This window comes from Bos mutus, chromosome 11 (genome assembly GCF_027580195.1).
Source record: "Bos mutus isolate GX-2022 chromosome 11, NWIPB_WYAK_1.1, whole genome shotgun sequence".
NCBI classification, from domain to species: domain Eukaryota; kingdom Metazoa; phylum Chordata; class Mammalia; order Artiodactyla; family Bovidae; genus Bos; species Bos mutus.
The window spans coordinates 98,902,910-99,031,826 of record NC_091627.1 but is presented as its reverse complement, the minus strand read 5'-3'; the positions used below and the strand labels follow the sequence as shown (position 1 = coordinate 99,031,826).

Here is a 128,917-nt window from a genome sequence, read left to right as displayed (position 1 = left end):
TGAGCTGAGATATGCCCAGAGCATCTCACTCCTGACTTTGTTTCCCTGTTCTGGGGTGATACATTAGGGCCCCTTCCTTATGACTTCATTTAACCTCAATTACCTCTTCCACAAGTCCTAAGTCCATGGAGGGTTAATGGATCAATAAGCCCAAGGCTCCTAGAATAGTGCCTAGGACACAGTGAGTGCTCTGTGTGTGCCCGGGGTGTTACTGTTTTGTTGCTGTTGTCATTGTTGTTATCTAGCTTTTGTGCTATTTGAGTATCCTGGTGGGTTCTAACTTTATCCCTTTGTTCAGTCATGTCTAACTCAGTCTATGGCGACCCCATGGACTGTAGTCTGCCAGGCTCCTCTGTCCATGGGATTCTCCAGGCAAGAATACTGGAGTGGGTTGTTGTTTCCTCTTCCAGGGGATCTTCCTGACCCAAGGATCGAACCTGTGTCTCCTGCATTGATAGGCAGATAGACACTTTTACCACTGGGCCACATGGGAAGCCAGCTTTATCCCTTAGCACGTGTATGGTCAGATTAAACAGGGACCTGGTTGAGCAGGACGTGAAGAGAAGGCTGAAGTACCTGCAGCAGTTCTGACTGTGTTCACATCAATGCAACACCAGCTGTTTCCCCAACAGAGACCTGGGGACACTAAGGTTGCAGGGACGTGTCTCCCCGCCCCCCTACCCTTTCCTGAACTGGATTGTCTTTCCTCTGCGGGTCCACTTGAACTGGCTCACAGACCCTGGATTCATCTGAGCCTTTTATATGTCTCTTCTTGGAAAAGTCTTTGGAATGGAAATTTTAAAAGTCCATATTCATCTTGATAGGTAAAGAATGACCCAGTGACAAAGGTTTTTAAGGGGAAGGCAACATACCCCAGAGGCAAGGATAAATAAAAATGTCTTTCTCTAAGTTAAGACTCAAATTGTGTATGCAAGATTCATGCAAAGCGCTTTCATAGCCTAGGGTCCAGAGAGGGGAATCTTCTCATTCACAAGGCTTCTGGTATAGGGAGTATAATGTATTCCTTCAGAAAGAAATACAAGGAAACAAAGGGATGAGTAAGTTAAAATTGCCATCATTAAATCTGTATTTGTTTATATAATACATGCATTCCTATAAGTTACATTTTTTCATTTCTGCTTTCATATATCAAAAAATTTCTCCTTTAGTCCCCAGTTTAGTTTCTGAAGTGGTGTGTGTGTGTGTGTGTGTGTGTGTGTGTTGATTTTAGTCAAAAGCAGGTTTAAAAAAAAATAAGTTTCAAGTTTTTTTCCCCTTTCAAGAGTTAATGCGCTTCAGCACACTAAGGGAGTTCTTTGGGGAACTGAACTTGGAGCTGGGCACAGACCCCTTTTCAGTGTGGAAGATAGTTGTGTAATATAACTCCCTTTGTGTGAGTTCCTTGTGTAAGTAGCTCTCAATTCAGTGGAGTGTAAACTGCCCACATGAATGAGTGAATGAGCCTGTGGATGGATCCTGATTCGCTTACATTCAACGTAAGCTATTTATCAGAACCTTAGTACTTGGATGACACCATCTTAGTTAAGGCTGTCAGCATCAAACTCTAAAAACAGCAAATCCTTGCACTGCAGTATTTGTGTGATAAAAATCCCAGTGGACCTTGTGTACCGTGGAATGCAAACTTTACCTGTGGCCAGCAGATGGCACTGTTCAACCCAATTTAATTCAACTCAATCAGATGGATATTTGGTCAGCCAAGTTTTTACTGGGAAAGTGAAAGTTGCTCAGTCCTGTCCGACTCTTTGGGATCCCATAGACTATACAGTCCATGGAATTCTCCAGGCCAGAATACTGGAGTGGGTAGCCATTCCCTTCTCCAGAGGATCTTCCCAACCCAGGGATTGAACCCAAGTATCCCGCATTGCAGTTGGAGTCTTTACCAGCTGAGCTACCAGGGAAGCCCAAGAATACTGGAGTGGGTAGCCTATCCCTTCTCCAACGAATCTTCCCGACCCAGGAATCGAACCAGGGTCTGCTGCATTGCAGGCAGATTCTTTACCAGCTGAGCTACCTACTGAGAACCTACGTAAAGCATTGTGCTAGGGTTAGGGATGTAGCAGTAAACAAAGACAGGACCTCTATCACCCCCGCAGGGTGTATTTGTTGTTCCTATACTATGTTCAGGATGAGAAGGCGTGTAAAAGTAATCTCATGAAATTACAGACCGTGGTCCTGTTGCCATAGTGTTGGATGGGGGAGGGAGCAGGGAGGACGACATACAAGACCCAAGAACCACAACACAAAACAGACTTAAAGAGGCCATTAGAGCCACAGAGACCTGCAGTGACGGTTCATGGGCAGTAAAAATCTGTCAGTAGTGATCAAAGGGGAACAATTGATTTTAGGGTCATCACTCAAGTCTATTGTCTGTGTCTAGGACTTAGGACCACAAACCGTTAAATATAACCTTTAGGGCCAGGTGTGTTTAGAACTCAGAATTTGGGGGATTTTGGAAAAGCAGCAATATGTGTGTACTGTACATTACCTGACACCCCCACCAGCACACCCCCGTGGAGCCTGGTGAGCACTGTAACCAAACGCGTTTGTGCTTGCGCAATCAAATGTGTAAGAATTCACAATAGAGTTTATTTGCATCCTCTTGCCAATCAGGGTTGGTTTGCTAAAAGCTTTTAGTTTTCAGAAATGTTGAATGTTGGAATGGCAGATAAAGATTGTGGATCTAAAACATAGTATTCCAAGACCAAAATGAATTTTCCCTCAGATCTCCACAGAACCACTTTGCTTTCTGAAAGCTTGATTTCTTTCTTTATTTACACATTTGTTCAGCACTTTTGGATGTTGAGCGTTGTCATTCCTGTATTTTTTAAGAATAAAGTAAACCAGAATTAATTTTTTTTTGTAGAATGTTTAGATAGCTTCAGTAGATATGTTGAAACAATTAAGACTATTGCAATATCAAGACTGGAAATTATGACCTTAGAAAAAACGTTTTGCTCCTTATCACTCACAAACTAAACATGACTTGGGATTTCTGCTAACTTGTAGTGTGTTTACTGGTTTTAAAAAAAACACAGTTAAGTAAATAAAAAGACACTGAATAAAAACAGGCAAAGTCTTCCAGTGTTTATGGCCATCTATCCTTTGGTTGTCAAGTTTTATTTAATTTGTAAAAAACAAGGGAGGAATTTACCACACTACCTTGGAATGCTCATGATATTTGTATCCTCAAGATTTTAAAAGATGGATTAAAAAACCATTTTAGATTGAGAAATTAATTTAAAAATAGTTTTTGCCATAATTTCTCTCAGAGATAGGAGACTCTCAGTGGGATATTATTTCCAGGAAGTCAGGAGGACCCCATGCAGAGCTCCCCTTGCTTATCTCTGGCCTTCTGTATGCCACCAGGAAGGTCCTTAACTCCCACCCAAAAGACCTTTAGAAGCTGAGATTCCTGCCCAGGAAACGGATCATTTCGTATTCTACCAACTGAAGGCTTATTGGTACTCAAGGCATCTAATATGCTTAGGATGGTGTCTGCCACAGAGCAGATGCTCATTAATGTCAGTTACTATTCACTTCCGTTTACATCTCTGACAGTCAAGGTCTCCCAAGGGATTGAACCTGAGACGCCGTGCTTGTGCCTTTGCAGGTTCACTGTGATCACCGTGTCAACGTGAAATAGGTTCAGTGTTCACCTAAGGCACGGCGCACACAGTGGTGATGGTGCTGTCCCACTATAGGACTGCTGTGAGCTGAGGTCAGTGCTAAGGTCTGTCTGTCTCCCCGCATCTCCCGGTCTTTCACTAGAAAAGAGATGCAAAGGGAGAAGATCCAGTGTCTGAATTTGTGAAGACATCACGGGAACACAGCAGCTGTTTAACAGTTACGTGGGCGCTTAAACAACGTTTTAAGCTGCTGAGAGACCTCAAGGAAGAGATAACGGAATGATCGTTGGGAATATTTTAGGAATGATGGTAAATTAGGCGTTTCAAATGAAAGGCAAATGGTCTAATTTTCTAAAATGGAAACTTTTTGACCCCTGGATGGTAAATTATATTTTATTTCTAAAGAAGAATCGATGGTGGATTTTTTAAAAGATGGTTTGTGATTATCTGCAGAGGAAGCACAGACCCTGCTAAAATCCTTCTCTACAGGTTTCACAAAGAACAGGCAAGAGGAGCGCTATTTCTTCCTGATGGATCACCAGTTAAATAGCTCAGGCTGTGTACTTACATCACAGCCAAGAGTCATAATACAAGATTTTTATTTTACTTTAGTGCTCCATGTATGTCAAGCACCATGATAAACACTGAGGGTAACGATAACTGAGCCTAAGGAGTTTTATGAAATCAGAACTAGTATTTTTCTCAAATAGTTGCCCATGAATGAATGGTTGAAAACAATTAGATTGGTTAATTAGAAGCTGCTTTGATATACATGTACACACACAAACGTGTGTGTGTGTGTGTGTGTGTATGTATATATATATATATATATATATATATATACATTTTTATAATGATGCTTATTCACTTTTGGATAAACCAAAAATGGTGAAAAAAAAATATTAGTTGATGAACCTCCTCCAGAAAGGTGATATGTCGTGTGTGACAGAGATCAAAATTGAGGTGAGTTGTAGCAATAACAAAATCCTACACTCTTTTCTACTTATTTGAAAAATCTGTTGCTGCTGCTGCTGCTAAGTCGCTTCAGTCGTGTCCGACTCTGTGCGACCCCATGGACTGCAGCCCACCAGGCTCCTCCGTCCGTGGGATTTTTCAGGCAAGAGTATTGGACTGGGGTGCCAATCTAGTTGTTTGTATATATTTGTGTGTTTGTGAATGCATATGTTAAAGATTTGGTATTAATGCATAGGTTTTTTATCATAAGCCATTACGATATAAAGTAAAATTTTCCTGTAAAGATTCCTCTTCCTTTCCAAATAACAACATTGTCACCTACAATAAAACTGCATGACCACAACTACTGTTATCTTGGGAGAGGGTTTGGGGTGACCAGAAGCTTATTACTACAGCCTCTATGTACCTCATTCCAATGAATCATTTTTTCCCTACTAGCTCATGAACTCCTCATGGTCAGGGCCTGTGTATCTAATAAAATGCCTGGACAGTCGCAAGCTCTCAGTAAGCACTTCTTGAAGATGCATTCTTCCCACCCATCCCCCAAGAAAAACCCCTTAATTTGATCTTATATTGCATTAACTATAGAACAGCATCTTTAATAGTTTCCTACTGCTGCCATAAAAACCTAGCAATACAAAGTTAGTGGCTTAAAACAATACAGATTTCCTTTTCTGCAGTTGCAGAGGTCAGAAATCCCCAAAGTCAAGGTGTTGGTAGGCATCATTCCTTCCTGAAGGCTCTTGGGGAGAATCTGGCTTTTTTTTTTTGGTTTGTTTTTTGTTTTTACCTCTTCCATGCTCTACAAGCTGCCCACATTCCTTGGCTTGTAGCCTCTCTCCTCTGTTTTTAAACTGGCAAGTCTCTGACTGTTTCTGGAGTCACATTTCTTTCTCTGACCACTGTCAGGAAGGATTCTCTATTTTTCTTTTAAGGGTTCATGTGTGTAGATTGGGCCAACCTGTATAATCTAGGTCATTGCTATGTAAAGTAACGTATTAATAGACTATGTGGTTATGTTTAGGATTAGAGTGTGGACATCTTTGGGAACCCATTATTCTGCCTATCTGGGGCTTCCAAGGTGGCTCAGTGGTAAAGAACCCACCTGCCAATGTAGGAGACACAGGAGATGCAGGTTTGATCCCTGGGCCAGGAAGATGACTAGAGGAGGAAATGGCTACCTGTTCCAATATTCATGCCTGAAAAATTCCATGGACAAAGGAGCCTGGTGGGCTATAGTCCGTGGAATCGCAAAGAGTCAGACACAACTGAGTGACTGAATGAGCACATGAACACACACACACGCAGACACACACTCACACAATTTCGTTTCTAAGGATCCATCCCATGTCAAACAGAAGTGTTGAAGGAAGCTGATAGAGGTCAGATGCCTCTTCAGAAGATGCAGAGACCCATGTTACCACTGAATACAAAAGACAGTAATCATTAGAGACAGTGAAAGTTTTCAATATTGCACAAATACTTAAAAAATTCTCTCTGGCATATTTAGACATGGAGTGAAAACAAAGAAATGAGCTAGAGATGCTAGACATGAAGAATGTGTAGATAAATTGCTATTTGGTGACTTGTATGGGTGTCAGGTAAGACTCCCTATTTTAAGGAGGTTGAATATTTAAAATGAAAGAAAAGAACATGTGGGCTGTATTTTCTCATTTTAATCTAGAAAATAATGTACGTTTGAGACTTTTTTCATGAGTCTACTTTGGGGATGATGATTTGGAATACCTTGTACAGCATCTGGGAACTGCAATTTATGTCATAGCATGTGCTGTGTAAAAGTATTTTGTTCTACTTTAAGGGTTTATGTTACCATATTCTTGATCTTTTAAATATACTTATGAATTTCTAGGTTATGAACCTGAACTGTACTTGGTGTATGTTAGATCAGTTGACCCACTATTTTATATTCCAAGAATATCCAAAAAGAAACTAATTTCACTCTTCAGAGGACCTCACCAGGCTCCTCTGTCCATGGGATTCTCCAGGCAAGAATACTGGAGTGGGTTGCCATTTCCTTCTCCAGATCTTCCAGAGCCAGGGATCGAACCTAGGTCCTGTGCTGCTGTCAGTCTCCTGCACTGCAGGTGGATTCTTTACTGATTGAACTGCTGCTGCTGCTGCTGCTAAGTCACTTTAGTTGTGTCCGACTCTGTGCGACCCCATAGACGGCAGCCCACCAGGCTCCCCTGTCCCTGGGATTCTCCAGGCAAGAACACTGGAGTGGGTTGCCATTTCCTTCTCCAATGCATGAAAGTGAAAAGTGAAAGTGAAGTAGCTCAGTCGTGTCCAACTGTTCGCGACCCCATGGACTGCAGCCTACCAGGCTCCTCCGTCCATGGGATTTTTCAGGCAAGAGTACTGGAGTGGGTTGCCATTGCCTTCTCCACTGATTGAACTACTCATGCCTTTTTTCCAGTTATATCCAAGAGAGGTCTTTGTGGTTCTTTACACCTGTGATTCATCTACCCTTGTAGAGGGTCTTCAGTGTCTTCAGGGTTGTCATGGTCATTCTGGATCAAGAGGAGCCTGTTCAGACACTTAAGACTTTGGGCCAGTGTGGCAGTGACCTCACACCATTCTGTCATCTTCCCACTTCTCTGGATTACCCCACAGCAATAAGGATGATTCTGGCCAGTTCCTGATACTACCCCCTCCACCATCAGGGGAAGGTCAGCTATTTTTTGATCCCCTGGGGAGAGAGGCAACTCCTCAGTCAGTGTCCTAAAATAGCCTGCCATTCTCAGCTGCCGGACTGGAGGCCCTCCAGGGGAACTCAAAAGCAACACGAATCCACCACCCGTGTGAGTGGGACTCCACTGAAACACCAACTAAGAGCCGCTTCTCAAGAAGATCCTGCCTGCTCAGAAGTCTTTTTTTTTAAACTGAGGATCTGGGTGTCCGCTCTCATTTATTTTCTTATTTTATTTTAACAGAAACCAGTGAACTGAAAATGAGACTAAATATTGCCATCTTCTTTGGGGCTCTCTTTGGTGCTCTGGGGGTTTTACTCTTTCTGGTGGCTTTTGGATCAGATTACTGGCTTCTCGCGACTGAAGTGGCAAAGTGTTCGGGTGAACAAAATGTGCGTTTCATCTTCAAAATATTGTCCTACTTGGTGGTAATGAGGATAGCCTTATGTATCTTCTGAGAATCCAAAAATAGCAGTGGAATGTCTGTTTCTTCTCAGAAGAGATATGTAGAAAGCTAATGATCATCATTATTTGGGAAACAATACGTTGCTTAAAAAATTTCCCAGATGTAATTATTCAGATTGTGTTGATACCAGTTACTTTATTTGTGTTCTGTGCAGATAGAAAACGTCACTTTCCACCATGAAGGATTCTTCTGGAGATGTTGGTTTAATGGGATTGTGGAAGAGAATGATTCCAATATCTGGCAGTTCTGGTACAGTAAGTACAATTCAGCTTTGTTTTCCCCCCACCCCAACCCCTGGCTTGTCAATAAAAAAGAACAGTTTCTTATTTTGGTGCACATCACTTACAAAACAGGATTGGATTCTTAGCTGTGGAATCTCAATGGGGTATCTTTGAAAGGTTCCTGATTCCTTTTCAGTAAACAGAATTGGCTATAGAAATAACTATTTTATTTTCTAACATAAAATTGGAGTCAGTATTTGTGGCAGAATTGGACAATCCACTGTTTCCTTGCTCACATTTAAAATACATCATCCTGAGCAAAGTTGGTCGGAGAAGGCAATGGCATCTCACTCCAGTACTCTTGCTTGAAAAATCCCATGGATGGAGGAGTCTGGTAGGCTGCGGTCCATGGAGTCGCTAACAGTCGGATACAACTGAATCGACTTAGCAGCAGCAGCAGCAGCGAAGTTGTTGCCAAGTCCTGACTGCTGTGTGCTGTTCACAGTGGGGTATTGCTCCACGACCAAAAAAAATAAAAAATAAAAAATAAAATACATCATCCTTAACAAAACAAATATTATCTATAGTATGTTTTTGGAGTGTCTATTATTGCTATGTTGCAAATAAATGTTTTTATTTTGGGGGCTATAAATCCTTGAAATCACAAATTTTAAAATTCAGAATTAGAGATGTATTATTTTATAGTAACAACTTCAAAATTTTTTAAAAAATATCTTTTTTTATAACGAAACAATTATGAGCAGTGACAGATGAAGGCTTGCTCTATTAAGGCTTAAACCAAGTTTGTGGACAATATCAAGAAATGCTTTGCTTTTGATGTTTCCATTCTCTCACAGAAACTTTTAAGTTCTTTTTTGAAATAGAATAGCTCCTTAGAAATACAGTTGCATTCTTTCAACTGTATTTGCCATATTGTTGTTAATCTTTGAAAATCAATTCACTGAAAATAGCTGGCCTTTATCTTATCTCACCCAACGATGAAAGAGCTGTTTATTACCTCCTGACTTACTGTGGGTTGAAATTATTAGTCTTATCAAAATTACTCCTGTGATAAATCAAAGTATGGCACTTAAACAAGTCAAGATTATGGAGTATATCATAAAAATTTGAGATCACAGAAGACAGGCCAATAGTAAATTGGCATGTGTTAAAGGAACAAAGGTATGATGAAATGGCATTTTGAGAGAAATATTTCATAGAGTTTCTGATTGTCATTTGGGGGAGGAGAATAAGCATGCGATCTGCCGATGAAAATGATCTAGGCTTTGGTAAAGTGAAGTAAGTCAGACTTTGCAAGAGGAAGAGTTTGCCAAGACTTAGAGAAGGAAAAAATATTTTACTCCTTAAAGGGTATATGATGAAATCATCAAGATTTCAAACAACATTAAAGTTCTTTCTTGTGGTTTCTTCAAATGCTAAAAATAAACTTTAATCATTAACTTGTATGGTCTATCATCTACATCTTTTCCCTGAAAGTAGAATATAGAAGAAATTTTGCATTAGTTAGAACCAATCATAGTTAGATCTAAATTTATTAGATTTTTAAACAACAACTTTGTGTGTGTGTGTGTGCCGGTCATTATGTTAGGAACTAGAGAATACTGTTGTGAAAATGAATGAAATCCGATGATTTCAACTGTAGGTGGTGTTAAGGGCATTCTCTCCACTGGATTAGGTCATGAGTTAGATGTTTTAGATGAATCCACTTTCCAGGTCTCCTGTGCTATTATTCCGTATGAGACTTTTAAGGAGGTTCCTCCCTATTCAATAATTCTCTGAGTTTGTTGGTCTGTAGTTTTATTTTGCTTGTGTACCCCCCACAGCCTGTATTTCTCTTCTACTGGGAACAAGTCTTCAGGCAGCCTCTCAATAACAAATAGCTCTGTCTTGCCTTCCTTCCCAGCCAATCAGCCCCTGTGGAAGAACTGCACCCACGCTTACCTGTCGCCATACCCCTTCCTGAGAGGCGAGCACAACTCCACCTCCTACGACTCTGCAGTCAGTAAGTACTCAGTCCTCAGGGCGCCTCCAGAAGGGTGGTCTTTCTGAAACACTCCCCCCACAGCAGCTTTGTGGGCAATCAAAAGATAATTTATAATTTCAATGTGTGTTTTTTTAATATCAGTCATGTATAAAATAATAAATAAGATGTCATTTTTATTTATTTATTTATCTTTGATGTGGACTTTTTTTGTTTGTTTTACAAGCTTTATTGAATTTGTTGCATTAGTGCTTCTGTTGTATGTTTGTTTGGCCATGGGGCGTGTGTGATCTTAGTTCCCTGACCAGGGATTGAACCTGCACCCCCTGCATTGAAAGGTGAAGTATTCTCCACTGGACTGCCAGGGAATTCCCAAGATGTCATTTTTAAAATACCATTTATAATCTTAATAAAATGCAACTGTGGTCCAAAATCAAAGCCCATTTGCTTGTTGCTTATCATGATAATTTTTTACAAGTGTGTTTGTTTTCTGATATGAAAATAATGGTATTCATCAGGAGGATGGGCTTCCCGGGTAGCTCAAATGGTAAAGAATCTGCCTGCAATGCAGGAGACCCAGGTTCAGTCCCTGGGTTGGGGAGAACCCCTGGAGAAGGGCATGGCAATCCACTTCAGTATTCTTGCCTGCGGGCTACAATCCATGGGGTCGCAAAGAGTCGGACACAGTTGAGACATATGCATCAGGAAGAACTGCTCCAGAAGAGTTTAACTGATATAAAACTAGTCCTACAATGGAAACCACTGTAATATACACCCTGATTTTAAAACATTTTTGCCATTGTCATACATAAGAATATGATTGCATGCTAAGTCATTTCAGTCATGTCCGACTTTGTGACCCTATAGACTGTGGCCCGCCAGGCTCCTCTGTCCATGGGGATTCTCCAGGCAAGAACACTGGAGTGGGTTGCCATGCCCTGCTCCAGGGGATCTTCCTGACCCAGGGATTGAACCCACGTCTCTTATGTCTCCTGCACTGGCAGGCGGGTTCTTGACCACTAGTGCTGCTGTTATGTTACTGTCTTTCTACCAAATGATGAAACTGTGTGATATTCCGCAGAAGAAGGAGAGTCCTATGCTGTTAACTGGGAATCATGATTGCCCAGCTTCTTTCATGTTTTCATACTACTTTTTCTATAGAAAGTATATAAACTTAGTTTCTGTAGAAAGTACACAATATTTAGCACATAAATCTAATTTTTAAAAGTACATAAGCTCAGTATGTCAACTTTATTCTCAGCTGGTTTCATGATGTTTTTCATAAGAGAGTGCTTATCCTAAGCTTAAAACTAAGGGTTGGTACAGAATTTAGTGGTGTCATTAACAGGGCCCCCCAAAAATCTGTTTTTCAAAGAGAATACTTAACATTTAAAATTCTGGATAAATGTGTATTAGTCAGGATTCTCCAGAGAATCAATAGGAATTGTGTGTGTGTGTGTGTGTACAGAGAGAGAGACTGAGGTTAATTGATTGATTGATTGAGGGAGAGATTTTAAGGAATTGGCTCATGCTGTTGTTTGAAAGGCTGTTAAGTTTGAAATCTGTGGGGCAAGGCTGCAGCTGGAGATTCAAATAACAGCTGATGTTGAGGTCTTGACTCTGAGTGCTGGAGACTTGGGTAGAATTTCTATGGTGCAGTCCAGAGGAGGGTGCTTTCTTCTTCAGGAAACCCTTTTTTTGTTCTTTAAATCCTTCTGCTGATTGCATGAGGCCCACCCCCTCATACCGTGGGATCATCTACCTTACTGATAGTCTGCTGATTGTAAACACTGACACATCAAAATGCCTTTATAGCTGTTTTTAGGCTACTGTTTGATCAAGCAGCTGGGCACCATCGTCTAACTAAGCTGACACATAAAATTAACAATCACAGAACTCAATAAACTTTTACATCCGTCATCCATTTTTTCATCTTTATGTAAAATGTGAATTTCCATACATTTTAATTTTGTTTTGAGTTTGTCAGAGGGTATAGCATCTGCTTATATCACACTATTGACATGATGTGTTATGGAGCAGGTGTGGATCGGGTAGGAAAAGGGTTCACCTTTTCACACCTGCTGCTGTGCTTGTCCAGCAGACTTGCCTGTGCTTAGAGGGACTGTGGCTGCTGGTCTTGATAATGAGTGTGGTGCAGATGCTCTTTCCCGTAAAAATCTGCTTGGCTGCAACCCAAAATAGATAAGTACGGTTCCCCCATCTTTTCATAATTGTTTTAAAAAACAGTCATCTCAGTCACACTTGCCAAACCTTCTCTTATATCATTTACGATGTGGACCTTCTCACTGACGACAGAGGGCGTGGCGTGGGAAAAAGGCAGATACACTGCTTTATGCTATAAAAAGTTACATTACAGAGAGTTACGGAAATGCTATCCCTTGCTTGTCATTCTTTCTAGGACATTAGCTATTTGCATAAATATTTGCATATTGCTGTTGCTGATACTCGTGTGTTGGGGTCCTGTGATAAGATAGGTGCGGTAGGCTCCATATACTTAAAAGTGAATCTGCATATTTGAAAAATTGGCACCTCGAAGAGGTAGTGCGTGTGTGCTAAGTCGCTTCAGTTGTGTCGGACTCTATGTGAGCCCATGGACGGTAGCCCGCCAGTCTCCTCTGTCCATGGGATTTCCCAGGCAAGAATACTGCAGTGGGTTGCCATTTCCTCCTCCAGGGGATCTTCCCAACCCAGGGATCGAACCCAGGTCTCTTAGTCTTCTGCATTGACAAGTGGATTCTTTACCATTAGCACCACCTGGGAAGCCCTAAGGAGATGGTGGAGAACTTGCAAAACAAGGTAACGCTATCCATGCATAATAATGATGGGGAAGGGTAGTGAGTGCATGTCAGCGAGATTGCACTGCAATTATGTTTAGAATTATGCTGCGTTACATATAATTACTATGTCACTTTTTGGATCAAGTGACAAAACTGTGTTTCATATTTTTAAGTTGTCACACTCCTCTTTGGCATACATATTGCAATTCCTTACTTCACTTTAAGCAAAAACACTAAGGAAAAATGACTGAGGTGAGAAGAGGTATGTCCTACAACAGAAATAGTATATGCAAGTTCCATTTATCTTCCTACTGCTGGTACAGTGATACCTGACATTATATCTGGGTGATTATTTTATTGTTTCTTTTATCCAAGAGAAAGATACAGACTTCATCAAAAAGATTCAATCTGGTTGAAAGTGTGTGTTTCCTAGTTGATAAAGCCACGAGATTTCACTAAACTCCAGAACTACTTGTCAACTTCATAGCTTCATAATCATCAGGCATTATACATTTGGTGGGATTTCCTGATGGTCAGATGGTAAAGAATCCACCTGCCAATGCAGGAGTCACAGGTTTGATACCTGGGTTGAGAAGATCCCCTGGAGAAGGAAATGGCACTCCTGTATTCTTCCCTGGGAAACCCCATGGACAGAGGAGCCTGGTGGGCTATAGTCCATGGGATTGCCAAGAGTGGGACATGACTTAGAAACTAAACAACAACAGTACATTTGTCAACTTATCCTGGGAAAATTCAAAGCATTGTTTGTGAAATCTGATGTATTGTGGCCAGGCAAATTATTGGCAAAATTGCCATTAGCTAGCTACAGTTAGCTAATACTGAAATCAGTGAAAATGATACAGTGGTGGATAGTTTTCTGGAAAGACTCTTTTAGAATTACTGGACATTACTGATGAAATTATTTTATTTAACGATAAGGGGGCTGAGACTCAGAGAAACCGTGTGATTTCTGTCTTCACACAGTTGATCACTGGCAGAACTAACCTAAGGTCCAAGCCTCTGGGTTTTGTTTATTGATGATCTTATCAACTACAGTGGATGAAAAGGCTGATTTTAGTTTTTACTATTAAATCTTTTAAAGTACAGTCTTTTAGTTGGATCTCAATAAAAGAACAAAGTAAACTTACGTTGGCTTTTTTTACCTTTCTGTTTGATCCTGACTTGTATGTACAGTCTGGTCTAATTCACTGTTTCCTTTATTTTTGTTTTAATCTCAAACGCATATTCTAAAATCCAGTTATGTTCAAATCTTGTTATTTGGATGGTTGCCCAAGCTTAGAGGGGTTGATCTAATTCTCAGGATTGTTTTCTGAAGTAGGACTGTGTACTTCGAAGTCCATTAAACAACTTCATTACCTCTCGATATCTGTCAGAATTCAGATTTTCTGGTTTGTTTCATGCTTAAATTTAGTCATAGTCCATTAATTTGCTAACATCGGGTGATGATGTGCTGAACGTAGATTAATTTTCAAGGTAACCCAACCCTTGAGTGAGTCAGTCATTTCTCTATGGCGTCCCCTTGGCCTTTAACCACACCCACCAAGGTGCTCCTTGTACCTAACTACAACTGTTCATAAATACTCGGTTTCTTCATTGTTTATTGCAGTTCCCCGAAGGCACAGACTGTGACCTACTCGTATTTGTATCACCAGCCCTTAGCATAGTGCCAGATACTTAGAAGATCCTTCAGCGTTTGTATGACATGACAATGCCAACTTGCAGTTTGTATTTTCAGCGATAAACTATTTTAACTTTATTACTTCCAAGGGGAAAAGGCTTCCTTATGAAGCAGAGTATATTGAACATAATTTCTGTTTTTTCCTGGTGAGTTGGAACAAACATGTGGCCGCAGGCCGGCCGCACGGCCTTCTTTGAGCTGCTCAGAAGTAGCACTTGTGATCTCACTGCTGGCCCAAGGGTGTCCACCCTTCTCCCCAGGTGCCCTCGCTCCTCCCACGCCCTCCTCCCCGTTTCCTTGATGAAGCAGGATCACCCACCGAGCCAGTTCAGACTTCAGTTCCTACGAAGACTTCCTTGCTGCCCTTGCCCCCTCTAACACGGAGGCTAGACCAGGCGCTCCTTTATAAAACCCATGCTTTCATTTGATAATTTTTATCACAGATTTTAAATATTTACTGCAGAATTATTTTGTTCATATACCCCTTCCCGATTGAACTCTAGGCTCCACAACTGTAATGCGTTTTATGTCTGACTCACCGTTGTTTCCACTGTTGACTGAATATTTTTGTACAATTAGTATTTCTTGAGAGTCTGCACTAACTAGACTGGACTGTGGTGCTGACACTGAGGCCTTGAATAGCCACTGATGTGTGTAGGAATTTTTAAACCTTTACTCAGTGGACCTCGTTTAGTCTTAAAATGGTTTTTTCATACTTCTGGTAATTTTTTTAGGTCTACAACATTGTTTTCATGTGTCAGCTCTCTTTCACCTTTATTGCCAATATTTATTTACTATTCTTTTCTGGTCTGCTCATTCTTGTCTTATAAAAAAAGGTAGGGGGATGTGAATGATATAAGACTAGAAGCAGGAAGGCAACTAGGCAAGGTGTTAGTCAGCAGCTCATGAAGCTGGAAGTAGCCAAAAACAAATAGCAACTGGAGAATGAGGGTTACTTTTGTCCCACAGTAAGAAGTTCAGTAGCAGCTGCTGTCATGACGCTGTCAGGGACCCTGGCCTTTCAAAGCCTTTTCTTCCACATCCTTGGCAGGTGGACAGCCCCTGTCATCTTCTCCTATCTTCAGGAGAACAGGCATGTCCCTGGAATTCTCCAGTAGATTTCTGCCAATGCTTCCCTTGTCACAACCAGGTCACATGGCCTTGCTGGGCTGAGGCTTGGAGTTGCTTCCTTCCCAGGCTCTGTGGCAGGGGAGGAGAGGAAGAGGAGAGCGGGAGCGGGGAGAAGAGTTCCGAGGGTTGATGGACCAACCTACAGGATCCTCCTCAAGGACCAGCATCTTGGTCCTCCCTGGACGTTATCAGGGCAGGACAAGGGCCGGGGCAACAAAGGCCAGAGGGACTGATGGGCATAAAGAATATTAAAGAGTTGACATGTAAATTAAAGAGTTAACATGTAAATTAAAGAGTTAACATGTAAATTTCGGAGCCAAACAGAGGAAATCTAGGGGCATCTAGGCTGATAAAGAAACTGCTCTCTGAATAAGATGTAATTCAGTTTATATAACATCAGTTCAGTTCAGTCCCTCAGTCATGTTTGACTCTTTGTGACGTCATGGACTGCAACACACCAGGCCTCCCTGTCCATCACCAACTCCCAGAGTTTACTCGTACTCATGCCCATTGAGTTGGTGATGCCATCCAACCATCTCATCCTCTGTCATCCCCTTCTCCTCCCACATTCAATCTTTCCCAGCATCAGGGTCTTTTCCAGTGAGTCAGTTCTTCCTATCAGGTGGCTAAAGTATTGGAGTTGCAGTTTCAGCATCTGTCCTTCCAAAGAATATTCAGGGCTAATTGCCTTTAGGATGGACTGGTTGGATCTCCTTGCAGTTCAAGAGACTCTCAAGAGTCTTCTCCAACACCACAGTTCAAAAGCATCAATTCTTCTGTGCTCAGCTTTCTTTATAGTCCAACTCTCACATCCATACATGACTACTGGGAAAACCATAGCTTTGACTAGACAGACCTTTGTTGGCAAAGTGATGTCTCTGCTTTTGAATATGCTGTTTAGGTTGGTCATAACTTTTCTTCCAAGGAGCAAGTGTCTTTTAATTTCATGGCTGCAGTCACCATCCGCAGTGATTTTGGAGTCCAAGAAAATAAAATCTGTCACTGTTTCCACTGTTTCCTCATCTATTTGCATGAAGTGATGGGACCAGATGCCATGATGTTAGTTTTCTGAATGTTAAGTTTTAAGCCAACTTTTTCAACCTCCTCTTTCACTTTTACTAAGAGGCTCTTCAGTTCCTCTTCACTTTCTGCCATAAGGGTGGTGTCATCTGCATATCTGAGGTTATTGACATTTCTCCCAGCAATCTTGATTCCAGCCTGTGCTTCATCCAGTCCAGCATTTCTCATGATGTACCCTGCATGTAAGTTAAATAAGCAGAGTGACAATATACAGCCTTGATGTACTCCTTTCCCAATTTGGAACCAGTCTATTGTTCCATGTCTGGTTCTATCTGTTGCTTCTTGATCTGCATACAGATTTCTCAGGAGGCAGGTCAGGTGGTCTGGTATTCCTATTTCTTGAAGAATTTTCCATAGTTTGTTGTGATCCATACAGTCAAAGGCTTTGGCATAGTCAATAAAGCAGAAATAGATGTTTTTCTGGAACTCTCTTGCTTTTTCAGTGATTCAGCAGATGTTGGCAATTGATCTCTGGCTCCTGTGCCTTTTCTAAATCCTGTTTGAACATCTGGAAGTTCATGGTTCACGTACTGTTGAAGCCTAGCTTGGAGAATTCTGAGAATTACTTTGCTAGCGTGTGCTGCTGCTGCTAAGTCACTTCAGTCATGTCTGACTCTGTGCAACCCCATAGATGGCAGCCCACCAGGCTCCCCCGTCCCTGGGATTCTCCAGGCAAGAACACTGGAGTGGGTTGCCATTTCCTTCTCCAGTGCATGAAAGTGAAAAGTGAAAGGGAAGTCGCTCAGTTGTGTATGGCTAGCGTTGAGATGAGTGCAATTGTGTGGTAGTTTGAGCATTTTTTGGCATTGCCTTTCTTTGGGATTTTTGGGATGAAAACTGACCTTTTCCAGTTCTGTGGCCACTGCTGAATTTTCCAAATTTGCTGGCATATTGAGTGTAGCACTTTCACAGCATCATCTTTTAGGATTTGACATAGCTTAGCTGGAATTCCATCACATCCACTAGCTTTGTTCATAAAGATGCTTCCTAAGGCCCATTTGACTTTGCATTCCAGGATGTCTGGCTCTAGTTGAGTGATCACACTATCATGATTATCTGGGTTACAAAGATCTTTTTTGTGCAGTTCTTCTGTGTGTTCTTGCCACCTCTTCTTAATATCTTCTGCTTCTGTTAGGTCCACACCATTTCTGTCCTTTATTGAGCCCATCTTTGCATGAAATGTTCCCTTGGTATCTCTAATTTTCTTGAACAGATCTCTAGTCTTTCCCATTCTATTGTTTTCCTCTATTTCTTTGCATTGATCACGAGGAAGGCTTTCTTCTCTCTCCTTTCTCTTCTTTGGAACTCTGCATTCAAATGGGTATATCTTTCCTTTCCTTTTCTCCTTCGCCTTTTGCTTTTCTTCCTTTCATAGCTATTTGTAAGGCCTCCTCAGACAACCATTTTGCCTTTTTGCATTTTTTTTCCCCTTGGGGATGGTCTTGATCACTGCCTCCTGTACAGTGTCACAAACTTCTGTCCATAGTTCTTCAGGCACTCTGTCTATCAGATCTAATCCATTGAATCTGTTTCTCACTTCCACTGTATAATCATAAGGGATTTGATTTAGGTCATGACCTAAATCAAATGGTCTAGTGGTTTTCCCCACTTTATTCAATTTCAGTCTGAATTTGGCAACAAGGAGTTCATTATCTGAGCCACAGTCAGCTCCCAGTCTTGATTTTGCTGATTGTATAGAACTTCTCCATCTTTGGCTGCAAAGAATATAATCAGTCTGATTTCGGTGTTGACCATCTGGTGATGTCCATGTATAGAGTCCTCTCTTGTGTTGTTGGAAGAGGGTGTTTGCTATGACCAGTGTGTTCTCTTGGCAAAACTCTGTTAGCCTTTGTCCTACTTCATTTTGTACTCCAAGTCCAAATTTGCTTGTTACTCCAGGTATTTCCTGACTTCCTACTTTTGCATTCCAGTCCCATGTAATGAAAAGGACATCTTTTTTGGGTGTCAGTTCTAGAAAGTCTTGTAGGTCTTCATAGAACCATTCAACTTCAGCTTCTTCAGCGTTACTGCTTGGGGAATAGACTTGGATTACTCTGATATTGAATGGTTTGCCTTGGAAACGAACAGAGATCATTCTGTCATTTTTGAGATTGCCTCCAAGTACTGCATTTAGGACTCTTTAGTTGACTATGATGGCTACTCCATTTCTTCTAAGGGATTCTTGCCCACAGTAGTAGATATAATTACTAAATAACATACAGTCAAGGTAAAACGGTCACTTTCCTCCAGACAATAAATATTATTTTAGTGTATTTCTTTCTATCCCTTTTTACATGCATATTGTACATTGTTTTGATCATTATAAACACAAACATATATCTCACTTTTTAATTTTTAAGTTAGCTAATATTTCTCCATGTTTGTGCCTAATAGTTTCTCAGATTTTAAATGTTAGTTGCCACCTCCACATTAAAAATAATTTTGTGTGTGTAACATTTGTCATAATTTGTGTTAGTTCTTTGGATTATATTTACATATATGTGAATCAAAAGATAGGAATAAAATTGCATTTTTATTATTTTACCAAGGTGCCAAATTGCTTGCCAACCAGTATTGTACCGTGAAATATTTCAACTAAGAAAATATGGTAGGAAGACAGAAATATGAGAATCAGGAGGAAAGGGCCTGTTTTGAAGTGAAGACTGGGGATTTAGTTTGGATTTAGACACATTAAGTTTGGGTTGATAGTGGAATACCAGTTTGAAATAATTCAGCAAGTAGCTTGATGTGCAGGACTGCCAACTGATTTAGAAGACTTTAATTAGCATGACAGATACCAAGAATTGCAGAGATGGTTTTTGATACAATATGGTCTTTAAGAGAGGTCATAGTAAAGAAGGTGGTAAAATATCAGTTATACTCAGGAGAAGGAAAGAAGCAAAGACGGTCCAGGAAGGAGAAAGAGAGAGAAGCAGGGAGAGTCGAGGCAATGGCTGGCTGGTGTGCTGTCAGAGGGGTCTGCACAGGCACCAGTCTTGGGAAGGACGAGGCTGACCTCAGTGCAGGCGTGGAGTGGATGAGGATAAGAGGCAAGAGGGGTTGGCAATACCCCGATGGTGCAGAGGTTCTGCTGAGCCCTGGTAGCTCCCTCGCCACCAAGGGGAGGCCCGTGAAGCCAGCTCCGTTGAAATCTAGATCCGCAGGTACTGCTGGCTTGGCCTGAGACCCCAGCCCTTCTGCTCTGTGTCCCCCTTCTGTGCACAGGCCATCCCCTGGGGCTGAGCTCAGGGCCCAGCTCTCTCTCCCTGGCAGTGCTTTTTCTCCGTCATTTTCCTGCACATTCTGACATTGGATCCTCCTGGGAGCCAAGCCCTACCCCAGGCTTCTCCTCCTCTTCTCCCGAGAGAGGTCAGAAGGCAGTGATCCTCCTCAAGGGGCAGGGCAGCAGAAGGACAGAACGTGAAACCTCACACCAGGTGTCCGGGGAGCCGGGCAGCGAGGAAGTGGAGACCTTTGCCTTTAGCCAACCCTAGGCCTTGGGAGAGCAACTCAAAGAGCACAGCCTTTTAGAAAGCTGCAGGTCCCCACAAAACAGCCCCACGCTTTACTCTGCAGGGCAAACTAAACCATAAAAATGCATGCCCTTGTACTGGACAGCTTGAAGCAGTGAACACTGAAGTAAGATTTGAGTCTAGGGTTAATATAAATGCTTAAACAATTGAGGAGACAGATCAACATGTCCTAGGAAATTAATCTCATTGGAATGTCTCCGCCCACACCCCCGCATTCTACTTGCAATTCTAGTATGCTAGTATAGCGTATCTTATTTGCCATTTCTTTTGTTTGTATACGATGATTCTGGACATTGTCATAAATTTACAAGATAGTTTTAAATACTTCTGCTCTGTGTTAGTTGTGTAGGGAAAAATAAAGCATGCTCTGCAAAGTTTAATAGAAAATACAATTCAGTCTTTCTTTTTTTTTCTTTTCTGGTCACAAATGTCAAGTACCTAGTTATTTGGAAATACCTTCTGTGCTCAGTTGCTCAGTTGTGTCTGACTCTCTGCGACCCCATGGACTGTAGCCTGCCAGGCTCCTCTGTCCATGGGATTCTCCAGGCAAGCATACTGGAGTGGGTTGCCATGCCCTCCTCCAGGGGATCTTCCCACCCCAGGGATCAAACCCAGGGATAGAATCCACATCTCCCGCATTGGCAGGTGCGTTCTTCACCACTGCGCCATGTGGGAAGCCCCTATAAACAAGACTGTTTGGTCATTTACATCAGTGTACCTTGGCTTCCCTTCCCAGAGGACAGTCTGCATGCAACCTGGACAGAGGGTGTTGGTAATATCTGTGATGCTGTCAGCTACACACGCAAGTAGAAACCCCCTCTAATGAAAGGACACCTCCTGGCACCGTCGACCAGGGTTTCTCAGCCTTGGCATGTGGACACTGGGGCCAGATGACTGTGCTGGGAGGACGGTCCTGTGTGTTGTAGGACATTTAGCAGCATCTCTGGTCTGTACCCACTAGATGTCAGAGGTACCTCTTGGTGTGACCATCAAAAACATCTCCAACCATTGCCAAATGTCCTGGGGTATCTAGATGGGCACAGAACCGCCTCAGTGAGAACTTCTGGGACACTCTAGACATTCATCCCCAAGACTTCTGACCCAGGGCCCAAGCTCCTCTTGAGAATTATACCTGTATTATCCAAACTCTGTGTCCAATTCCAAGTCTGGACCCCAAATAATGCTTAGTTTCCTCTGTCTTCTTTTACATTGGATATTTAAACCAGAAAGGAGCAAGAAGACCATCTTGGCCTCGATTTTATCTTTAACTAGCATCGCTTCTGCCTCAGGCTTCAGGCTTCAGGCTTTTTTGAGAAAACAGTATAAAGTAGATTTGATGGAAAAAAAAAAAAAAAAATTGTTGAGTGTTTGCTGTATGTTGGGCACTGTTCTGGGTGCTCTAGAGCCAGCCCTAAATTCTTGCCCTCATGGGGCTTTCACTGCAGTGGGAAGCAAAAAATAAACCAGTCATATACTTGGAGAGAAATAAAAGGAGAAAGAGTGTGTGTGGAGGGGACCTCAGCATTAACTGCGGTGAGAGGGAGTCTGCACAGAAAAGGTGATGTCTGTTTTGAGTTGACAGCTCTGAGTTGAATGGGGCTGCCACCAGCTAAACTGTCACAGTTTCCTGACCCCTCTTTTGGGAACTAGGTAAATGCTGTTCAGAGTGCTCAGCACAGGGACTGGCTCTTGGTACAGGTTCTGTGGGCGTTACAAGCTGGGCTTTCCGTCAGCATGTCTGCGTTCACTGTCTGGAGATGTGACTTCCTATCTCTGGTCTCCCCCAGATTCACCTCACTTGTCTGTGAAAGGAAGATAAGCTTAATATCAACCTCATACAGTGGTTAAAATAGAAAGAGAGAATAGTACAAATGCTTAGCATAGTGGTTGCCATGTCTTTGGTATTCAATAAATGTCAGTCATTCTTGATATGCTATACTAACTTACAACACCCTAAAGAAGTCATCCCCAAGGCATGTCACTTCATCCTAGCTTCTCCCTAGTGGAATGCTCTCTGCTCTCTGAGTGCATGCGTGTGTGTGTATGACCACATCAAGCATTTGGTACAGTTTCTGGTCATGAATAAGGACTTCATAAATAAAGCTCATTATTAATGTCATGATCCCCATCATCCTAGTACATGAGAGTTAATATTACCACATGTACTGGCCAAGATTGGCTACTATTTATGTGACAATGTTGATGAAAATGGACTCAACAAACACTGTGTGTATTCAGTGTTCTAAGTTCTGGGAAACAACAGTGAACAAAAGAGTTGGAAATCCCTGCTCATGGGGTTGCCATTCTAGTGAGGGGAGGCAGAAAAAGTGACATAAAGGGAACCAATTTTATAGTACATTGGAAGAGGACAGGTGTCCAGAGAAACGTAAGATAGGGAAAGGACCTGGAGACTAAGGGGCCTGGGGGTGCGGAGGTGGAGGAGATATGAGCTCTGTTATGTGAGGTGTCTATCAAGGTCTTTGGACCATTTTTTTTAAGGTGTTTGTTTTCTTATTGTTGAGTTTTAACAGTGCATTATGTACTTTAGATCAGTGTTTTTATCTGTTGTCTTGTGCAAATATTTTATTCCAAGCTGTAGTTTGTCTTTTCATTCTTTTGGCATTGTCTTTTACAGATCAGATGCTTTTAATTTTAATGCAATCCAACTTATCAATTATTTCTTTCATAGATTGTTTCTTTGGTGTTGTATCTAAAAAGTCACCACTATACCCAAGGACATCTAAAAAGTCATCACCATACCCAAGGTTTTCCCTGTAATAGCTTTTAAAGATTTTATAGTTTTATACTTTACTTTTAGGTCTGTGAGTCTGTGATCCATTTTTAGTTAATTTTTGTGAAGAGTGTAAAGTCTGATTCTAGATTCCTTGTTTCCTGCATGTAGATGTCCACTTGTTTGAGCAGCATTTCTCTGCTCCATTTTATTATCTTTGCTCCTTTGTCAGATGTCAGTTGATTATACTTCTGGGGGTCTATTCCTAGGTTCTCTGTTCTGTGTCATTGATCTGGGTATGTCTATTTCTTTGCCAGTACCACACTATCTTAATTACTCTAGCTTCATGGTAAATCTTGAAGCCGGGTAGTGTCAGTCCTCCCACGGTGATTTTCTTCTTCAGTGTTTTATTATTCTAGGTCTTTTGCTTCTCTGTATAAATTTTAGAATCAATTGTCTGTATCTACAAAATAACCTGCTGGAACTTTGATTGGAGTTGTACTGAATGTCTGCTGCTGCTGGTAAGTCGCTTCAGTCATGTCCGACTCTCTGCGACCCCATAGACGGCAGCCCACCAGGCTCCCCCGTCCCTGGGATTCTCCAGGCAAGAACACTGGAGTGGGTTGTCGTTTCCTTCTCCAATGCATGAAATGAAAAGTGAAAGTGAAATCCCTCAGTCGTGTCCGACTCTTAGCGATGTCATGGACTGCAGCCTACCAGGCCCCTCCGTCCATGGGATTTTCCAGGCAAGAGTACTGGAGTGGGGTGCCTGAATGTCTAGATCGAGTTAAAAAGAACTGACAGCCTGATAATGTTATCTTACTCCTCTAGACATGGAACATCTCTCCATTTATTTAATTATTTTCTTTTGTTCATCAGATTTATAGTTTTGTTCATATAAATCTGATATATATTTTGTTAGATTTAAACCTAAATATTTATTTTGGAGGGCTCTAATTTAAATTATAAGTTTTTAATTTCAAGTTCCACTTGTGTATTGCTGGAATGAAAAAAATTTTTTTTGTATATTAACCTTGTATCTTGCAACCTTGTTATAATCACTCCAGCAATTTTTTTTTTTATGGATTCTTTCAGATTTTCTTCATAGACAATCATATCATCTACAAAGACAGCTTTATTTCTTCCTTCTCCATATGTTTACCTTTTGTTTCCTTTTCTTATCTAATAGCATAATTAGGATTTCCAGGGCAGTTGAAATGAGTGGTGAGAGGAGACATCCTTGTCTTATTTCCGAAGTTAGTGGAAAACTTTCCAGTTTCTCACCATTAAGAATGATACTAGCTGTCTGTGAGTGCTTACAGGGTTTCCTAAATATACATTATCAACTTGAGGAATTTCCCCCTCATTCCTAGTTTACTGAGAGTTTTTATCATGAACTGGTGTTGGATTTTGTCAAATATTTTTTCTACATCTACTGATACAATCATGTGATTCTTCTTTTTTAGCCTTGTTGATGTGGTGATGTGATGGGTTATATTAACTAATTTCTGTATGTTGAAGGTGCCTTGAATACCTGGGATAAAGTCTACCTGATCATCATGTATAATTACGCGTTGTTGGATTCAGTTAGCTAATATTTTGTTGATGATTTCTGCATCTATGTTCATGAGAGATTCTGAGTGTAGTTTTCTTTCCCTATAAATGTCTGGTTTTGATATTAGGATAACACTGGCCTCATAGAATGAGTTAGAAAGTATGACATCTGCTTCTTTCCCTCTGGGATATTGTAGAGAGAGAACTGGTATAATTTCTTCTTTAAATATTTGGTAGAATTTAACAGTAAACCCATATGGATTGAATCCATGGATGTGGACCTGATGGATTAGGAGGGACAACTGCACATTTATTGAAAAATTCCACATATCAGTGGACCCATGCAGTTCCAACCCATGTTGTTCCAGGGTTTCAACTGTGTATCCAGTTGATTGATGACCTTGTTGAGCCTGGCTGTGTCCTTTCTGATTTTCTGCCAGATGGATCTGTCCATTCTGATAGAGAGGTGTTTAAGTCTCCCAATTTAACAGTGTATCTTTCTTATCCTCTTCTCTTTTAAGTTCTATCAGTTTTTGTCCCGCATAGTCTAATACTCTGTTGCTATGTACATACACATTAAGGCAAAGTCCACACTTACAGTGTATGGGGCTTCCTTGGTGGCTCAGATGGTAAAGAATCTGCCTGCAACTTAGGAGACCCGGGTTTGATCCCTGGATCGGGAAGTTCCACTAGAGAAGGGAATGGCAACCCACTCCAGTATCCTTGCCTGGGGAACTCTATGAACAGAGGAGCCTGGCAGGCTAGTCCATGGGGCTGCAAGAGTTAGAATGACTGAGCGACTAACATTTCTACTGTTTTTCATACTATTTTTACTTAACGTTCTTACTGATCTTAAGCCTGTCATTTTAATTTTCATTTTCTGTTTGTTCTCTCTGTTTTTCATTTCTCTTTTCTTTACCTTGCCTTTCTAAGGGTTACTTGGATTTTTTAAAATTTCATTCCGTTAGAATTATCTGGAGTTTTTTTTAGAGCATATCTCTTCTCTGCGCCATTTGACTGTCTAGATCGTCCACTGCATTTTTATTTGGGGCTACGATGTTTTTCATTTCTAAATTTTCCTTTTGGTTCTTTTTATATCTTTCATTTATTTGCCAGTAACTTTTGTTTTCTCTTCAATTTGGGTCAAGCATGTACATGTTTACTCTTTGAGGCATTTTTATCATGAGTCGCTCAAAGTCCTTCTTAGATAATTCTAACATCTCTGTCTTCATTGCCATCTACTGAGTGATCTTTTCCATTGAAGTTGAGATTTTTCTGGTTCTTGGTAGGACCTCATTTAAAAGTGAAGCCAGATCTTTGATTTCGCCATTGAAAACCTAATAAAGTTAGAAGACTGAAAAAACACAGAGGGTGATTGCAGAGAAGAAAGCATTTAAATGAGAGATTAACATCAAAGATACTTTTAAAAAGTCCCATGTGTTTGGAAATTAAATGTCTGTTGCACCTGGTCTTAAGTCTCTGGATATATTCCAGTGTCTCCTAGTTTAAAGTCTATGGAAACTTGAATAGAATTTGTATCCTACTGTTGTATGAAAATTGTATAAATCTTAATTATGTCAAATTGGTTCATAATGCTCTTCAGGTATACTATATTCTTCTACTTCTCTGTACATTCATTCAGTTAACTTCTGAGAGTTTGATATTGAAACTCCAACTAAGAAATCTTAATTTATCTACTTTAAACAATTGTAATATATAGTGAAACTCTATGTAACTTTGTTCTGTATTTTCCAAATCTCCTATAAATGTGTCATCGTATTTTCACAATTTAAAAAATAAAAAAGAATTATGAAAAAAAAATGAAGCCAGGGATTTGGACATATTATGTTAGTAAATGCGAGATCGTCTTTTTTTTTTTTTTTTTTTTTTTGGCTTTTTTGACACTGCTCCTGCAGGGGAGGGGTGGGCACTGCCTCAATAAAATCGGGTGGGATGGAATTTCAGGTTCCCCATTTAGACTGTGTTGACATAAGGAGGAGCCCTCCTTGGTACTTCTGGGGCATAGTGAAAGTTCTGGCTTCCCACTATGCTTCTGTTGATGCCATCCTGACCAGGAGGGGCAGGACTGAATCATTACAACTTTAACCATGATTTCCACTTACATGATAGGTTTGCAAAGGAGGCCTCATTACTGTGGTTGGTGGGAAAAGTCCTAAATCTCCACTGGCCTCCTCTCGTATCGCCCCAGGGGGAGGGATATCTAATTTCCACCTTGCAGGGGTCCCGACGTGGTCTCCACTTTCACTGTGAATGGTGGCCCCATTTACTCCACGGAAATCAAAGTCTTGACCCCACATTCAGCTTTGTCTTCCACATCCTTGCATGTGAGTGGAAGGGAGAGGGTACCTTACTACAGCTTCTCGGGAGTCAAAAACTAGGTTCCCCTCTGGGTCTTTGCTGATCAGAGTGGGGTTGGGGCCAACATTTTATTCTGTGGTTTTTTTTTTTAAAGAAATTATTTTATTTTTGACTGCACTGGCCCTTCATTGCTGCGCTTGGGCTTTCTCTAGTTGCCTCAAGCGGACTGCTATTTTCTAGTTGTGGTGTGCAGGCTTCTCACTGTGGTGGCTTCTCTTGTTGCAGAGCACGGGCTTTAGGGTGCGTGGGCTTTAATAGTTGCAGCACATGGGGTCAGTACTTGTGGCTTGTGGGTTCTGGGGTGCAGACTCAGTAGTTGTGGTAAACGGGCGCCATGTGGAATCTTCCTGGACCAGGGATTGAACCCATGTCCCCTGCATTGGCAGGAGGATTCTTAACCACTGAACCATCAGAGAAGTCCTCTGTGGTGTTTGACTTGTGTCAAGTGGTTATTTTCCAAAAGTTTCTTGCTTTGATAGGCAGTCCCTTACCTGGTTCTTTGGTGGTGGTGGTGGTTTAGTTGCTTAGTTGTGTCCCACTCTTTTGTGACCCCATGGACTGTAGCCCACCAGGCTCCTCTGTCCATGGGATTTCCCAGGCAAGAATACTGGAGTGGATTGCCATTTCCTTCTTCAGGGGATCTTCCCGACCCAGGGATAAAAGCAAACTATTTTTGTTGGAAAGTTTTTTGACTGTGATTGTTGGCATTTCTGGGTTGCTTGCTTTTCCACATGCGGTGAATGTTACTGCCTGGTGGTGATAAAAGCCTCGCCTCCCTTCCTTCTTTGCCATGACCCTAGCAGAGGGCTGGTCTGCTGCTGTGGCCCTTGCTGTTTCCCAGTTGCTGGCTCCCTGTGCTCTAAGTATTGGATGAATGAGCGAAAAGAAAACCTGAACTCACCATCACATCATTCCTTGGACTCCAGGTTTCCCTGTCGGCCTTCTTCTTCTCTCCCATCTTTCTGCCTCTTCTGTTTGTTTCATAGATGATCACCAGGGATTTTCAGGGTGACTAAAAGAAGCAATAGGGGAAGATACGTGTGCTTCATCTTCCTGGAAGCAGAAGTTCACTTTATCTAGTTACATTCCGAAGGCACAGCTGACCGGATTCACTGATGGCCTGGTGTGAGGTGTGAGGGAAAGAGCAGAGTGAATGAGGACACTTTCTTAGCAACTGGAGGGATGAAGCTGTTATTTTTAGTGATGGGGAAGGGTGAGATAGATTGCTAAGAGGAAGCTTGGGTAGTTTTTGGACATGTTGAATTCAGGACACCTAGTGGAGATATTATGTAGGCTTTGGGGTTCCAGAGTTTGGAGTTAAAAGTGGCCCTTTGGGCAGAAAGTGTGCATTTGGGAGACATTGCTTGGGGGTGTATTTAAACCATGAAGAAAAATAAGACCATTTGGAGAGTGAGATAGAGAGAAAGGAGGTTGGTCCGAAGTCAGAGCCCTAAGATGATCTGTTGTTCAGAAGTCAGGAAGAAGAGGAGAGACCCACAGAGGAGACTGGGGATGGTCAGCAAGGGAAGAGGGAAGAAAACCAGGAGAGTGTGGTGTTCTGCAAACCAGAAAGGGAGCTTTCTAAGAGAAGAGAGTGATACGCTTGGCCAAGTGCTGCCTGAAAGTAGAGTGAGGTGTGGATGGAGGTCTGACCCTTGAATTGAGCAGGCTGTCCACAACAACTTGACCTCGTGTTTTGCAATCTAGATTTATTTCTTCTCAGGCTCACAACCCTTATATCCCCTTTAACACATACATCACATTTTGTGTAATCTCTCTTTTCTTTCTTTTACCTTTAAATGAAAGCATATGAATGATACATGTAAGTCTTGCTTGATAAATTTCAGTGCTGACATGAGGAATTAATTAGATCCAGTGAGTTTATCAATTATTGCAGCTGTTAATTGCTCAAAGACACCATCATCATTGCTTCAAAGTTGTTCACTGATATCCATATGTCTTGTTTCTGCGTATTAATACCTACTAATCTACTGACAAATATAAAGAAGAAAAATATAAAAATCTTTACTATCACAACAAAATGACTTGTTCCATTTCCTGTGACAAGCTCCTATTACGTGCAGTCATTGAACAAACCCACCTACTTTATTTTATAAATACTGCCTCCCTGGATCCTGAGACCATAAGTAAGTAGAATTCATTGCTGCCTTTTCAAAGCCAAGGAAACCGAGAGCATTTGGGTTTCTCAACTCAGAGTTCAGCTCTGCAGTGAGCTGCCTCCATTTCCATAGTCACCTTCTTGATAACACTGTAAGGGGAATTATGCCTTATTTTTCTAACAAGCAATATATAGTTTAAAACAAAATCTATTTGTTATTTAGGAGAGAATTGGTGAGTTCTACTGTATTTAGTTTTGGTATGGTGACTCAATGTGAGTTTTTTTCTTTTCTTTTTTACTCTTTATTGCTCTTTACAAACAAGTTTGGGGTTATAGAAATAAAACTCAAGTGATTTTTAAATGTAGTTATTTTAAAACATGACTGATTTTTATAAAGTGCTTTGTCTAGGACTCAGATTCATTGCTCCAAGACTGCATGTGGCCATGATAGAGCATTGATCTAGTGTTGTTAAGGGAAGTGACACATCTTATGGAAAGCAAAGTGTTCACTTGTTCCCAAAGCAACAGCTGTTGCAACACAATATGAAGGGCATTTGCTCTCATCGCTTGCTGCGTTGAGGAGCTCCAGAGGGAAGTCTTCCAAAGATGTATCTTATCACTGAAAATAAATAAATAAGACCAGATCCCCCACTACACCATGTACAAAGTAGCTATGGGAATGCTGTGTTTGATCTTTTCAATGGTTTTCTGCCTAACGTGCAGTTTCAGAAGGCTGGTCTTCTCTAGTGAAGAGTTGGAAGTTCGGTCTATGCAGCTCATTATCAAACGGAAATATTGACTATTCACATGTTGAAACTCTAACCAGGGAAGTTGGAAGTGACTCCTGAGACTGCTGGTCTACCTTTTTTTATCATCAGGAAACAAACAGAAAACCAGGGAGGCTGGATAGTGATCACTTCTCAAAGCACGTAGCAAATAGATGATAAGTCGGAGAAGACTCAGGGGAGCCAATAGGCATTTCTGCCCCGTTCCTTCAGACTGAACCCTAGAAGAGGCCTAGTCACTGAGAGATGGGGAGAGGGGTTTAGATCCTTGGTGAATGCTGACTTTGAACAGTGAAGACCAGTGGAGAAATTGTGACTCTCAGTCTGTTGGTGAATAAGCAAAGTGTGAGAGTTTGTTTTGGAGTGAATGAGGCAGGCTTCCCCTGCCAGGGACACAAGCCATCTTGTCTGTCCCCAGGAGATAGTCATTTCACACCTGCGAGCTAGCACTCCTCCCTTGCGGGTTCACATCCCAAACCGTGCAGGTCTGGGTTCCAAGTTGGCCAGCTACTCTTCCAAGGTGTTCGCTGACGGGGACCGGCCCCTGCTTGCTTTCAGGGCCCTCCCACCGCAGTAGCCAACGGGCGCTCTCAACTCTATTCCTTTATTTTCTTCCTAGAAACTTTTAAACTCCCTTTTGTTATTACAGGTGCTTGATAAGGGCTCTCGCCATTACATTTTACTCATAAGACAGGCTAGTTTCCATGAAGTATTGTTAGACCTTTTGGGGTGCCTTAATCTCTAAGTATTTTACCCTTTTAAAAAAATCAAGAAAATGTAAATGTATAAAATAAAGAGAAGGGAGTTTGTGTTTTACCGCCTTTGTTTCTCTTTCTCTCTGAACAACGCCCCGAAACCAGACTGCAAACTTTTTGCCAATGGTGTGATTATTGATAGATTAAAACTACAGAGGATGAGATGGCCGGATGGCGTCACTGACTTGATGGACGTGAGTCTCAGTGAACTCTGGGAGTTGGTGATGGACAGGGAGGCCTGGTGTGCTGTGATTCATGGGGTCGCAAAGAGTCGGACACGGCTGAGCGACTGATCTGATGGATAAAACACCTGTTTTAATTTAAGTTTGTCAATGACTTTTTGTATTGTTTGTAGGGAAAGTTTCGTGTAACGTGGGCTGAAGTGTTCTCCTGGTGAACAGCCGTGCTCTACAAGGACACTTGTGACCTCCCTCCTGCCGTCTCTCTCACCACTTCCCCAGCACTTTCCCTCTTTGTGCGCTCACACTAAGCTCCCTGCACACAGCACTTTCTTCCTTGATTTTTGTTCATGCTTTCTGCTCTCTGCCTCCATGTCTTGTATTCCTGCTCTCCCGTTTAAGAGGCACTTCCTCCAAGGAACCTTCTGTCATATGCCGAGACTGGGTCACGTGCCCTTGTTTTTTCCTGGGCGGTATACCACGGGATCCTGCCTTGCACTTGGCACAGCTGCAGTCATCTGACTGTGGCTTTCACTCCCAGGAGACTGCTTGGTGGCACATGTTGGACATTTTTCATGGCACACCACCAGTATGTACTTACCTAGCACAGTGCCCGGTACACAGTAGATTTCTTAGTCTGGGTTTGAGCGTGGGTGACAGAAAAAGTGGAATTTAATTCAATTGTTAATCGCTTCTTTTGTTGGTATTTTATGATAAAAATAGAGGAGAAATATCAAATCATTTTAGTGCTGTGCAATTCCTAAACTAACTTTTCTTAGAAAGAAGTAGAGAAACTACTTTTGAGTCAACTCCCTTACAGAAAGATTCCTGGATGTACAGTTGTGACAAAAGCCCATAAAATTCCTCAGAGAAATGTGTGTCTAGGGTATTACAGATTTTTGGAGGCAAATCATCTGAAAGATATGGGCTCAGGGGTCCTAAGAAACTTGCAACAGAATATTCACCATCAAGTAAGCAAGGATTTGCTATACTTATTTTCAATTGTCTGCCCAAAGCTTTGGGTAAACAGGTTCATATTTAATGTTTTAAAAGTATGTGAATAAAGGGATCCTAAGATTGTTCCTTTTCTGGCTCAATATGAAGGACAGCAGGTCTTCTCAGGAGTAGACCTGACTTTTTAAGAGGGAATCCATTAATGAGGAAATCTGTCTCTCTGCTGGCATTGTTAGAGTTCGGCAGGGTCACCTACAGAAGTTCCCAGTGTTCTTGATCATTTCTGTGCCCTGGGTGTTGAGGAGTGTAGGAAGGACAGTGACATGGTCCTTGGGGCTCCTAGCATCTAGGTGTTCACATCTCCCCACTTGATTGCTCAGCTCTTCTCTTCCTGTGCCCACTTCTCCCTAGTAGTGATTCCAGTGATAGTGGCCCCCTCCAGTCATCGTGATCAGAGGCCAAGACCATCGAGTGGTTGCCATTGTGAATGAGTGTGCTTCATTCTTTCCCATGGTCATTAAATATCTCACCAACCTTGACTGTATATATTGAGATTTCAGTGGGGCCTGAGTGATAAGTTAGCAATCATCCGCTTATTCGCATTTTGTTGAGCGTCCATTGCGTGTCAGGTATAAAGCTTTCCCTAGAGTAGGAAAGATGGGCCAGACTGAGTCTTTGCCCTGCAGGAGGGCCCCGGCCAGCAGTGGATGTGGGACTGTAAAGAAGGACAGTGCAGAGTGCTGTCCAGTGATGGGCAGGCTTCGGGAACTCTGACAGAGTGTCAGGCCAGGCTCCTCTCCACGCTGACCTGCATTAGCTTTTTCAGTCTTCTTAAGGGCGTGGTGGGATGGCTGTCCGTGTTATCACATTATAGAGACAGAAAAGACAGATTGACAGAGGAAAGCTTGACGATTACGTGTGGGCACGGAGGCCTGCGTAGAAAGGCGAGACCTGAAGAAGCTGGTAGGCCTGGAAACTTACATATCTTTTTAGCAGAGTGATGAACGTGGAGATGTGACAAGACAAAGGAAAAAGAAATTTGAGCCTGGGTTGTAAATTGTGGGAAAGTGACCAGGAGAAGTATATGAGAGAAACTAACGGAAGAGATGGGTTGTTTTGGTAGGTTTGTCTGAAGACCCATCGTTATGCTGACTTGCATGTCTTTTTCGTGACCGTAAAACGCCTCCTCATTTCTCCGAAGTTTCTCCTTCCTCCCGTCAGAGAAGGAAAATTCCTGCAAGTGTGTGTTGATTCTGTGTGCATTGGCTCCCACTTGACCCCAGCTCACAGTAACCCTGGTACCAGCCTGGCATGTGTGGGGATGGCTTGTTCTGATGTCCTTCACCTGGCTTTTGAGAACCTTGGCTTCCTCCCTACCACCACCTTGAGGATGCCAGAAGAGCAGCCCAGACAGTGACTAGCGACCGTGGGTGTGCCCCAGCTCTCCTGGTGAGAGAAGCCACGCTCCTCAGGGTTGGTGTCGGGGCCTTTCCCAAGGTCACAGCCGCCACCAGCGGGGTGGCAGGGGCCCCACCCTCCGAGGCACCTTCTGCCTCTCAGCTATTCCTTCGCAGCCAGGTTTACAAGAGGAAAGTAAATACACTGTCGGGCCTCTCAGTGTTCTCTTTGTCCTGAAAATCCACGGCCTGGGCAGAGCACGTGACTTGGCACGTCCTCCGCTGTGGCGCTCAGACACAGCCGCACCGGGCAGCCTGTCTTTCCACTCCTGTGCCGGCGTCTCTGTATTTTTAGACCCGCCCGACGTCGCCAAGGCAAGTGGTGTGTGGAGATGCAGGGCCGGCTTGCTGGCCTGAGCAGCAGAAGCGGCTTGCCCGAAGCTACCGCAGCATATGCCGCGGGCCCTCATTTGCCGACGAGGATGGGGAGGGGGTGGCAGTGCTTTTTTTTGGCTTGTTGAGAACGGCTTATAGCAACTTCACACTGTCTGTGCTCCAGGATGTGTCGAAACACAGGACTGGCTTTCTGAACTAGCTTCGTGAGGTGTCTGAGGCAAGACCGCAAGCTTTGGAAAATGAACACCACTAAAGTTTATGTTGAAACTGCAAAGACAATATTTACATTTTTATAGACACAACAGAATAATTAATCAAAACACTATAGATTTGGAATCCTGATCATTTGGATTGACTTTCCCCTCTCTGCACTCTGTATGCAAGAGGGTTTGTTGTGTAAATTAAAATATTACAAAACCCAGTCGAGGTGTCTTGATACCTTAACTGAACAGCCTGTGTGGGGTACAGACCACAGCCATAAAGACAGCCTTTGTCCTGCTGGACTCTCACCGCCCCAACAGCAGAATCACTAAAGCTCAGGGTACCTCTGCCGCCCTCCCCTGTCCCCACCCAGCCGCAGCCCCCACCTGGAGGCTGTAGTAACTGCTTCACTTGTTTGCCTTGGTCTGTCCTTTCTTCTGCCAGTTCATTTGCTGTCCATCTACAGGAATGATGTGTGTGTGTTAAGTTGCTCAGTCGTGTCCAACTCTTTGCGGCCCAATGGACAGTAGCCTGCCAGGCTCCTCTGTCCCTGGGATTCTCCAGGCAAGAATACTGGAGTGGGTTGCCATTTCCTTCTCCAGGGGATCTTCCCGACCCAGGGATTAAACCTGAGTCTCCTGCACTAGCAAATGGATTCTTTACCATCTGAACCACCAGGGAAGCCCGTGAAAGTAATACTGTAGTGTGAAAGTTTAATCGATTTAGGAAAATAAACTGAGTACTTCAGGAGAGCCATTTCTGTAACGTCTGTTGTTAGTTATTTAACAACAACGTCTGTTGTTAATTATTCATCCTCCTCCTCATTACAACACCCAACCAAGGACCACTTTGTTAGGTTTGTTCACCAATTCATTTAGAATTAACAGAACTTCATTTCTTTGAATATAGTAGTTAGTTCTGGCCTCTCACAGATTGATTCAGATGAGGCTTTCCTTTAATTAATCCCAATTGTGATGATGTAGATTACATGTAAATCTATTCATATTGTATATCTTGCTTCATGTTCTAAGGAATTAATAGAAATTCAATATCATTTAAGTTGAGCTTTGAATTGTGTTTAATGGTAGAAATGGATTTTTAGAGATGTTTTCACTTGGCACAGTTCAGAGCTTTCAGAGACAGAACTTGCAGTTTTTATGGGCTCATATTAAGAACAAGGAAACAGATTAAGTATTCTCAGAGATACATTCAAGATCTAGGAGTCTTAAACCGGAAAAGGCAATGACACCCCACTCCAGTACTCTTGCCTGGAAAATCCCATGGACGGAGGAGCCTGGTGGGCTGCAATCCATGGGGTTGCGAAGAGTTGGACATGACTGAAGCGATTTAGCAGCAGCAGCAGGAGTCTTAAACAATATATAAATCACTAACCAAACAAGAACATTCTTTAAACTTTTTAGTGAACTAGAACTGAAAGTTTGCCCTATCCTAGATCCATGAGGTTAATAGATATCTTTTAAATACTAACTACATTGTTGATAAGAGCATTTTATGACAAAGCATGTAAAAATAATAGTAGGAACAAATATTTTTGATTCTTTACTGCATGTAACTACTTTTCATGTATGTTTTCAATCCTCCCTATAAACTTATTTGAAGGATAGTGCTTTCTGGTTTAGAAAACTGTGTTCTATCGGAGTCACACAGCTAGTAATCGCTCAAAACACATGCAGTGTAATTCACTTCATGTTGAAAATTCTCGGATCGCCTCAGTTTTACTTCAGACAGTGAAGGAACTACACAATTCCGAGATGATTCTTCATTACAACCAAACATTTCCATTCTGGAATCAAAGTGTGCCACATATGCAAACTAGGTAATATAATTAGCTAAGAAACAGGAAGTTCCAAGAAATTCTGAAATAGGCTGAGAGTTGCGCACTTCGGAACACTGAAGCGCGGGCAGAAATAAAGGCTGTGGTGATTGCCCTAAGGAAGTTCACTTGGAAGCTGTGTCTGTATGGTCACAACTCTCTGGGCAGCCACGACCCCGTGCAAGAAGTACCAGTCTGTTGCTCCTGCATTTTCCCAGGGACTGAGAATCCAAAGTCAGGCGGTTGTGCTAGAGCAAACCAGGGCAGGAAGTAGCGGGTCTCAGGGTCAGCAGTTCCTGGGGGCATTTACCCCCCATTTCCCTCTGGCTCTCTTTTGCTCTCACCCTCACCAGATGCTTTCTCTCTCTTGCAGTCCCTCTGATATCGTTAGGAGTCATTTTAGGGGCTCCAAAGAGCTCCGGTACCCAGAGCACTCAGTCTCAGTGCAGAAAAGAGTTCAGCAAGAGGCAAAGTGACAGATAAGAAGTGATTTCTTAGAATAGGTTAGTTGTGAGCTTTATAAGCAGACAAGTGAGAAATGCAGTACCCTGGAACTTACTGGGCTACAGTTTCATAATCAAAGGAGAAGCGGGGAGGGGGAGAAGAGCTTCTTTGTTTTTCTCGAATAGATGTCATGCTTCCATCAGCAGTTCCTCCTCAAGGTTGAGCAGGCGAGTATTCTTGTCTCTGCATGGTCAAGCTAGGTCCACAAATTATTGTTTTTGTGTGTGTACAGAACGTGTCCTATGGGTCACTAACTTCCTGAGCTCACTGGACAGGATGTGGGGTGACTAACACCTAAGTTTAAGTAACTGTAAGTGGTGAATACTCAAGTCATTCTGATTCCAAAAGCTGTGTTTCTCTACTGTACTATGCTTTATAATTTGCCATGCTCCACTTTCCCCGGACCACCGCTTATCGACATTTACACCCCGCTTGCCACCGAACCACCTCCTAATAGTGCAGTAAAGGAGGTGCATGAAAGTGTAAGCTGTGAGGCTCCTCTGTTACCTAGTAACTCTGGTCGGACAGGGAAGGCAAAGGTTTGTCTCAAAGCCTTCCATCTTACTTTCTACAGTCAAGTCGACCAATAGTTTCCTGCTCTGTGCCCCGAAGAGCTGGAATACAACCACAGAGTGCCTCCTTACACAGTCAACTCAGCAGCATGCCCCACGAGACACATCGGCGTGTGAGGTGAAAGCCTGCCCTTGTGTTCTTGCCTTCAAAACCCAGTTACTCACACAAAATGTAAACTTCCTTTTCCTGTTTAACTGCAGTGGCTCCTCTCCTCAATATTCCATCTTCCCATCCTCTTTCCTCTTAAAGATTCCAGTTGACTTATATATATATATATATATATATATATATATATATATATATGTTTTTTTTTTGGCCAGGTGGGCTTGTTGAGAAAAAATCATTCTTTACTTTCTTATGAAGTTTCTGTATTTTCATAAAAAAAGTATAATTTCCCCAGTATGTGGTGCTACGCTTTCCCTCATTTACACATGTAGGAATTTGTTTTTGTGTTTTAGCCTTTGGGAAATGATGAATTTGTTTAGTGGATCAGTAATGATCCCACTCAAAAATGATCATTAGAATTCCTCTTTATTCGATTACTATATGTCACCAAATCTACTATTTATCACCAGCTGCATCCATTAATTCAGACTTACTGACCCTTGACTAAGAGACCATTATAACTTTTCATTTTAAATCTTTCTAAGAACAAATATTAATAGAAAGTAGTGAGTCTTAAAAATATCTTATTTTAAATCTCAGTCTATACAAACCTTTTTATTTTTTGGCTTTACTTGTCATTTTTATTACCTTAAGACTATTTTCCAATAGAGTCACAATCTAAATAAGAGCCCACTATTTTGTTAGGAAACTGGGGGGACTGTTACCAGCTTCTCAGGGATCACTGCAGTATAAGCATCATCTTGGCAGGAAGTAAGAGGCAGTGTTTGTGGATGTGAATGCGTTTTCATGTCTTTGTCCATTTGGTGTAAACTCCTGTGTGTGACCCATCTGGGAATTTGCTCAAGAGGAGTCTTTCTAGAACTCTGAGTGTTCCCATTTCTAAATGGATAAGCTGGTCAGAAAAAGAGCTCCCAGAGTATATTAAGCTTGTGCGTGGTGTAAATACCAAGCTTGTGTTGATAGAAGTCCGGCATCATTGAATCCAAAGTCATCTGGTGAGGCTTCGTTTCAAAGATAACTCAGGACCACAGCCTGGGAGGCTGCCCAGCAGTGCTGGGGCTGAAATTAGAAACACAGAGAAGAGAGAAACTTACTGTGCGACAGTCTGCCGTGTTCACGATCTAAGCGTGCCTGACTCTTCTCCTTTTCTCCTGGGACCTGCAGTTTACCGCGGCTTCTGGGCAGTCCTGATGCTTCTGGGGGTGGTCGCCGTGGTGACTGCAAGCTTTCTGATCATCTGCGCAGCACCCTTCACCAGCCACCTTCTCTACAAAGCCGGGGGAGGCGCCTACATTGCCGCAGGTACGTCCAGCGTGAAGGCTGTGATTTCTAGCCGTGGAATACGTCTTTGTATTCTCCAGTTCTGGTTTCACAGGTGAGACTTCTAGGAGTTAGTAATATGCTAATATGCACATACAATATTTCCTGAGTGCTGCCTGGACGGCACACACTTTTCCAGGGACTTTGTGTTTTCCATTTGCTCATTGTATCCAGGTTCTGTGAATGAAGACAATAGGCAGGGAAGCTCTGCTGTAAGAGTCTTTTAATCTCCCTTGTCCTGTTAAAGTTCCACCTGTAAAATGGGAGTCACAACACATCTGTGTATAACATCTGGATGTATGTGAAGCCTCTTGTGTGTGCCTAAGAAGATAGCCTGTTACGATATTACAAATCCTCATGATTTGTTTATCTCAGCTGAAAATCAATTTTTTCTACAACATCATCATTCCATTTTCATAACTGTGGTTCATATGTGTTATCTAAGCACCTTCTCTATAAAACCTGCATTTAAAATAAAATAGTTATTTTAAACTAAAATAGCTTTCCAACTAGTCCTTCTAAGGGAAGTTGCTCAGTCGTGTCCGACTCTTTGCAACCCCATGGACTGTGGCCTACCAGGTTCCTCTGTCCATGGGATTTTCCAGGTAAGAGTACTGGAATGGGTTGCCATTTCCTTCTCCAGAGCATCTTCCTGACACAGGGATCGAACCCAGGTCTCCTGCATTGTAGGCAGACACTTTACCATCTGAGCCACCAGGAAAGTCCACCAGTCCTTCTAAGTCCCACTGAAATGATCATAGTACAAATAGAAAAATAACTCTATACCTCATAATTCTATTAGACCAAATCCCTTATTCAAATCCTAAAAGATGATGCTGTGAAAGTGCTGCACTCAATATGCCAGCAAATTTGGAAAACTCAGCAGTGGCCACAGGACTGGAAAAGGTCAGTTTTCATTCCAATCCCAAAGAAAGGCAATGCCAAAGAATGCTCAAACTACCGCACAATTGCACTCATCTCACATACTGGCAAAGTAATGCTCAAAATTCTCCAAGCCAGGCTTCAACAGTACGTGAACCATGAAATTCCAGATGTTCAAGCTGGATTTAGAAAAGGTAGAAGAATCAGGGGTCAAATTGCCAACATCCACTGAATCATAGAAAAAACAAGAGAATTCCAGGAAAAAATCTACTTCTGCTTTATTGATTACGCCAAAGCCTTTGACTGTGTGAATCACAACAAACTGTGGAAAATTCTTTAAGAGATGGGAATACTAGACCACCTGACCTGAGAAATCTATATGCAGAGTTCAGTTCAGTTTAGTCGCTCAGTTGTGTCTGACTCTTTGCGACCCCATGAACTACAGTACGCCAGGCTTCCCTGTCCATCACCAACCACGTCCATCAAGTCGGTGATGCCATCCAACCATCTCATCCTCTGTCGTCGCCTTCTCCTGCCCCCAATCCCTCCCAGCATCAGAGTCTTTTCCAATGAGTCAACTCTTTGCATGAGGTGGCCAAAGTATTGGAGTTTCAGCTTTAGTATCATTCCTTCCAAAGAACACCCAGGACTGATCTTCTTTAGAATGGACCGGTTGGATCTCCTTGCAGTCCAAGGGACTCTCAAGAGTCTTCTCCAACACCACAGTTCAAAAGCATTCATTCTTCGGCGCTCAGCTTTCTTCATAGTCCAACTCTCACATCCATACATGACTACTGGAAAAACCATAGCCTTGACTAGATGGACCTTTGTTGGCAAAGTAATGTATTTGCTTTGAATATGCTATCTAGGTTGGTCATAACTTTCCTTCCAAGGAGTATGCAGAGTACATCATGTGAAATGCAGGGGTGGATGAAGCACAAGCTGGAATCAAGATTGCTGGGAGAAATATCAATAACCTCAGATATGCAGATGACACTACCCTTATGGCAGAAAGTGAAGAGGAACTAAAGAGCCTCTTGATGAAAGTGAAAGAGGAAAGTGAAAAAGTTGGCTTAAAACTCAACGTTCAAAAAACTAAGATCATGGTATCTGGTCCCATCACTTCATAGGGATGCAAATAGATGGGGAAACAATGGAAACAGTGAGAGACCTTATTTTCTTGGCTCCAAAATCACTGCAGATGGTGACTGCAGCCATGAAATTAAAAGATGCTTGCTCCTTGGAAGAAAAGCTATGACCAACCTAGACAGCATATTAAAAAGCAGAGACATTTCTTTGCTGACAAAGGTCTGTCTAGTCAAAGCTACGGAGAAGGCAATGGCACCCCACTCCAGTACTCTTGCCTGGAAAATCCCATGGATGGAGGAGCCTGGTAGGCTGCAGTCCACGTGGTCGCGAAGAGTTGGACACAACTAAGTGACTTCACTTTCACTTTTCACTTTCATGCACTGGAGAAGGAAATGGCAACCCACTCCAGTGTTCTTGCCTGGAGAATCCCAGGGACAGGGGAGCCTGGTGGGCTGCCATTTATGGGGTTGCACAGAGTTGGACATGACTGAAATGACTTAGCTTAGCTTAGCTTAGTCAAAGCTATGGTTTTTCCAGTAGTCATGTATGGATGTGAAAGTTGGAATATAAAGAAAGTTGAGTGCTGAAGAGTTGATGCTTTTGAACTGGAGAAGACTCTCGAGAGTCCCTTGGATTGCAAGAAGATCCAACCAGTTTCCTAAAGGAAATCAGTCCTGAATATTCATTGGAAGGACAAATGCTGAAGCTGAAACTCCAATACTTTGGCCATCTGATGGGAAGAACTGACTCACTGGAAAAGACTCTGATGCTGGGAAAGATTGAAGGCAGGAAGAGAAGGGGACAACAGAGGATGAGGTGGTTGGATGGCATCACTGATTCAATAGACATGAGTTTTGAGTAGTGTCAGGGAGTTGGTGATGGACAGGGAAGCCTGGCATGCTGAAGTCCATGGTGTCGCAAAGAGTCGGACATGACTGAGTGTCTGAACTAAACTGGAATCCCTTATATGCCTTAAAACGGAGATCTTCTTCATCAAATATATTTTCTCACCCAAATCACACTCTACTGTCATTTCATTCAAAGGTCTAGTTATGGTGTATATTTTCCCATGATCTTCCCAGAAATAATCTCCTTCTACTAAAATGTGTAAACCTTTCTTTCTTCTTCTTTGCTTTTCCATCTTTTTAAACCTTTCTTCATAAAGGGAATATGTACTAGCATATTCCCTAGGGAATATGTCCAGTACTTACATTATGGGCAACATGATTGTTTTAAACTCAGAGATACTGTGATCCTGAGTTTTGTCTTATTAGAGAATTGTGTGTTTGTGTGTTTGATGGTCATTTTTTTTTTCATTTTATAATTTGTTTGAGAAAATTGTGTATCTAAAGAATTAGTTTGGTTGAGGACTCTGAAGAAAGATGAAGCATCTGATTCATATTTGACCAGTAGGTTTTCTCTCTGGCTGCACTGGGTATGGGGCTGAGGTCCTCTTGGCTCAGGACTTTATGGGAAAGGGAGGAGTCAATGTGTTCCAGGAACCCGGTCCTGAAAGCCACTCAACCAGACAGTTATAAGAAAGCTTCAAATCTGACTTTTAATTTCCTTCACAGACCAATTATTTACTGTTTGTGCATGGCCATTTATTTCCTAAGAACATAAGGAGGTATTCCATTGGATGAGATTTTTTAAATTACAATTTTTTTTTATCAGTTTGGACAGTAAAAGTAACGTTCTCAGGAATACCTGAAACTTACTGTCTAGTAGCAATTTCCACCATGAGACACATCTTTTAAAGCAATTATGGGGCTTTAATAAATCATCCATAAGCCTGAGTGTTATTGAGAGACAAACTTTAAAAATCTTTCAGTTGTCTACTATTTGCACCCCCAGATATTTTAATAGGCAATGAATACTGTCAGAGTTGGAAATGGAAATTCACAGACTATTCTATAGGGACATTAGGAAAATGTGCTCTGATCACTAGGTTTTGGGGGCAGCCAGGATTTTCCTGTACTGTATTTAACATGGAACCATGCATGTAGTCATTTACTGAGTTAAACTAGATCGAATTTATCTAGCTTTCTGTGGTTAGAGATCACGTTTTCAAAACGAAGAGTTCTCATCCCAGGGGGCAAGTATTCCAAAACCTCTCCTTTTCAGGGCTTGCTGGTCACTCCAGACCTCCCTGTCTCCCCATGCCAACTCTCCATGCTGGGCCTGGCAGTCGGGAACAGGTGTGGCCCGGGCCCGCAGTTGCCGGAGCTACTTTATACTCACCACAAACAAGACACTCTCTCTTTATTTGGACAGACGGACTGGAGAGGGCGGAACCACATTCCGACTGGCCTTGCTGGTGTGTGCACGCAGGCGGACTCTGGTATCAGCACGCAGGCCGCTTGGGCACATCCCACGCACGGCCGTGGCGTGCTGACGTCACAGCTGTCCGTGTGAGCAGGGGCGGGGTCCGCGGCCTTCCTCGCGCCCTGTCAGCGGCTCAGGCAGAGTCTGAAGGCCCTGTGTCATCACTTCCCGCTCTGGGCCAGATGCCTCCTCCGGCCGGGCCATGTGTTCCCCACGGAAGTTCAGTTCCGGACCAAGTGCGAGGTGATCGTCAGGACGTGACAGCCCCCGAGTCTGTTTAAGTGAGTCTCTGCCACACCACTCCAAGGCCTGAAGAGTTGCTGAGCTTTCTTCCAATGTGAACTCCGTGGGGCAGCTATGGAGGGCTGACTCACGGCTTCTCCACACCCTGTGATACCAGATATGATAGGAAAGATGTCAGAAGGTGTGGCATTAAAAAGCATTTGAATTATGTGGAGAAAATCATTGTGTGGCTGAGTGTTCCTAACGCCGGCCAAAGCGACATCAATGCAGGAATTGCTGTGCATGAGTAAGATCTCTGAGTGTACAGGAAATAATGAGGACAGGGTTTGGGATGTTCTGGGACACTGACATTGGGTGATAATCCATCACAGCTAAAAATAGTATTTTATCAGCTTATCAGGGTATAAAGAAGGCTGAGTGCCAAAGAATTGATTGTTTTTAATTGTGGAGAGTCCCTTGGACCTCAAGGAGATCAAACCAGTCAATCCTAAAGGAGATCAATCCTAAATATTCATTAGAAGGACTGATGCTGAAGCTGAAGTTCCAATACCTTGGCCACCTGATGCGAAGAGCCACCTATTTAGATAAGACCCCAATTCTGGGAAAGATTGAGGGAAGGAGGAGAAGAGGGCAGCAGAGGAAGAAATGGCTGGATGGCGTCATCAACTCAATGGACATGAGTTTGAGCAAACTCCAGGAGACGGTGAAGGACAGGGAAGCCTGTTGTGTTGCAGTCCATGGGGTCACAAAGAGTCGGACACAACTCAGCGCCTGAACAACAGGGTAGAGAGATTTCTCTTCCATAACTGAAATCACCTTTTCCTGAATGACAACCTAGGATTATGTTTTTTTCTGCTGGATGTAGAGCTCCACAGAGTCTCACCTGTGTCGAGAGAGCTGGGAAACTTCTGAATCTTGGCTAAATGCCTTGTTAGCATCTCATGTTGGTGAGACTGCACGCTCGTCTTGTAAGTCAGAGGAACATCGAAGCCCACACTCCAGGCCCAGGGTATGCTAGCCAAAGGAAAGGACACCTTGGCAGTGCAATGAGTCCTTTGGAGGGTGATGGCGGCCAAGTTGTGGCCTGACTCCTGCCCCGTTCAGTGACCGCAGGGCACATCCTTTCCTTGTCCAGACAGCTGTTTCACATGCTGCCCTGGCTCACCAGGGACGTGAGTGGAGTGAGTGGGGTGAGCTGTACAAACCCTCTGCCACCTGTGGCAGACACCCTAAGCATGTCCTTCCAGTCTGGAGGACAGTGCTTTCTAAGAGGGTAGGGATGGGAGCCCCTTAAAACGGGTCAGGGGGGTAAGTGGATATGAAGGGAACATGACATTCTTCTTCAAGAGGGTAAAACTGACTCAGAAGCACGTCGGATTTGTGGTGTGTTTTCTTATTTCCCTTAAAAGATCAGTGGAATTTGTAGTGGTTCATGGTGAACCACACTCATTTCTAGAGAAAACCCAGATGTGATGGATGCATACTGCAGAAGACATTTTTTTACTCTAATGCCAGAAAAAGTAGCTCCTAGAATCCCAGGGATGTATGTTGGATATTCACTCTCCTTTGGCTGCGACCAAACACGTGGCTCATAGGAGGCTCAGGGATCATGCCCGGCTCCTCCCATCTTCCTCCAGATAAAGCCAAATAGTCAGAGCGGAGGAGAGTGTGGAGAACACAGACCAAGAGCAGGAGGGATCAGGGAAGAACTGCTGATGGCCTGGAGGCAGGCGTTCTCCACTTACAGGCACACACACCTCTCTGAGTGCCCCTGCCCTCTCCAGTCCCTGTAGCGAGACCCAGACTATAAATAGCTGCTGACCCGGGAGCTGAGGGGACCTCCCCGTGAGGGAAACTGGCCTGGAGGGCCTGCAAGGGCTTGCCCATGGCTTTGCTAAAGCTTCTATCTTCTTAGCAGGCAAGAAGTGGGCTTTCAGAGGAAATCAAAAGCATAACTTCTCAGTATGGAACCAAATATACACCAAAGTACAGGACTTGAGCATTTTATTCAGGGCTCTGGTCTGTTGGAGGTGGGCGGTGGAGGGAAATAGTGATGAATAATAACTAGGCATTGCTGATCTGTCAGGCGGATGTACTGTTGAAGGAGAATTAGTGTCTCGGATTTTCCGGAAATGCAGAATGGCTGCTCAGCTTTTCCTTGTGCTCAGTCCAGAGTCTCAGGTGTACAGTTCACCTTCTAATTAGGAACAGAGGAACCAGTGACTCTTATGTTTCTAAAAGTACCCGTTTTTGTACACTTGCTTTGCAGCTTCAGTTGTCACATTTGGGGATTTGTCTAGGAAAATCATCGTGTTGGATTCTGATACTGTTCTCATGGGGAATTTTAATGTCCTCAATCTGACTTTTTTTTTTAATATAAATATCAAGTACCAGAGTAAGTCAACCTTGGCTGGTATTAAATAGGGAAGAGCTTAGAAGAGTTGTTATTTACAAAAGTACTTTAAAGTCAGAATACTTTTCTTTCTCAGAAGCATCTTGGAAAGTTTCCTTTTTCTCCACATTGCTTCTCAGCTGAGATTTGTGGCACAGACTGTTAGAATCAGACTTGCCCTGTCTTGGTTTTGAATGGGAGTCAACGTGGTAGACACAGGCACACGTCGAAGAGATGATGGGTTTGCTTCCAGACCCTTCTCTGCTGTAATCCATTAGTGTGCAATACCGTTATGTCTAAAACACGGTTGAAATAGCGTGAGGACGGCCATGATGTGACGCAGAAACACAAAGCGAGCCAAAGGTATGTGGAAAAACGGCGCTGACAGACTCGCTCGGTGCGGGTTGCCACAGACCTTCACTTCACTACAAAATGCAGTACCTGAGACGCACAGTCAAGTGAAAGGCAGTAAAACAAGGTCTGCCTGTACGTGACACTAAAGCGAAGGGACAAGTCCCCGGAGGAGGAATTCAAAAAGGACACATCACAGTCAGTTTAACCTCTGAGCCAGATGATGGCTGCAGAGGGGAGGCGGGTGTGAGGGGGAGAGAGGAGTCACCCCCGCCCCCACCACCCCAACCTTGGCGGGTTGCACCATCCTTGCTGGGGACCATCTGGACTGTGGTCAGCTCCTGCCCAGGTGAATCGAGGATGTGATAAGCCTGCTCAGTAATAGCTTTGGTGGAACATTTTTGAAAAAAAGCTTCAATTTGAAACTTGGAGAAGTAAATGCTCCCCACCCCCTTTTAAAAGATGTATCTGAGCTGAGACCTAGAGTAACAAGCCTGCAAATGAATGCACTGAATAATTAACCTCCAGCCTGAGGAGTCTTAAACATGTCAGGTGACAAGACTTTTTGGCCTACAAATAGGATCTCTGGTTTGGAGTGAATTCTGCCAAGGTGGATGGGCAGAGTGTGTTTCCATCTGCCTCGTTTTCCTCTTCCAAAGTACGTGCATCATTAACGTCTACTGTTTACTCGGTACTGTGAGGGGTTTAATTTGTTTGCGAATATTCTGTTTGATTCCACACCCTTTCCCCAAACTGTCATTTGCTGGAAAATAACTAGCAATGAGTAGGCAAGGCATATTGCTTTCTTCACTAGATTATGTTATGTTTTCTGAGGCCTTTTTCCCTTCACACATGCTTTCTTATGTAGAAGAGAAGCACATGAGGTATAGATGTGTCTGAATAATCAGATCAACAGGGGTTGGATTTTCCTAGGAAGAATCTCTGCTTCCTATGACCAAGGGGCTGCTGTGGAGGGGAGGGAGGCTTGCTTGACTGGACAGTGGAAACAGAAAACGTCCTTAACACGACTAAGCTCTGGTCTGGATTCTCCTGATGCGCTTTCTGAAATATCCCCTAGACAGGGGCTGTGAGGTGACGGGCGCCACCTGGTGGAGGATTCCAGCAAGGCCCGGGCAAACACGTGAAACCACCTTTTCCCTCTCTGCTTCCATGAAGTCTCCGAAAGGAGAATCTATGGCAAGCTGCTTCTCGTGCCTCTTGGCCCGTCCTGAAATAGTCCTGTCACATGAGAAGCTCTGACCCTTCAGAAGGTTTCGGAGGATGATATTTCTAGCCACAGCAAGAGCGTACGCCAAAGCTCAGTGTTGGCTATGTGCTCGTCCTGTCTGGGGCATCTTGCTCCTGGAGTGCTTTCCTCTGTTCATTTCTCTTATTGCTCTCTTCGGTGGGCACCTTGCGTCATCTGTATTTTACTAGTGATGAATCGGAGACACAGAGACGTTAGAACCATGCTCAGTGTTACTCAGCTACTAAAGTTTAAACTTTCTAAACAGTGAACCTGAACCAGGGTAGACAGATTGCAGCCCTGTGCTCTTCAACCACCATATACTTTCTGAAACTCAGTTACCATCAGCAGACCCTTCCTTGGCCTTAAATGAAACTGCTTCTCAGATCAAACCCCTCACTACTTATGAGTAGATATGGATATACATGCACAATCATTCTCTATCAATCATTGTTTCACAAGAAAGTACAGAGTATTGACACTTCCCTGGTGGTCTAGTGGTTAAGACTCTGTGCTTCCAATGCAGGAGATGAGGGTTCAATCCCTAGTTAGGGAGCTAAGGTTCTGCATGCCATGGGGAATGGCCAAAAAAAAAAAAAAAAAAAAAAGAGTACAGAGTATTGAATATAAAGGATGTTTAGTGTCGGAAGTTATCATGCCAATCTAAAAAAGTAGTAAGTATTTGAAAAATCTGATAGATAACACCCAATACATAGGATTCATTGACTAAAGACATTAGACCAGAAAATGACCTTTGTACAAAAAAAATGCTCTTCTCACCACACGGCCAATAAGAAACCCACCTTGTTCTTGATATGCCATAATTATTTGTCCGTTTATTTGTTTTATTATGATCACAAAGCTTCATGGGCTTTGGGACCATATTTTGATTATGCCTCCAGTAAGCTATTTTAACCTAACAGAAGCAGAGGATATCAAGAAGAGGTGGCAAGAATACACAGAAGAACTGTACAAAAAAGATCATGTCCCAGATAATCACGATGGTGTGATCACTAACCTAGAGCCAGACATCCTGGAATGTGAAGTCAAGTGGGCCTTAGAAAGCATCACTACAAACAAAGCTAGTGGAGGTGATGGAATTCCAGTTGAGCTATTTCAAATCCTCAAAGATGATGCTGTGAAAGTGCTGCACTCAATATGCCAGCAAATTTGGAAAACTCAGCAGTGGCCACAGGACTGGAAAAGGTCAGTTTTCATTCCAGTCCCAAAGAAAGGCAATGCCAAAGAATGCTCAAACTACCGCACAATTGTACTCATCTCACACGCTAGTAAAGTAATGCTCAAAATTCTCCAAGCCAGGCTTCAGCAATACATGAACCGTGAACTTCCTGATGTTCAAGCTGGTTTTAGAAAAGGCAGAGGAACCAGAGATCAAATTGCCGACATCCATTGGATCACGGGAAAAGCAAGAGAGTTCCAGAAAAACATCTATTTCTACTTTATTGACTATGCCAAAGCCTTTGACTATGTGGATCACAATAAACTGTGGGAAATTCTGAGAGATGGGAATACCAGACCACTTGACCTGCCTCTTGAGAAATCTGTGTACAGGTCAGGAAGCAACAGTTAGAACTGAACATGGAACAACAGACTGGTTCCAAATAGGAAAAGGAGTACATCAAGGCTGTATATTGTCACCCTGCTTATTTAACTTCTATGCAGAGTACATCATGAGAAACGCTGGGCTGGAAGAAACACAAGCTGGAATCAAGATTGCTGGGAGAAATACCAATAACATCAGATATGCAGATGACACCACCCTTATGGCAGAAAGTGAAGAGGAACTAAAAAGCCTCTTGATGAAGGTCAAAGTGAGGAGTGAAAAAGTTGGCTTAAAGCTCAACATTCAGAAAACAAAGATCATAGCATCCAGTCCCATCACTTCATGGGAAATAGATGGGGAAACAGTGGAAACAGTGTCAGACTTTATTTTTCTGGGCTCCAAAATCACTGCAGATGGTGACTGCAGCCATTAAATTAAAAGACGCTTACTCCTTGGAAGGAAAGTTATGTCTAACCTAGATAGCATATTCAAAAGCAGAGACATTACTTTGCCAACAAAGATCCGTCTAGTCAAGGCTATGGTTTTTCCTGTGCTCATGTATGGATGTGAGAATTGGACTGTGAAGAAGGCTGAGCGCTGAAGAATTGACGCTCTTGAACTGTGGTGTTGGAGAAGACTCTTGAGAGTCCCTTGGACTGCAAGGAGATCCAACCAGTCCATTCTGAAGGAGATCAGCCCTGGGATTTCTTTGGAAGGAATGATGCTAAAGCTGAAACTCTAGTACTTTGGCCACCTCATGCGAAGAGTTGACTCATTGGAAAAGACTCTGATGCTGGGAAGGATTGGGGGCAGGAGGAGAAGGGGACGACAGAGGATGAGATGGCTGGATGGCATCACTGACTCAATGGACGTGAGTCTGAGTGAACTCCGGGAGATGGTGATGGACAGGGAGGCCTGGCGTGCTGCGATTCATGGAGTTGCAAAGAGTCGGACACGACTGAGTGACTGAACTGAACTGAAGCTATTTTATGAATTTTTGTTAGACTTCAAAAAATAGAAATTATAAAATTCAATTGGAGATAAGTTATGCTTTCAAAATGTATGACCTAATTTAAATATAACTTCATTTAAAACAATTATTACCTGAATATTGGCAATACTTTCTATGCCTGCTAAAATGACTGTGGCAAGTGGGTTTGAAATATAATACACTTGTCTCTCAAGACAGCTATTGCTTATGTTTTTATGAATTTCTTTTTGTAGTTAAGATTTTTCCGTAGTGTTAGTGCTTCACGTGGTGTGTGGACCAAATCAATAATTGTTGTTGTTCAATCCCTAAATCGTGTCTGACTCTTTGTGACCCTATGGACTGCAGCACGCCAGGCTTCCCTGTCTTTTCACTATGTCCCAGAATTTACTAAAACTCATGTCCACTGAGTAGGTGATGCCATCCAACTATCTCATTCTCTGTTGCCCTCTTCTCCTGCTGCCCCCAGTCGTTTCCAGCATCAGGGTCTTTCCCAAGTGTTGGCTCTTTGCATCAGGTGGCCAGAGTATTGGAGCTTCAGCTTCTGCAGCAGTCCTTCCAATGAGTATTCTGGGTTGATTTCCTTTAGGATTGACTGGTTTGATCTCCTTTCCGTCCAAGGGACTCTCAAGAATCTTCTCGAGCACCAGTTTGAAAGCATCAATTCTTCGTTGCTCAGCCTTCTTTATGGTCCACCTCTCACATCCATACATTATTGATCCATACATCAATAATATTGCTGATATCCCATCAATAGGAGATGCATCTCTCTGGGTGTGAACACACGTCCTCTCCTCCCACCCCACCCCCACCACATTCACTTCCCAGCACAGGTAGCCACACGTTTCCACCACACTTTTTTTTTTCTTTTTTCATACATTTTGTTTCTTGTTTTGATATATTTTCAAACTTACAGAGAAATGGTAAGCCCCTTCACCCAGAGACTGCCTTCATATATTTCTGATTTTCCCAACGTCTATTAAAGAAAGCAAAAGAATCGAGTCCTGGAACAGGCCCTGTGTTTAGATGTGTCATCTGAGTATCCATCAGACCAGAGTAAATCCTTCTTTGACCTTCATGAGCTGGGCTCTTTCGAGGAGTACAGGCCTGTGGTTTTCTGGAACGTTCCTGAGTTGGTCTGCCTGATGCTTCCTCAGTACTGGGTTTCGGTTCTTCCCTCCCGCTGCAGCAGCACAGCCGTTACATTGTGTTCTCACTGAATCTCTTGAAGTGGTAAGTGACACCAGTCTCTCATGTCCCTGGTTTTACCAACTTTGATCCCTTGAGTAAAGTGGGATTTGCCAGGTTTCTTCAGTGTAAAGTTGCTGTTTTTTCTTTACGACTAATACGCGTTTTTGTGGGAAGAGACTCTGAGCCGGTGTAAACATTTATTTCCCATCTAAATTTCATCCACTAGTTTTAGTATCCATTTTTGTTTCTTGCCTGAATTAATTCTGACTTAAATGATCACCTAGCAGTGATTTCTGATTCAGCTCTTCCTTCTGTATTTATGTCAGCATTCTGAATGAAAGGCATTCCCTTCTCCCTACTTATTTATTTACTTGCTTATTTATATCTCTCTGGGCTCTTGGATCCCTCTTTTGTTTGATGGGATGTAATGGGCTTCTATCATTATTTGTTTAATAGTCAAATGTTCTTAGAACTGGCTAGGAGAAGCCCCAAGATGTGTTTTCTGAACGCCCTCACTGCTCTCTGAGCACACCTGTACTTTTTTGGTATAACATGATGTTCCAGATTCGTCTTGTACTTTCTGTCCCAGCCTGGACTCAGCTGTTTGTCAGAGATGCCCCGAACCCTGGGTTTAGAAGCTGAGTTGTGGATGCCCGGTGTGCTCCATGGAACTGGGGTGGTGTTGCTGCCAGACTTTCACAGGGAACAGCCAGGAAGTGTAGCTAGGCACACACACGCACAAAGGTGTGTGCACACATTTGCCTCCGTATCCATTCATTTATCCATCTATCTAAAACCGCAGATTTGCACCAACACATTCAATTCTAAAAAATCACCATAGAGTTCATTCTAGCTTTCCCCCCTTTTCAAATTTGTGACTCCCTTTTCAGGAGTGAAGAACTTGACTCCAGTTCACCTCAATATATGTATGTGGATGATCAGTCCCGCTGTAAGCAATGGTCTCCTGACTCTTCTTTTGGCTACTTACTTCATGCAGCCCCCGTCATAAATTTTTGCTGCCATATTAGCTAATTTGTTGGCCTTTGGTGTAAATACTGATAGTTCCCCCAGGTTTGTTTGTTCATTTTACTTCTGTTTGTCTGCACACACACACACACACACACACACACACACACACGACACGGGCGATGTAGTGGGCTTTGAAGAGTAGGGAAGCACTGTTCTACCCCAGGGGTATAATCATAAGCTGGTCTGTTGTGAAGTAAATGGACTATGTCTCCAACCAGTGAACAAGACTGCATTGATAGAAACCACTATTATTCGTTGCTTTCAGGGTGTAATTGCTCTTTAAAGAACAGCAGTGATTAAATGTAACTGAATTCTTCCTTATTATGGATCGTCTGCATGATGTCCTACAATACTTTTTAATAATTTTATTTATTTATTTATTATTCTTGGCCGTGCTGGGTCTTTACTGCCGCCTAGACTTTTTCTCTAGTTGGCGGCAAGCGGGAGCTACTCTCCAGTAACGTGCAAGACCTTCTCATTGCTAGTGTCCTCTCTGGTTGCAGAGCACGGGCTCTGGAGCACGTGGGCTTCCGTAGTTGCAGCTCCCAGGCTCTAAAGCACAGGCTCAGTAGCTGTGGCGCACGGGCTGCGCTGCTTCACAGCGTGTGGAGACCACCCGGCCCAGGGGTCGAACCCATGTCTCCTGCATTGGCAGACGGGTTCTTTACCACTGAGCCACCTGGAAGGCCCTACAATACTTTAAAAAATATAGTCTAAATTCAGTAATTTACAATTCTTCAAGAAAAGATGTATAAAGCTACTAATTTTTCATGAAGGAAACTTTTTAAAATTAAAATACCTGAAAACAAAAGAGATTCACGTGATGCAAGGAAGATTTTATATATACATATATATATAAACAAATAATAAAAAATGGTTTGCAATGTGTTTGCATAAGGCAAAGGGTATGCAGATGACCAAGCCACACCTTTACCTTAGCAGAGCACACTGTCTGTGTATTTGCTGAAAAAAAAATGCAACGAGGGGCTCAGACTTGCTAGACAACACATGGCCTCACCATATTGTTGTCACAGTCTGGGGCATGGCTCTGCGAGGAGCTTGCTGGCCGGACCCGGCTTCACTGTCTCTTTGTGATCCAGTTGTCGTGCAGTGATTAGACTGCTCTATTCTGTGCTGCAATATTTACATTCACGTGCAGAAGGCAGAGTGAAGGATGGTTCTTATTAGTGAAGCCATTGTGTTGACTCTTCACAACTCTGTAGCTTGTATCATGATCAGGGTGAAGTTTCAGCTCTGATGATGACATACTTTGACATAACGTGTGGGCCCTTCTCAAGATTCTTTATGAAATTGATGACCCAGGAGGGCGAGGACACCTAAATACTTCAGGAACATGGTTAACTCCACAAGAGCGATGGATGGCTAGGCTTGTAACCCACGTTAAATTTTCTCTCCATGTTTCCCAGCCTCTGCTCCTGATCACAGGGTGGTGCTTACCTTCCAGACAGACTAGCAATTAGAATGTGGAGCTTTTATACCCGATAGTTCAGTTCATTCATTCAAAGAGTACAGTAGATCCTTAACAAGTTTGGATTGAACTTTTGGACAAATAACAAGTGACCTCAGGTATATTTTTGTTGTTCTGTTGCTAAGTCATATCTGACTGCAACCCCATGAACTGCAGCATGTCATGATTCCCTGTCCTTCACTATCTCCCAGAGTTTGCTCAAACTCATGTCCTTTGAGTCAGTGATGCCATCCAACCATCTCATCCTTTGCCACCACCTTCTCCTCTTGCCCTTAATCTTTCCCAGCATGAGGGTCTTTTACAATGAGCCAGCTTTTTGCATCAGGTGGGCAAAGGATTAGAGCTTCAGCATCAGCCCTTCCAGTGAATATTCAGAATTGATTTCCTTTAGGATTGACTGGTTTGATCTCCTTGCTGTCCAAGGGACTCTCAAGAGTCTTTTCCAGCACATGGTTCGAAAGCATCAATTCTTAGCACTCAGCCTTGTTTATGGTCCAGCTCTCAATATCCATACATGACTACTGGAAGTATATTTTGCTTTGGGACAAATTCGTGTATGGGGACCTGTCCCTCATTCAGTAGTGAATCAACTTAGCGGCTCTCGAGACTGCAGCTCAGTGCAGCGGTTGTACCTCCTTGCTGTCACGGTAACAGTCACATGGAAAAGCATGTGCCTAGTAGTAGTCTCAGATTTCCGCATTCATACAGCTCTTCTGTCGTGTTATTTGATAAAGTCAAGCGTCCAACACTATGCTACTTCTCTGCCCTTATAATCCCAACGGTATTTTTGAATAGGTGGATTGCAGTTTTATATTGAAATGCTTCATAAATTATATTGAAGGTTTAGTAATTTCCCTCCCTCCTTTCTTTCTTTCTTCCTTTCTTTTATTTAATAAGGCTCTTGATCGCAAATCCACAGAAAGTTTGTTAAAGAGTCACGTATGTTCTTTTATATTAGTTCAGTGCTCCCATCTCTGTTTTTTTTTCTGGTACTTACTTACTTGGCTTCTGTTTTCACTGTCACATTTACAGCACCAGTTAGCTGTAATTATAAATGTTACATTGTTATAACAATAGTCAGAAAGACTTTGAAGTAAAAATCAGCTAGGAAAGCTACCAGCTGAGTTTGCATAAACTTGAAACTGGGGGTTCAGAGTACCTGTTTCATGAGTATGTTGTACATGTTGAAAGAAATAACGTATAACAATGCTCATCACAAACGAGACATACAATAAAGACGAATAAATGTTGGAAAGTAAATTCTGCTAGGCAGGGCTTCCCTGGTGGCTCAGACGGTAAAGAATCTGCCAGCATTTGAGGAGACCTGGGTTCAATCCCTGAAGATCTCCTAGAGAAGGGAATGGCAACTCACTCCAGTTTTTTTGCCTGGAGAATCCCATGGACAGAGGGATTCTTGCCTGGTGGGCTACAGTCCATGGGGTCCCACAGAGTCAGAGACGACTAAGCGGCTTCCACAATAGCACAAGGGATCTTTGACTCTTAGGTTCGCAAGCACCTGATGCGGCCCCTGGCACACGGTGAGCGCTCAGTCAGCACAGGTCAGCCACCGTCCTTGTTCTTCTGCAGCTCCCACCCTCAGTGCCCTGATCACTGAAGATAAGTGATGTGCCTAGGAAGCGTTCAATAGCAGGTCTGACACCAAGCAGGCGATTTAGCTAGAGTTGCATTCTCACAGTTTTATCGTCGGGCGTGTGACTGGTCTGCTAGCACGCTCGGGCAGACATCTTCAGAAAGGCTAAAGGTGTCTTGTTCTGTCCCCTCAGGCGTCCTGTTTGCCCTGGTGGTGATGCTGTACGTCATCTGGGTGCAGGCGGTGGCCGACTTGGAAAGCTACAGACACAGGAAAATGAGAGACTGCTTGGATTTCAGCCCCTCTGTGCTGTACGGCTGGTCGTTCTTCCTGGCCCCGGCGGGAATTTTTTTCTCCCTGCTAGCTGGATTACTGTTTCTGATTGTTGGACGGCACATTCAGATACATCACTAGTCAGACTGCTGCCTCCAGTGTCTCCCTGAATGATTTAAAACAGAGCTTTTTTTTTTTTTTTTTTCATTTTGTCTCCATGATCCCGGCATAGAATGAGTTGATGTAACTTGTTAGTTGCTATTTGAATTAGCCATTGTGATTTTCTCTCATAAGAGAGTCCTAGAATCTCTCCAGGTGCTTCGGTCTTGTCTAAGTGCCCTCAGGAACCTAGTTTGCAGGTAACAGGGGCCTCATCCCTTTCACCATACTTGGAGTTTGCAGGTAGCAAAGGCCTGAACCATCATCAGGGGCAGATCATGATTTGATCTAAGCCTCCTTCACATTCACTTCCGCTACTGTTAAGAATAATTCTTGGGAGAGTAATTATGAACAACAAACAAATGTTGTCAGAGAATTAACTCTGCTTCTTTTCTCTGTATGTCAATACCCACGTACACAGGTACCAGCTCCTGTGAGCAGATTACTCACCACTAAAAAATAGATCAAAGTTGCTCCCTTAGCAGGAGCCACACAAACTCATCAGTCAGAATGGGCCCCCACAAAACCAACCTGTATTTATTCTTCTTTCTTAACCAAAATTAAGTTTGGTTATGTTAAGTTATTCACTTAATTGTGCATGCTTATATAAATCTTAGGCTATATTTAAAAGAAGCAAATCTTTATACCAAATCACAGATAACGCAGATTGGATTTTTCATGAACTGAAAGTGGCTTAATTGTGTATGGAATATGGTTGAAAGTATGTAAAAACCAAGCGCCTGTGCTTTGTACATAATTCTATTTGATATTTTAAAATTCCCAGCTAAAAATTATATTGATAATCTGTCCAGCATGTGAAGATTTACTGATGAAATGTGTTTTTAATATGCACTCACTATAAACGCCCAAAATGCTTCCAGATGAGGGTGATAATAGTCTTGCTTTATTAAAGACTATGAAATGTTAACTTTCCCCAAGATCCTATGGGTTGTAGCTCTTCCCGTCATTTGATGCCCTTCCCTGTTGTCCCTCCCTGACATCAGCTTTACAGCAAGTACATTAGCATTTACGGATCTGCAGTTTGCTTTAACCTCTTGGAGGAAAACCTGAGGGGGTGGGCATGTAGGAATGATTATATTCACTAGAGTAGACATTTTGCATATCAAAGATGTTTGTTTGGCACTAGTTTTGATGGAAATCGCATCCATCTGAGAAGCCTAGGTCTAATTTGCATTTTGGAAGCCCCCTGGCAGAGGACTCGCCTAGTGAAGGCACAGAGGCTCTGTGTGGTGTGCGGACTGACGTGTTCCAGACACAGCACTTTACTCTGCAGCTGCTGCGGACACCAAGGGCTTGAGTCGGAGGCGGCTGGAAGGGTGACCCCTTAGAAGCCGAGCCTGGGGTGGGGCAGAGGCGCTGGTGCCCCGGTGCCTCACCCCCTGGTCCCCAGGTTGTCTCTTCTGTGCACACCTTGTACTTTCCTTTAGACCTGGTTTACTGGGAGGGTGCTCTTGGGGTGGGAAATGAAGGTCTGAGGTGTGTGCGGATCACGGGGCGTTTTAGGGGTTACGTACGGACCGGGCTTTCCTGTTAAAAAAAAAAAGAAAGAAAAGACTTCAGGTCCTTAACTGGTTTCTCAGGAGGTTTTATCACACACGTTTTCCTGGTACTTTCCTTTGTGTTCTTCTGTTTCATTTTTATATCGCTTCATTTATTTCTTTGCTTTTGGCCTGATTATTACAAAAAATAATTATGGGTTCTGTTATGCATGTTGACTGTGATATTAAGTTGTGGCATGCTATTAAGTTTTCCAGACGATGCTAGATGTATTTGATTAACTCATGGCATCTGTAAAAACAATTCCTTTTGGTAGAACTTTGGAATGGAGACTTTTTTTAGTGTATTATACGTCATTCAAATTTCATGTGCAAGCTGTTTTTTTTTTTTTTTTTTTTTTAGTAAAGGTTTGAATATTTGTAGGTTTCAGATGATTAGTCTTACTTTCTAATATTTGTGTGACTACCATATATTTATCTTAGGGTAACTGGCTGAATATCTGATGTACATGAGACTTTTACTCAGATCCACACTTTGGAAGTAATAGTTGTAATGCACTGATCACATTAATTCAAGTATATTGCCTGATCTATTTCAGCAACAATCCATGGAGGAAAGGTGAGTTGTATTTACTATGTCAACGAGTAAAATGCACTTATATATTCTTGTAACAGTCTTATATCTGATTTGGGATAGTATGCTTCATTTTATTCTCTATTTAGTGTATTGATTTATTTCCAAATCTTTCAAAGTTTTGAAAATCTTTTTTTAAGAGAATTGAATTTGCATCTTGAAGTTTCAGTTCAATGAATAAGATAGCTTCTCGGTGACACTTGCAGAAAGAGTGAGGTAAGAGGAAAGTGAGGTGTGATCTTGGACTCTGGTGGAGACTGTTCTCTCCTTCTCCTCTTTGCCCAAGCGGTTTAGTTCAGTCCTGTGACAGGGAACACAGGAAACTGCTGGGAAAACCCTACAAAGATGCTGAATGAAGATGTTTAATTTGGGATTGAAGGTATGCTGTTAGCTAATACTGTTAAGTGTACTGTTACTGGACACTGACTGCTTTTATGATTAATCTATGAAATGTATTGACTGCATTTGAAGATTAAATCCACTTATAAGAGTATATTTATGTGATGGAAGAGGTGTCAGTGCTTGGTAATTATCGATTATCAACATGTGTGTGTGTGTGTTACGTCTGTAAGTTTGTTTTTGTGGGTTTTTTTCCTACTGCTCTCTCTCCACTTGACCTGACTGACTATTGTGTTACGTCTGTAAGTTTGTTTTTGTGGTTTTTTTTTTTTTTCTCCTACTATTCTCTCTCCACTTGACCTGACTGACTGCTAGCATAATCAGCAGACCATCTCAAGGCTGCTGGGAATAGGGGCCGCATCATACGCTTGTAGATACTTAGTTTTTGATCGATTGATCAATACAGCATCATTAGTACAGTTTATGATTTCTAATACTTTTGCCTGTCCACATGATAGCATGACGTTTCTAATTAATGCAGTTGCTTCATAATGTTGCTGTCTTAGTCATAAGATGGTGAACCCTGAAGCCTACCATTTTACCACTTACCCAGCTTCCAGAAAAATATGATTTCCAAGGTCTGTTACTTCCTATTCACAGACACAATAAGACAGAAAGAAAAGACATTAAAATTTGTTTACTTCTCTAAATTGTTTTTCTTTGCAAAAGTTATGCATATTCATTAAACCATTCAGAAAGTATAAATGAGTAGAAAGAAAGAAATTTCATCCATAACTCCACCAGTAGAGTCAAGCAGTACATCAATAGTTCTAGTAGGTCACTTAAAGTTCTCAGTTGCTCAGTCACGTCCAGCTCTTTGTGACCCCATGGACTGTAAACCCACCAGGTTCCTCTGTCCAGGGGATTCTCCAGGTAAGAATATGGGAGTGAGTTGCCATGCCCTCCTCCAGGGCATCTTCCCCACCCAGGGATCGAACCCACCCACCTCTCTTCTGTCTGCTCCATTTGCAGGTGGGTTCTTTACCACGAGGGCCACCTGGGGACGTTAGATAACTTAAAGGGTCATATAGAAAAGTGCTTTGTAAACTTAGATTTTTAGTTAATATGACAGCTTGAACAGTTTTGTTCATTAGATATTTCAGAGATTATCTGCACTCTCAATAGCAGCCAAGCCCATGCATCTCAGACATGGGCCCGCCTGGCCTATGTTAGAGTCTCTGATTCTGGAGATCCTGCTGTTTCTGAGTCACTTTGCTGTTCTTCATGTGGACATACTTTAAAATGGAGAAATAACAAGGAATGTCCACCCTAGGTTATGGGCTTCCCAGGTGGCTCAGTGGTAAAGAATCCGCCTGCCAATGTAGGAGATGCAAGAGGTGAGTTTGATCCCTGGGTCAGGAAGATGCCCTGGAGGAGGAAATGACAACTCACTCCAGTATTCTTGCAGGGAAAATTCCGTGGACAGAGGAGCCTGGTGGGCTACAGTCCATGGGGTTGCAGAGAGTTGGACACAGCTGAGCGACTGAGCACATACTCTAGGTTATTGAGTTAAATAATTGTGGACAATTGCAAATCATATTGATACTTTCTAGACTTCCACTGGATGACAGTCAGACAAGACTAAGAACAGGCTGACTCTGATTCTTGAGCACTTCCTGGGGGCCACTACCCATTCCCACGCCATTTGGTGGTATCACTCCCTTGAGAGCTGAGGGACTGAAATTGAGAAGGTGTGGAAGTCGCCCAAGGCCACACAGTGAGGAAGGATTGGACATGGTTCTCTAGGTGTTTGAACTCCATGCTCTTTCTATGACACCTCTTGGCTGCTCCCTAATAGGGGAAGGGAAATACTTTGGACATATTTGAATGAAAACAGAAAGATTTCTGTGAATGATTAGGGTTGCATGTTGGTTTGTTGCATGAATGAAGAAGCTCGAAGTAAGCTACTTCCAAGTCCTCCACTGACCAGCCCCTCTGCTGCAGGCTTTGGGCTCCAGGCATTAAATGGAGTGGTTCAGAGGTCAAGGATCTCAGGGCATACTCAGTGACATCAGTGACCTAAAATATGTGTGAGGCTGTAGGAGTCTGAAGCCACTTGAATGGCTTATACCGCCCTGAGTGCAAACTAGAAAGCCCAGTATCAGAAAGCAGATGCCACCTTGCAGAAGTGTCCTTCTGGCCTTAACTTTAGTGGCCATTGCTCATGGTGGGGCTTCCCCGGTGGCTCAGCTGGTAAAGAATCAGCCTGCCACTGCAGGAGACACAAGAGATACAGGTTTGATCCCTGGATCAGGAAGGTCCCCTGGAGTAGGAAGTGGCAACCCACTCCAGTATTCTTACCTGGACAATTCCATGGGCAGAAGAGCCTGGCGGGCTACTGTCCATGGGGTTGCAGAAGATTCGGATGTAGCTTAGTGACTAAACAACAGCAACAGAGAAAACAGGACTGCCAAAGAAGAGAAGTTTTCTCAGAAGTTCCTGGGGTGGATTTCCGTATCTGGTTGGCTAACCAAAGGAGAAAAAAATACACACACATGCACACACACACACACACACACAAACACATATATATACAAATTGAATTAGTGCCCTTATATATATATATTATTTATATATTATATATATTATATTTATATATATTATATATAATATATATTTATTATATATTATAAATATATATTTATAAATATATATATAAAGGAAAGCACAGAATGATAATGAAAAATGGCTCTCCTGCACATCAGCCCTACTTGCCCCCTTGTTATGTGACTTCACTTTGAATCAGATCCGTCTCCTCGCAACCCTAGCCTGCTGCCAACCCCCACATGGCTATTTGGCAGCTATTTAAAGCATAGCTCATGTTACTGCACTGCAGGTCTGGGCACCCATGTTCCAACTGGGGCACAACTGATCTAAACGAACATCAACTTCAGGTCTTCTTCTCTGAAATTAAATGTGAAGGTGTGATCTCTATGATCCCCTTTTTCCTTTCTTTTGCATTATTTCTTTTTCAAACCATGTCTTACTTGCACCACAGGGGAACTTCTGTTTGATTGTCAGTCTAATAAACTATCATCAGAAAGGTTAGCTTTCCTCCCTTCTCCATTTGCTTAAGAGCTTTGGAACTCAAAGATAAAAAGTGCTAAATGGGATGAAGTGACCTGTCAAGGGTAGAAACAGCATCTGTGAATGATTTCAGAGAATCCCCCAGCTTCAAGACTTTCCAGCCTGAGCCCTTTTTATTTGGCTTTCCTCTCCTCTTCACTTTTCAAACTGAAGTGCTTTGTGTATTATGGGATCTTGGAAGCTTGTTTCTTGAAAAGAAACCATTTTCCCCCAGCCTGAGAAGCCTCATGCAAGACTTGGAAGTATGTGGTGGAGTGCTGAGCATTAAAGGAGCAGGGTAAAGTCTCACCTTCATTATCATACAGTGTATTTCACAGAATGGTCAAGAAAGACAAGCAACTTCCAAAAGATTTGGCTGATACATACACAGGGTAGCAGTGACCTGTGGTTTTAGGATGAGACAAATAAAAATATTTTGGAATGTGACTTGGTTAGGAGACACCACTCTGCACAGCTGTTAATCAGAAAGGAGAAATCCAGTCCCCGCCCAAAGGTGATCAAAGGGTGTCAGCCTCTCAGGTCACTCATGATAAAAGCTATCCCTAGTGGAAAGAAATGGTAAAACTGCTAGTGAAATGGGCAGGGCATAACCTTTAAAAGGGTGACACAGCCCGAGGACATGACAGAAATTGATTCGAACCAAATATGTCCAATATGGCAGACAAGTCAACTGCCACTAGACCTTGAGCCTCAGTTTAGCTCATTGCAACACATCAGCAAGCTGAACGACACGCCCATAGACTCCATGACACTTCCAAGTTGGTTGGTTAGTAGTCCCTCAGTCGTGTCTGACTCTTTGCAACCCCAGGGACTGTACCCCACCAGGCTCCTCTGTCCATGGGATTTCCAAGGCAAGCATACTTGAATGGGTTGCCATTTCCTTCTCCATGAAATCTTCCTGACCCAGGGATTGAACCCAGGTTTCCTGCATTGCAGGTGGATTTTTTACCATCTGAGCCACTGGGGAAGCTCTAAAAAAAGAGTGGTGAAGAATTTCAAACACAGAACTATGGTTCTTTGGATATACTTCATTTTTTTTTCTTTAAGACTTAAAAAATAATTAATTTTGTCTGTGCTGGATCTTCACTGCTGCGCTTGGGCTCTCTCTAGTTGTGGTGAGTGGGGGCTGCTCTCCACTTGCAGGGCCCGAACTTCTCATTGCAGTGGCTTCTCCTGTTGCGGGGCACAGGCTCTAGCTGTGCAGGCTTCAGCAGTTGCAGGGCAGGGGCCCAGCAGTTGTGGCACAGGAGCTTAGTTGCCCTGCACCATGTGGAATCTTCCCAGACCAGGGATGGAACCTGTGTCCCCTGAATTGGCAGGCAGATTCTTATCCACTGGGCCACCAGGGAAGTCCCTTGGGATTGGCCTCTTATGTAAGTTTCCACCGTGACTTATGACAGACACGATGTGCCCAACTCACACGGTACTGGTAACGAAAGGCCAGGCGTGGGTTTTGCTATGGGTATCTTTTTCCCATAGGCTTCACACCTACATTTCCTTATGTATTGTATGTATAAAGGTGAATGTATGTGCCAAGTAGAGAACACTCAAGAAAAATGGAAAATGTGGACGTGTTTAGTGTTTGCGTGCTCCCGTTTCCCTGTGCCCAGCGTGGAAGAGTGATTGGGCCAGACACAGCGGTCACAGTTTTCAGCGGACTTCACCTGCCTTCGTCGTTTACGCCGCCAGGTTTCCGCTTTGTACGTAATCAAGACATCTTCCAAGGATCTATTTCTGAATTAACTCTTCTGTTTAACCGTTCTCCTCAATCTTCCTCCAAGTTCTATCCCCTGGAAATACTTCCTGTTTTCATTGACATCATAGTTGTTACCCTTTTCTGCTGAATTTATATGCCCGTGAGTACATTTCACAATTTTCACTGGAAAAGGCCCCACTCAACGTGATAACATACAGTCACTTGAGCAAGTGGTGGCCCTTATCGGGTTTTGTTGTAGCATTCATTCCTAGGCAACGTTGACGCTGTTGCTAAGGTGTCTGAGCCAATGGCAGCCTCATACACAACTGTGTTCAAGTCCAGCACTTCAGTATAAGCCAGAAGAAGTTGGAACTAGGACAGACGCATTTATAATATCGTTTGAGGGACAGCTGGGGGTCAGTGCTAGATTTTAATTTATCTGATGCAGAGGCAACTCTTGCATAACAATAAGCCCTGGCTATCACACTGAATGGAAAATAACCACATTTTCACCTTGGAAAATAAACTCCAAATAGAATAGCATTTGTTTTCAGGGAGCTATTCATGCCTTACTCCCCCTGCCCCCAGCCCCTTCCCTCTAGAATCATCCAGGAAGAAGGTAAACTTTTTAATCATCATTTGTACACAGTGGTAATTTCTTGACTAGTTTAGAATTTTTACAGCCTGGGGACAGATCTGCCAAATCCTGCACAGCCCTTAGGCACTGGCAGGGAGATGGGCTTGGATGACCTGCTGGGTCCTCCTTGAGTCTTTGAAATCCATCCCAGAGCTTAATTATGACAGCAGTCGTCATTATTCCAAGCCCCTCGTGGCATCCTTCATGAGAAAGATGTAAGGAGAGTACAGTCAACATGAGAATCGGAACAGATGATGATCTCACGGAGGATTTTTCTCTTTTCTAGGCAGGTGGGAGATGGGAAGAGGGGTGGTGTGTTAGTAAATAAGAGGGCTGCTGGCAGGAGCTTATCAAATAAACCCTCAGTTATTTGTTCACAGTCTGGCATAAACTGGTTATGAATATACTCTTTGTATTAACTGAGATAACAGCCATGTTCATCTTGACCCTTTGCATCAAGCTAAGCCGGGTAGCTATCTTTCCCTTCCCCCACCACAGGCAATCCAGGCTCCAGAACCTCCTAGGAGTTGTCATGCACAGGGCCTGGGATACCGAGCACTGGAATATTTTCAGAACTTTTTATTTGTAAATAAATTTGAACTTACAGAGCAGTTTTAACTGTAGACAGAGAAAGCACAGGGCCACTCTTGAGAAATTAGCTGTGCTATAAAAAGCAGAGATACCGCGTTGCCAACAAAGGTCTTTATAGTCAAAGCTATGGTTTTTCCAGTAGTCATGTACAGATGTGAGAGTTGGACCATAAAGAAGGCTGAGTGCTAAAGAGTTGATGCTTTTGAACTGTGGTGTTGGAGAAGACTCCTGAGAGTCCCTTGGACAGCAAGGAGATCAAACAAATTAATCCTAAAGGAAACCAACCCTAAATATTCATTGCAAGGACTGATGCTGAAGCTGAAACTCCAAAACCTGGGCCACCTGAGGCAAAGACCCAATTCACTGGAAAAGACCCTGATGCCAGAAAAGATTGAGGGCAGGAGGAGAAGGGGACAACAGAGGATGTGATGGTTGGATGGCATCAATGACTTGATGGACATGAGTTTGAACAAACTCTGGGAGATAGTAAAGGACAGGGAAGCCTGGTGTGCTGCAGTCCAAGGGGGTGCAAAGAGTCAGACATGACTGAGTGACTGAACAATAGCAGCAACAATGAGACCTCCAAGACTGCACGCCCTTTCGGATTCACCAGCCTTTCCTCCGGTGTCTGTGTCCCAGGATCCGGGGCAGCAGCCCACACTGCATTTAGTTGCAGGGTCTCCTGGGCCTCCTCCCATCTGTGACCTTTCCTCAGTCTTTCCCTGTCGGTCGCGATCTTGACAGTTTTGAAGTGTACCTACCAGTAACCTTTTCAGGTGTCCGTTATTTTGATTTTGTCTGATATCTTGATGAATTGGAGCCAGGGCTTTGGGGAAAGAATGTCACAGGGATGATGGAATCTTCTCGGTACCTTGTATCCTGAGGTGCAGGACATTAATGTCCCATTAGGTGATGTAACTTAATCAGAGTGGGATCTGCTAAGTCAGCAGCACATAACCTATTCCACTTCTGTGACTGGGTCCTGAGTTAGCAAAGGCGCTCAGCTAATCTTGTGTACACTGCGTGTGTGTGCTGTGAGAAGTGTTTGGTGCCTTGAATCATTGGCTGGGCCTCTGTTTTACATGTCAGGGCTCTGTGACTTGTGGCCAGCATGATGGATAGACATCTAAACACATCTCTGATGAGGCTATGGCTCTTTGCGGCCGCTGGCGAGTCAAGCCCTGACCCCACTTTGCTGTGGTCTTAACTCTGGGGCCGAAGGGTCATCCGTTGATGAGCTTTAGGCACAACAGCCTGCTTGAGGGAAGAAGCACTGCCCCAGTTACACCTCAGGAGTTGTCTCTCTTATCTGCATGTGTTAACATTTGTCTTTTTTCTTCTCAACCCAGTGAGGTGTAAAAATCAGTCTTATCATCACTCCACAAATTAAAAAAAGAAAAAAACCAAAACACTGATGAACTGATGCTGAGGAAATTTCAGGTACTTGCAGGGTTATAGCGCTGTGGCAATGCCGAATCACTGATGGGACCCAGGTTCTCTGGTGCTTAGTCCACTGACCTGCCTGGACACTGCAGCCGAAGAGCCTGGGGCTGCCGCCAGTCCAAAACAGTCCAGCCCGTAAGCAGGTGGCTTCTATTCCGAATCTGTTACCAAGTAATTGTGAAAGCCGAGTAACGTTAGTTAATCACACTGGCTTTTCCGCTTGGTCGTTGTTATTTCAGGAATAAAATATTCCTGGGGTTTACTTCTAATTTAATGCCAAGATGCAAATTGTGCCCCACCTGTTTCACCTGAGGTGTTATTTATGCCCAAATAACACCTCCTAGATGAGGACCTATTGCGCATGTTTCCTCCTTCGGAAATTAAAGATAATAATAGTCATCAGCAGCACACAAAGAAATTGTAGGGGGTGGGAAAGGCGCAAAAAATTGTAACAGCTCAGGAAAAACCAACATCAGGGCAAAGTGCTGTGGAAACGCTCACTGCAGAAGTCAAAAATTCTGACATCTCTGCAAATTCACCACCAGAAGCCAGGATAACACAAGTACTCCATAAACATGAACTTCTTCCTACAAATACATACTGGCTACATAGAAGGCCAGAATCTAAAGCTAGAGGCAATTTTATATAACAGTAACCACAGCTAAAAAATATTTGTAGTAGATTAATTTGTTAAGAACAGTTTTAGGTTCATAGCAAGACTGAACAACGGGTGCCGAAATTTCCCATAGAACCTCTGCTTGCACCCTGATCCCCACAGGGTCCCCCCCACTGAAAAGGTACACTTGGTATGATTAATGAAGCTGCACTGACATGTCATTATTGCCTGTGATTACACTCGAGTTCACACTTCATGCTGTGCGTTCTGTGAGTGTGGATGCACGTATAATGACGTGTACCCACCACTACGGTACCATACAGAGTAGGGTCACTGCCCTGAATATCCTGTGTTCTGCCCACTCATCCTTGTCTCCCCTTAACTCCCGGCAGTCACCCATCTTCTTCCTGTCTCCTTAGTTTTACCTTTTCCAGAGTGTCATATTGTTGCATAGTTGCAGTTACACAGTGTGCAGACTTTTATGCTGAAGCTAAAGCTCCAATCCTTTAGCCACCTGATGCGAAGACCCTGATGCTGGCAAAGACTGAAGGCAGGAGGAGAAGGGGACGACAGAGGAGGAGATGGTTGGATGGCATCACCGACTCAATGGACATGAATTTGAGCAAGCTCCGGGAGATAGTGAAGGACAGGGAAGCCTGCGGTCCATGGGGTTGCAGAGTCGGACATGACTGAGTGAACAACAAGCCTTTTCAGATTGGCTTCTTTCACTTAGCAATACCCATTTAAGTTTCTTCTACATCTTTTCTTGATAGCTAATTTCTTTTTAGCACTGAATAATATTCTGTTGTGTGACTCTACCACAGGTTTTTTTTTTTTAAGTCTACTCACCTTGATTTGTTGTTGCTTAGTTGATTTGTTGTTGCTCAGTCATGTCTGACTCTTAGGAGCCCCACAGATTATAGCCCACCAGGCTCCTCTGCCCATGGCATTCTCCAGGCAAGAATACTGGAGTGGGTTGCCATGCCCTTCTCCAGAGGATCTTCCCGACCCAGGCATTGAACCTGGGTCTCCTGCACTGCAGGGAGATTCCTTATTGTCTGAGCCACCAGGGAGGCCCAGGTCCTCATTATTTACTATAAATTTTCAACTCCTTTGGGTAAATACCCAGGAATGCCATTGCTGGATGGTATGGTAAGAGAATGTTCACCTTTGAAGAAACAGCCATAGTATCATCCACAGTGTCTCCTACTTTGCATTGTTTTTGTTTAGTCACTAAGTTATGTCTGACTCTTTTGTGACCCCATGGACTGTAGCCCCCCCAGGCTCCTCTCTCCATGGGAAGAATACTGGAGTGGGTTGCTGTTCCCTTCTCCAAGGGATCTTCCCAACCCAGGCATTGAACCCGCGGCTCCTGCATTCTCAGGCGGATTCTTTACCACTAAGCCGCCGGGGAAGCCTCTCTACCCTCTACTTTGCATATCTCCCCCAACAATAAAGAGGGTTCCCATTGCTCTCATCCTCTCCAGCACCTGGTGGTGTCCATGCTCTGGATTTTGGACTTTCAAACGTGTGCAGTGGTGTCTCAATCTGCCGGAAGCTTCTGAGGACTGACTGCGGCAGACACTGGACTAAGCACTGTAGATGAGGCTCTCATTTCATCCTTACAAAAATCCTATTAAGTAGGTGCTATGATTTCATCTTCCCACCTCACAGAGAGGGAAGCAGTGGCTCAGAGAAGATAACATCACTTGCCCACGGCCCTGTAAATGATGAGCGTGTTCCAAGGAGCTCCCTGGGAATGTGAAACAGTTCATCTTGTGAGTGCTGCTGCATGCCTCCACCACCCCTTTTACAAGGATGTGGACTCCAGATCTCTGAAGGGCCACCTGGATGTCATGGCCGTTTAGGGACAGTAAGAGAACTGGCCCTTACAGGCCTCACCCTCTACACCACCCTCCAACTTCTCAGCCATCAGTCATGCCGGGACTAGCTTCCAAGATAATGTATGCAGTCCTTGGCTTTATGCTTCCTTGGTGGCCCAGTGCTAAAAGAATTTGCTTGCCAATGCAGGAGATGCAGGTTCGATTCCTGGGCACAGAAGATCCCCTGGAGGAGGAAATGGCAGCCTGCTCCAGTATTCTTGCCTGGGAAATCCCATGGACAGAGGAGCCTGGCGGGCTACAGTCCATGGGGTCACAAAGAGTTGGACACAACTGAGCACGCGTGCATACAGGCCTCGGTTTTATATAGAAGAATCCTGATATATGCAGGCTATGCCAAGCTTCTCAAATCCAGTGCTTATTTTGAATGTACTTAACGCTGAGATTAGAGATGGAAAACCTCTCTTGAGCGCAACACATGAACTTACTGTCGCCTTGCTATCTGCTTGAAATATACTCCCCGCCCTGTGCAGGCACTTTAGGCCCAGATGAGCACCCTGTGTTATTACGGGACCTCCCTCCAAGGCTAATTGTCTTCTCAGGTGGTTTCCATCCCCAGCTCTATGCTACCCCGTGGTGTTTCTGATTTTTTCATATGTAATAGAGAATTCTTAGAACATTAGTTCCAACCCAATTCAATTTTAAAAAACAAATGTTAGACACAGAGTGACGTTTGTGGATTTATTTTCAATTTAGGTGGCTGTAATTCCCCAAATGTCAAGAATTATACAGTTGCTCATTCAAATAAGAAAAATCATAAAGCACTAACTGACTTTTTTACAGATTTCTTGTGAATGCTTTGCTGTGGTTGACAGGATGGAGATGCTGTTCTTGCATATATGAGAGCATGTAAAACTATGACAGAGTTAGGGTGAAAGAGGCTAGCGTGGGCCTTGGGAGCGTTACGTGCTGTGATGGTGATGCTGGGAGCGGGCTCTGTGGGACCCCGGGGCCCTGGAGGCCAACTCGAGGGACCCAGGAACCCGCCTGAGTCATGGGGTTCCCGGAGCAGCAGGGGAGCTGAGCAGAGGGTGGGGGTGTGCTGGTGCCGGGCTGGGGGGTGGAGGCCCGAGTCATCTCCACACTAGGACTTGCTTTAGCTGCAGTCTCCTGCTTGCTATTCATGGGTACAAATTCCTTCACAGTGAGATCAGTAGTAAGAAATGCTGATTCATATGCAGAGATGCTCAGTTGCTCTGTTGTGTCCAACTCTTTGCAACCCCATGCACTGCGGCCCACCAGGCTCCACTGTCCGTGGGATTCTCCAGGCAAGAAGACTGGAGTGGCTTGACATTTCTTCCTCCAGGAGATCTTCCTGACCCAGGGATCGAACCCATGTCTCTTACGACTCCTGCCCTGGCAGGCGGGCTCTTTACCCCTCAGCCATCAGGGAAGCCCTGGCAGCAATGTCTTGAGGTGTCAGAATCCTGAGCGCACTCTGGAAACTGGTGCAGAGGATGAGGAGGTCCCTGATGGGGTCTGCAGGAGAATTGGATCTGCAGGGGAATTTTAGAATCAGGGATCTGTGGAGAATGGGGAGCCTGGGGCAAAATGACTATGGGAAATTGAGCCCAGAAGAGTGTCTCAGCTCTTCAGGCAGACTCTGAGAGCCCAGCTAAGTCACTGGCACATGAAGGACAGCAAAGGATGGATTCAGATACGTCGTAGGTGAGAGAAGTGAAGGGAGAGGAGTCCAGGATGGCTCATCCTCTCAAAAGTGGGTGAACCAAGCCCTGGATTCCATCTGGGGGGGGCGGGAACAGAACTTACTGTTGGGAGAACTCCATAGAAACTCAAAGAACCTGAAGTGACGGTGCTTTTGTTTCATATTTCTGATGGGCTCGGCTTCTCAGTTGATTTTCACCTGTTTATCTTTCTCTCTTCTTTATTTGACCATGAGCACTTTGGTCACCAGTTTTCTTTTTGCCTTTGTATTTAATGTTTGTTTCACATGGCATAAAACGTGGGTGCTAAATACATGCCGTTTTCTGACTGATTAGGATCCCAAAAAAGACCCCAGAGCTGTTTAAGAGGCTGCATGGATCCACTCTGTTGACTTAAATGGTTTGGAGCGACCTGCAGCCCACCTGAGTCAGGACTGATATCTGATTTCTTTGCTCCTGGCAGATTCACGTCATCCCCAGCATCCTGTCCTAAACAGTCAAAATGCTCCTTTTCAGTTTGTTTAGAGCGCTACGAAAGGAGAAGTGTTACATATGACCAGCATGGCAAACAGTGTGACTTGGGGGGTAAATATTGGAACACCTTGAAACTGAAATGCATGGTAGCTGTAGCTCATGGCCAAACTAGTCAAAGAAGGGCTTGCTAGTCCGGCTGCCTGTGTGGTGTCGCTGTTCTCAGCACGCGGCTTGTGCAGTCAGAACACCAGCGATTCTCCAGCAGAGAAAGGCACAGGGACGGAGGACCCCAGACTGATGGGTGAGAGTGAGTTGCAGGGATTACAACGGACAAAAAGATCTCAGGGATGCTGCACACTGGGGAAAGGAGAGTAGAATTGTTTGGGGGAAGGAAAGGAGTAAAAAGGAATGGAATTCCATCCATTCACAGTGAGAACTAACTCTGGGTGCTTCTTTAGAAGAAAAAAGAAATTGAACTCACCCCCTTGAAATCTTAAAATAGAGGCTGTAACTTGCGAAATCGCCACTAGAGGGCTCGCTTCATCTATAATGAAAATTTTCCTTCGGAAACCCGGTATCTTTCCAAAAGGGTGTTGAGCCTGTCTGGAAGGGTGGTGGGAACTGGCGTGGGGGCGGGGAGGACCAGGGCAGCCTGAGACAGCAGAGTTCTGTCCTTGTGTGTGCCTCAACGTGAAGTCCCCGAGGCTTAAGAGGCTAGTGTTTCCTGATTGTTGTAGCCTCAGTACTCACAGCACAAATTCCAGGGACGAACTGCTGCTGGTGCTGCTGCTAAGTCGCATCGGTCGTGTCCGACTCTGTGCCACCCCATAGACGGCAGCCCACCAGGGTCCCCTGTCCCTGGGATTCTCCAGGCAAGAACACTGGAGTGGGTTGTCATTTCCTTCTCCAGTGCATGAAAGTGAAAAGTGAAAGTGAAGTTGCTCAGTCTTGTCCGACTCCTAGCAACCTCATGGACTGCAGCCTTCCAGGCTCCTCTGTCCATGGGATTTCCCAGGCAAGAGTACTGGAGTGGGGTGCCATTGCCTTCTCCGCAGGGACGAACTAAAGGCTGTTTATTCCAACATAACTCTTATGTCTGTGTGTGTTGGCAGGGGGGAAGGGGGGCAGTCCAGACCTGGTGACTGCTCCTGTCCCCCTAAGATGGGGCAGGGACCAAGTTGGACACAAGCATCTTTCTCAATCTTTCTAAGTTGTGTTTAGTTACTCAGTCATGTACGACTCTTTGTGACCCAGTGGACTGTAGCCTGCCAGGCTCCTCTGTCCATGGGCTTTCCCAGGCAATAATACTGGAGTGGATTGCCATTTCCTTCTCCAGGAGATCTTCCCAACCCAGGGTTTGAACCCAGGTCTCCTGCATTACAGGTAGATTCCTGACCGTCTGAGCCACCTGGGAAGCCCGCTTTCTGAGTTGGGAAGATGCTATTTGGGCACAAAGAATAGGGTTAGTGTCCGGGCCATCTCAGCATCACACAGAGGCTGACATAGAGACCTGAAGGATAAAAGCAAAGGTGGGAGAGAGGTGATTTAAAAAAAGAATGTTTGACAGACAAGGTAAAATTCCAGTTTCTTTCACAGAAAGCAAACTATTCCCAGAAAGAAGTGAATTCCCGACAACAGGGGGAGTCAGAGTCCAAATAAGAGCTCCAGCTGTAGGCACACTCTGTGGGTAATCGCTCAGTCCTTCTAACATTTTCCAGATCTGCCACCACAGGAACTGCGTAACTGACAAATCTTCAACTCACATGAAATTTAAGTGGTTTCCCCCATCACCTCTCACAGTTAAAAATACATCACATAAATTACGATCCTGCCTGGTGAAATATGCAGCGACTCTGTTGTCTGCTGTGTATTTCTAAAACATTTTGGCACTTTCCGCGGAAGTCATCTTCTCAGTTACGCCAAGGGACTTCTTTTTTCCAATTCCACTTTGTTGTTAAGTACAGTATCCCGGGAACCCCAGGATGGTGTGACGGCTGGGGTGTGACGGAGGGGACTGGTGTCTGCACACAGGGGCCGGGGAGAGAGCTGTCCAAGGACACAGCTGTGTCCCCTCCAGTTGCCAGTCCTGGGGCGGGGGCGGGGCGGGTGGTGATCCTGCCGGTTTGGGACCGGGCTGGAACCCGCCCAGCTCAGAGGGCACCAGAATGTGGGTGTGAATCTGCGTCCTGAAGAACCTCACCCTCACCTGATGAGCAGCAGCCTCTGGAGGAGCGGGGAGACCCCCACCCCCACCCCACTTTCCTGCCCCCACCAAGGCCCAGCAGGAGCTCTCATGGGAGGAGGGTGGGACTGAGCCATGATTTCTTCCCAGCAGGGGTCATTGTGGAATTATTGAACTAGGGAGAGGAAAAGCAGCTGCACGTTAGCTGAGCCGCCAACCAAAGACCTTGAGCCACAACCGTACCCAGGCCACGCCAGTGACTCGGAGGAATTAGAAACACTGCCTCCGCTGACTCTGAGGCTGGGAATCTGCAGAGACTGCTGTCTTTGATCTCTTTAGTTCACCTGGATTTTTAAGTTTTAAGAAACTTAGTTGCCCACAGGGACACTAACAAGGGAGATGCTCACATTTCCCAGTGTCTGTAACTGTGTTCCTCCTATTTGCTGATTGTCCATATACATATTTTGTTTGTTTCTTAATGGGAAGGAGTGATGATGTTATGGGCTTCCCAGATAGCACTAGTGGTAAAGAACTTGCCTGCCAGTGCAGGAGATGCCGGTTCGATTCCTGGGTCAGGAAGATCCCCTGGAAGAGGGCATAGCAACCCATTCCAGTATTCTTGCCTAGACAATACCATGGATGGACGAGGCTGGTGAGCTGGAGTCCACAGGGTCCCAAAGAGTCAGACATGACTGAAACGACTTAGCACACACGCACAAAGATGTTACAGAGAGAACTCAGGAATTCAAACGCTGGGTTCAGATTCTTGCTTCTCCACCCGACATGTGTGTTACTTTGGACAATTTACATAATTTAGAGTTTTGAAGCGCAGTTCCATGACAGGGTAATTGTGAAGGTTAAATAAGATAATATTCATGAAGGCACCTCGTATGGTTAGTTACATCTGAATCCAGATGCATTGCTGAGATACTGTTTAGATTTCATTATTATCTTAAAACTTTAATTTCATTTTGAATAGATTCTGTTCATACGTTATTACCCATGTATAAATTACAACCTCTAGGATGATAACATGCTTTGCTCATCTGGGTCCAAATGCCTACTGACGGTCTCTGCTCTGAAGTCCTGCTCGACACCAATGCAAGCTCATTATCTCTCTGGATCAGTGTCCTTTCTGCTCTCTTTGTTCCGTGTGATGGTGATGTCCCCTTTCCCTGACCTTGAACTGTGGGAATCACCTCAACTTCTTAGCCACGGTCCTCCATTTCCAAACACATCCCTGAAGTGTCAGTGTCATTTTCAAAGCCTGCACCGTCTCTTTTGTCTGCTGCTTTTTTTTGCATTGCTTGTTGGCAGGGTGACTGGTCTGGCTTCCTGCCTCAGAGACTCCTGAGTTGCTGGGGAGCACGCCCCAAACCCCAGTTCCAGCTCCCCGTGCCCGATCCATGCCTTCAGAGTTGTCGAGTATGGGGGTCCAGGAGGACGTGATGGTGACATACACTCCGGATTTTGTTGGGGACCATTGTCACATACATCTCTGACCTCGAGTCTGTCCTGCCTTTAAATCCAAAGGGTGCATCACCCATAGCATGTTCTTCTTAAAGACGTATTTTTATCTTGCCCCTTCCCTGCTGTGCATCTGTGTGTTTCTTAGAGAATGGACTTAACGTCATAGTCAGGTGACGTCATCATGTAGCGAAACACCTGGTACCTGGTCCTCACTTACTTACAATAGATACCTCTCCATGGTCCCCTGAGTCACAACCATTTCCGGGGACGATCCCGATACACAGGAGGGCCACTGGCAATGACCCTTGGCCGCAGCTGCTGATGCAGAGAGCAGGTTTCTGGTTCACTGGGTGCAGAAAGATGCTACTGCCAAGAAGAGGAGATCTGAAACACAGAGACATTGCTGTCTGATGCCATGGCCTCTGAGTCCTATGAACAGCAGCCCATCCCTTAAGATGCTGAGGCTTCCAGACACAGCTGGGTTCTGTCCCCCTGAGCCTCAGTTGCTCAGGTCAGCCCCTTATGGGATACCCTGGCATCCCCCAATCATGCTTCGTCATGTCCGACTCTTTGCAACCCCATGGATTGTAGCCAACCAGGCTCCTAGGTCCATGGGATTCTCCAGGCAGGAATACTCAGAGTGGAGTGCCATTTCCTCCTCCAGGGGATCTTCCAACCCAGGGATGGAACCCTAGTCTCCTGTGGCCCCTGAACCGGCAGGCAGATTCTTTACTACTGAGCCACCTGGAAACTCCCCCAGTAACTAGTCTTTTTTCTCCTTCTTATTCAAGTCATTCAATCTCTCTTGTTAGCAAATTGACAGAGCATAATCTGATATGTTATTGGAGATTTAATCTGTTAATGATACAGTTCCAATCACACTATTTCTCACAAGCCCTTGAGAAATTTCTTCTCTAAAATTAAACAGTTCTCCTAATAAATTCCGCTCTTTATGTGGAATTTCCAGTTACTGTCTCTCGAAGCCTTTCTGTCCCAGTCCCTCCTGAATCTTCTTCAGTAGTCGATGGTAACCACTCTCCACTCTCTTCCACCATCGCTGGTATAAACCAGCACTGAACGACATTGCCTTGGGGTGTAATGGCCATTTATCACTTCATTGGTCAATAATGCTCCTTCCCAGTTAGTTGCAAGTCACTTGAAGTGTGTGTGCTAAGTGCTAAGTTGCTTCAGTCATGTCCAGCTCTTTGGGACCCTACAGACTGTAACCCTCCAGGCTGCTCTGTCCATGGGATTCTCCAGGCAAGAATATGGGAGTGGGTTGCCATTTCCTTCAGCAGAGAACAAATCTTGAATTTGTTTTAAACTGTTTTTCTCTTTAATGCCTAAATGCTTCCCTATCACTTTTATTCCTAATGCTTATTGTTCAACTGTTTCTCCCGTACCATATCATGTCTTATAAATGTTTCTTGAATGAATGGAGGAAATGCATACCTGCTTATACATATAATTAAAGGGAGCTGGGGATTATAGTATTTGTTTTTCCAAAAATGCTTCCAATTATCCACTCCCTCAACAGTTCACATGCAGCAGGGAAATGCAACGTTCCCTCTGCAGCACGTCCGCTTTGTAATTGCTCCTGTCAGGGTGATTAATGGATGGCGCTTTGTGACCAGAAACCTCCATGCTGACCCAGTGGTCAGCAGAGGCCACTGGTCTCAGATATTTCTATCCATACATGAGGTTGTTTTTTTTTTCTTTAAAAAAAAAAAAAAAGAAGAAAAGAAAAAGAAATGACAGCTTTAGAAAATAAGGAAGGTTGCATTACGGCACATTTGCATACCAATTCCCGGAGCCTGTCCCAAGCTAATTGTATCCAGGCGGGAGCCTCCAGACTGAAACCAGGCCACTGCTCCGGGCCAAAGGTGCTTTCTAACCAGGGCTGCCTTTTGCTGACATCTCAGGCTAAGGCTCTGCCCTGGTCCAGCCATGGCCAGGAATGGGAAGCTGCAGAGCGTGAGGGGAATAGGGGTCCCCCACTCCTCTGGCATTGACTTGGTGTCCAGTTGTCCAATGTGAGGGGCTTCAATGGTGGCTCAGCGGTAAACAATTTGCCTGCAATTTGGGAGACCTGGGTTCAATCCCTGGGTCAGGAAGATCCCTGGAGAAATGGCAACCTACTCCAGTGTTCTTGCCTGGAAAATCCCAAGGACAGAGGAGCCTGATGGCCTACAATCCATGGGGTCACAAAGAGTCGGACACGAGTGAAGTGAGTAAACAACACCCCCCAACGTGAAAGGGCACTTCACCCAGACATGTACACTCTTCATGCTGCTGCTGTGAGTGGCCTTGTTCCCCTTCTTCCCAAACCCCAAAGCTGCCCCCTGGTCACTTGGTGGAGAGTGACAACTCTACCCCCAGGGGGTAAACAGAAGTGGCTGGAGCAAAGGGCCGAAGCTGCCTAGGTCCCGGGAGCAGAGAAGCTGTGGTTTTAGAGGGTGATACTCAGAGACCATGCTCCCTGGGAAGGTCTGAGGGCTGTCATCCCATGCTGTCCCATCTTCCTGCTGGTCAGGGTTCCTGGTCCCTGGGAGCTGCTCGTCCTAGTGAAGCCATACGAGTGTCCCAGGGTATGCAACTCAGTGATGGTGTGTGGGATTATGCATGTATAGTGGATGTTCCCACTTACCCCTCAGGACAACCATACAAGGGACTCATATCAATCCCATTTTGCAGTCATGGAAACTCAGGCACAGAGAAGTTAAGTAACTTGTCCAAAGTTGCACAGCTTCTAGTTTTATAAGAATAATAAGTACTCCTGCAAGTACTCTTCCTAGTTAATTCTTTCCTTGTAATCATAGAGGGCTTCCCTGGCTCAGTGGTAAAGAATCTACCTGCAATGCAGGATATGCAAGAGACCCAGGTTTGATCCCTGGGTCGGGAAGAATCCCCTGGAGAAGGAAATGGGAACCCACTCCAGTATTCTTGCCTGGGAAATCCCATGGACAGAGGAGCCTGGTGGGCTACAGTCCACGGGGTCACAAAGAGTCGGACACGACTGAGAGACTTAGCACGCCACTTGTACAATGTGCAAGCGCATAGGAGGAGAGCTGAACAAAAGGGCAAGACTTCTCAGTTGGAACTGAGCCTAGGAGGAGTGGCATTTATTTGTGAAATCACCAATAAATGTCGAAAACCCAAGAACACTGGAGATGGTTGCGGGACTTCACCTTCTCAGAAGCAAAGGTCAACTACAGGTATAGAGACACTTCCGGAGGCGCTGACGGTGCAGCTGAGACCCAAAGAAGACGCGCGAGCTGGCACAGGGCGCCGAGCAGGAAGTGGATGTTCAGGCAGAGGGGCGGGAAGGTGCAGAGCCTGGAATCAGGAGGACCCGGCGGTGGGGAGGGGAGGGTCAGGGCCCTGCTGGGGCGGAGTGAGCACGTGGGCGGAGCCCTGGGCCAGTGGGTGGGTACTCAACCTTCTTTCTCCCTGAGCACCGGGTGGTGTGGACTTGCCCGGATCCTCCCAGCAAAGGCACAATTTCTGCCCATTTTAAGACCGAGGAAACCAAGAGATGAAATCCATTGCTCTGCTCAGCATCTTGGTAATAGCCAGCCTGGCACCTGCCCTCTGGGTGCTCACAAGACTATCCTGTTTTGTTTTGTTTTTTTTTGGCTACGCTGGGTCTTCATTGCTGCGTGGCTTAGTTGCTTCCACCATATGGGATCTTCTCAGACCAGGGATTGAACCCGTGTCCCCTGCATTGGCAGGCCAGTTCTTTACCACTGATCCACCAGAGGCGCTCCATCGGGCAAGTTTATGGTCAGAGGCAGAGACTTTTCTGAAAGCTGTGAAGCAAAACCAATCTCCTCTCTTAAATTGAGGGAAATCACCATTTAGGGGAAATTGAAATGTACCCAATGATTTTTGGCATCTTTTAATCACTGGAAGTGATATTGATTCAGAAACATAAAATACTTTATTAATACTTTATTAATAAGGAGAGTTACTATGACACTGGTTATATTTGGTATGTTTATACTTTATTTATAAAGAGATTAATAAGGAGATACTTATTAAGGAGAGTTACTATGACACTGGTTATATTTGGTATTGTTTACTTATGTTCCACCCACTGCCAACCTCAAGAAAAATAAAGCACCCACACTAAGAAATGTTTTTGGAGAAAATTATTTTTGTAGCTATTTTTTAAGTGAAATTTAAAAGGAAAGAAATCAGTGTAAAAAAATACCTTTGTTATCTTTCTACCTGTTTGGAAAATTTTCCTTCTCCTTCAAACCTCTTACCTTTTGTAAACCAATGGTTGCTCTGTGTTATAGTCCTTGTTCTTATGAAATTTAAACCAGAAAAAAATCAAAACTGACCTGACGCCCAGTGTAGTTGGAATGCTCTGGTTTGTTGTAATTCCTGTAGGAGTAGCCGAGGCCTTATTGTGAGGGCACAGCAATACAAAAGTTGAATGCAAAATGGAATTTGAGTACAAATTTGACTAATTTGACTTTGAGTTCGGATACTATGCTGTAGGGCTTCCCAGGTGGCTCAAGTAGTAAAGAACCTGCCTGCCAATGAAGGAGACACGGGTTCAGTCCCTGGGTTGGGAAGATCCTTTGGAGGAGGGGATGGCAACCCACTCTAGTATTCTTGCCTGGAGAATTCCATGGACAGAGGAGCCTGGCGGGCAGTCCATGGGGTTGCAAAGGGTTGGACACGACTGAAGTGATTTAACACACATAACATATACGTATATAACTCAAAGTTATTGATATTTTTCCTGTAAATTAGCAGGTTTTTGAAATGAATTTTTATTGAAGTTACTTTCAAACGTATAAACATAAGGAACATAAGGGAATAACTCTGGATTCTAGGCACCAACTTTCTCCCAATCTCCTTTCATCTACTCCCAACCCTGCTTTTTCTCTGAACTATTTTAAAACAAATCCTCCATACTGTATTAAGTCACTGATGGATACTGCCTATCTATAAGTTAAAGCACCCCTCTTTTACAAATAAACCTCAATATTACTATCAGCAAAATGAGTCATGATTCTTTAATATCATCTGACAAACAGGCTGTAACCAGTTTTCCCCATTTGGCTCAGAAAATGTCTTGTTACAGTTGATCTGTTTGACTCAGGATTCGATGTGCCTATCCAGTGCATTTCATAGGTGTGTGTGTGGCGGGTGGATCTTAGTTCCCTGACCAGGAATTGAACCTGTGCCCCCTGCAATGGAAGCCTGGAGTCTTACCCACTGGACCACCAGGGAAGTCCTCATCAGTATATCTCTTGCTGCTGCTGCTGCTAAGTCACTTCAGTCGTGTCCAACTCTGTGCGGCCCCATAGGCGGCAGCCCACCAGGCTCCCCCGTCCCTGGGATTCTCCAGGCAAGAACACTGGAGTGGGTTGCCATTTCCTTCTCCAATGCATGAAAGTGAAAAGTGAAAGTGAAATTGCTCAGTCGTGTCTGACTCCTAGCGACCCCATGGACTGCAGCCTACCAGGCTGGGATTTTCCAGGCAAGGGAAATCATCAGAGGGTTTTTAATTTTTTTATTTAAGTAAGTCCCAGGAATGACCACCTGGTGGCAGTGTTGGGAACATCTCCTAGGGCACTTCTCCACATTGTTAAAGTGACCTTGCCCTGCCCTGGTCTTGATTTTCTGCATTTTCCGGGTGCCCACCAGACACAGTACCACGTGCATGAGCAAAATGAATAGCTCTAGGCCAGCTGGCAGCTCCTTGTGCAAAACCCGTTTCCTTGGGGTCCACTCAGTGCCAGTGCCTATCGTAAGGGTGACCAACAAGATCTGACCAGCCTGGTTTGCCTGCCTTGTCATAGAAATCACCAGTGCTCCTCCTGATTAGTTCAAAGTGTAAGGAAGTTTTTTTGGTTGGAGGCTGAAGGTTTTTAATTTGAGTTAAAAGAAGGAGTAAGACATTCAGGATGTTTTAGCTAATTTGATAGGAAATTAAGGCAGCCACTTCCCTGGTGGTTCAGACAGTAAAGAATCTGCCTGCTAATGCAGGAGACACAGGAGATGTGGGTTTGATCCCTGGGTCGGGAAGATCCCCCGGAGGAGGGCATGGCAATCCACTCCAGTGTTCTTGCCTGGAGAATCCCTTGGACAGAGGAACCTGGCAGGCTACAGTCCATGGGGTCGCAAAGAATAGAGCATGACTGAAGCTCTAACACACACACACAAAGGCAGCTCAAGGTGTTCATTTCAGCCACCATCACCTTACCCAACTTCCCATTTTCCCAGAAAGAGAAAAACGGACTTTGTTGGTTTCACCTTCAGTTACCAGATGGCTTCAGGGAAGCAAGACGTGCTTAGTTTTTCATGCTAATGTTAGGTGCCTCCTGGATAGGTCAACATCTTTCCGAAATTGCTTCATCAGAGACCAGGAACAGAAACAGGCACAGCACAGGGAATGACAGTGTGCACCTGGAGGGGCTCTCCGTTAAGGCTCCGGCATCAGATTACTGACGTGTGCTTTGTCGTTGCTGTTCAGCTGCTAAGCGTGTCTGACTCTTTGTGACCCCGTGAACTGCAGCATGCCAGGCTTCCCTGTCCTTCACTATCTACTGGAGTTTGCTCAAACTCATGTCCATTGAGTTGGTGACGCTATCCAACCATCTCATCCTCTGCTGTCCCCTTCTCCTCCTGCCCTCAGTCTTTCCCAGCATCAGGGTCTTTTCCAATGAGTGACCAAGTATTGGAGCTTCAGCTTCAGTGTTAGTCCTTCCAATGAATATTCAGGGTTGGTTTCCTTTAGGATTGACTGGTTTGATCTTGCTGCAGTCCAAGGGACTCTCAATAGTGTTCTCCAGCACCACAGTTGGAAAACATTAATACTTAACCTCAGTTTATTCACCAATAGAGTGTGATCCCCTATCTGTAAGTGACAGTTTGAGGATGAAAGGAATAGTCAGTGTACCTGTTAATTTACAATAACACACAAGCAAACAAACTCAATTCCACTGGATCTTCAGAGTGGGAGTTTGGTGAATTTGGGGCCCTTTACAAATCTGAATGACCACACTGAATGAGCTGCCTGGCATTCAAATGGTAGCATGGGGCAGTATTGGAACTATTGCAAAATAAATAAATGAGAAGGTAATTCACAAATAGTGATGGCACACACTCAGCTTCTGGACCGGATATCTACAATTGATTTGTTAGATACAATTGGCTAAGAGCTGTTTTACCTGGAATATTTCCTTCCTTGTAATTTAAAAGCAAACCTTCAGCCAAGGCAAGTAACTTAAATGGCAAAGGATTTTTGATTCCTGAGGTTCTGACTTCTCTCTGCGTCTTTCTGGCTGCATATTCACTGTGCTTTCGAGCATCTTTGCTGCCGAGGTCAGCTCGCTACGGCGATTTATTTTCTTAATGATTTTGAGTGTATTATTTAGAGCATTTAAACTGCTTTTAGGGAAATTACTGACAAGCCTATATAAACTCAGACCCAGGTCACGGTGAAGAAGAGAAAGAGAGAGAAGAAAAACACTCTTGTTGGATATCCAAAAACCATAATTATGGTCATAAATAATCATATGCTCCTCTAATAAATTGTTGGATGTGAAGCCAATATAACTTGTATGAGATCATTTAAAACATTTCCTGAAGTTAAAAAAAAAAGTAATCATATGGTTCTTTCTGTCACATCTTGGGTTTGAACTGATTTATTTGATGATATACCGATGATGAGAAGAAAACAGGAATATTTAAGGAATTAATGATAGAGTGCCATGAGAACTCTGCCAACCACATGCAAAACGAAGCCAAAATATTAGCTGTATAAAATATGTTTATATACATTCAGAATTTTAATGAGATTCCTCTGATATGTTATAAATTAAATGCCAAATTGATCTGTGCTTAAGCACAGATCACACAGGTATTAAAAAGAATTTAGGTAATATGTGTAGGTGCAGATTTAAAAGTTCATATTTAGAGAATTTTAGGAAAAATGGCTTCCTCAGTTTGAGCAGGTAAAAAATCCTTAGAGATTAATCTGTTTGTATCCACTGAAAAACAAAAGCTGAGAAATTTTATGGTTAGCTGAGAAAAGCTGTGGTAGTTTTTTCCATAGATCCCTTGGCCCCATTTAGAGTATTGCTGGATGACTCTCATTTCTACACTGTAATTTCCAGCTTATCCTAAATATAGACACTGGATTTGAGCCATCCTAATTAAACTGTGAAATTCTTTTGTCGTGAGGGCTGATGCTTCTGAAATCAATTTCAAGGCTTACACAAGCAGTGTGTGTCACCTTCCTGGTTTTCTTTCACTTTATAAATTTATCTAGAAATAATAAACTGCAAATAATATTTTAGTGGCAAATCTATGCCATCTTTTTGGTCCAGGATGTATTTTTTTTTTTAATATCGTTATCAACTTGCTTCTGTGTAATAGAGATTGAATTCCTTTTTTCCAGTTTCCCACACTAAAGTAACTGCCCTCTTTCTACACAAAGTTTAAGTCTTTATGTAATAAGCCAAGAAAGTGAGCTAAAATGGTTTTGCCTAAGGCTACCTAGAAAAACAAGTATGGTATCCTTCTGTTGTTACACAAAATCCATGTCTTTTCTTGACACACAGCTGTTAGAGATAATGGGATTTTCACTAAGGGAATAGAGGTGAGAATCAAACACAAAATTTCAGCTCAAATCAACTCATGGGATAAGGCAGCAGGCCTGGTATAGAATCTGGCTCAGGAGGGCCAGTGGTTTCCAAGCCTTCCTGGGAGCTGGCCCCCAGCCTAGAGCTGCACCCGGGAACTGTCTGGAGCTGTACAGTTCACCTTCTGGGCTAGCGTGTAGACCCCTCCCTCAGGGAGGGCACCCTCAGCCACGCCCCAACTCCTACCTTGGCGAGCTCCAGGCTGCAGTCAGTGGGCTGGGATTGTTGGAGACCAGGTTTCCTCAGCTACAGCATGGAGCAAAGCCGGAAATACAAGAGGCAGTCACAGTTCTATAAGATTTCAAACCATTTGTTTTAATTTGCCTGCACTGGTTCTTAGGGGCTTCTTGGGGGGCTCAGTGTCAAAGGTGCCGCCGAGAGTCCAATGCGACTGGGCACACGTGCGTGCCAAGCCTTCGTTGTGGCCTGTGGGAAGCTAGTTCCCTGACCGCGGATTGCACCCAGGTCCCCTGCGTTTCGAGTGTGGACTTAGCCACTGGACCACCAGGGAAGTCCCGCAAATCATTTTAAATGTCTCTGGGGGTGTAAATGTCTCTGGGGGTGTAAATGTCTCTGGGGGTGTAAATGTCTCTGGGGGTGTAAATGTCTCTGGGGGTGCAGTCTGAGTGTAATTTTAAATGGACTCAGATTTGTTCTTGGACTTCAGCTTCCAGAATGTCATTTTACTAGAAGAAGTCTTCCTGATGGTTCTGAGGTACTGATAGTGTGTTTGTTGTTTAAATTGCCTTTGAAAGGCAGAAATACTTGGAATCGTGTGCTTGTTCTAGGCTTCTGGGGTCAGAGAGCAAAAAACAAGCACTCTGTGAGCTGAAGGGGGCCTCACAGTGTTTCTCAACCCTAGAAACCACCTCAGGGCTTTTGAAATAGTCAGAACCTAGTCCCACCTCAGATCAATTGAGTCGTTTTCTTTGGGGAGGGAAGCAACGTATGCTGCTGCTGCTGCTAAGTCACTTCAGTCGTGTTCAACTTTTTGCGACCCCATGGACTGCAGCCTACCAGGCTCCTCCGTCCGTGGGATTTTCCAGACAAGAGTACTGGAGGGGGTTGCCATTGCCTTCTCCAGCAATGTATGCTGCTGCTGCTGCTAAATCACGTCAGTCGTGTCCAACTCTGTGAACCCCATAGACGGCAGCCCAACGTATGAGTCTGTTTTAAAAGCTCCCAGGGCACTCTAAGGGCTTCCCACGTGGTGCTAGTGGTAAAGAATCTGCCTCCTAAAGCAGGAGATGCAAGAGATGTGTGTTCATTCCCTGGAGAAGGAAATGGCAAGCCACTCCAGTATTCTTGCCTGGAGAATCTCATGGACACAGGAGCCTGGTGGGCTACAGTCCCTGGGATCACAAAGAGTCAGACACAACTGAGCGTGCACTCACACACACACACACACACACACACAGGACTCTAACTTGTCCCCAGGTACTGAGCAGAGTGGAGATTCCAAATCCTGATATTGTCAGCAGACCATGGAGGTGTCCTGGGGATTTCCTGGAGAGTTGCAAAAATTTAAATATTAGTGTTAATATGCTTTATTTAAAACAAAGTTATAATTCTAGATAGCTATCTTAGAAGGTAGAGGAAGCCAGAAGGATGCAATGAGAGGTAAAATAAATAAATTACACAATAGGATGGTCCCAAATTTAGTTTTCTCTGTGTTGGTCTAAGTTATGAAGAACCAAAATAAAGGGAAATGGGGGTTAAGATATAGAAATCATGACAAATTTTGGTATGTAGCATTGTTTTCAATTGTAGTAGTAGTACTGTCAGTCACTCAGTTGTGTCCGACTCTTTTTGAGCCCATGGACTGTAGCCCTCCAAGTTCCTCTGTCCATTGGATTCTCCAGGCAAGAATACTGGAGTGGCTTACCATTCCATTCTCCAGGGGATCTTCCTGGCCCAGGGATCGAACCCAGGTCTCCTGCACTGCAGGCAGATTCTTTACCATCTGAGCCACTAGGGAAGCCCGTAAGAATACTGGAATGGGCTTCCATGCCCTCTTCTACTTCTGGGTCATGTCATTTTCTGGACCACTGGAGCAGCCACCCTCCATGGACCTAAGCCTGCCAGAGGACAGATATGGCAGCTGGCACCACACACAGGCTCCTAGATCCAAAGGCTCCCAGCATGAGGGACCCATTCCAAGGTCCAGTCCAAGGTTTAGCTGTTGCTAGGGTAACTTCCATCGGGGGAAGGCAGGGGCGCCAATCCAGAGTAGCACATGAGTGGACACTGCCAGTAATCAGTGCTTCTCAGATTATTTGCCGTGAATGACGTGTTTTAAAAATTTTCATTGACTCCTGGGCTCCTGTCTCAATAAGTCCTGCTGTGCCAGGCTGGCACGAGCCTGGTCACATGTAACTCATGCCTGAGCTCAGCAACTCCAGATTTGGCTAAACCCCGTCCAGCTGAGGAGACCCTGACCACACAGCTGGAGCTCGTGGAGATGCCAGATTGCCCCACAGGTCTCCGGATGCTGGCTTTCAACTTTCTGTCCTTCTCTCCCTGTGAACTGGTGACAGATAGCAGACCAGGATGCCTGCAGACAACTCTGAGTAGCGTGAGTATAGCCTACTCTAGATCAGATCCTACTGTTATGGCTTCACACTTCCCTTTATTATGCATGTCATATATCATAAGAAGCAGAGATAGCAGTTTATCAGAGGCTCAGCAAAACCAGAATAGTATCTAACGTTCAGTTCAGTTCAGTCGCTCAGTCGTGTCCGACTCTTTGTGACCCCATGAACCACAGCAGGCTAGGCCTCCCTATCCATCACCAACTCCCGGAGTTCACCCAAACTCATGTCCATTGAGTCGGTGATGCCTTCCAACCATCTCATCCTCTGTCGTCCACTTCTCTCCCACCTTCAATCTTTCCCAGCATCAGGGTCTTTGCAAATGAGTCAGCTCTTCACATCAGGTGGCCAAAGTATTGGCGTTTCAACTTCAGCATCAGTCCTGGGTGTTCATTGAAAGGAACTGTAATTCTAAGCAAATCGTAACTATGAATCTTGTGTTTCTGTATCAATATGTAGAAATAGGGACAGAAGAATTACCACTTTTAAAGTGAGTCATAAATGCAATGTCATATAATAAACATGTGCATTTAGAAGTTACTCACAAATGTTAGCCCTGGTCCCTTTGTCTCTGTACAATCCAGTGAGCTTCCTACTGATGTTTTAGTAATGACATCAGCATCTATTTTGTGTTTTGAGATTAAAGGAAGGGGCAGAATTCCCAAAAAATTGGCATTGGCTTTTGGCCATCTTTTCTCCAAAGGATAACTAACGGTTCATAAGGCAGAAGCTGAAAACGGGAGAGACTGAACATTGCTTCTGCCAATATCGAAGACCTAAGATACCAAGATTGGCATCCAGTACCTGTTAAAAGAGGGCTTGCTCTGATGAACCACCTCAGCCTCGGGTTGGAGCTCCCGAGTGTTGCATTGCATGCATGCACTCTCAGTCGTGTCTGACTCTTTGGGATCCCGTGGACTGTAGCCCACCAGGCTCCTCTGTCCATGGCATTCTTCAGGCAAGAATACTGGAGTGGGTTGCCATGCTCTCCTCCAGGGGATTTTCCCAACCCAGGGATCGAACCTGAGTCTCTTGTGTCTCCTACATTGGCAAGTAGATTCTTTAGCACTGAGCCATCTGTTCTACCCAGAAGTGGCACTAACTTGGAGGTATCTTGCACTCTTCCCTCTGGCTCCTAGTGATTTCTGTCTCTTTAACCTATGAAACACATCGGCACTCTCCAAGGCCCACAACAGTTTCATCGCGCTCTAAACTCAGCTCAAAGTTCAGGATGCCATTATTTAACTCAGGTTCAGGTGTGGAGGAGCTGCCTCAGGAATAGTTCTTAAGTGCAACTCTGATGGGGAGCTCATTTCTATCTGTAAGTCTAAAAAGAGAAGTTATGTGTCCTCTACATGTACGTACAGTGGTGGGTCAGGCACAGGATAATCACTATAAATATTCTTGTTTAAAAATGAAAAAAGTGCAGGCCAAAAAATAAGTCACTGGCCCATAGCAGTTTTGAAATCTTGTTGGGAAAAAAATCTTGGAAGTTCTGGGATTAGATATGAAGGCCCGGAAAAAAGTCTCCTTAACTCTTGACTCCATCCCCCAAGCCATCCTCCTTTTTCAAGAAATGTAGCACTTGTTTGCAGCTGAGTAGTTTTCTTGACCTGCCTCCTGCCAGTGGAATTTCAGGAGTCCAAATGCCTCTTTTCATTTTGTACTTTCTTAATATTCATTCCAGCCCGATTATATTTCTTCTAACAAAACCCTCTCAAATTTTGTGGGCTGCCTTAGAATCTCTTTGTGGTTCATTCCATTAAACAAAAGCCATGCCTCCAAACCCCTTTCTAATGAGACCTTAGGCTTTTCAGGGTCTGGTTGTTCAACAGAGAGGATCTGTCACATATACCCTTACTCTTTTAAAGGGCCGCCTGGGTGACTAAATAGTACTCGGGGGCATCGACTCTGATGTTCTGTAGATGTAACAGAAGACTTTATACTCCTACCTTCAGCTTTGTCTCTGGGCCATATTTTGCTGAGAGTGCCCTAGATTTGACTTTTACCTGGAAACCATGTTTAACTTTGAAAAAGAGAGTGAAAGTGCTAGTCACTTAGTCGTGTCCAACTCTTTATGACCTCATGGACAGAGGAGGCTGGTGGGCTACAAGAATACTGCTGCAAGAAATACAAGAATTCTGGCAGGCTGCAAGAATACTGGCGTGGGTTGCCATTCCCTTCTCCAGGAGATCTCCCCAACCCAGGGATTGAACCTGGGTCTCCTACATTGCAGGCAGATTCTTTACTGTCTGAGCCACCGGGAAGCCCTTTTAGCTTTAGCAATAGCTATTTGTTATCTTGAGGGTCTGAGAACTTTCAAATCCAGTAAGCCCTGGCTCCTTTGTGACGAACAGTCCTTCCCACAATTTATGTCTTTTCTCTCGCATGTACTATAAACAGCAAAAAGAAACCATTTGGTACCTTCAACAACTTGCTTGGAAACCTCCTTAGTTCATCTGACATATGTTCTACTTTCCACGTTTCTGCAGGTGATAATGTTGCAAACCTTTCCACCGCTATTTAACCAAAATCCCCTTCCTCCGGTTTCCAGAAATACATTTGTGATTTCCTTGTAAGTCCTAACTCAGAGTCCTCAAAACCTATGGTGCTACTAACAGTCTGTGCAAGGAAATGTATCCTTCTCTAACATTTCCCAAAAGTCCAGCTTCCACCAACCATCTTATTCCAAAGCTACTCCCATATTTTAAGGTATTTTTTCATCATGACACCAGACAGTAAAGAATCTGCCTGCAAATGCAGGGGACCCGGGTTCACTCCCTGGGTCAGGAAGATCACCTAGAAAAGGGAATGGCTACCCACTCCAGTACCCTTGCCTGGAGAAGTCCAGGGACAGAGGAGTCTGGTGGGCTATAGTCCTTGGGGTAGCAAAGAGTCAGTCATGACTGAGTAACTAACACTTTCACCCCATTTCCAGGTATCAAAGTATATGTTTTTTAGCTATTGCTACATCACTTAGTCAGGAAGATGCCCTGGAGGAGGAAATGGCAAAGCACTCCAGTATTCTTGCCTGGAAAATCCCGTGGACAGCGGAGCCTGGTGAGTTACAGTCCATGGAGCATGCACCCATGCAAATTTCCACAAACTGTTACCTTAAAACTTAGTATCTTAGATCAAAAAACATTTCTTATTTCATAGTTTCTGTGGGTCAAGGGTCTAGGAGTGGCCAGGCAGGAGGGTTCTTGCTCAGGGAATCTCATGAGGCTACAGTCAAAATATTTTCTGAGGCTGCAGTCATCTCAAGTGTCAACTGGGACTGCAGAACCCACTTCTTAGCTCACTTCCGTGCCTGCCTTAGAAGATCTGCTTCCAAGCTCACTTATGTAGTTGCTGGCAGGCCTCAGGTCCTTGCCATATGGGTCTCTGTATAGGCTGCCTGGGTGTTGTCATGATGTGGTGGGTGCTGATGAGAGAGAGAGAGAAAGAATCAGAGGCTAGGAGAAGGTGGCCACCATGGAAGCCACGGTTGTTTTGTAACCTAATCTTGGAAGTGATAGCCCATCACATTCACTGCATTCTGTTCCAGGAAACGAGTCTGTAAATTCTCAAGGTGAAGGATTACGTCAGGGCATGGATTCCAGGAGGCACAGGTCCTGGAGGGCTGTCCTTACATCCCACCACCCAAGATTGTGCTTCGGTCACAAATGACCCCAAATAGCATTAAGAATGCTCTGGTTCTTCCCCATGTCTTCATTATATGACCTGATGTAGCAGAATGATTGAAATTGTGAAAGACAGATAATGTGTCCCAGGAAAAGGAAGGAATATTAATACTTTTACATTGCTAACAATGGCAAATCTTAGTAGAATCACTTTGGAAAATAGTTTATAATTATCTAATAAAATTGAAAATTATCTAATAAAATTATAAAATTTTATAATTATCTAATAAAATTTCTGACTCAGAAATGACATACCTAAAAATATGCCCCTGAAATGAATGCATATGTGCACAAAGAAATATCTATATCTCTCTGTATCCATCTCTTTACCTACACATACAAGAATATTTTAACAGCTTTATGAATATTATCTCAAGCAGGAAAAAAAGTTACATGATCAATAAAATGGATAAATAAATTGTTTATCTACACAGTGGCATGATACACAGTACATTAACAAATTTACGGCTGGACAAAAAAGCAGGTGAAGCTCACAAACATAATGTTGAACAAATGTTCCCACACAGATGAAACTAAGCCTTAGTGTTTAGGAAAATACATCTTCATACAAGACCCTGATGCCGGGAAACATCGAAGGCAAAAGAAGAAGAGGGCAACAGAGGATGAGATGTGCAAACTATGGGAGATGGTGAAGGACAGGGAGACCTGGCGTGCTGCAGTCCACGGGGTTGCAAAGAGTCAGACATGACTGAGTGAACAACAACAGTTCTACAAGCACAAAGAAAAACAAAAATGTGACTTCCATGAAAGTCAGGACAGTGGTCACTTTTGATGAGGGCAGGGAGGGGGCTTCCAAGGAGATGTAGCATCCTGTTTCGTCATCAGGCTGCAGTAAACATATTTAAATTTATTAAACTCTCATGTTTAGTTCATTGAACCCCAGAGTGTGGAGATGACGTCACAATTTCTCCTTCTAAACCTTTCACATCCCCCCTTAGAGAAAACAGAAACCAGAGGGAAAGAGGCTGATACAATATGGACGTTAAAATCTGGCTGTCGTTCGCCTGGAGGCCCTTCCTCTCTGAGTGCATCTGGGTCCCTGGAGCTTTCTTACAGCTGATGTTGCCACACTCACTGTCATCTCCACCATGGTCATTGTCACAATGGAGTTATTCTAATGCCCTGTGACCTAAAAGAGCTGATGCTTCCTAGTCTTTCATCACTAGCATAGAACATAGTTGGAATTGTTGTTGTTCAGTCGCTAAGTAGTTTCTGACTCTTTGTGACCCCATGGACTGCAGCACGCCAGGCTTCCCTGTCCTTCACTGTCTCCCACAGTTTGCTCCAACTCATATCTGTTGAGTCAGTGATGCCATCCAACCATTTTGACCTCTGTCGCCCCCTTCTCCTCCTGCCTCAATCTTTCCCAGCATCAGGGTCTTTTTATAAGAAAGTAAATATTTTATGTTCAGCTACCTAGTAATTGGAGAAGGAAATGGTAACCCACTCCAGTACTCTTGCCTGGAAAATCCCATGGATGGAGGAGCATGGTAGGCTATAGCCCACGGGGTTGCAAAGAGTCAGACATGACTGAGCAGCTTCACTCACTCACTCACCTAGTAATAATACATGGCTATAACTGAAGTCTTCAACTTCCAGATGGATAACTTCACAACCCATTTTTAGATGTGAAGGCTTTAAACTTAAATGCTTAATTTAGGGTTTCCCTGGTGGCTCAGCAGTAAAGAACCTGTTTGCCGATGCAGGGGACACGAGTTTGATCCCTGGGTCAGGAAAATCCCCTGGAGAAGGAAATGGCAACCCACTCCAGTATTCTTGCCTGGGAAACCCCTTGGACAGAGGAGACTGGCAGGCTGCAATCCATGAGGTCACAAAAGAATCAGACACAACCTAGTGAGTAAAGGATAAGAAACCACAATGTATACTTTTCACTCAGGAGTGAGACTGGCACTCTGTGTAATAAAACCACGTGAGTTTTAAGGAATGCAACTAAAGAATTTGCCCTCACTGTGTAACTCTTGTGCATTGACTGGTTCCCTCATCTGTTAAAAAGAAAAGTTTTCCCTCGATCTCCAGGCACTGAACACTGTGCTTTTGGCAGGAGGAAGCCATGGTGCTGGATGCTCAGGTGGAGAGGAACAGGGCAAGATGGTTCCTACTTGCTCAGGGAGCCTCCAGTTAAGGAAACAGGAGAAGCGCAAATGAGGCTGGATCAGAGCAAGGCTGTGATGGCCTTAAAACCCTGTTTGGAAATAATCGAAGTACTTGGATGTCCACCAGTGTGATCAGAGAAGCTTAGCTGGCCTTCACGGGCACAGTGACTGGCTTGCTCGGCACTGAGCCACGAGCTTAGGAATGCCGAAGCATCGTTCTTCATGGTCGCGATGCTCCTCTCCATGTTAGAAATTCTGATTCCATAACTACACGAGGGGGCATTTTCTTTAATGATAGCCTGAGTGCGATGCCCTCATTTACACTGTGCAAATAAATGAACTTACTCTACAGGGACAAGTTGCCACCGCGAATGTCACATGACACCGGTTTAATCTAATATTTCAAATAAATATTTGCAACACTCTGACAGGTGCTGTCAGGCTCTAACGCCTCCTTTTTTGTCACAGTGCTCTAACAGACTAAAAATGACGTCACATTCACGTGACGGTAGATGACAGGGGGCTGAGGAGGTGAGGCACTGGTCCCTCGATCCATGTGACAAAAGCTGGGTGCAGGGAGGAAGTGCCGCACAGACACTCAGCCTCCCAGGCCGCCCATCCCACTGGAGTGCAAGTGCGGGCGCAGTCCCGTCACTGGTGTACCTGCTGCGGCTGAGAAGGAAGAAGCACAGGGCCCACAGGGAAGCTGCAGATACAGACAGAGTGGTTCCCCAGGGCGTATTTTCCCCAGGGTGACTCAAAAGGGATTGTCCTTGCTGCTGTTTAGTCACACAGGGCAACTCTTTGCGACCCCATGGACTGTAGCCTGCCAGGCTCCTCTGTCCATGGGGATTCTCCAGGCAAGAACACTGGAGTGGGTTGCCATTTCCTTCTCCAGGGGATCTTCCTGATCCAGGGATCGAACCCATGTCTCCTGCATTGGCAGGTGGGTTTTTTTTTTTTTAGCCACTGAGCCAACAGGGAAGCCCAATTAATTACTTTGTTAAAGAAATCCTCATCACCACATGTTTAATTTTGGTATTAGAGTGTTTAGGTCATTTTCCATGTTCACATAAAGTGATTTTCTAATAGACATTTTCAGGAGTCACAAACTTAAGTTTTTCTTCTGTGTTTTCAAAAGACACAGTGTCAGGAAGACGGAGGAGAAAACAGCAGAAAACAGAAGCTGTCTGCGCCTGTCTGAGTAAAGAAGAGCAGTGGGTATTGTCTCCCAAACGTGATGTGTCTTCTGAATCCAATGGACTGGAGAGCTTTGAGAGCAGCCTCGGGCTAAAGCTTAGCAGCTCCCATTCCAGAATAAGCAGACTTTTTTTTACAAACCTGAGTTAGGATAGATTCAGAGGTTAATTTGTCTTCAAAATCATTGCATTAAGGTCCTGTCTATGGGGTGCTGAAAATACTGGAAGTGGGTAGATTTTATCAGTAAAATATGAAATGAGTGTTTGATGTCCTATAGACAACCTATCTTGGGGATTCTCTGGTGGTACCAATGGTAAAGAGTCCACCTGCCAAGGCAGGAGACACAAGAGACGGGTTGGATCCCTGGGTCAAAAAGATTTCCAGGAGAAGGGTATGGCAACTGACTCCAGTTTTCTTGCTTGGAAAATCCTGTGGACAGAGGAACCTGGGGGGCTACAGTCCATAGCTGGGCTACAGTCCATAGGGTCATTGGAGATGACTGAGGGGACTTGGCACAAGCATCTACATAGGATCTCGGTTACCATGAAGAGCCCCAACGCTGTGTCACTGATCAGCTCCCAGCATCCAGAGTTCAGCCCTGACTCCCTGTAACTGTGAGACCAGCCAAGTCCCTGGTCCTCTTGAGAGCTTACCTCTTTTTCCTCTAGAAAGATAGCAAATTAAGTCATTAGTAAGACCACTTCCTCACCTAAAATTCTGTGATTCTTCTGTCAAATCGCAAATTACAGTGAGTGAAGACTCAAGATATCATTTCTGGAAGGTTGCTGACCTCTAGTGTCAGCACAGATCCGGAAAGGAAATTCAGACCTCAGTGTTAATTTCCTGTTCCCCGGTGGCTCAGAGGTAAAGAATCTGCCTGCCAATGCAGGGGACCTGTGTTTGATCCCTGGGTCAGGAAGATCCCCTGGAGAAAGAAATGGCAACCCACTCCAGTAATCTTGCCTGGGAAATCCCATGGACCAAGGATCCTGGAGGGCTACAGTCCTCGGGGTTGCAAAGAGTCAGACGCGACTTAGTGACGGAGCACGCTGCATGTGTTAATTTCACATTCCTATCAAGACTTCCCCACCCCTTTTCCAGTTTCCTTATGGAGGAGAAGAAAATGTAAAATACTTCAAATTAAAGTTCTATTAACTAAAGCTTCATTTACAGAATAAATATTTCTGCTGACATTTGACAGATTATATCAATTTTGAACCTCAAATTTTAATAAGGTATTACCAAGCCCAAGAATAAACAAGCTAATCAGGCCCACTTTCCTATTTCCTCCTTTGTATTAAATGATAAGTGAATTTAAAGCTATGCTTTGTCTTATTAATATCTGCTAAATATGGATGATATACTGAATATATATTTATTCTTAAACTCATTTGGAGGCAAATATTTACAAGGCTTTTCTGTTATAATCTGATTTTAATATCTCAACTGAAACTGATTTATGGCATGTGACTTCAAATGTGGTGTTGGTTAAAGAGGCCAAGAATTAATTAGCTGATTCTATCAAGGGTTTTTTGAAACTGATTTTTAAAGGGGGGGGGCAAACTTCTTTTTTTTAAGTCAAATTTTAATTGTAGGAATTTTCATGGCAAATATCAGAGTTCCAAGTAAACAAATCTTTAATAATTTGCCTGTGCATATTTGGTTTTACATAACGTTAACTGAGTGAGCACCTCACTTAAAGAGCCTCTGCATCCCGTGAACACCATTTCTAGCAAGCAAGCGGATGTTGTGTGTGCTGGAATTAGCTCCTGAGGAAGTTAGTCAGTTCTGTTTCTTGGAGTTCTTTAAAACTTGCTGGATATGAAACACGGGTGGGTGGAAGCTGGTGAAAGCCAGTCAAATGTCTCTCCTCTTCTGGCTATCAGCTAAGGAATGCTGTCCACCTGCCATATTGTATTTAGAGACCTCACATCTTGTCTTGTGATGCATAGAGAGGATACAGACCTCTTTGTCTAAACAGATTAGTTACATGGTTTGTGTGTGTGTGATCAGTCGTGTCCAACTCTTTGCGACCCCATGCTTTGTAGCCCGCCAGGCTCCTCTGTCCATGGGATTTCTCATGCAAGAATACTGGAGTGGGTGGCCGTTTCCTTCTCCAGGGGATCTTCACGACCCAGGGATCGAATCCACATCTCCTACATTGGCAGGCAGATGCTTTACAACTGCGTCACCTGGGAAACCATATCCTTGTAATGCGGGAAGATTAATTGGTAAACCTGAGCCACTCAAAGAGTGCTTGCTGTGTGCAAGGCACTAAACAGATTGCAAGGCAATCTTAGTTTCTTCTTCCGAGAGTTTTCTGCTGGTCAATTATGAATTTAACACAGAAAGTGAGTTTATGAATATAAAACAGAAGTGTTAAAGTTTGTAACAAAGTTAAAGAAGAGTTAATATATACATTAAAAATAATATATAAGGATTCTTTATGGAACAGCACACCTATTTTAGAAGAGAAGTGTTTCAGATACTGGGCCCATTCATGCCGTAAAGCTCTCCACCACTGTATTAGTCATGGTCCTCCAGAAAAATAGAACCAATAGGATGTGTACACACATACACACACACACACACACACACACACACATCCTATTGGGCTTCCCTGGTGGCTCAGATGGTAAGGAATTTACCTGCAATGCAGGAGACCCAGGTTCAGTCTCTGGATTGGGAATATCCCCGAGAGAATGGGAATGGCAATCCACTCCAGTGTTCTTGCCTGGAGAATTCCATGACAGAGGAGCCTGGGGGGCTACACAGTCCATGGGGTCATGTAGAGTCTCACACGACTGAGTGCCTAACATTAACACACACACACACATAGAGAGAATGAGTGAGAAAGAGAGGGTGAGAGACAGAGACAGAAAGATTTGCAAAGATGGGCTTGTGTGAATATGGGAGCTGGTAAATTTGACTTATGTATGGCAGGTGGGCGGGTTGGACATTTTAGTAGAAGTCACAGTTTCGAGTCTAAAGCAGTCTGGAGGCAGAATTTTCTCTTTCTCAAAGGACCTAAGACTTTTCTCTGAAGTCCTCCAACTTAATGAATGAGGCCCACCCACATTATGAAGAATCACCTGCTTTACTCGGCGTCTACTGATGTAAGCGTTAGTCAGATCTAAAAATACCTTTGCAGCCTTATCTGGACAGGTGTTTGACCAAACAGTTGAGCACTAGAGCATAACTAAGTTTACACATACAATTAACCATCACACCCTGTAACACTACTATACATGGGCTTGATTTAATATTTTATTAAATGATCTTTTACTTTTCTCATAGAATTATTCACTTGACCTAATTTGAGAGAAGCTGAAATGTTGAAATGATTTTACTATGTGAAGAAATCGTTCATCATGATTAGTCCCACCGTGGCTTTTTTTCTCTTCTTCATGTCTGGGACTTGGAAGAGTCCATTTTTATCTGCAGATTTATTTCTTTTATCTTTTCCCTATAAATGATGCTGTGGCTCCTTGCTCAGATAGTCAGTCAACTGGGTCTTAAGTATCGAATCCATTTAGAAACCTTGAAGGTTGATTCTGCGCGTTAACTTGGCTAGGCCACTGGGGACAAATACTTAGTCCCACGTACTGGGTGTTCCTGTGAAGGTGGGTTCTGGATGAGATTAACATCTAAATAAGGGCTTCCCTGGGACCTCAGATGGTAAAGCATTCACCTCCAATGTGGGAGACCTGGGTTCTCTTCCTGGGTTGGGAAGATCCCCTGGAGGAGGGCATGGCAACCCACTCCAGTATTCTTACCTGGAGAATCCCATGGACAGAGGAGCCTGGTGGGCTATAGTCCATAGCGTTGAGAAGAGTCGGACAGGACTGAGTGACTCAGCACAGCACACACAGCAATGTCTAAATAGGGCTTCCCAGGGGGCACTGGTGGTAAAGAATCTGCCTACCAATGCAGGAGAGGAAAGAGACAAGCAGATTCAATCCCTGGGTTGGGACGATCCCTTGGAGAAGGAAATGGCAACCCACTCCAGTATTCTTGCCTGGAGAATCCCATGGACAGAGGAGCCTGGAGGGCTACAGTTGGACTGTAAAGAGTCGGACTTGACTAAGCAACTGAGTACAAACCAAAAGGAAACAGACAAAAGTCTAAATGAGTGGACTCTGAGTAAAGCAGATGGCTCTGCAATGAAGGTGGGATTCTAACAGTCAGTCGAAGGCCTGAGTAGGATGAAGACTGACTTCCACCCAGCAAGAAAGAATTCTGACAGCTGTGAGGCCCTTGGACTTCTCCCCATCTCCTCCTCCCCCCTGCCCTCCTCCATTGCAAGCCCTTGGAAATTCAGCGTAACTACTGATTGATTTCCTGTTGCTTCCTTACCCTCCAGACCTGCTTTGCTTGAAGAAGTCTATATTCTTTTGTTCTTTGGTATGTCTGTTTCATCGTTCATAGTCTTTATCACATAAGCTTTTTGGGAATCTAAGGACTTAAATTAACCTGTGCATGAAAGCTTGCTTCCCAGGAGAATGCCAATAACCTCCAGAGAGGGCTTCGAAGACATTTTCCCACCAAATCTTTTTTCTTTATAAATTAAAAAAATATTAATAAAGATGCTTGCTCCTTGGAAGGAAACCTATGATAAACCTAGACAGTGTATTAAAAAGCAGAGACATCACTTCGCTGACAAAGGTCCACATAGTCAAAGCTGTGGTTTTTCCAGTAGTCATGTAAGGATGTGCGAGTCGGACCATAAAGAAGGCCAAGCACTGAAAAATTGATGCTTTCAAATTGTGTTGCTGGAGAAGATTCTTGTGAGTCCCTTGGACTGCAAGAAGATCAAACCTAATTCTAAAGGAAATCAATTCTGAATATTCATTGGAAGAACTGATGCTGAAGCTGAAGCTCTAATACTTTGGCCACCTGATGTGAAGAGCCAACTCACTGGAAAAGAACCTAATGCTGGGAAAGATTGAAGGCAACAGGAGAAGGGGGCAGCGGAGGATGAGATGGTTAGATAGCATCACTGACACAATGGACATGAATCTGAGCAAACCCCAGGAGATAGTGAAGGACAGTGAATCCTGGCATACTGCAGTCTGTGAGGTCGCAAAGAGTGGGACAGAACTGAGCGACTGAACAACAAAAATAACAATATTTTTTATATGTTTATTTGGCTGCATATGTCTTACTGACAAGGGATAAAACCTGGACCCCCTGTATTGGAAGCACAGAGTCTTAGCCACTGGGTCACCAGGAAAGTTCCTCCCTCCCACTTTTGTAACTTTAGTCTTTCTGGTCTCCGACAGTCTTCTCCAATGTCTGCATCTATTTGAAGTTTTTTGAAGAGCAAGTTTAGGAATTAAAGACAGCTGTTGTTGAGGCCATTGGAAAGGACCATGTGAATGACTGGATGATCCTGGAGACATAATTGAGACCTTGGCAGGCCTTGGTCTGTGAACACTCAGCCAGGAGGTGCTAGTACCTGCAGCTAGTACCTGCAGTCCTAGCAGCTCCAGTACCAAGCTCAGAGATCATGCCTCCAGGGTCTGTGATGGACACAATCCAATTCTAATACCTTGTGTCAGGCATTCCAGCTGCCCTCTAACCATTCTTAATAATAAGACAAAAGTGATATTTTAGGGTAACAGTTAATAAATAATGTGACTTATCCAATCACACCTTTCACTAAAATATTATTATCTTTTGGCAGATTCATTACTGTAGAGACATCAGGACCTGATGAAACATCCTCTAATTCTACCACTAGTACATTTTCCAGAGTTGTCTTTCTTTTAATTTAATTCTCCCACTCTGAAAGCATACTGTCCGCTGCAATTACTGACTGTGCATTTAATCTCACATAACTAAGGCATTTTAATCTTTTCTTATGGAGAGATAATTAAAAGGTCCTAATATTGCTATGATATGGATACGTTTCATCCCAACCAAGTGAATCAAAGTTTCCTTTGTTCTCATAACTGTGAGTGAGGACAAATGAAATCTCCAGACACTTTGTTGCAGAGGTGAAGCCACCTCTCAAGGTGTGATAAATAACTATTTGTAGACAGAGTCTATTGAATAGAAGGTTTCCAGAGCTTCCTTGGGCAGAGGTGAGCCTAGAGGTGTAGAATGGTAAGAGAGATTTTCATAGTTGTTATTGTAGCTTGATTTATAGTCTATTGTATTTTCCCAAAGCAATAAATCTCGGCACTTTTTGAAGGCTGTGTTGCACAAGAGAGCTATTGGATCACATTAAAACTTCAAGGGGATTATTTTGTTATACCATGAGGTCGCAAAGAGTCAGACACGACTGAGCGGCTTTCACTTTCTTTCTTTCTCTTCCAATCCTAAAGGAAATCAACCCTGAATATTCACTGAAAGGACTGATGCTAAAGCTGAAGCTCCCATACTTTGGCCATCTGATGTGAAGAACCAACTCATGGAAAAAGACCCTGATGCTGGGAAAGACTGAGGACAGGAAAAGAAGGGGCAGACAGGATGAGACAGTTGGATGACATCATTAACTCAATGGACATGAGTTTGAGCCAACTCCAGGAGAGAGTAAAGACAGGGAAGCCTGGTGGGCTGCAGTCCATGGGGTGACAAAGAGTCGGTCAGGACTAAATGACTGAACAACAACAACAGTAGCGTGTTTACACTGATAGTTTCAATTTTTAGTTAACATGTCAGTACACTAGTATAGAATAAAAGAAAGCTAACAAATTGTTTAACTTCTTCAAAATCAGCACCTTTTTTTTTTTTATTCTCACTGTCTTATATCCTCAGCACACAGCTACTTCTGCTGCTGCTAAGTCGCTTCAGTCATGTCCAACTCTGTGTGACCCCAGAGATGGCAGCCCACCAGGCTCCCCCGTCCCTGGGATTCTCCAGGTGAGAACACTGGAGTGGGTTGCCATTTCCTTCTCCAATGCATGAAAGTGAAAAGTGAAAGTGAAGTCGCTCAGTCGTGTCCGACTCCTAGCGACCCCATGGACTGCAGCCTACCAGGCTCCTCTGTCCATGGATTTTCCAGGCAAGAGTACTGGAGAGGGGTGCCATTGCCTTCTGTGCGGCACACAGCATGTCTTGTTAAAAAGATTTTATAGCCGGAATGTTTGCCATTCCAAACCTTAACCCATTATCAACTCTAGTGAAAATACATAAATATACATCTGCCATGTGTTATTTATCTCAGAAAGTAATCTCCCCATGACTCTTTTGCCTGGCCTTTAACCACTGACATTGGTATATTCATTATAATTGTACTGGTCACTGTTTCATGAGGAAGGGCATCAGACTGCATTATGTATTTTCATAATACCTTGTGCTTGGTTGAGGAATGTCATATCTTTTTCATTCAACCTCTGTTTCTCAGCCACATCCATTCATGACCTAATTCTTCCTTTCAGAACTGTGGTGTATACACAGGCTGCAGATGAACAAGTTTGCATTTGGGAAACAAAGCAACTCCATTTGGACTTTTATTGTGCATTTATTCCTCCAGGATTATTTCATATTTATTGAAAGTTGGTAACACAACAATCCTTTCCAGACTGATAGTGATCTGATAATCAGTGTGAAGTATATTTGCAAAACAGGTCAGGAATAACCTGTTTCTCTGTGAAAGAAACATTCAGATTGCTGAAACAGTCATTTTCATGGATACACTTGGGCTTTTAAAACATACTCTTTTTAAAAAATAAATTTAATCCCTCTTCTTTTATTGGGATTAGGACTCTTTTGTTTGTTTAATTTTTATTTATTTAATTATTAATTTTTGACTGTGCTGGGTCTTCGTTGCTGCACGCGGACTTTTCTCTAGTTTCGGCGAGCAGGGGAACTCGCTCAGGAGAACTTGAACTCTTTGTTGAAGTGTGAGGGCTTCTCCTTGCTTCTCTTGTGCTGGCTTGGGGGCTTCAGTAGTTGTGGCTCGCGGGCTTAGTTGCTCCACGGTACATGAAATCTTCCTGGATTCTTCTTTGAAAAAGAACACATTTTCTTTCCATCTTCTGTGTGTGCTGCTTCCTTACATTTTCTCATGAAGCTTCTTTTAAGCTTACGTGAAATGTTTATTAAATAAATTTGTAGATCATGAATAAATGGTATAGACAGGCATAAGAAACTATTCAAGGATGTTTCACTCTTGTTTTGGGTCAGTGTAGAATATTGACTGAATCCGAAGTTCATAGAACGAATATCTAAGAACTCTGAGCCATACACAAATTCATGAGGCTATAGAGACACTTTGTTTGCATATTGTTTCTTTGTTATCCAGGAACTGCTTTGATTATTTGGGCTGAGGTGTTGACAGCTTGGGGTGTATGCCTTAACTACATAGGTAAAGGAATATACATTAGGCTGAATAGAAAGCTGATGGCAGTGTAGACTAAGTGCGTTTAATTAGCTTCGTATTCAACTACCCTGTTCATTGTTTCTCCCTCTAAGGACGAGATGGGTGTGTGCTCATGTGTGTGCCCACGTGTGTGTGCGTGTGGGTGTGTGTATGGTGGGAGCAGAAAGTTGGTGCTATTGGCACAACTTTTTGGATGGGCTCTGGGGAGCACAAAAGAAAGCTTTTATTTGTAAAATGTAAAGCTCCATTTACAAAAATATAAACCCTTGAACATTTCCAAGGGGACCGAAAGGGTTGAATTGATAATGCAGCATTTCTGCACTGATAAATGTGAATTTTCTGGTTAACAATATTCATATTACACCAGGGTAAATAGACAGCTATTCTAATACCAACATGTCACTACTCAGCTCTCCTGGGTGAGAAGAGCTTTGCTTGGGTGAAATTGGGGAGTGGCCAATGTCTTCCTTAGTTATGCAGGATTCCCAGTAGGTGAAATAGAACTGGGAAAGAAACCATCATTTGAGATTTTTGGTATGGCCTTTTGAAATAAAACGTTTTATTAGACTCTTAGTAAAAGTGAAGAACTTGACAAGGCAGTAAATATCTAATATAGTGTTGTTTTTATTTTATTATTTATTTTTTTTTTTGGCAGTTCCGCGTGGCTTATGGGATCTTTGTTCCTTAATCTGGGATCAAACCCCAGCGGACCTCAGTGAGAGCTCAGCGTCTTAACCCCTGGACCACTAGGGAAGCCCCTGGTGTTGTTTTTAACTATTATCCTTTGACTGAACATGATAATAGGGAAGGAAATGCAAACCTCATTTTGTTATCTGAAGTAGTTCACCTCTGAGAAGCAATTCAATTGCAGAATTCCTCAATAATTAAGATAAAGAGATTTGAAGTCAGGACAGACCTGAATTCACACCTCAGCTCTGTGTCTTACTAGTAACAGGACTCCTGCAAAGGGTTTGAAATTTTCTAACCTTCAGTGTGTAAACAGAGAATGGTAATGAAATTTCTTCATATGGTTATTGTGAAACCTAAAACATATATAAAGTTCTTCGCAGGATACCAGGCCTATAATAACAATAATCCTAAACATATGGCTTTAAAATAAAGCTCAAGGTGAAAAAGTAACGAAATATTTAAGAAAAACAACATCCCCCCCTACCATTTACCATCTCTTCAAATTGGGCTGTTAGAGCTTTCCCTAAAGTTATATACCTGTTTCACTCTCTCTCTCTCAAAAAAAAAAAAAAAAAAAAATCCCCAAACATTTTAAGAATAAATGACCTGTTAAAAGTACAGAAAAATCATGCCTTGACCTTGAGGCAGAGTTTATGAATTCTGAAAGGGTGAAGAAAAACATAATAATTAACCGTACCTAGCCATGCAAACAGTTATTGTGGAAGTCCTGGTCCAAGTGTTTTTATCACAGCTGTGCAGGTTTCAACAGGCTCTGCTACATTTAGTCACAGGATAGCCTTCAGGGATAGGATGGCAGTGAGCAGGATGGAAGGCATTTTTCCTTCTCACTCAGGGACTCCAAGTCTTTTTTGGGGAAAGGAAGAGTCATTGAGCTGAACTGTCTGCTTCTTTCTGAATTAAAGTCCTAGACGCTCAAGTCCTAATGTCTGCAAGAAACACTTCCTTCAACGCTGTTCTTGGCTGCTGGCTTGGTTAGAATCCTTTTATGATTAAATGTATACCGGATACCATATCATTATAAAGACTGAACCCAACACTACTTATGTTTGACTGAATTACTGACTTGCTCTGTATTTATGTCAGTGTCCAAGATGCAGAGATAATGGGACTTGCTTTGCCCAATACTATAATTTTGCTTGCGTTGTTGTTTTTTTTTCAGTCGTTAAGTCATGTTTGCAACTCCATGGACTGCAGCACACCAGGCTTCCCTGTCCTTCACTATCTCCTGGAGTTTGTTCAAACTCACATCCATTGAGTCAGTGATGCCATCGAAATATCTCATCCTCTGTCGCCCCCTTCTCCTCCTGCCCTCAATCTTTCCCAGCATCAGGGTCTTTTCCAATATGTTGGCCGTTCTCATCAGATGGCCAAAGTGTTGGAGCTTCACCAGCAGTCCTTCCAATGAATATTTAAGGTTGATTTCCTTTAGGATTGAGGGGTTTGATCTCCTTGTTGTCCAAAGGACTCTCAAGAGTCTTCACCAGCACCACAATTTGAAAGCATCAATTCTTCAGCACTCAGCCTTCTTTATGGTCCAACTCTCACATCTGTACATAACTACTGAAAAAAATCATAGCTTTCTATACAGAGCTTTGTCAGCAAAGTGATGTTTCTTGCTTGTGTAGACATTGTCAAATTAGAAAACATTTTATAGAAATTTCCTTCAGCTCTACCCTGGTTGAATAGGCAATGCCCATCATCCCCTTTGCATTTAGAATATCACAGTTCACCCTATACTCATAAAAATACCAGGTCCAGATTCTCCTTCGGCCAGATGCCCCATTACTGCTTGCTGAATTGCATTGGACTGATTTAACATAATGTTTCATAAACATATATGGGAAGCCCACCACTAGATTGGAAGGGAGCTAGGGATCTCCAGTACATCAAGTTAGGGCAATTTGGTATGTGTGTGATTATGAATATGGTTTTCCTCTCTTCTCTCAGCTAAAGGAAAAAACTATAGTGATGTTTCTGCCATATGACTTTAGAAAGTTTATTCGTCCTTTGAGACAGCCTTCACATCCTTTTATTTTTTAAATTATAAACAAAATATGTGTCATTTCTATGTATCTAGTCTTTTGTCTTTGACTTTAATATTTATTTTATTTATTTGGCTGTGTCAGATCCTCGTTGTTTCCCTGACCAGGGATGGTACCTGAGCCCCCTGCATTGGGAGCGTGAAATCTTAACCACTGGACCACCAAGAGAATCTCCTTTTGTCTTTGATTTTAAATGATTAGGAAGAGACCCTATTTCTTAAGTCATAATAGGGATATACTTGGGGCTTCCCTGTGGCTCAGCTGGTAAAGAATCCGCCTGCAATGCAGGAGACCTGGGTTCCATCCCTGGGTTGGGAAGATCCCCTGGAGAAGGGAGAGGCTACCCACTCCAGTATTTTGGCCTGGAGAATGCCATGGACTGTTTAGTCCATTGGGTCGCAAAGAGTTGGACACGACTGAGCGACTTTCACTTTCACTTTCAGGGATATACTTATTGTTAACAATATCTGTTTAGAAGATCCTCATTTTCATTTGACACTTTTTTTTCTTATGGGCACTAATAAATGATAGAAAAATGATTTGGAAGAAGGGACAGTAACACGTAGAATAGATGAAGTCACTGACTCAGAAGATTCTCTCTTCTCTCTCCTCTTTCTTGTGCTTCTCTTTTACTCCCCTCCTTTCAGTCACACATACACACAAAACGAACAGGGTACTCAAAACTTCCCAGTGAATTAACACTGGCCAACTCTCTAATTAATTTGTGGCTTTAAAATAATCTCCATTATTTACACAATTTCTTAATACCAGACACCTGATCTAGAAGACATTAAATGTTGAGGCGAAATATAAAATTTTTATTGGCAAGGCAGACCAAAATTTTAATTCTATTTATTGTCATAAATTGACAAGTTAGTCTATACTCTTCAACTTTTTGCAATATTGAAACACACAAGCGTGGGACTGTCTTGCATAGATAGAATCTCTTGGTTTTGCAGAAGGAGATCAGTAGTGTTGTCTCTGGTCTCTGGGTTGAGCTGTGGTCTCTGGTTGGCCCGGGCCCAGCCATGTGGCTGGCAGAGTGGCACCTCTGACTCTGACCTCCTTGTGGCCTGCCTGCATCATCTCCTCTGAGCCTTTCCTTCCTCCCCAGCAGCCTCCCTGCTCTCCTGTCCTTCGCAGGGCGACTCCTGGGAGGAGGAGGAATTTGGTCCCTGGGCTCCTTGGCCTTCTGTTTGTCTCCCCTCTTTCCCTTACCTTCTCTATTCTCTTGGTCCTTAGGAAAAAAAGAGAAGCCAAAATGTGATGAAAGGGACCTTCTCTGACCCACTGGTCTTTTTTCCCTTCTCTAAAAAGAATGACTTCTCCTGGGACATGTACAAAATATTTCACCAATAATTCTCTTTATGTTTAGTAGTGTTTTTTTGCGAACTCTGTAACCTGAGTCAACTATGCAAAGAATAGCAACTTCATGGATGTAGAAGACTCTACAATTCTGGGTATCATAGTCATGCCAGAAGTGAACTACAGGTCATCCCATGCCATCTTGGGAATCCCAGGTGGCTCAGTGGTAAAACTATCTGCCTGCCAATGCAGGAGATGGAGGAAATGCTGGTTCGATCCCTGAGTTGGGAAGATTCCCCGGAGAAGGAAAGGGCAACTTACTCCAGTATTCTTGCTGGGAAAATCCCATGGACAGAGGAGCCTGGTGGGCTATGGTCCATGCGGTCTCCAAGAGTTGGACACGACTGAAGACTGAGCACACACACACACACACACACACACACACACACACCCCGTCTAAATACCTCTGAAAGAATGTAAGGGCCATTCTTTTGTTTTCTTTTTTGTTTTTCTTTTTATTGAAGTATAATCACTTTGCAGTGTGTTAATTTCTGCTGTACATCAAAGTGAATCAGCCATATGTATGCATACATCCCCTCCCTCTTGAGCATCCCTCCCACACTCCTCCCCGCTCCATCCCACCCCTCTAGGTCATCACAGAGCACCAGTGGAGCTCCCTGTGCTCTACGGAAGGTTCCCGGAGCCACTGGCCTTTAAGGTGACCTGAAATTCAATCCACTTTTAAAAAGAAAAAAAAAAGAGCGTTTCTTTATACAAACACGATCTGGCTGGCTGTAGGTGTTCAGGAAAGAACAAGTACTCAGAATACTTGGAAAACTGCTTATAAAGGATTGAACAATGACCCTCAGCCTTCAGGAGATTTCCTGGGGGTTAATAAGTAGCTGGGGAGAATTGCTGGCCTTCAGCTGTACTCCGGGCAGTTAACCTCAGCCAGTCAGGCCTCGCTAAGAAACGGTGGTGGTGATTGCTATTGTGAGATGTAAACACAGAGGAACACTTTTGGGCTGATTTTATTTCAATGTGCCCTTTGCTTCTGAAAGACCATGCTGTACTGCTTAAATAGAGCACGGTGGTAATAATACAGCTCTCCTTACCCGACCACATGCACCTCATCGCATTAACCAGGCAGACTGGAACAATGTTTAAAGGGGGAAAAAATTAATATTTTATGAAAGTTAAAAAAAAAAACCTGAAGAAAAACTGTTCAACTGCTTAATACACAGCCAAGATTGTACTGAATTTACAGCAAACCAGTTATAATTATATCCCACATACAGTTAGAAGATTTTTCTTAAGAGAGAGGGTCTTTTCCTTTTTGCTGTGAGAGGATGACTTCAAAAACTTAAAACGGTTTCTGTCCTTTTCTGGCTAAACCTCCTGCTAGCAAAATAGTTCGTTAACTAAAAGATTCATGAGCCAAGTTCACTGGGTTTTAATTTCAAGGGGGAAACAGGGTAAATTTGTTTTAACCCTGACGTACTCAGATAGATACTTAGATTTTCCTCTTTTCCACGATTCTGTTCACTTCATCTTTAGAACACCTAGCTCAACAGATCAGAGCTTGACTTTGTCATTTCTGTTATTTGCATGTTCATTTACCAGCTGTGAAGCTGGGGTTTGGCGTCGTGTCAGACTGACCTCGTGGAGGACTGGAGCAGCTATCACGAACATCTCCGCCTTGGTGTCACTGTTCAGGGTGCTAGGGAGTCAGCTCCCTGCAGGCCACTTCCTGACACACCCGCACTCTCTTCTTCACTTCCAGCCAGTGGCTTTGCCTCAGGAAGGAAAGGGCTGGTCTGAGCAACTGCTGGGTGGGCAACCTTGAAGGTTTGTAGCACACCCTCCTGGTCGGAGTGAGAATTGCAGGGGGGAACACTTCACTCTGATCCTGGTGATCTGCTCACAGAAGCTTTTGTTTGGAATTTGCTGTTGCTGGTTTGAAATTCATTGCTTATTTTTTTGTTCTCCTTCTTTGGACATTGTTTCTTTTACTTTTGATGCCATTATTTTTGTACATAAATAATTTTTTTTAATTTATCCTTTCAGGACATTGCACACAGATGAACAGGCTAGAAAAGAATAGTGAGTTCAAATTAGCCATTTTCATGCAACAAGCTAAAGGAGAATTCTAGGGAACACAGACCTCCATATTCTACTGAAAAGCTATAAACAGCAATGTTAGTGATAATTTAAAAATTATTGTTAAAAATGTTTAGTTCCAGTATTCTGAAGGAATGTCCCTTTCCTTTTATCTTTTAGCACAATAATAAACATCAGTGTTGTATTTATTATTTTTATGGCAGTCTACCTTTTTTCATAGTATTATTTCCTAATTTTATACACCATCACAGGACTTATGCAGTAAAAACCTGCTATTTCATGTTATTCATTTTCTTTGTCTCTCCTTTCAATTTACAACTATGAATATGCTGCCAACAAATGAAACTAAAGAAATCTCTAAATAGATGGTACACTGCTTCCTCAGTAAAAGTTTGGCAGCTTTTTGTTGCAGAAAAGAGGTTGGGATTTTGGAGGCGAGGATTCAAATTCTTGCTCCCCAATTCAAGATTTTGTTGAGGGGACTTTCCTGGCGATCCAGTGGTTAAGACTTTGCCTTCCAATGCGGGGAGAGTGGATTCGATCCCCAGTTGGGGAACTAAGATCCCACAGACCTCACAGCCCAAAAAACCAAAACATGAAATAGAAGCAATATTGTAACAAATTCAATAAAGACTTTTAAAAAAATGTTAAAAAAGATTTGTGTTGACTTAGGCAGATTCCCTGGGCTTCCCTAGTGGCTCAGCAGCAAAGAATCTGCCTGTGATGCAGGAGACACGGGTTCAATCCCTGAGTTGGGAAGATGCCCTGGAGGAGCAGACTAAAGATTGTTTATACAGCTTCTGTGGCTACATTCTGTGAGTGCCTTGTGGGAAGACTCTTACCGTATCTGCATTTTGAATAGCTTTTGACTGAACATAAGCATGACAAGGGCTTCCTAGGTGGTGCTGGTGGTGAAGAACCTGCTCGCGAACGCAGGAGACAGAAGAGACGTGGGCTTGATCCTTGGGTGGGAAGATCCCCTGGAGAAGGGAATGGCCACCCGCTCCAGTGCCTGGGAAATCCCATGGACAGAGGAGCCTGGTGGGCTACATTCCATGGGGCTGCAAAGCGTCGAACATGACTGGGCACACACATCTTGGCTTGGTTAAAAGTCTAGACTTTACAAATGTGTTCTTCTTCCCCTCCCACAAGGCAAGAAGCTGTTTGCTGGCTTGGTCTTGCCAAGCTCTGTTGGAGACCCCCCAGCTTGCCTGCCAGTGTGCCTGCATCCCACCTCCCTTTAAAAGTCACTCTCTTTCACCCGGCAGGGGCCTTCCCAGAAGGCTACATGGAAAGACAAATAATCTCCCTTTTTGTAATGGTTTCAGCCCTGTTCATCTCAGAAACGGGAATCAAGGTGGCAGATTTACTCACGTTTTTGTTGTCAGTCTTCCCCACTGGAGTGTGAGCTCCACAAATGGCGGGGTGTTTGTCAGTTTCGTCTCCTGCCAGATCTGACGTGCCTAGAAGAGTGTCTGGCAGAAAACAGGCATTCAGTAAACACGTGCTCAGTGAATTAAGATACTGTTCATCCACAGGAAGATCCTCAGGAATGGGATGCAAGGCTCACAGGTTACTGGCTAATATGACGGGCTTTAGGGAAAACTAGTCCTAGGCTTGAGTATCAATCCTCTCCCTTAGTAGTCATGTGCCCTTAGACATTCATTTAATCTATAAACATCAGTTTTTCCTTATAAAATGCAGATAATCCTAGTGGATTATTTGCGGGGGGAAGTATAGGAGATCTTATCTATAAAATATCCAATCAGTGCCTGACACAGAGCAGGTACTCTGTAGGCTGTAGGTACTATTATTATTACTACTAAGTTGCAGGAGAAGGGGAAGCATGGCTCTTTAGGGCTGAGAGTGGGGGAGGGATACAAGGATAAACTGTGATGAATGGGGAAGTTCTTGTACCAGGGCAGGGAGAAGCAAGGGAGACCCAAGTACTTTTCCAGGTAGCTCTTGAGTTTATTTTTTTTTTTTTTAATAAAGGATAAAGGTATGTGATCTCCATGCATGCTCAGTCACTTAGGTGTGTCTGACTCTTTGCGACTCTATGGACTGTAGCCCGCTAGGCTCCTCTGTCCATGGAATTTTCCAGGCAAGAATACTGGAGTGGGTTGCCATTTCCTCCTCCAGGGGATCTTCCCAACCCAGGATCTAACCTGCATCTCCTGTCTCCTGCATTAACAGGTGGGTTCTTTACCCGCTGAACCATCAGGGAAGCCCTCTATAGGTACATTTAAAAATATACATATGTAGTTATATGTGAAAAGGAATATGTGCAGTTACACCAGCATACATATATATAGGAATATGTGAAAAGTGAATTAAAACTATTTGTATTTGATGACATTTTAAGAAAATTTAAGAAAAGCCTCAGGTCTTAGGAGAGGGTAGAGGGCGGTGGGTTGGGAGGAGGGGATCCCAGGATGTCACAAAACCAGAAACAGGAGCTCAGTGATCCGAACACTTGGCATGGTTTCAGAATATCTAGTCATCCTTATTTGCATGCCACAGAAGGAGTTGAGCCTGTTTCCTGCTAATTAACTGTTTATTGGCCTCACGACTAGGGACTGAGTCTGCAACAGAGCAGTCTCTACCTGGATGCAAAGCAGAAGAATGAATGAGGTGCTGGGGGTGAGGAGGTTAGCTGGAGAGATCTGGCTGTTGCAGACCTAAGCCCTGTTCTCTGGGGAAGGAGTGCTGCCTGGATTTGCAGACTTCAGAGATGCGAGCCACTGACCACTGCCCTTTGGACTGCTGTTGTTTAGTCAGTTGTGTTCGGCTCTTTGCAACCCCACAGACTATAGCCTGATAGGCTGCTCTGTCCATGGAATTTTCCAGACAAGAATACTGGAGTGGATTGCCATTTCCTGCTCCAGGGTTCTTCCCAACACAGGGGTGGAACTTGCATCTCCTGTACTGGCAGGTGGATGAATACGTTAAGACAGACTGAGTGACTGACTGAGGTAACTTCATCTTATCGCCTCCACTGTTTCATTTTAATACCGTTGGTACTTAGACCCCTGGATTTTTGTGAGGATTAACTAAGATGGCAGATGCAGAAATACATGGGCCAAAAATTGTTGGCCATCCTGTAGAATTGTTGGCTTTCTTCCTCTGCTTGTTCTTCTCGACCTTCTATTAATAGTTCCTTCTGACCCCCTTCCTCCGCTTCCCCCTTCCTCTTGCCTCCTCTGTTGAGACCCTCATCCCTTGGGAAGGAGAAGTTGGGGAGGGTTGCAGTCAGAATCCAGTGCCTCCTCATGGAATTGACTTTGTTCTTTCTGTTCCCAAGGGGAACAGCAGGGAAGGGAGCCTCAAGGTCGTCTAGGCAAGTGCTGCTTAGCTGGAGAAACTGTCTTTAACCCTAAACAAATCTTACCTAGAATCTGGTATATAAAATAGATGTTACGACAGAGGTGCTATATTTTGAGTAGCAATATAAGGATGGAAGGGGCTTCCCAGGTGGCACTAGTGGTAAAGAATCCACCTGCTAATGCAGGAGATGCAGGAGACCACGGTTTGATCCCTGCATGGGGAAGGTCCCTTGAAGGAGGAAATGCAATCCACTTCAGTATTCTTGCTTGGGAAATCCCATGGACAGAGGACCCTGGTGGGCTACACTCCATGGGGTCGCACAGAGTGAGACATGACTGAAGTGAGTTGGCGACACACACACACACACACACACACACAAGGATGGAAGAACCATGTTCTCCAGTAAGCTGTGTGAAGACAAAACCTTCTCCAGTTTCCTCATCTTATAAAATATCAGAGGACATAGAAGACCTGAAAGGCAACATGACGAGGGCAAAGAAAGAACACCAGTGGGCAAGCCGGCTTTCATGACTGAATGACCATGAAAATGCACTGCTCGGGGCTTTGGTTAAAGGAAAAGCATCCCAGACATGGTGTATAGGAGCGCACTGTTCCATGGGAATCTCCTTAAGGCTGTGAAAGCTTCATTGCTTAGCCTGCTCTTCACAGAGTATATCAACCTCTCTCTGAGCCTTGGTTGGTTCCTCATTTGCAAAATGAAGTGGTTGATGAAATGAGTGCTTTTGATGTTGTCATGCCATTGCTAAGTCCTGTCCGACTCTTTGCAACCCCATGGGCTGCAGCCCCAGGCTCCCCTGTCCTCCACTATCACCAGGAGTTTGCTCGAATTCACATCCATTGAGTCGGTGATGCTATCTAATCATCTCACGCTCAGCCACCCCCTTCTCATTCTGCCTTCAATCTTTCTCTGCATCAGGGTCTTTTCCAGTGAGCTGGTTTTTCTTAGAAATGAGAACTAAGATACTACAATTCACCAATTCCAGCGTTCTTCTTTTTTCAAAACATTCATTTGGTTGCACCCGGGCTTAGTTGCAGCAGGATCTTCCGTTGTGACTCACGGGTTGTGATGCACGGGCTTAGTTGCCCCATGACATGCGCAGTCTCAGTTCCCTGACCAGGAACCACGCCTGTGTCCCCTGCATTAGCAGGCAGATTCCTAATCACTGGACCACCAGGGAAGCCCCATCATTCTTCCTTTTTAAATGAAGAAAGCTTTATATAGAAGCAACATATAGCGGAGTGCAAGGTGCTTTACATGGGGACAGCAGGCTTGTCACCCATACATATGTTTTGACCATTATGGATTAGTCACTGTTTAGTTTTCAGGGAATGAATCAGTCAACAAAGTAGAAAAAAAATGCACAGGTCTCATGGGGTTGACAATTTACCAGAGTGCAGCTGTGTGTGTGTGCGAGCACATACACATGCATGCATGCACGCTCGATTGTATACAACTCTTGGCGACCTCATGGACTGTAGTCCACCAGGCTCCTCTGTCCATGGGATTTTCCAGGCAAGAATAGTGGAGCGGGGTGCCATTTTCTCCTCCAGGGGATCTTCCTGACCCAGAAATCTAACCTGGGTCTCCTGCATCTCCTGCCTTGGCAGGAGGATTCTTTGCCACTGAGCCACCTGGGAAGCCTGTGCCACGTGTGTCCGGGTGCAGTTCACTCCAAGGAGGGCCTTTGTGCAGACTGGCCACACCTGCACTGCTGATGCTGGTGATCTCCAGTAAAACCCCAGTGACTTTTGATGAAATGTTGACTTGTGTTGGGGGCTTTCAACATTTTACTTTAATCCTTACCTTAACCCTGTAAGGTAGGTGTTGTTATTTTCTTTTATCGGCAAGAACACTGAAGCCAGGGCTTTCATACAAAGCTGCCAAAAGTGAAAAAGTGAAAGTGTTAGTTGCTTGGTCCTGTCCAACTCTTTGTGACCCTATGGGCTGTAGTCCACCAGGATCTTCTGTCCATGGGATTCTCCCGGCAAGAATACTGAGTGAGTTGCCATTTCCTCCTCCAGGAGATCTTCTTGACCCAAGGATTCTGAGTCTCTTGCATGGTAGGAAGATTCTTTATCATGTGAGCCACCAGGGAAGCCCTAAGTCTACTTTTTAAAAAGTGTAGAGAAGCTGGGATTTGCCCCAAATCCTATGACTCTTTCCCCTGTGTCCTCCTTCTTGGTCCTCAGTAATGAATGCCCTCTTGCAAGGGAAAAGCCAGAGAAACACTTTCAGGGAAACACTTTCAGGGAACAACAGGCCAGTATAAGGAGTTGTATTTGGGCTTCCCTGGTGGTTAGTGGTAAAGAATCCACCTGCCAATGCAGGAGATACAGGTTTGATCCTTGGGTCAGGAAGATTCCCTGGAGAAGGGAATGGCAACCAGTATTCTTGCTTGGAGAATCCCACGGACAGAGGAACCTGGCAGGCTATAGTCCATGGAGTTACAAAGAGTCAGACAGGACTGAATGACTGAACCACAACAAAAGGAAAACACATGTAGTCATTCATTTAAGCTAACTCGACAAACGCTCTTTTAGGAAGTCTAGGAATCACACCGTGGCGCTTATACTCCTCTGCTTTTGGAGCAGTGATGAGTAAATAATATTCCCGGGGATGAAGGAGCCTGAGACTTGGCATCACTTGGTGTCCCCACTATGATAGCGCTGATGGAATGTAAGGTTGAGCTGATCCACAATGACGATCATGCCAACCAAGTGGCTGGTGTACCCCGCCAGGACTTCAAAACCATGGCCAGCCTCTCCCACTTCATTGTCTTGGAGAGGAGCCGTCGATGTGCTTCTGTGGTCCTCCGTGTCTATTGATCAGCCCCTGTCATCTCCGAGATGGTCCTCACAGGCAGTTGAACCTTCCACCCTCCAGACCTGCCTCCCCGCCTCTGTACAATCTCCGGACAGCCTTTCACCTGGGCTGTCAGCATAATGAAGGCTTGATTTCAATACGCTCCCTCATTTCTCTGTTCACTGCTCTTGGGTTAATGCAGATTCCAAACTTCAACAAGCAGCTGTTAAACATGTCATTAACACTGCTTGGGCTGCAAATGAGACGCTGCTACTGGGATTACTCCGTGAGCTATAGTTTTGTGATGAGCTTTGTCACTCACAGCTGACCCACTGTGTACCGAATGGAACTCAGATTATCTCCTTTCTTCCTCTGACTCTTGTCATTTTTTTTTCCCCACAAAGAATTACTATTCTACTCCCCGAAAGATTGATTACTTGCACAAATAAGAGAGTCTGAGACATTAATACAAAATTCACAGGCTTTTCTTTATCTCAAACCTGCAACTCCCTCCACATTTCCTCCTGGTAATTATATTAGAATTGTGTACACTAGGAATTGCCATCTGATTATTAGGAAACCAGTTTTGTCATGACAAAAATGAGCTTAAGTCTTGTTTTCCTGGAAAATGATCAGTGCAGTGCCCTGGATGAGAGAGAAGGAGATTAAATCCAACTGACTTTCATCCATGAATGCTTTCATCTCTTTTTCAAACACAGGAAATGATTACCACTGCTATAAGCTGCAGTTCATATGAGTGAAAAAGGATAAGGAAATATTGAAAATTCTGTAACCAACAGTAGGACATAATATAGGTCCTGGGCACCCGCTGAGCGACACGTACTTTATTTTTCCATACTGCCGATGTCAAGAAGTTTCATATTTTCAAGGGAGTCTTACCTTGAGGTGTGACATTACAAACTGAGGAATAAACAAATTGACTTTTCTCTCATTTGGACCATTTGGTTTTTCATAGAGAATTAGAAGAGAGTATTTATAAAAGCTAAACACTAGGTGCTAAAAAGCACCATCAATTCATTCTTATAATTTACAAAAGAGAGAAGGCAAACACTTATTTCATTATATTTTCCAATATGTCATCAAGTTGATAGAAGGGTCCTCAAGAGCAGGGACCACATCTTATTGTCTTTGCATCCTTGATGTCCTGATGAAAAAGGGAAAGTGTTAGTTGCTCAGTTGTGTCCGACTCTTTGTGACCTCATGGACTGTAGCCCGCCAGGCTCCTCTGTCCTTGGAATTCTCGAGGCAAGAATACTGGAGTGGGTAGCCATTACTTTCTCTAGGGGATCTTCTCAACCCAGGGATCGAACCCAGGTCTTGTCCCAACCCAAACAGGAGGTTGGAGGAATATACTCTGCCTTCATAAGACCTCCAAAATCACATGACAAAGGGCATGGTTAGAGGGAGGGTTGAAGAGTTTGGCCACTTTTGGAAATTAAACATTTCCTATTAAATGGATCCCTTAAAGGGCTTCCTAGGTGGCACTAGTAATAAAGAACCTGCCTGCCCATGCAGGAGATGCAGGAGACATGGCTTTGATTCTTGGGTCGGGAAGATCTCCTGGAGAAGGGAATGGCAACCCACTCCAGTATTCTTGCCTGGAGGATCCCATGGACAGAGGAGCCTGGCGGGCTACAGCCCAAGGGTCACAAAGTCAGACATGACTTAGTGACTAAACCACCACCACATACATATAAACATTTTACTTATTGCTAAGTTGCTTCAGTAGTGTCCAACTCTTTGCAACCCTATGGACCATAGCCCGCCAGACCCCTCTGTTCACAGGATTCTCCAGGCAAGAATACTGGAGTGGGTTTCCATGCCCTTCTCAATGGGATCGTCCCGACCCAGGAATGGAACTGGTGTCCCTTATGTCTCCTACATTGGTGGGGAGTTCTGAGCCACCTGGGAAACCCTTTTACCTATTAACATTTGATAACTCAAGTCCTTTATGATACTCAAGCCTGCTCTTAGCACTATATTTACAGTGTGTGTGTGGGTGTGGGGGGGGATCCTATCTCTACAGATGACTTATATTTAATGTCAGTGTCATAGTTGTCACACATTGATGAACTTGATTAAACTGGAGTTTTACCTTTTGCTAGTGTTGTCTTTTGAAGTGCCTTAAATATATGTGTTCATTAAAGTTAAGGATTAACTATAAGTTACACATTTATTGTTCAAAAAGGAAATAACATTTCAACAAAGTTGATCAGATGATGTTCCATTATGCTCAAAATAAAGAGAGATAAATGGGCGAGTTAAAAGTAAAAAATGTAGAACTCTTTCCTATTAAAAACAAAATTGGCATTTTTATTTTTGCATCATGTACCACATTAATTTTGTTAAATCTGCTTTTATTGGTTTGTGGTTTTTTGTTTGATTTGAGCTTTCTACAGGTATGAGGTTATGAACATAAAGAGTTGAGATCTACTTAGATATTGTTATGATTTAAATGACTTTGGGAGGCAAACATTTAATGGCTGGCTATGAGATTTTTTCCCTTCAAGACGGGAATTCAACACCAATCTGCTGATGTTGTTAGGAGGGTACTGATGTTTTGGATCACTTTCTCTTGCTGCCTGGAAGATGTCTGTCTACATTACCATTGTCAAAAATATCTTAATTCACAGTTATTTTTTTCTTTTCATCCAAAAAAATCTATCTGCTTAGTTAAGGTTGTATTGGCTAATAAGAATATTCCCCACATCCTCTGCCAAGTGATATATATGCCGTATCCAGTAACAACACAAAAAGTTTTTCAATCATGTACTATTGTTTAGTCGCTAAGTCGTGTCAGATACTGTGACCCCATGGACTATAGCACACCAAACTCCTCTGTCCTCCACTGTCTCCCAAGAGTTTTCTCAGATTCATGTCCACTGAGTTGGTGATGCTATCTAACCATCTCATCCTCTGTCTCCCCCTTCTCTTTTCGCTTTTTGTCTTTTCCAGCATTAGGGCCTTTTCCAATGAGTCGGCTCTTTGTATCAGGTTTCCAAAGTACTGGAGCTGTACTAGGCACTGCTCTTCCAGAAAAAGTCTTCAATCTAATGAAACATATACTTTAAAAGGGGAGATAGATTCTGTGTGTTTTAAAAACTACTAAAGTATATTACAGTGTTAGATTGTGATGGGTTCTACAAAGAAAAATAAAGCAAGTGACACTCAGTGCTGGCGTAATGAGCCTTGACTTTTTATTATTAGAACCCAAAGCCTGCCAGAGAGAGTGAGGGAGGCCGTCCTGTTTGAGTAAGGAGCCGGGAGAATATTGCTCAGAATTTCATCTGCTCCAACCTGGCTGCACACTGAAATCACCTGGAGAGCTTTAAAGACGCTGTGTCTGGATCCTACCCCCAGAGCTTCTTTTGTAATTAGTCTATGGTGCTCTGGCCTGGGTATTGGGATTTTTTAACAGTGCCCTAGCTGATTTCCAGAAGCCAATAGCTGACTCAAAGTATAAAGCTCCCGGACGAGGCATTTGCAAATTGGTTTTAGCATAGATTGGAGGTGCCACATTCCTGCTTAAGGCCCTTCAGTCACTTACTCAGGCTGCAGTGGTGCTTCTCAAAACTGCCTGATAGGATAACATGTGGTGTGTGTTAAATATCCAGATCCTCAGGACTTTCTCCCTTTCAATCGAATAAGAATCTCTAGGAACAAAACTAGGGGAGCTCTTTCTAATGAGCAAAGCACTCAGATAATTTTCTGGGAAGAAATAGTATGATAATAGTCCATTGTTAACTGTTTACTGCCAGTAGCAAAGGGCTTTTTTGGTAAAGGGTCAGGAATGGTTCTGGAATACATACTGGGTCATTTAGAGGTAATTCACAAGAAGAAGGGTTTGTTGTTCCTGGTACTGTGCATTTTCTGTGTTATCTCTTATTTTCTCCTGAAGGTTTCCTTCATCTTTGTTCTCACCTAGAGTGATGGCGGTTTTGGTTCCACCTCCCAATGACCTAGGAGGCTTATCTGTAATGACAGGATAATAAGCTTACATGCATTTAGTTAGGTGATTCTTAAAAAGCACATTATTTTTTTTTAAGCCGTGGCAGTTTGTTTGATTTCCTCATTGCCTAAGCAGTTTGGATTTTATTTTCTTGGGCTCCAAAATCACTGTAGACGGTGCATATAGCCACGAAATTAAAAGACACTTGCTCCTTGGAAGAAAAACTAAGACAAAACTACACAGTGTATTAAAAAGCAAAGACATCACTTTTCTGACAAGGTCTGTAAAGTCAGAGCTATGGTTTTTCCAGTAGTCATGTATGCATATGAGAGTTGGAGCATCAAGAAGGTTGAGCACCAGACAATCCATGCTTTCAAATTGTGGTGTTGGAGAAGAGTCCCTTGGACTGCAAGGAGACAAACCAGTCAATCCTAAAGGAAACCAACCCTGAATATTTATTGGAAGGGCTGATGATGAAGCTGAAGCTCCAGTACTTTGACCACCTGAGGCAAAGAGCTGACTCATTGGAAAAGACACTTATGCTGGGAAAGATTGAGGGCAGGAGGAGAAGGGGATGACAGAAGATGAGATGTTTGGATGGCATCACCGACTCCATGGAAATGAGTTTGAGGAAACTCCTAGAGATAGTGAAGGACAGGGAAGCCTGGTGTGCTGCTGTCCATGAGGCCACAGATAATCAGGCGGGACTTAGTGACTGAACAACCACCACAAAGCAGTTTGGAAGAGTAGGGACCATTACATCTGATGGAGAATCTCAGGCGAAAAAAAAAAAAAAAAGAGAATTTGGGAGGACTTTACCTGATGTCACAGCTGGTCAACAGGTTGCCTTTATAAATTATCCTCACCATTTACCTGACTGAACTCAGCATAGAGCTCATGAATGCTATTTTTTTTTTTTTTGCAATTCAAAATATGCTGCTAAGGTTAGAGAATAATAAGGTTTGTTTTAGTAATGAAGTAGTCTGGGTATTTTTACTTTATCCCACTGAATTAAAAACTGTGGGATAATTTTCAAAATCTGTGGGTCATGAAACAACATAAAAATTTTAATTTAGGCAAGTAGTTCATGTAGATTTGGTTGGTCAGATGGGATTTCTAATCTAGCATGCTGTGGTAGATGGTGAAAACCTCTTGCTCTGAGACTGTGGGAAGATCATTTTTGCCCCAGGACCAAAGGATGGGAGAGGAATCGTTTGGTCACGTCAAGAGAAAACCCATTGCTTTCAGGTGATAAACATTTTCATCATTGATTTTCTGTTATTAATTTATAGTCAGGTTGAGCGTTTTCTTGTTTTGCTCGTGTGTCTTGAAGTGGGTGCGTGAATGAGAAGTGATTCGCACGTGGTCACAGGCAGTATGTAACAGTGAGAGAAGAATGAAGCCAGAATCCCACAGAGTGGGTTATTTACATGCTTTAGTCCATTTGGCATCACAGGTCTAGACTCTTGGCCAATAGTCAGCAAATAATTGGTCTAGCCATCACTGTGCAGGGGGTCTTCCTCTGTCTATTCCCCCTTTGCCTGTCCCCCCAGCCCCATGCACCTGGCTCTCTCTCTGTTCATCCTTTAGGTCTAAGCTTACACATTGCCTCCTCAGCAATGTCTGGTGCTGCTCTGAACTGCTGTCCCTGTTTTTCTTCAAGTTGTTGGAACTGTTTGTATCTATGTGATCACTGGGTTGTTTTATGTCTCCCCCAGTAGCCTTCCTGTTCACAAGAGCAGAGTCATGGTGCAAATATCTTGTTTTTTTTTTTTTTTTTTTTTTTTGTGAAAAGTTGCTGTACTTTCCTCTGTTAATAGAATGGTCATCTCCATGTACGTTCCTTAAGCCCTTGCATGAAAAGAAGTAAAGTGTTAGTCGCTGAGTTGTGTCTGACTCTGTGATCCCATGGACTGTAGCCCACCAGGCTCCTCTGTCCATGGGATTCTCCAGGCAAGAATATTGTTATGGGTTGCCATTTCTTCCTTCGGGGGATCTTCCCAACCAAGGGATCAAATCTAGGTCTCCTGTATTGCAAGCAGATTCTTAACATATGAGCTACCAGGGAAGCCCAACAAAGCCCTTGCATGTTTCTATAATTACAGTGGATGCTGAAAACTCATTAGTTTTATTTTTCTGTAGCACTAACAGCAACCACATTGTGGTCCCCTTCGTGGAAGAACTGTGGCTTGTTAAACTTCGGGTCCTTTTCGCATTGTGGATGATGGACACGTCAGCATTGTGGATGGCTGGTAGAAGGGTGGGGGAGGGAGAGACCCTGGGGGAGACTGAAGCCACAGTGAATGTAAAAGCAGCAAATCACTGAGCCCTCTACCAGCAGCAGACTTCCAGACGTGTGCAGTTTTGGAAGACAGTGGTTTTAGATTTGTCTAAGTCATTTCCACTTCTGAGGGTTCACAGAAGCAATGGAAAAGTACTAAGGCCAGTTGCTGGGCTTCCCTGGTGGCTCAGTGGTAAAGAATCCACCTGCAATGCAGGAGACTTGGGTTCTATCCCTGTCGGGATATGTCGGGAATATGTCCTGGAGAGCATGGCTACCCAATCCAGTATTCTTGCCTGGAGAATCCTGTGGACTGAGGAGCTAGAGTCGGATATGACTGGATTGAGCACGCATGCATAACGCCGGTTGTAACCTTGCTTCTCAGAGTTAGTTGATTTTGAACTAGTGTTATTTCTTATCTGAACCCTGATTCCTCATATGTAAATGGCCTCATATGTAAGTGCCTCCTTTTTTGTGAGAAATTTCCCATAACTCATGTCATCTTGAGCTGTATCATGGTCTCTTTCTGACAAAGTCAGGAACTGCAGCTTCTAGCTGATGCTGTTGGTGGTGAGTGTGCAGCAGCTTTATTCAAATTGTGCAAGGAAGGTTGACTACACTTTGTCTCACAGTGATCGAAGTGGTCACACCGGTGGGCGGGCCCACCGACAAGCCACACGTAAGAGTGAGAGTGTGGTGAATTCACCCACTCAGGAGCCCTGGGGGCTGCTGTTTGTGCAATTAGCCATTTTATTATGAGGCAGGTTACTTTGGGAGGTCCATCAAAAAGCCCTTTCATGTGTTAAGTATCAAAAGACTCTCCTATGAAGTGCCACCTGTGTTTTAAAAAAAATATTCAAAGTCAGTGTGACAACAAGTCTCCATACTTGTGCTAATCTCTAACCTTTCGTGCTTTCTCTCTCTCTCGTTTATCCTTTACTGCTCAGGGTTTATCACTGTTATTTTTGCTTCTGCTCTGTATACAATATTTCTGTTTATGCATTCCTTCTTATTCGCTGGGGGTAGGGATTGTCATGGTGTTAGTGGTAGGTAGAAGTCGTGAGAGGAGAAGCAGGAGCAGAGGACGTGGGGGGCCAGAGGCAAGCAGGTGGACTATGCTTGGAGCTGGCAAACCTAAGGACTTTGGAATTTCTCTACATAGCAGGCTTTTGGGCAAAAGCTATAGCTGAAGATAAAGTGCTCTGCTCATCACCATGAGCCCCACAGCCCGTGCTCACGAGAGAGATGAAACAAAAATGGAAGGACGTTGGGGAGACTTTCCTGGCAGTCCAGTGACTAAGACTCTATACTCATAATGCAGGGGGACCAGGGTTCGATCCCTGGTTAGGGAACTAAGTCCTACATGCTACAATGAAGCCTAGAGCAGACAAATACATAAAGTAAATATTTAAAAAATAAAATAAAGTTCAGGTGTTCATAGCTGATGTTTAAAAAAATAAATGGACATTGGGTGTGGAACATTCACCAAGAAGGGAGGCAGAAATTCGGGGGTCTCCCGGGCTGCCTTTGAATTCTCATCTCTCTGAGAAATGAAGGCCGTTTCTCCCGTGGCCCTCCAGGAGGAATGCCATGCCTGCCCTCCTCCTTGTTTTGAAACATTTGGAAGTCTGAGCACTCCATCCCTCGCCCCTGCCAGCTTTCGAAAATTGGCCTCCTCCCCTCCTTGGGATTTTCATAGCAGAGTCAGCAGTGACTCCACAAAGCTCCTTGCACAGAGGGGTTAGTAGGGCCAAGGGTAGGGGCTGGGTTTTTCAGGAGTAAGCAGAATCTTAATGCCCTCGCCCCAAATGGTGGAAGAAAATGAAAATACACACCTGAGCAGCGTACTGGTGTGACTTTGGGGCTGCTGGGCTGGCGGAGCTCTCAGCCACACAGGGGTTGCCCAGCACTAATAACTGTCATCAGACCCAAATTAGGCACCGCCAATTTATTTACTCATTTCCCCATCAGAAAGACAATGCATCACCCACAAAGTCCCAGACAATCCTTGGCCTGTCAAGGCTGGGGCGCTCGATGTAACATTCCGAGCCACGCGCCAGAGCGAGGAGAAGCCGGCCAGCGCGGCTATTTAATCAGGAGTGTTTGTTGATTTGAGCAGAGGCCCTATGCTGTGAAATGAAAACAGAAAACCAAATTTTCTTGAGCAATCTTGCTGTTCCTGCTTCAGGTGCTGGGCCATTTCACTAAAGCAGCTCAGACGAGAATGTCATTAGTTCTTAAGCCCCAGGTGAATTTGCCACTGTTCCACATGATTAAGCCAGATAATTGTGTGTTGATAGCGAATGTGGTTGGTGAAATACAATTTCTAGGACCTCCTAAACAAACACAATGTAGGAGTGAGTCAGAGTGCTGTCATTTTGGTCCTTTGTCACAGGTTTTGCAGGGCAGACATCTCTGCGGAGGGCTGGCGGGTAATTCAGTGACTACAGCCATCCCTGGGCTCTTAAAGGTGACCTGGCTTGGAAAGTGCATCGCATATCATTCCACATTTGTTTAGGGAAGGGAGACAAAAAATCTCATTAGAGGGCCGGCTCCTACCGATACCTTGTTTTGGACCCTGAATGTAAACGATGACTTCAAGTTTGTTTTAAAAAAGCCTTCGTGATTTCCACGATCCTTTCTGAAGTGTGTAAAAATACCGACGTCTCCAAATGATAAAAAACAACAACAACATCTGCCGATGGCAAAATATAGTCGACTTTCAGGGCCAAGTTTTCAGAAGCAGCCAATGTGTTTGCATGTGTGATTTTCTTTCTCACATATAAGTTTCTGTGGCTATGAAAATATCAATATGTATTTGTATTTACGAGTCAGGTGTCTGTGTCTTAAGTGGATCTAGCTATGGCATTTTCTGCACCGAGATGTCCAGGCTTTTACCAGTTGTGGTGTGAAGGTGCAAAGTTTTTGATTTGTGGTTGGTGGTGGTTGGCATGAGCGGGTTTCCTAGGTGGCACTACTGGTAAAGAACCCTCCTGCCAGTGGAGGAGACTCAAGAGACATGGGTTTGATTCCTGAATCAGGAAGATTCCCCTGGAGAAGGGCATGGCAACCCACTCCAGTATTCTTGCCTGGAGAATCCCTTGGACAGAGCAGCCTGGTGGGCTGCAGTCCATGGGGTCACAAGGAGTCGGACACGCCCAAAGCGACTTAGCACACACGCACACTGTTGGCAGGGGAACTTGGTGGTTTTATTATTTGAATTTTAAAAGCAAATCTACTTACTTTTCAGAGGTTTCACTTTTCCTGGCAATGTGTGCATTATTTTATTTCCCCCTTCCCCTTAAAATTAAAAAAAAATTTTAATGTAATACATCCTGCTGGGTTTTTGCCTACAAAGTGCTCATTCCATCCTTACAAAGGAAGACAGTCGTTGATGTCTGAAGAAGAAAGAATAGCTAAAATGGAAACCAAACTAGAAGGGCAGGAAAGCCACAGCCCTGTGGCTGGTGGGAGAAAGCATACCAGTGAAGTGGGCGCAGTGTGTGGTCAGGGGTTGGCTGCTCACACGGCGGCGTCCGTGTCAACAGCAACAGTCAAAGCCATGACTGTGAAAGACCTACAGGGAATCCCCAGGAGGTATGGGGGCAGGAGTCCTTCCCTCACACCGCTGCTGGACCACTCCCAGTGGCCGGAGGCCCTTGTCTGTGGCCCAGAGGGTAGTCCTGTGTGTGGCCAGGCTCCAGCGGGGTGACTACCTGTGGGCAAGCAGAAATGTGGCCACCCTAGTGCTTTGCTCAGACACCCACCAGGGCTGCAACTGTCTCCACCATTAGCAGCCTTGGCCGCCCTAGAGACCTTGGCTGCCTTGGGGTTTAGCACGTCCCCCAGACACTGCTCTCTTTCAGGCATCCTGGGGTGGCTTGGCCTTCCAGCACTTCCAAACTCCCCATAAGATGTGTGTTCGTGCTCATGCTAAGTCGCTTCAGTTGTGTCCGACTCTGCAACCCCACGGACTTTAGCCTACCCAGCTCCTCTGTTCATGAAATTTCCCAGGCAGCAATACTGAAGTGGGTTGCCATTCCCTTCTCCAGGGGATCTTTCTGATTCAGGGATGGAACCCTCATCTCTTATGTCTTCTGCATTGGCAGTGGGGTTCTTCAACACTAGCCCCACCTGGGAAGCCCCTCCCCACAAGAAATTTTTTCCATTGTTCACTTTGTCCGGGGAGGTGAGGGCAGGTTTTGGAGGTTAAACTGGAGGGTGGAAGACAGACAGTCCAGGACAGTGTTGTAGGAAAAGGCCCATGGCAGCAGGGCTGGTGGTGAATCTCTTTTCTGCTCAGGGGCGGCGGTCCCCGTGGGAGTGGCTGGCAGCCAGGAGGGGCGCAGTCGAGAGGGCCTGCCTGGGCATCTGTCTGTGACTCCTCCCCTCCTGCCTCCCTCAGCTGGAGTGCAAGCTGCAGTCTTTGCCTGTTCTGGAAACCCGATAGTCTTTGTCTTAAACACTCAGGCCATCACACAGGCACGAGAAACTGATCACTGGGCAAGACCCAGCCTTGACACTGGGAAAGCACCGCCCTCGGTGAGAAGTCTCAGGATCGGCTCTGTCACTGACCAGCTCTGTGATGTTGCATGACTAACTCCATGAGCATGCCTTCGGCATCCTCATTTGTAAAGTGAGAAGTACGGTGAGATTGTGTGTGTGTGTGTGTGTGTGTGTGTGTGTGTTAGTCACTCAGTTGCGTCTGACTCTTTGCAACCCCATGGACTGTAGCCCACCAGGCTCCTCTGTCCATGGGATTCTCCAGGCAAGAATACTGGAGTGGCTTGCCATTTCCTCCTCCGGGGGATTTTCCCCACCCAGGGATCAAACCTGCGTCTCCTGCATTGGCAGGGGGAGCCACCAGGGAAGCCCAAGATGAGATGCTATCTCATTTATTTATCTGCATTGTAGAAAGTAACAGTAAACAGTTAAGCTTCTGTGGAGGCAGAATGAGGGCCTGGGAGGCTGTTGAACTCCAGCCAGGGCACAGGAGACTTGGAAATAGAATAAAAGCTGCTGCTTCTGCTAAATCACTTCAGTCGTGTCCAACTCTGTGAGACCCCATAGACAGCAGCCCACCAGGCATGCCATCCCTGGGATTCTCCAGGCAAAAACACTGGAGTGGGTTGCCATTTCCTTCTCCAATGCATGAAAGTGAAAAGTGAAAGTGAAGTCGCTCAGTCGTGTCTGACTCCTAGCAACCCCATGGACTGCAGCCCACCAGGCTCCTCCGCCCATGGGATTTTCCAGGCAAGAGTACTGGAGTGGGGTGCCATTGCCTTCTCCAGAATAAAAGCATTAGATCCTAAAGTGGGATTGAGAACAAATGCGTCACAGGGCATGCTGTGGGCTGTTCATAGTGGAGAAGATGCTGGAAATGAGAGCAGCATGCTACCCCTTGGCTGACTTGGCTACAAGATGACATTTGACCCCATCCAGAGAGGGGGACACATTACCTGTTTTCAGGGATCAACAGATTCAAGAAGATAAGGCACCTTGGGTACCAGGAGATGTTAGTGATAGGCTGAAGCACTGAGGAGCTAGTTGTGGTATCAGTGGTAAAGAATCCACTTGCTAATGCAGGAGATTCAGGTTTGATCCCTGGGTGGAGAAGATCCCCTGGAGAAGGAAATGGCAACCCACCCCAGTATGCTTGCCTGGGAAATCAAATGGACAGAGGAGTCTGGTGGGCTACAGTCCATGGGGTTGCCAAGAGTCGGACACAACATAGCGACTAAACAACAATGAGATCGCCAGAACAGCGAGCAGAGATGAAGCTGGATCAGAACACAGTCTAGGGGATCAGCCGGGACTTTTTACACTTTTAAAATTAGGATGATGGAGAGAAAAAAGATCTGTTAGGCATGGGAGGTCAACCTAACATTCCAGCTTCGTGAAAAATCCCCCAGTCTGTAGGGACCATGTCGTGCTAAGGATAAAGACATTTTTAATTTTAATTTTTTTTACACCAAAAATATTTTGTATTGATCTATTAGCCAATTAGCAATGTTGTGATAGTCTCAGGTGAACAGTGCAAGGCCTTAGCCATACATATGCATGTATCCATTTCCCCCCAACCCCTCTCCCATCCAGGCTGGCACATAACACTGAGCAGAGTTCCATGTGCTATACAGTAGGTAAAGGCAAGTTTAAAAGTAAATTTAAATGATGACCTAGAGGGGTGAGATGGGAGAATGGGAAGGAGGTTCAAGAGGCAGAGGACATGTATATACCTATGGCTTATTCATATTGATGTATGGCAGAAACCAACACAATAATGTAAAGCAATTATCCTCCGATTAAAAATAAATAAATTAAAAAACAAAAAATATATTCTTGAAACTAGGAGGATAGGTTTATAAAAGTATAAAACATCAAAGGGTCGGCTCTGGAACTGGCATCAGGCATGTTTGCACAATTTGTTCAGAGTGATGTCCATTTCAAAACACATCTTTTTTAAAAAAAATCACTGGGTTCCTTTTTTGTAATGTCGCAGGAAATCTTTCTGTTAATGACTGTAGTGTGTGCGTCTCTAGGAACAGATGGAATAAGGCAATTGGCAGAGCTAATTCCACCCGGAATCTTGAGCCTGCCCTCCCGAAAGAGCTGTGATCGGCGTGTCCAGGCTCGCTGTTCTCGCCGGCATACGTCCGTTCCCCACCACCAAGTAGCAGGGGCGGCTGTACTGGACAGTAAACAGAGTTGAGGCTGGAGCCCAAGCACTGGTTCAAGACCTTGGGTGTTTACTTCGCAAAGTGTACCCCGTGTTTAATGTGGAAAAGGGGGGACGCAGTTCTCTAGTGAGAAGCTGGGGTGCTGTACTTGTCCAGTGGGAGACTGCAGCTATAAGCGTGTGATCTTTATCACCAGGAATGGCAGGCGTGCTGTTAGACTGGCTTGCTCTGCACGCAGGCGCCTCTGACCTCCTCTCCATCCACTTCACCCCCTCCCGGCCTCACCCATGTACATCTATTAATGCCACTAAAATGGGGGAAAGAGGTTGCATTTTCCCTCAAAGAGTCTCAAAGGGGCTATAAAACAGAGGCCAGGTGGGCAAGGCTAAAACCTAGTTTCATCAGAATGATTAATTTCTATTCTACAAAGTACTTCATTGAGCATCACTCCCCTGAGTTCTCAGATATCATTTTTGCCCTCTTCCTCCATTTTCCCAACCCAGGAATTGAACGCAGTTCTCTCTAATTGCAAGTGAATTCTTTACCATCTGAGCCACCAGGGAAGCCCTTTTGTGGCTCAGAAATGCTTTTGATTTGTTAAGTGATCACAGCCAAATGAAAGAAAATGTTCGTTGCAGCCAGCATTTTAAAATGAATTATCGTGGCCCTTAACATTGTACCTGTTCTGTTCAGTTGCTCAGTCATGTCCCACTCTTTGCGATCCATGGACTGCAGCACATCAGGCTTCCCTGTCCATCACCAACTCCTGGAGCTTACTCAAACTCATGAAATCATAATTTTCAGCTGACACCTTATTTCTTGATTCCTTTCCTGTATGCAGGTCAGGAAGCAACAGTTAGGACTGGACATGGAACAACAGACTGGTTCCAAATAGGAAAAGGAGTACGTCAAGGCTGTATATTGTCACCCTGCTTATTTAACTTATATGCAGAGTACATCATGAGAAACGCTGGGCTGGATGAAGCACAAGCTGGAATCAAGATTGCCGGGAGAAATATCAATAACCTCAGATATGCAGATGACACCACCCTTATGGCAGAAAGTGAAGAGGAACTAAAAAGCCTCTTGATGAAAGTGAAAGGGGAGAGTGAAAAAGTTGGCTTAAAGCTCAACATTCAGAAAACGAAGATCATGGCATCTGGTCCCATCACTTCATGGCAAATAGATGGGGAAACAGTGGAAACAGTTTATGTTTCTGGGCTCCAAAATCACTGCAGATGGTGATTGCAGCCATGAAATTAAAAGATGCTTACTCCTTGGAAGGAAAGTTATGACCAACCTAGATAGCATATTCAAAAGCAGAGACACTACTTTGCCAACAAACGTCCGTCTAGTCAAGGCTATGGTTTTTCCAGTAGTCATGTATGGATGTGAGAGTTGGACTGTGAAGAAAGCTGAGCGCTGAAGAATTGATGCTTTTGAACTGTGGTATTGGAGAAGACTCTTGAGAGTCCCTAAGTGCAAGGAGATCCAACCAGTCCATCCTAAAGGAGATTAGTCCTGGGTGTTCATTGGAAGGACTGATGTAGAAGCTGAAACTCCAATACTTTGGCCACCTGTTGCAAAGAGCTGACTCAGTTGAAAAGACCCCAATGCTGGGAAAGATTGAGGGCAGGAGGAGAAGGGGACGACAGAGGATGAGATGGTTGGATGGCGTCACTGACTCAATGGACATGAGTTTGGGTAAACTCTGGGAATTGGTGATGGACAGGGAGGCCTGGTGTGCTGCAGTCCATGGAGTCGCAAAGAGTCAGACACGACTGAGTGACTAAACTGAACTGAACTGAACTGAATCATATATGTCTCTTGAAAGAGTAAGTGGTCTGGGCTCTTTTGATGCCAGAATCTTTGCTGGAAGAAACAACCAAGGCCGGTGTCAAACCTACGATGGACTCAGTGTACCTGAGAGGTCCTGGGCTTCATGCTAGTAAATGAAGGGGAAACCAGAAGTATGTGTAATACTTATAAATAATTGTGTCCAAATGGCCTCGCTCTCTCCTTAAACAGCTAAATCTTTTTAATGCCCCTCAAAAAGGGTTTCAAATGGTTTTAAATGGGTTTGATGAATGGGAGATTTCCCTCTTGACTGGTAACATTTCCAGAAAGAGTGCAATTAATTTGATTAGTGTATAGGTACAAATCATTAGTAAATCGGGTGCTTGCATTTGAAAAGGTTTCAGTCTTATTTATCTTCCCTGGTGGCTCAGATGGTAAAGCATCTGCTGCCTACAATGCAGGAGATCCGGTTCAACCCCTGGGTTGGGAAGATCTGGAGAAGGAAATGGCAACCCACTCCAGTATTCTTGCCATGGATGGAGGAGCCTAGTAGGCTACAGTCCATGGGGTTGCAAAGAGTGGGACACAACTGAGCTACTTCACTTTCAGTCTTATTTAATCCTTTTAGATGAGGGGATTTGGGTCAAAAAATAATCGTTCTGTGAATTTTGAGTTCTCAGTACTGGGTTTCGGTGTTGTTTTAACACTATACATCAGGAATTTCATGACACAGTCAAATAACTGGTCATCTCCTGTAATAAGGACTTTTCATGCAGAAGAGTTGGATGTGACTTAGCTACTAAACAACAAATAGCACTCATCATAAGAGCTTCTCAGGCTATTAAGCCTTCTTCAGGTCAAAAGATTTTAGGTTCTCTCATGAATTTATTTTCTTTTATTTACCAGAGTCAGCTGTGCATGAGCCTGCTCCAATGGTTTGATCTCTCCTCTTTCAGCAGGATTCAAATGTTGGGATTCAGATATTCTTCAATAATTCCCTTAGGATTTTGCTCAAACAGAACCTTGCAAACTATTCTCTAGGTGTTCAGGTAGGAATTGAGCCTGGCTAAGAATGAGAATGTTCTCTGGAAGCTTTGGAATTTGTGGGGAGAAGCCTTCCTGCTGGGAAATGCAGTCATTTCATGCTCAGTGTCTGGGATCCTAGGCAGAAAAACAGGTGTCTGTCTGGCAACACTCACTGGGATTGTCATTTCCCATCACCGTAAATGTGACCTTCAAATGAACACAAAGTCCCCCCTTATATCCTAAAAAACAATAGAAGAAAAGTGGAAATGCTAGTCGCTCAGTCGTGCTCGACTCTTTACGACCCCAGGGACTGTAGCCCGCCAGGCTCCTCTGTGTATAGAATTCTCCAGGCAAGAACACTGGAGTGGGTTGCCATTCTCCTCTCCAGGGGATCTTCCTGACCCAGGGATCAAGCCCGAGACTCCAACATTGGCAGGCATGTTCTTTTCCACTGAGCCACCTGGGAAACCCCTAAAATAATCTTCGATGAAAACATTTGCTAAAAAGCCATATTGGTAGACTCAGATTAGTTAATGTAGTTTTAATACTAAAAATCAAGAGGAGTGTGTGTGTATGATCATATAGTATTATATTATATTATCACAGGTGATATAGTATCATAGTGTGTCATGATATAGTATTATTTTAAGGTAAATAAAGTCTAAGTTAAAGATGCATATTCTAGATGCTAGAGCAATCACTAAGAGGAAAAACAAAGCTAAAAACAGAATAAACAGACAAGCAAAACACAAAACAAAACAGTACTGAGCATTATCCTGTCTGAAGCAATTCAGCTGGGAGATGTTTTGCTGGGTATAAGTGTGCATGGAAGTATTTGAAGTGTTTGTGTACACAGTAAAAGTTATCTCTTTTTTCTTTGTTATTTTCTTAAAAAATTTTTTTTTATTTTGTCTTGGGATATAGCTGATTACAGGCTTCCCAATGGCTCAGATAGTAAAGAATCTGCCTGCACTTTGGGAGACTTGGGATTGATCCCTGGGTCAGGAAGATCTCCTGGAGGAGGAAATGGCAACCCACT

General features: G+C 43.8%; 1 protein-coding gene across 3 annotated transcripts; it reads left to right on the top strand.

The window, feature by feature from the left end:
- The first annotated feature begins 7,403 nt into the window (after window positions 1-7,403).
- TMEM182 (transmembrane protein 182) lies at window positions 7,404-57,526 on the top strand. Of its 3 annotated transcripts, none has more exons than XM_070379864.1 (5): window positions 7,404-7,725; window positions 7,954-8,053; window positions 9,945-10,043; window positions 37,915-38,052; window positions 42,316-49,966. In XM_070379864.1, the coding sequence occupies exons 1-5, from the start codon at window positions 7,594-7,596 to the stop codon at window positions 42,645-42,647; spliced, it is 801 nt and encodes a 266-aa protein (XP_070235965.1). In that variant the 5' UTR covers window positions 7,404-7,593; the 3' UTR covers window positions 42,648-49,966. The 3 variants fall into 3 exon arrangements, with proteins under 3 accessions (XP_070235965.1, XP_070235966.1, XP_005900001.1); XM_005899939.3 differs by lacking the exon at window positions 42,316-49,966 and adding an exon at window positions 54,644-57,526 and having other exon boundaries at window positions 7,412-7,725; XM_070379865.1 differs by lacking the exons at window positions 37,915-38,052; window positions 42,316-49,966 and adding an exon at window positions 54,644-57,526 and having other exon boundaries at window positions 7,405-7,725.
- The last annotated feature ends 71,391 nt before the right edge of the window (window positions 57,527-128,917 follow it).

Bases quoted from the DNA above. Each gene is read 5' to 3' on its own strand.
- TMEM182 (XM_070379864.1), top strand. From the start codon at position 7,594: ATGAGACTAAATATTGCCATCTTCTTTGGGGCTCTCTTTGGTGCTCTG. The intron at 8,054-9,944 runs GTAAGTACAATT...CTTCCTTCCCAG, and splicing joins TATCTGGCAGTTCTGGTACA to CCAATCAGCCCCTGTGGAAG. The intron at 38,053-42,315 runs GTACGTCCAGCG...TTATTTGGACAG, and splicing joins AGGCGCCTACATTGCCGCAG to ACGGACTGGAGAGGGCGGAA.